At 37.1% G+C, this 108,242-nt stretch overlaps 6 protein-coding genes across 13 annotated transcripts; 3 read left to right on the top strand and 3 right to left on the bottom strand.

Moving 5' to 3' along the window:
- Positions 1-4,489: 4,489 nt before the first annotated feature.
- On the bottom strand, positions 4,490-14,166 carry elmod1 (ELMO/CED-12 domain containing 1). 4 transcript variants are annotated; one of them, XM_056262968.1, is made up of 12 exons: positions 14,088-14,166; positions 13,591-13,664; positions 12,180-12,325; positions 12,050-12,078; positions 11,411-11,508; positions 11,192-11,321; positions 10,903-11,036; positions 9,943-10,011; positions 9,525-9,548; positions 9,187-9,237; positions 8,449-8,582; positions 4,490-5,301 (listed from the first exon to the last, which is right to left on the bottom strand). In XM_056262968.1, exons 2-12 carry the CDS (start codon positions 13,605-13,607, stop codon positions 5,126-5,128), a joined length of 1,008 nt encoding a protein of 335 aa, XP_056118943.1. In that variant the 5' UTR covers positions 13,608-13,664; positions 14,088-14,166; the 3' UTR covers positions 4,490-5,125. The 4 variants fall into 4 exon arrangements, with proteins under 4 accessions (XP_056118943.1, XP_056118941.1, XP_056118942.1 ...); XM_056262966.1 differs by lacking the exon at positions 14,088-14,166 and adding an exon at positions 12,825-12,907 and having other exon boundaries at positions 13,591-13,606; XM_056262967.1 differs by lacking the exons at positions 9,525-9,548; positions 14,088-14,166 and adding an exon at positions 12,825-12,907 and having other exon boundaries at positions 13,591-13,605.
- Positions 14,167-15,489: 1,323 nt separating this feature from the next.
- On the bottom strand, positions 15,490-19,969 carry slc35f2 (solute carrier family 35 member F2). The gene is made up of 8 exons (XM_056262971.1): positions 19,821-19,969; positions 19,549-19,721; positions 17,892-18,019; positions 17,645-17,804; positions 17,359-17,515; positions 16,288-16,340; positions 16,028-16,182; positions 15,490-15,767 (listed from the first exon to the last, which is right to left on the bottom strand). The coding sequence occupies exons 1-8, from the start codon at positions 19,934-19,936 to the stop codon at positions 15,525-15,527; spliced, it is 1,185 nt and encodes a 394-aa protein (XP_056118946.1). The 5' UTR covers positions 19,937-19,969; the 3' UTR covers positions 15,490-15,524.
- Positions 19,970-22,044: 2,075 nt separating this feature from the next.
- On the top strand, positions 22,045-33,918 carry cul5b (cullin 5b). Of its 2 annotated transcripts, none has more exons than XM_056262972.1 (19): positions 22,045-22,152; positions 22,828-22,937; positions 23,160-23,259; positions 23,392-23,568; positions 23,693-23,834; positions 23,923-24,068; positions 26,170-26,250; positions 26,396-26,534; positions 26,854-26,984; positions 28,095-28,202; positions 28,964-29,028; positions 29,153-29,285; positions 29,421-29,552; positions 29,638-29,761; positions 30,722-30,897; positions 31,778-31,939; positions 32,116-32,234; positions 32,810-32,933; positions 33,515-33,918. In XM_056262972.1, exons 1-19 carry the CDS (start codon positions 22,129-22,131, stop codon positions 33,707-33,709), a joined length of 2,388 nt encoding a protein of 795 aa, XP_056118947.1. In that variant the 5' UTR covers positions 22,045-22,128; the 3' UTR covers positions 33,710-33,918. The 2 variants fall into 2 exon arrangements, with proteins under 2 accessions (XP_056118947.1, XP_056118948.1); XM_056262973.1 differs by having other exon boundaries at positions 26,396-26,489.
- Positions 33,919-34,504: 586 nt separating this feature from the next.
- On the top strand, positions 34,505-62,979 carry capn5b (calpain 5b). 3 transcript variants are annotated; one of them, XM_056262974.1, is made up of 14 exons: positions 34,505-34,664; positions 40,589-40,761; positions 48,696-48,827; positions 53,959-54,167; positions 54,271-54,463; positions 55,463-55,656; positions 56,928-57,005; positions 57,564-57,759; positions 57,868-57,990; positions 58,180-58,376; positions 59,568-59,689; positions 61,089-61,139; positions 62,403-62,539; positions 62,691-62,979. In XM_056262974.1, exons 2-14 carry the CDS (start codon positions 40,597-40,599, stop codon positions 62,871-62,873), a joined length of 1,980 nt encoding a protein of 659 aa, XP_056118949.1. In that variant the 5' UTR covers positions 34,505-34,664; positions 40,589-40,596; the 3' UTR covers positions 62,874-62,979. The 3 variants fall into 3 exon arrangements, with proteins under 3 accessions (XP_056118949.1, XP_056118951.1, XP_056118950.1); XM_056262976.1 differs by having other exon boundaries at positions 62,403-62,550; positions 62,691-62,803; XM_056262975.1 differs by lacking the exon at positions 61,089-61,139 and having other exon boundaries at positions 34,506-34,664.
- On the bottom strand, positions 52,400-52,973 carry ompb (olfactory marker protein b). Its single transcript, XM_056262977.1, has one exon. It carries the CDS (start codon positions 52,865-52,867, stop codon positions 52,400-52,402), a length of 468 nt encoding a protein of 155 aa, XP_056118952.1. The 5' UTR covers positions 52,868-52,973.
- A 6,595-nt stretch (positions 62,980-69,574) lies between the features above and the next one.
- myo7ab (myosin VIIAb) lies at positions 69,575-106,868 on the top strand. 2 transcript variants are annotated; one of them, XM_056262978.1, is made up of 49 exons: positions 69,575-69,859; positions 77,324-77,387; positions 77,943-78,056; positions 78,188-78,340; positions 80,607-80,791; positions 80,893-81,014; positions 81,645-81,787; positions 81,897-82,010; positions 83,268-83,421; positions 83,513-83,589; positions 85,021-85,140; positions 85,242-85,384; positions 85,476-85,686; positions 85,868-86,003; positions 86,385-86,491; positions 86,916-86,957; positions 87,661-87,798; positions 88,636-88,798; positions 88,993-89,081; positions 89,170-89,264; positions 89,349-89,433; positions 89,509-89,727; positions 91,163-91,480; positions 91,575-91,775; positions 92,788-92,964; positions 93,283-93,372; positions 94,053-94,180; positions 94,280-94,406; positions 94,554-94,673; positions 94,779-94,952; positions 95,211-95,438; positions 95,530-95,700; positions 98,006-98,123; positions 99,073-99,199; positions 99,285-99,454; positions 99,556-99,746; positions 100,539-100,663; positions 101,003-101,160; positions 101,249-101,402; positions 102,804-102,959; positions 103,039-103,144; positions 103,681-103,794; positions 104,005-104,092; positions 104,180-104,286; positions 104,379-104,564; positions 104,651-104,767; positions 104,914-104,997; positions 105,668-105,787; positions 106,161-106,868. In XM_056262978.1, exons 2-49 carry the CDS (start codon positions 77,370-77,372, stop codon positions 106,248-106,250), a joined length of 6,573 nt encoding a protein of 2,190 aa, XP_056118953.1. In that variant the 5' UTR covers positions 69,575-69,859; positions 77,324-77,369; the 3' UTR covers positions 106,251-106,868. The 2 variants fall into 2 exon arrangements, with proteins under 2 accessions (XP_056118953.1, XP_056118954.1); XM_056262979.1 differs by lacking the exon at positions 86,916-86,957.
- Positions 106,869-108,242: the final 1,374 nt, after the last annotated feature.

Genomic DNA, 108,242 nt, shown 5'->3' on the forward strand with positions numbered 1-108,242 from the left:
GCTGACTGACTTGTTGCACGCCGGTCTGTTGTTGTGGGGACATTTCCACGTGACGCTGAACGAAACGAACTGTAATTGGTTGTTTGACATGTCGGTCAAACGGCCTTATGGGCGGGCCTTGGCCAAAGAAAGCTGCTATGAGTTCCAGACCTTCAGCCGTCAGTCTGAAGGTCTGGCTACGCGAGACTACTGTACTTAAGTAGCTTTTTTGCGTATCTGTAGGCTACTTTACTCAAGTATTTAAATTTTGGGAGACTTTTACTTTAACTCCACTACATTTCAAAGTCAAATATCTTACTTTTTACTCCACTACATTTTCAAAATCAGTCGTTCCTTTTTATTTATGAGTGGATAAAAACGTAACTGGTCAAACGAGCCACCAATGAATCACAGTACAGCGGAATCTACTAAGCGCGAACCAGGGGTGCGTTTCCCAAAGCCAACTATGGTCGCAAGTTCCGTCGTTAACAATAGAGTTCAATGGAAATTGCGATCATAGTTGGATAACGATGCTTTCGGGAAACGCTCCCCAGAGCCGTTAAATATGAGAGTTGCGAACATAGATGGTTGTGACAGTGATCTCGCCGACGCGCGGTCACGTTATTCGTGTGGCTCTCAATAGTTCCAAACAAATCGCGTTGACAATGATTTTAAGCGGGACAGAGAGTAGCAGCTATTATTGCAGCAATTATCGGTAAGTATTGACGCATAATGTACTGCTTACGTTGCCACTAAAATGACTTGCATATAATAGCTTTTTTTTCTGGGGAGTAGCCTAGCAGAAACACTGCATTAATACGTTTTTGGGTTTAATTTTGGAGGGAATTGGCTGCTCCCATAACATATATATATAGAATATATATATAGGCTATATATAGCCTATACTGTATATGTGTGTGTGTGTGTGCGCGCGCGCGCGTGTGTGAATATATGTGTGTGTGTATGTGTCTGTGTGTGTGTGTGTATGTGTGTGTGTGTGTATATATATATATATATATATATATATATATATATATTTAATGGCGTTGTGCAGGTTTATGTGAATGTATCTTAACATTAAGATGTTAATAATTATGACCATAGGCGCTGGAGAAAAATATATGCAGTAAATACTGTAAATGTTTTATACCTTATGGGAACAGTCCCCTTCCCTCCAAAATTAAACACACAAAAAGTTAATTCAATTCAAATATATATACATACATACAGTATATATATATATATATATATATATAGGCCTATATATCATACTAATTCATGTCATTTCATTAATAGATTGGTGTGCCAAGAGTGACATTAGTCTTCACTTAGACTGAGTTAAGCGAGAGTCTTGTGACAAATTATAATAGGACATTATAGCCATAAAAAAAAATCAAAGTACTTGGATACTTAAGTACATTTGAAGCCAAATACTTTTGTACTTTTACTCAAGTGAATGTTTAAAGGCAGCACTTCTACTTTTACTTGAGTAATATTTTACCTTGAGTATCTTTACTTTTACTCAAGTATGGTATGTGTACTTCGTCCACCACTGGCTAAAGGGCTCTTAATGCCTCTCGACACCCCTGTCATGAACTATGCTAAACGCTGTCACTGGCCCGCTCCACTATCAGGCACGTGTTGGGGAAACAGGAACTTGCATGTGACAGAGTGTGTCTGAGTCTGATGTCAGATTGGCTGCCATGTCGCATTAGGCCTTGACTGTTATGAGTGGGCAAATAACAGTCCTGTCTAATGCATAACCTGTGTTTATGAGAAGACTGAACACCTTTTGTCTTCACACAGGTATAGTCTCAGGTAAGAGGCACTTTTGCTTCGCAAGTTTGCATAATCAATGCAACTAATTATATCAAAAAGGGGTTTAGATTTATTCAAAGGGATAGTTCACCCAAAAATGAACATTCTGTAATAATTTAGTCACCCTCAAGTTGTTCCAAACCTGTATGAATTTCTTTTCTTTTCTACTGAATTTAAATGGTGTTACAGTTTCGCGGGGATGCCTTATAAATAATAAATGTTACACATTCGGTATATGAGTAGGTCTACTATTTCGACTTCCTTGTTTGAAGCACAACATCATTCATGCTATCTCAACCATGGCTGTTTTAGCCACACAAACATAAAGCCTTTCTGAGGATGAACGAGAGGCTGACAGTGAATATGCTCGCAATATCTTGAACGTTATTGCCCCCTTGCGATTCAAATCAGAATAACACGTCTTTTTATCTTTGCCTGTGTTCTTTTTGTGTTATTAATATAATATCCTTATAATAAAATTCAAATAAAATAAATATATATTCTTGTCTATTTAGAATTAGCTTTTATTTTTCATATTTCAGTCTTCATTTTAGTTTTAGTAATTTTGTCATGTTTATTACTATTATTATTTTTTAGTAATTCTACAGGCCTATAACTTTTATTTATTTCAGTTTTAGTTTTTCATTTAATATTTATATTTTGTCATTTTGGATAAAAAGCATGGTTATTTCGCATTTTAATGCAAAATATGTCGTAGGCCATCCGGTTATTCTGTGAATACGGATAAAGCGCATAATGTGAACATTACTGTATAGATTTTAGTTTTCATTTTACAAATTTTTCTTTATGCGCTTTTGCCATTTTTATTTATTTATTTTATTGCATTTCTATATAGCTTTATTTTGATTTCAGTTTTAGTAATTTCAGTACTTCAAATTAAAATTATTTCAGTTAAAGTTTTTAAAGTGTAAGTTTTTCATTTAATATTAATAATTTATTTAAACTTTATTTCAATTACTGAAAATAATTTTTAATTGTTTTAGTTAACAATAATAACACTGATTATTTATATTGCTTTTTTATTATGTGAGGGAATGGAAACAGAAGATTGAACTCAAACATAGGTAAATAACTGTACAAATATGGGATTAAGTACCCGTTTTAAAGTGTTCCTAGAAGTCAAAGAGTCCATTTAAATTTTAAAATGATGTTAATTACTTTCCATTTTGTAGCATGTATAAACCAAATGTAAACTGTTATGCAGCCTTTCATTGAAAAGAATCCTTTACTGTTTTTGTTTTGTTTTTTGGGTGTTTATGCCTGTGAAAGAAAACACAAAAACTGAACAGATACATAAATATTCAGCCATGCATAATGAAGAGCTTTAATAATGTTTCAATGTTTTTCACCTCGAACGCTTTATGTACAGCAAGTGCTTTATCTGTAAAAGTGCTGCAATGGGAAATATATGACACTCTGTACACATTAAAAATCATGTGGAAACACAATTCAACCAATAGCTATTAAAAAGAAGCTGCTTAACACTGCCAGTAGCATAGACATTCATTGCAACGACTTTCAAATTAAGTGACATTCTGATAACAATTATTTTGCAGGCAAAAACTAAATCATCATGCAAACCCTGTGACCGTCCATCGTGGTAATGGACCAACTTAAAAGAGAAACATGCATTTGTGATGTGACACAACTGTAAAAAGTTAAAAAAATGCAGAAGAGGAAAAATAAAAGCCTGGAATACTCACACTTAGGGCTAAACTTTAGAACTGTACATTAATTATTCTAATGAGTGTCACAATGGTAACACAATAGAGGCACGACTTGTGCAAAAGAAAACAAGACTGTTCTACTAACTGTTCTAAACGTCACTTATTGCTTTGGTGCTAGAACAGAAAAATGGAACATTCCACATTTTTTACATCAACACTAATACATTTGTGAAACAATCATGTGCTCTGCATGATAACATTCACAAAACACACATTATCCTACCATATTTGGCAAGTAAATATTCGATTTTAAGCTCTGCTTCTTGGCAACAAATAGTAGGCTATGTAAGTATTTGATAGAAGAATTCAGAATATGACATGATGAAGGTTATGAACTTATGATTATCTGTTAATGCAGCAAGCAGAAATCATTTCCGTTTAATGGATTATTCCGGGTTCAGTGCAAGTTAGTTAATTGACAGCATCTGTTGATTACCACAAAAAAGAATGTTGACTCTTCCATTTGCTTTCTTTTTTTTTTTTAAAAATTGAAGCTAACAAGCACTTAAATCTATTATTTTGTTCAAATGTATTTTCTGAGTTGTCAAGGTATTTAAATCATTGTATTAACGGATGTTCTAAAATTTGGAACACAGAAAAGAATAGTAAGTGTTTTTTTTTACACTAAAATCATGTTAACATGTATATTGTTTACATCTTGTGGCTACACTATTGAAACTGAGTATTTTATTGTTTACAAATTGGCCCCATTCACTTCATTGTAAGGGGCCGTTCACACAGAACGCGTTTTTCCATTCCACTGCGCTACTTTTCCATTGTTTTTCAATTTAAACACGCTAGACGGACTTTTTTAACTGTTGCGCTCACGTCTCGCGTCTTTTGCAACGTCTCACACATGACACGGCATTCCACTGACCCGCGTCTCGTGTTTTTAACCGCAAAAACTGTGTGAACCGGCACTAAGTGCCTCACTGTAAACCAGATTTTGCTTTTTTAAAGAAAAGCAGAGACAAGTTAATATTATTTTGTGGTAATCAACATTATACCATAAGTGCTGTTGATTGAGCTGAATTTGTACTGAACCTTGAACATTCCTTTAACAGATTCACAATAAGTGAAGAAAGGTTATCCGTCATATACCAGCTGAAAAAGTATATGATACTGTATACAAACAAGGGCCACCTGTTTCTAAGTGTGCCTGGTATCAGTGCAGCCTTCTGCGGTGGATGTAGGTAGAAACTCTCGCATGCCTGAAGCTCACTGTCTTACCTAATATGTACCAACAGCTCGACCTACTGGTGGATAGGGAGCCCTGTCTAATCGGGAGAGATCTCCCTCCGATCCACATTCAGATGCTGATCAAGACTTCAGCATACAGTAGCTGTAAATATCACAATCATTGTGAAAGCTAAGGAGGTGCACTGTTGCCATGCGCACATACAATCAACATGGTCTTCAGCAGTGCTGGTGATCTTCAGTTGCTTCTGGTTAGATGGGCTGAAGGAGACATTGGTGAGAGAATGTGTGAGAAGAAGAGCAGCTGAGCAGTTGGGAGTAATGAGACATGGGCTTTAAGGATGAGAAGGTGAAGTGTCACAAGAGTTGAGATGAATGAGAAGCTACAGGTTGACCAGGTGAAGGTCCGAGGCCGTGAAGTGAGGACACAGTGCCATGTCAGGGTTCTTCAGCTGCTTCAGGACGCGCTTGTAGAACTTGGTGCGCACGCGGTTGAACTCCATGATGTCACACGGGTCCTCCTCGATCCAGAACCTGTGGAACTCCTGCATCAGATAACCTAAGAAAAACAAGAAATGATAAATATACAGGTTTTTTATATATATAAACCAAATGTAAATTCATGTCCCAGTTATACCTACACTTAATGTTTTCAATGTAAAAAAATTTTTTTATAATAATAAATAAATGAAACCAAATACAATTTTATATTGTATTTTTATAGTAATAAGTACGGAGCCCCTAAAGGGACCTTTGCAAAAATAAAAATATACAGACTTTCACGTGCTCACGAGAAACTATCGCTAAGTTTCTCGTGAGCATGTGAAAGTCTGTCAAAGTCCATTTATTAATGTTTATAAAAAAAAGTATAAAAGTTAAGAATTTTTACATTTATTCCAAAATAACAGCTAAAAGCAGTAACAATATTATTTCCGAACTGATGTTCAGCTGTTCTTTTTAATAGTCAACTTATTTTTGGATCATCAGTCATGCTCTGTAAACACTGGTCACAAACAAGATATACCTTTTATTTCACCAAGCTGATTGCTCAATAAAACTCCCAGAGTCATCATGTCTTCAGGCCATTTCAAGTTTGATTTAGATGTGACATAAAGAGGTGATATCTGACTGAGTTGATATCTGACTGACATTTTGTTCATTCAGACTGCACACGAAAACAAGAGGCGGGATTTATCGCACAAACCAATCATAGCTCAATGGAGACATTGCCTCCTCTCACATGACTTTCCCTCATTCATTCTCAATTACCCCCCTCTAAACCCACCGCACACTTTAGGTGGGTCTGTTAAAACTCAATGGGCTCAGGGGAGGCAAGAGAGACACGAACTCCAGCTGTAACTTTACCAGCTAGTGTCACTGTTGGACAGTGTCACTTTAGAAAAACTAGTGATTTATACACTTTTTAAAGTAAATTTTGCTTTTATATTTTGCTTTTAATATAATGTAATATAATTACATATATGGTCAGGAAAAGAGCAAGAATTGCACAAATACTGTAGAAACTTGCAGACAGCTTTTTACAGGGAGAAGAGTCAGTGTTGTTCCACTCAATTTTAATGGCTTCCAACAGTTCATGAGTAGTTGAAAAATGTGTGGTTGTCTTTGCAATTTGGGCAGGAGCATTGTCTTGTTGAAAAATAACATCTGAACAGTCCTCTTTAGATAGCAAGTTTTCAACTGTGGGAAGCAAGTCATTCTGCAATGTTCTCCTGTACTCCAAAGCTTTAAATGACTTTTAACAGTGAAGTAGTTCACCAATACCAGCAGCTAAATATTTTATATATATACAGGTCCTTCTCAAAAAATTAGCATATTGTGATAAAGTTCATTATTTTCCATAATGTAATGATAAAAATTAAACTTTCATATATTTTAGATTCATTGCACACCAACTGAAATATTTCAGGTCTTTTATTGTTTTAATACGGATGATTTTGGCATACAGCTCATGAAAACCCAAAATTCCTGTCTTAAAAAATTAGCATATCATGAAAAGGGTCTCTAAACGAGCTATTAACCTAATCATCTGAATCAACTAATTAACTCTAAACACCTGCAAAAGATTCCTGAGGCTTTTAAAAACTCCCAGCCTGTTTCATTACTCAAAACCGCAATCATGGGTAAGACTGCCGACCTGACTGCTGTCCAGAAGGCCATCATTGACACCCTCAAGCAAGAGGGTAAGACAGAAAGAAATTTCTGAACAAATAGGCTGGTCCCAGAGTGCTGTATCAAGGCACCTCAGTGGGAAGTCTGTGGGAAGGAAAAAGTGTGGCAAAAAACGCTGCACAACGAGAAGAGGTGACCGGACCCTGAGGAAGATTGTGGAGAAGGACCGATTCCAGACCTTGGGGGACCTGCGGAAGCAGTGGACTGAGTCTGGAGTAGAAACATCCAAAACCACCGTGCACAGGCGTGTGCAGGAAATGGGCTACAGGTGCCGCATTCCCCAGGTCAAGCCACTTTTGAACCAGAAACAGCGGCAGAAGCACCTGGCCTGGGCTACAGAGAAGCAGCACTGGACTGTTGCTCAGTTTTGCATGTCATTCGGAAATCAAGGTGCCAGAGTCTGGAGGAAGACTGGGGAGAAGGAAATGCCAAAATGCCTGAAGTCCAGTGTCAAGTACCCACAGTCAGTGATGGTCTGGGGTGCCATGTCAGCTGCTGGTGTTGGTGCACTGTGTTTTATCAAGGGCAGGGTCAATGCAGCTATCAGGAGATTTTGGAGCACTTCATGCTTCCATCTGCTGAAAAGCTTTATGGAGATGAAGATTTCATTTTTCAGCACGACCTGGCACCTGCTCACAGTGCCAAAACCACTGGTAAATGGTTTACTGACCATGGTATTACTGTGCTCAATTGGCCTGCCAGCTCTCCTGACCTGAACCCCATAGAGAATCTGTGGGATATTGTGAAGAGAAAGTTGAGAGACGCAAGACCCAACACTCTGGATGAGCTTAAGGCCGCTATCGAAGCATCCTGGGCCTCGATAACACCTCAGCAGTGCCACAGGCTGATTGCCTCCATGCCACGCCGCATTGAAGCAGTCATTTCTGCAAAAGGATTCCCGACCAAGTATTGACTATTGAGTGCATAACTGAACATAATTATTTGAAGGTTGACTTTTTTTTTTTTTTTATTAAAAACACTTATTTTATTGGTCGGATGAAATATGCTAATTTTTTTAGACAGGAATTTTGGGTTTTCATGAGCTGTATGCCAAAATCATCAGTATTAAAACAATAAAAGACCTGAAATATTTCAGTTGGTGTGCAATCAATCTAAAATATATGAAAGTTTAATTTTTATCATTACATTATGGAAAATAATGAACTTTATCACAATATGCTAATTTTTTTAGAAGGACCTGTATATATATATATATATATATATATATATATATATATATATATATATATATATATATATAATGTTTTAATTTACATAATGATTAGGGCATTTCATTTTATGTAATTTAATGAATCATAAATAATATATATGATATATAATTTATATCATGCTAAATGATTAAATGTAAACATTTTTATTTGGTTATTTTTACGAATGTAATAATTGTATAATTTAATGGCCATAAATGATGTATATAATTTAAAATGTATATTTAATTTTACTTCAAGAGTAGTTTTCACAACGAGAACAATGGCAACAGTATGATAACACTCACAGAAGGTCTGTTGGAAGTTCACTAGACTTGGCATCTCTGGTGCCACATTGTACAGATGAGTCTTCAGAGCCCCGCTCACCAGCAGGGAATATGCCAGGTCTGTGATGTTTATGCCAACTATGGCAAAGGAGTATCTGCACCACAAAAGATTTGGGTCAGCACAAAACACAATGTAAAAGAAATCCTTGTTTAGTGTAAATACACATTATATAATGTTAAGACACTGCCAGTGTTTGCCTGTGTGATTACATGTTTCTGTGTGCACATGTCAGCTGCACAGTGATTTAACAGGCTCCACGCTACACATCAGAGCTAATGCATCCTGAAACCCTCAAACAAAGCATCAGTGCTGCCACACAAACAGAGTTCAGGGACTCAACTACTAATAACTACTGCACACACAGCAGAATTATTTTTAACATTCACAGATGTAAGAACTGGTGTTCATGTTAGGCAGCACCACTCTACAAATGAATGTAGTGAAAATAAAATAAAAAACATTTTATTAATGGTTTAATGATTTTTTTTATTTATGTTTTTATTTTGCTAGTGTTGTGGATGCTTTCCTGGGTGTTGCTATGTGGTTGCAAAGGTGTGTTCAGAGAGCTTTTAGGATGTTACTGTGAGGTTGCAAATGTTATTTGGTTGCTTACTGACCCAAGTGAAAACACAGAGCACAAAGTTTATGTTCTAGTACCTTAAATTTGTGTGAAATAGTCTGCAATATTCTGAACTCACCCAATCGCTTTGTCAAATTTGTTCTTGTCCCACTCAGCTTTGCTCATCTTGCTGTGTGAAGAACCAAAATGTTAGTGTCCACTCAATCCTGTGCTAATAGTCTTTAAACGGCTAATATAATGGTCAACTACGTCAACAACGACAATTACACATCTGAGACTGGAGAAAAGAGAAAGCATTCACAGCTACTAACCAACGTTACAATGAAGCATAATGCCTTGTGTTTAGAGTGAGGTGAGGTAAGGCGTTTTGAGATTAAAACAACAACAAAATACAGCCATTAGTATGAGGCAAAATGATCAAATGAATTTCTTACTGAGATAGAAAAAATGGAGTACCTGGCTTCCTCTTTGGAAAGGTTCCTGCGTATGACAGTGATGGGAATAAAAAAAGAAGCAGGAACAGAAAAAAAGGAATGTGTGGGTGCATGATGTGCATGATGGTGAAGGAGCATGCTGAACGTTTGATTGATTACACATCATGAAAAAATCACCTGTTAACATAAACACGGTATGCACACACAGTAAAAAGCAATACACTGATAAGAGGCTTCTGGGGAACTACACCCTAACTGACATCATGTGGCAAGATCCTGATGTTGTGTGTTTGCTCATGTGCATTTAAAGCTTAAATGTGTCTTAAAGCCCATCAATCATATTTAGGGTGCTTTTTTGGATATAACAATGTATCATAACTAAGTATATACAGTAGAGTGAACATAGGAACCACTCAAGAGGATTATCTGAGGGATCTGACCTGTGTTTGGGCTGCAAGGAGTCATGGAGAACTTGGAGAGCAGTGGCTTTATCATTCTCTGCAAAATATCTGCAAATAAAAGGGGGAAAATCAGCCATTGAATTGTCCTGTTCGAAAACCTAGTGAGCTACCTATATAGTGTTCCAAAAGATACCCACTGAGATACCTCGTTTTGAGAAAATGCTTTTCAACAAGATCAGTGAAAAAAATCTAAGATAGCAAATGAAATATTGATCATAATGTAAAATTATTTAATTCTATAATACAAAGTAGTGAGAAAAACTAGTTGAGTGTAGTTCAAAAAATATATTTTGAATATATTTTTTAGCTTGGCAACCTGTTAGCATCAAAATCGATTGCTAGCTGATAAAAACTAGTTCAGTGTCATTCAAAAACTTATTTTACTCAATGTGTGTTATGCATTTAATGTTTATTAGAGTATATCGTGTTGTTAGCTTAGCAACATGTTAATGTCAAAATTTATTGCAAACTGATAGTTCAGTGTCATTCAAAAACTTATTTTACTCAATGTACGTTATATATGTAATGCTTATTTGAGTATTGTGTTGTTAGCTTAGCAACATGCTAACGTCAAAATTAGTCCAGTGCCATTCAAAAAACGTATTTTACTCAATGTATGTTATGTATTTAATGTTTATTAGAATATGGTGTTAGCTTAGCAATGCTAATGGCTAAATCTATTGCTATTTTAGTTGTGAATGCCTATGCAGAGCATTCCAAATTGGTCTTTTATGAGGTTACATGATGGTTGGGATGCTGCTTTAAAAGGTAGCAGTCTATTTAGTTAGTAGACAGTAAGGCTCACTATGTTTTGGAACAGGGTTAATATCTGGTATGATCTAAATAACTAGATTTCACTTAAGCACATATGTTTAAAGTAGTATAAAGATCTAATGTTTGTGCTGATTTCACCTCAGCAGATTCTACCAGGCTACTCACAGTAGGTTGTGCAAGCCCAAGAGACCCATGCCCCTGAAATCAGTCTTGGGGTCGTTTCCTTGGAAACCAATCTCACACCATTGCTTGGAGATGCGTCCAGAGAGAGGAGAATCAGGGCGGAGTTCCTTCCACAGCTGGTGAGAAAAATATGTTTGAGAAAGGTGTCACTTTTAAAGACTATTACATATAGATGTTAAATTTGTAGCTATTGAAGTTCTGTTAAATTCTGAATTATAATACCCTATAACATATTTCTCAATCATTAAAAAAGACTGGCAACCACTAATACCTTCATGAGCATCTCCTCATGTGCTGGGTTTTCACAGTCGTACGGCTCTCTACGCAGCTTCTCCACCTCCACTACTAGGTTTCGGTAACCCGCAATCTGGAGGAGGCAAGCCTGGAGAGAGATGCCAAGCCTGGAAGAAGTCAAGAAATACAGTATATGTGTTCAAAAAGTAAGAACTTAGTAGATGAACACACTATCAGCAAATGACGGGGTCCTTACTGTGGGTTAGTGTCGAGGTTGATCTTTTTCAGGGACATAATATCATCGATAGTTTTCTCAACAGAGTCTGGGTGAATGCTGATGGCAGACTGCAAAAGCTATGGAGGTAGAGTAATTGAAAGGAAGATTATTCAGATATTAGCTAATACACAAAAATGGAATAATATGTAAAAAATTGTGCAGCCTTGTAGTTTGAGACGGGCTTATAAACAGTGTTGATATTGTTAACTAAACTAAGTAATACAAATCATTTACGTTAATTGAAATAAAGCTGAAATAAATATAAATAATAGATGAAAACTTAAATGAAAATTAGAAATTTTGAAGTACTAAAATAAAAAAATAAAAAAACTTAAATAAAAAATAAATTTAAGCTAAACAGAAATATATTTTTAAAAAATGACAAAAGAACATTAAAATCCCTAAAACTTAATTTAAAATGAAAACGGAAAATATCAAAATAAATAAAAAATATTGATAAATACAATAATTCTATTTAAATAATACAAAAATAACATTGCTTATTATATTACATAAAATTACAAAATACCTTCCATTTTATATTATTAAATGTTACAATAAAATAGATACAATATATAAAATATTTGTACTTCATAAACCAACAACCTCATGACTCACCTCATGTTTAGAACATTTGAGTGAGGATTCTGTGAAATGAAAGGAAACATAAAATAATATACAAAATGTCCCCACATACATTTCACTGTAGATGTACCACTAAATAGAATTTAGTACTGAAAGTATTTACCGATCTTGAGCGTCCTTCGAGCACCAGGTTTGTTATTGTAACAGATGCGTTGAAGCTCACATCGTCCTGTCACCTTCCTGATGACAAACTTCAGGCCCCGCCACAAACACTTACAGTAAAGGAACACCAGCAACTGGGTCAGTACCCTAGAAGATTCAAAGAAATAAAGAGGCCTGAATAAAGCGACACAAGTCCAGAACTGATAGGCCTAATACACTTGCGTATTCTGTCCCAGAATAAAGCGTACTCACTGGGGTATTTTGAAAGCTCATTATATTTGAGTACAATAAATCTGAACTGCATAACCTTCAGATGTGCGTTTCCCATGAACACTCCTCGAGCTATTCAAAGAGAAATGCACATTATTTTTCTCTTGTCTACAAAAGCTAGGCCTAATTCCCTTTGTAAAAAGCATATCTGTGTTTTGAGAGAGAGATGTGGGCCATGATGATGAAATGGGTCACAGTTCTGCAAAGATGTGTGTGATGAAAGTGAAATATAATTGTGAAAGTAATATTCTGTGTCTAACTACTGTATGCATCTGTTTTTGAATCAATGCATGGTTGAATTCATCCATCCGTATTATATACTAATCTAATTGCGGTCTATTTCACTACAGAAAAACACACTGGGCTAGGAATAAACCTGTTTGAGTCCGGTTGCTGAGAGTTACTGCTCACAGGATAGACTCGCCTCCCCATCGGCATGCAATGAATTTGCTGTCAAACCTGCGTTTTGTAAAAAAGGTGTTATTGTGAAAACTGTTGAACAGGAGTGACGTGTCTTGAAGGTAATAAGCAGTAGTCTGGTCTCTACCTCTAAAGGTCTAGGCGAAATACAAAACTACATTCACTGGGAGCAACCTGGGTTTAATGCCTTCAACATAATTTATTGTAAACAATATAATTAAGAGAAGTGGCTGATAAGAAAGCACTTAAAACTGAAAGCTAGAGGACAACTCACCCAGGGATAATTAATTAAAATTATTAAAAGGAAATTAAAAGGTATTTATCAGTCATTTACATTTTAAGAGCTATTTGACAAAGAATGTTAGTATGAAAAGGCCTCTGACTGGTGTGTGTGTGTGTGTGGGGAGGCATATTTGATCTTTATGATATATTATATATAATATGTAGAAATATATAATATTTGTTTCCACATCTATGACATAATTGGGCAATAATGCATGCAATATAAATGTGTTATTATAATCTGATAAAATTCAATTATAATTTAATTTATATTTTTGTTTCCACATCCATGACATAATTGGGCCATTCAACTATGCATATATGAAACCTATCGGTGAATTTAATCATGTGTTTTTTTTTTAATGGAAAATGAAAGCAATGACATTTCAGCTTCAAAGCAATAATAAGCTTGTCACTATTAAGCAGTAAGACGTACTTACCTTAGAAAATGCTTCATCGTGATTGTCTGCTTTGCTACAACTGTATAACTCACATTCGCGGATGGTCTGACCACCTGCACAAAACACAATTCAAAATAAATACTACAATGTAATTCTTTAATTGTTGTATTGCATTAAACGTGGATACAAATCGCAATAATGTCTTAAGGTCGTCAGTGTGGCGTTAGCCGGATTAAGACGTTGCCGTGGGTAACTGCTCCCACAACCAACATACGATCTCTACATAATCCACTTTCACATAATGTCTAATGCGTTATTTCATCATACATGAGTCGTTTATAATAAAGTCAAATATCACAGGTTATATAACACCAAATGGACTCATTTGCCGTCGAGCCTAGCTCTTTAATTTTGCATTAGGTGTTATTCTGCTCTGTTCTCTATTCTACACCACACACATGGTCGTGTGTGAAAACTGAGTATCAAATAATTGATCTGAGTATCTGATAAAATATAAATAAATGGCAGGAACATACGTTTCAAGATGTCGCTGTGAATTGGAATATGCCTGTCCTCCTCTCTCTGCAAGGCAGGTACCTGTTATTCCTCCATGATGAGCATGTGAATGAGGGAGGGCGGGCGCTTCAGAGCATCGCAATGCAGCGCTGCTGTGCCGGAAAGAACCCAGCAGACCCTGCTGTCACTCGAACTCTTGAATTCTTGGAAGTATTATAGATTTAACTGTTTTTCCATCATTTAGAATTGAATAGTATCTTGCTCTTCTAGAACCAGAGTGTGGGACATTCCTCAGTAAACTTTAAATTAGCATTTTATTCTAACATCTTGAAACTTCAGGAATCACAAAATTCATTTAATATAGGCTTCCCAGTTTATGTTAATAAAAAGATAACAAACAAGCAGCTTTGTCATAATTCCAATATCTTACCAACAATATAACCTTCTGCTTTCATATAGGGGAGCCTTCAAATATTAAGACAACAGACAAAAAAAAAGAGAGAAAAAAAGAAAAAAAAAGAGTTGAGAACCACTGCTCCAGCAGGACCACCAATACAACTTGGTATACAAACCTATAGTTTTTTGGTAAAACTTTACAATACGGTTCCAGTTGTTTAACATGAAATAACAATGAAAATTAAATCTATAAAGCATTTCATTAATTTCGACATTTACTTACAAAAAATGTATCTGTTCATTATTGAATGGACCTGAACTAACAAGAACCAGAAATGAACTTTTATTTTATTATTTACTAACATTAGCAAATATAAATAGCCTACTCTAACAAAGTGCATTGACTAAAAATAACATGGGACCTTATTGTTTACTGTATATTCATACAATTTTATAACTATTACTAACTTTTATAGAGTCTGGTGAATCGTCCAGGAGTCTAAAAACAGGAGTTTTATAAGCCAAAACCTTTATAATGTAAAGCCAACTTAGCATATTTGACAAACACCACTATTACTGATTAACTATGAAACATAAAACCACTTTAATGGTCATAAATAATAACTCCAAATGTGCACATGATACATAAAATATAAACATACATAAAACATGTTCAATACCAATAATACATCTAACAAGTTGAATATGAAAAGTTATTTTTCGATCTACAGTTTCATAGCTTTTCATAATTTTGTAATGCAAGTAAAAAAAAGTATTAAATCAAGAATACAAAGTTAAAGAATGTTAATACAAGTAATAATACTGGAAGGTAGTACTGTTCAAATCATAGTGCATAACTTTATGAAATATATTTTTCTTGTTTGAATGTACCATCTGAACTTCAATTTGCAATTTATATGCAAATTGGTGTATATAAAAATACAGACTGAAGGCACACTGAAGTGGACTTAAAATCCATAAAAATAAACACTGTCTTTGGCAAAAAATACAAACTCTTCTAAAGACAATCTGTGAAATCCATTACTGTACATTGTAGAGCTTTATGTCAGGGAATAGTGCCCATTGCAATGTGCTTTGTGATTGGACCCTGTTCTATCCAGATCATGCCCTTCCTTCTGCAGCCGATCTACGGCTCCCTCTTGTTGGACATCAGCAGATGAAGCAAGATGATACACCTCGTCATCAGTGGCATACGACTGATCGCCAGTGTAGGTCGGTACGACGTTGAACATGATGAAACCAAGTGTGATCACCACAAAAGACACGATATAGAGGCCTGTGAACTGTGAAGAAAGAAGAAAAAATATATATACGTGATCAAGCAAACTCTAGAAGCTAAAACTACTTCATTAAAAGATTTAAAACATAAAATAGTATCCACAGAAATATCAAGAATCGGTGCAAACACTCAAAATGTCAACACCCATGGCCAATTATTTCAGCATGAGGACTGAGACGAAGATATTGGAAAATGCGTAAATCTTTTTTTTTTGTGGCACTTTTATTGAAAATTTTCTGAAAATGTGTTCTTTCTACTGCTCACCTTGTAGTGAAAAAGGAAAATGCCACAGAAGAGGCTGAAAAGGTCAGCAGTCAGCAGCGAGAGGTTTACAGCAGTGGCGCTGGTCATCTTCACTATGACAGGCATGAAACTGTACAGCCCATACATGCACAGAGTATACGCAACAAAGAGCAGGCCTACAGAATACAAATATTTAGTTATCTAATGATAATCTAACTAGATAATATTATCTTCAAGTCAATGTCAATAAAAAAAGTAACATTTTACACTTAGTTACGCACTTATTCTCCAGTTCCAGCTGATGACAGGTATAGCTTTGGATTCAAGTATAGCCCTTTAAAACAAAAAGCACAGTTCACCTAAAAGGAACTAGGGCTAATGATTTACAATCATGTTTAAACGTTTGGGGTCAGTAAGATTTGTAATGTTTTTGAGAAAAATAACACTTTAAAATAAGTTTTCTATTAGAATATTTTAAAATGAAATGTATTCTTGTGATAGCAAAGCTCAATTTTCAGCACCATTACTCCAGTCTTCAGTGTCACATGATCCTTCAAAAATCATTCTAATATGTTGATTTGGACCTCAAGAAACATTTCTTATTATTATCAATGTTTCTTTTCAATTATCATCAACAGTTGCTGCTGCTTAAAATTCTTGTGGAAACACTAATATACTCTAAAATGTAACACATTTGCAAAATGCCAGCCTATGGTCTTCATTGGCTGCATGCAAACAACATCTCCTTTGACTGGAAGAGTTTGGTTTGTGTTGTAGACATGCGAGAAAACGCCGTTTTCAGTGCTGCATATCCAATGATGAGGACTTGCGCTGGAATTGATACCGGAAACCGACGCCATCGTTCATATCACGGTGTATCAAGCACAGAGGAAAGCCTCCGGAGCTGAAATTCAAATATGGTAATAGGCGTTTTGTTTCAGACACATGCTGTAAGCAGTAGACCAATCACAACAGACTGGGCCATCTGACCAATCAGAGCAGAGTAGGCTCTCAGAAAGGAGTCTTTGGACAAACCGTTTTCAGTGAGGTGATGTGCAATGTACATTATGATTTATTTTTATTTTTTTACCTTGGTTGCATGTAAATTTTTGACCTTGGATGCAAAACTAAATTAGGCACCTTAAAAATAATGTAATAGGGTCACTTTAATAAGAACAGCATTTATTTGAGATATAAATCTTTGATAACATTATAAAAATGTCCTTCTGTCAATCTTACTGACCCCAAACTTTTGCACGGTAGTGTACATATCGCTTCTCTTTTTCAAAAGCGAGGACTTCTCATGATGTGGCCATTCCCTTTGAAAATGAGGTGGTGGACATAAAACTTACATCTGCACACCACTGATGAGGGTCCCAAAGAGCCCTATCATGCCCAAGAACTCCGCCCTGCTCAGGTTTTTCACAGTGTATTCCTGACAGACGTTAGACACTGCATACAGAGCAGCACTGATCAACACAAGTCCATCCCCCAACAACACATGACTACCTGCAGTGACAGAAAAAGCACAAGAAAGAGAGACACAGATCAACTATTCTGGTGCACGATTTCAAGCAACAGACAAACTACAGTCTATGATAACCCCCCCCCCCCCCCAGTATAAAGTACAGTACTTACTTGAGCCTTGGTCTCTCCCCGCCAGCAGATCTGCTCCCACCATCGCCCCGACCCCAAACAAGCACACGGCCACAGCTACAAAATGCAATGGTCTGTAGCGAGTCTTCAAGAAGATCCACGAGAGCACCATCAGAACCGGGATAACAAAACAGTCCAGCAGCTGCAACACATAACAGATATTATATTATATTTGACACAAACACTCCAAAGTAGTAAGTGTGTGTGTGTACGAAGAATGTATTCTTACCTGTATACTTGTAAGCGTAGTGAACTGGTATGCCTTTACAACAGTGTAGTTGGCTTGCACATCCGTAAAAGCCATCAGAAAATACTTCCACCACTTTGTTTTTAGAATTTGAACAATATTACTTTCACCTAAATTATGGGGGGGAAAAAGGATTAATCCAAGCTGTGAACTGAAAAATATATATATAGCATATCTTCTGTACTAACTTGCATTGCTGGATGAAAACTACATGAGGTTTTTATGAGTAGTACATTTTAACTTTGGATGTTGAGAACACTCAATAAATATTTTAAAGATTTTTATACTGCCTTCACTTGCTATCAGAAACTTCCTACTTCTGAAGTTGTGATTAAGAACTCGTCACATTCAAGAGCTTTGTTGTTGAAAAGAACAGGAGTCATGGAGGACACCAGGTGTATTCTTCCCCATTTATTGGAAAAATCGTAATAAGTCTTTCCCTGCCAGAGTTTTTTTTTTTTTTAAGTTGCCAGCCACCGCCAGCATTTTTGATAATTTTAACAATTTTCATGGCCCCCAAAATATTTTGTTACATGAATATCTGAACATGCAATACATCAAAAGAAAGAGCATACTCTCTGTTTTTAAACAGAAAACCCATTTTATTCTAGCTTCATGCATTTTTTTTTAATCAACACTTTAGTGTGGGTAAGTTTCATAAAAAAGCAACATTGAGCAAAAAGCTGAGAAAATCTTGTTTTTGTCAAAGACTACATCTGGATCGGATTCAGAATGATGATCAAAACATAGATGGAGTCGATCGAGTCCATCAACACACCTAATGCTTGCACAGTCCTATAGCTCGTCCTGGGTCGACATTTCATTCGGTAACATTAGGCAGTTTTGATTTATATGCCGCTTAATGATGATCGTGTTATTTTACATAAGTATATGCTATTGTTTGTTTATGTTTGTCTACTTCTTCGCCTGTGTTTTGATCCGGAGATTCTGTCCTCTTTCAGAAGATGTGTCATAGCGCCCCCTACCATATATCAGTGAAAACACAGAAATCTGGAAATTTCCATCAATGGTGGGGAAAGAGTTAAAGCCAAAATGATATTTAGCATCCCATTCATTGACAACCATTTAAATATTCACCATGCTATCTAGATAGTCAGCTTGCTGACAATTCTGGAATTTCGGTCAAATACAGCCTGTGTATAAAACATACAATACGCTTCAAATGATTATTCATAATATGTCAATATGGACCATTTTAACAAGACAAGGTGATGTAGCTGTTGTGGGGGGGGGGGGGGGGGGGAGACTAAAGAATCTCAGTCACAGCAGCGATTGTTTTCTCTCCACCATGTTTAAAGTTTATGGCCCGCCCCACTCGGGAACTTCTGTATCAAAATTATCCCCAAGCTTCCCAGTGGTAAATACAACTTGAGAGGGTGTTCATGTCCAATTTTTAACTAGGAAACTTGTATTTATGATAATTTCGATAGCACGTGAAGGCAGCATTAATCCACAAGATTGGCCATACAGGCATGAATCCTTAAATAAGTTTATTTAAAATCTGGAGCAATCCTATGATAAATATGGTCATGGCAACATTATTCTGCCCTTCTAAACATCTGATAAAAGCAGTGAGTGAGTGAGTGATTCCATGCAGGGAAGGTGTGCTGCAGCGTACCTCTCCTGAAGGCTAAGGCTAAAGTATAGGTGAGCAGCAGCAAGGTGTAATTGAGAAAGCTTTGCAGCATTGGCGTCTCTACCCCAGCATCTGCCAGATACTGACATGTAACTGCCGTCCCACATATCAGCATGGACAGGGCCTGACCCATTACAATAGTTTTGAAGAGCTGCCTGTAAACACAATTCTCAAGTTACTATGAAAGAATTACCATGAATATGCAGACAACTGCCACTTAAAAACATTTTCAAACCATAAAATAGAAATCACACCATGTAAATACATCTTTGAGCGTGAGATTCCGAGGACCACAGAGGAATTTCCTCCAGCGGCTGAGAGTTCCCAAGCTTCCATACGTAAACAAGTCCTCTCCTGCCTCACGATCCATATTTTACACAGAGACCTAGAAAATTCAGAGAAAGTGTATGAAGAATATCACGTTGGAAAGGTCACGCTGGACGTAGGCAGAAGTACCGCCCCATTGTTTTAAACATCCAGGATACACACACGAAAGGACCATTTTAAACAATAAACTGACACAAAGACAAATGTCATTCAACAAAATTTAAACGATCCTCCTCCACGCTTGTAAACAATGGGGCGGTACTTCAGCCTACGTCCAGCGTGACCTTTCCAACGTGATTATGTAATGCCTGGCGTGTCGCAGACCAGCACAAGACGAACAATTGTGGTTAAAAAGTAGATCAATTTTTTTTTTTTTTTGAAAATGACCGATCGTTTCACTAGATAAGACCCTATTCCTCAGCTGGGATCGTGCAGAGCCCTTTGGAGCTCTTCAAAGCCCTTTGAAACTGCATTGATTTGGACTTCAACAATTTGGTTACCGTTGAAGTCCATTGTGTGGAGAAAAATCCTGAAATGTCTTTTCCACTGAAGAAAGAAAGACATGAACATCTTGGATGGCATTGGGGCGAGTAAATTATCAGGAAATTTTAATTTTGAGGTGAACTAATCCTTTAATGCAAGTCACATGATGTTGGGTAACATCTAGTAATTAGTTGAGAAAATAATCTTAATCTCTTCAGGAATGCACATACCCAATAATGTTGACCTCAAGTAGGCCTCTTTAATAAAAATAAGCTTTCCATGTTTAACTTACAGGTCATAAAACAAAAATTAAAAAAGTTAATTAGCCTTTTTAATACTCGCCAACGTTAAGTATAGTCATTAAATAAAAGTGTACAATATACTAGAAAACCTACACTAGATCAAGATATATAACAGCCTCTTAACAAAATATATATAATTGAAAATACTAAAGATTAACATGTAGCAATCACAATTTACTTTTAATTAATTTTACATAAAGACCTAATCAAAACATCCGCATAAGCCGAAAAAATAATAATAAAATGGGCTAAAGTTTGACTGAATAGCTCTGTTGTTTACATATGCAGACTAGCGCTTCGGCCACAAATCCGGAACATCTGAAGCTGTTATGGTTGTAATGCGGCACTACTCAGAGCACGTGGCGACCTGTCAGGCACTTTAGACAATTTTTTAATAGACTAAACTATTTCTTGACCACTGAAATCAAAATTGAGTGAACTCATTCATAAAAAAATGAATTCGTTTGCGTTTTAGTCTTTCTAGAAGCTTTGTAGCTTGATAGCGCAAAGCAAACGGTCTCACTGCCTTCTTCAGTTAGCCATGCTATTTGCTACGCTACAAAAACACGACGGCAAGTGTTTACAAATAAAAGAATAAAACCAAGGGTCTGTTAAGTACCTGAATATAACTGATCCGTCATGTCCGTAGTTGACGAATAATCAGATAAAAACCCAACCACAGAATCATCTTTCCATGAAAGCGAGAAATCATAAATGCGCTCGGTCAACTTAAGGCCCCGCCCATTTTCCCAAACAGCCAATTGGAGCTGATTGTACTTCCTCTTTATTAAATTGTGACCAATGGCAGCACACACGGAAGTTGTGTGCAATGAACATGTATCAAATCGATCAGAAACATAGATATCGTCTATGATCAGAAATGTACTTAAGTTATTTGAAAGATTAATAGTTTGGAAACGCCATGTTTAACTGAGCCGTTACATTTATTTCTATCAATGATTAATGAGAATTGTGATGTCAAAACGAGTCTATATCTGCAACTACAGTTGCAGCTGGACCCCTGGTCGGCCTTCAGATTGTTATGGGAAAGAAAGTCATCTTGTCCTTCAATCAAGCATGCCGACTCCAGTCCAGATTATCACCAAGGACAGGACTATTCGTTTGACCCTGCTAACGTTAGATTACATGTCAATATTCCTTGTTTATGAAATATTTTTCTCACTGGCACTACTTTAATGGCATGATGATAAAAACAATCGTGTAATCCTATAACAAAATAAATTCTATCAGTCTATGGTGTAAATTAGTAGACAAAAGCTACTTTATGCAGATATAAGCATAAACTGCTCCATTAATAAAGTGTGTGTGTGTCTCACACACACACACACACACACACACACACACAGCTGATGCAGTCTGTCTCAATTCTCCCTAGCAACCAAACCTTCTCAAACATCGCGAGATTACACGAGGTTCAAGTTGAAGAAACATGGCGACGTCTAATTTATTGAAGGTAGGAGGTCCCACAATGTGAGAATATTTTGCATCGTTTGCGTCTCCCACAGTGTTATGACAGCGATCCTATGAGCCGTTGACTGTGCGCTTCTAATTAGTTCGCTAAACATGTCGCGTTCATTTGAAACTACATTGTTCGAGTTGTTCATTGCAGCTAGTGAGGTTTTGAGCTATTATAATGTTTAGGGTTTCAGAGCTCTATTCAACTATGTCTCTCCTCACTGCACAATTTACAGTCATAAAACTACCTGCTATCATTGGACTGCATTGTGTGGATCATGAGAATGTAATAATATATATATGTATATATATATATATATATATATATATATATTTCTTTTTTTTTTCTTGAATAAAATTGCAAACCAAAAGTTAATCATTTAAATGACTTATATAATTCAGCCTGTGCATATCTGGTTTATGTCAAGCTCGAAGCTCACCTGGTGCCTCTGGTCTCTAATGATAAAGCTGTAATAATCCATCTACATTTATTATATTGTATGATAAAGCTGTAATAATCTATCTACACTTATTACATTGCACTGTACCTTCTGTTAGTGTTTTAAAATTTTGCTATAATGCAAAATTAATGAAATGTAATGTTTTTTTAAATGCATAAAACCCATAACATATTTTTAAAGAACTGTTTATTGTCCTGGATCTCCTTTCTTAGAATAAAGGCTCCCTGCAGTTTGAAGACAAATGGGATTTGATGCGGCCCATTGTTTTGAAGTTACTCCGTCAGGAGTCAGTTACTAAGCAGCAGTGGTTCGATTTGTTCTCGTAAGTTGTCTTCGATGTGACATAGTCTGGGCTGACTGAAATATCAAGAAGTCAGTGTACTGTACATCCAGACTTTTATTTATTTAACTAATGGTGCTATTTGGGTCTGATGGTCACCTCAATAATATCAACTAGAACTAACAACATACAGTAGGTTAGATTGTTGCACAATGAGTAGAATCTGATTTTAGATCATCTCTTGATACTGTGTTTGGCTTGCAGAGACGTCCATGCAGTGTGTTTATGGGACGACAAAGGCCCGGCAAAAATTCACCAGGCACTGAAAGAAGACATCCTAGATTTCATCAAGCAAGCACAGGCAGTACGTACTGTACCACTTTTGCACTTACTCTAATAAAGTGAAGATCATATTTAAATATCTCTGAAGAAATAAATTGCTGGAATCCCAGTCCTGTAATCAATGCATGCTGAGTCTCTTTCTGATCTACTTCAGCGAGTACTCAGTCACCAGGATGACACGGCTTTGCTTAAAGCCTACATTGTGGAGTGGAGGAAGTTCTTCACACAGTGTGATATTCTACCTAAGCCCTTCTGCAAGTTAGAGATCACCCTGCTGGGCAACCAGGGGAGCAATAAGAAGTCCAGTGTTGAAGACAGTATTGTTAGAAAGGTGGTTTCTATATTATCAATCTATATTATCACTTAAATGCAGTTGTTATTATTGTAACAATACATGCACAACATTAAGATGCACATCTATCCTAATCAACTGTTTCCTTCTTTTTTTGCCAAAGCTTATGCTAGACACATGGAACGAGTCTATATTCTGTAATATAAAGAACCGGCTCCAGGACAGTGCCATGAAACTGGTCCATGCTGAGAGATTAGGAGAAGCGTTCGACTCTCAGCTTGTCATCGGAGTGCGCGAGTCATATGGTAAAACTATTATAATGCTAAGCCACTCGGGTTCTGTCTAGATGGACCTCTCCTGATGGACACTCTTGTATTTTGCTCTGTCTCACAGTGAATTTGTGTTCCAACACTGATGACAAGCTCCAGATCTATAGAGAGAATTTTGAGAAGGCATATCTGGATTCCACAGAGAGGTTCTACAAGACACAAGCACCCTCCTATCTGCAACAGAACGGCGTTCAGAACTATATGAAATATGTGAGTGTATTTTTAAACTGCTCTCCTGCCTAAACTTAGTCACTAGTGTTGTCAAAAATAACATATCGATTCTGAATATTTGAAAATTTGAAATGGTTTTATACATTTATATAGTCAGTTGCGCCATTTTCTCACTTGGCATGTTTGGTTCGAATAAAACGAACCTTGTTGCGATTGCTCTGTTAGTACGGTTCATTTGAATAAGTGTGAACGCTGCCATCCGAACCCTGGTGCGCACCAAACAAAAAGTGGTCTCGGTCCCCTTCCAAACGAACTCTGGTGCAGTTCGAACGATATATGAACGCAACATGGACCAAAGAAATGTAAACAAACTAAAAACAGGAAGATGAGACCCTATAAAGGACAGAATGCTCAAGCATACCTGATTTTTCTCATCATAAGGCAAATTCACACTGCACAGACAAACGCCAACAAACCAGTTTGTTGGGTTTTGTTGGATCAGTGTTGCCTCTGTCGGCATTGTTTTCATCTGACTGAACATGTTCAATCAGCGTTTGTCGGTGTCTGTTTGGGCAGTGTGAACACGACAGTTATTTTTCATAAAATTCTAAATCTAACGACCAACGTGTTTGTTGGCGTTTGTCTGTTCGGTGTGAATTGGCCTATAGTCGTGATGTTGCCCATCACAGTTCAGTACAGGCATCAGAACCGTGTCCCCCCGCAGCAGATCTTCATTTGTGTGAGTGACGGAGGGATTCCTGCTGCTGTTTTGACTTCTTTACACACTTTATAAGCTCTTCACAAGTTCTCAGCAGGTCAAAATACCATAATATGTAGGCTACGCGCATACGAGCGCATCTAGCCCAGCACACAGCATTGTTTTGGATGTTTGGTAAATTCCATCTAAAAATAGGCAATACATAATAAAAGCCGACCCATTTAGGTTGTGAACTTATCCCTATCCCTTTAGGTTTGGTATCTTTAGGTTCGGTGTTAAAAATGCCAATCTGAACGCTAAGCGAACCAGGACTAAATGTTTTTATTGGTCCAGACCAAATGAACCAAGTGAACTACAAGTGTGAACACACCCTTACACTCAAGCAGCTCATGGTTCTGTGTTTTCAAGGCCCGTTCACACCAAGGACGAGAACTATAAGTTCTAAAAAATCGTTCTAAATATAAAAGAATAGTAGATTCTAATTCCATACCATAACGATAACACCACTGAGAAATGATATTATTGGAATCGCTTCCAGAATTTTTTTTTTCCAGCTGATGAACACTAAAAACATTGACAGCAATCAGAATTCATCCTGCTCTAAATAGCTCGAGCATTTAAAGCAGCAGACGACTTCAGCGCGCTTAGAATAAACTGAACGATATCGTCCGCTGGTGTGAACGCTAATGTAGTCATCGTTGTAGTTATCGTTCTTTATGTGAACAGGCCTGAAGAACATTTCAGTTTGCTATAAATGTCGCAAACTCCATCTCTGTTGTGCTGTGAGTTTAATGCGCTTAGCGCTTTTTTTTCACGTTCAAGTAATTTCCAACATTTTTGTGAACATATAATTACAGCATTTCACTAGATTTGTAATGAGAAGGTGCATTTTTTGCCAAAATGAAAGCTTGAGGGTTTAACTCTTACAAGTAAGGAAATGCTTTGTGTAAAGTAAAATTATTAATATACGTATTATGAAATATATATTTTTATTTAACAATGCAGTTGTATTATAGTAATGTAATTCTGTTTTTGAAATAATATTATTATTATTATTATTATATAATCACCTTCAGAGCAACTGGATATCTTGATTTTGAGTTTCAGTTGATAATGTACTTTTGACCATAGTCAAAGTATTTTCTTAACTGTTCAGGTTTTATACCCATAATGTTGTTGCAGTTTTTTCCTGTAATATCAAAAATTGTATAGAATATCGATATTTTTCAAGGTATTATATTGAAGTTAGAAGTTCCAGTATCATGACAACTCTAGTTGACACTACAGCTTTCTACTCTGATGGTTTGTTTAACAAGCATTTATGTGTATGAACGGTAAATCACAGCACATTTCTGAATTTTCATAATGATGTGTCACAATATTTGAGAGTTGTTTATCCCAGGTGACGCTTTTGATTGACAGGCAGATGGCAAGTTAAGAGAAGAGGAGAAGCGTGCACTTCGATATCTGGAAACCAGACGTGAATGTAACTCCGTCCAGGCAGTGAGTGTTCCGTGCTCCAAAAATGCTCCTAAACAAGACCCCGTGGTGTGCCGCATTATTAAATAATGCTCAGCGTGTAGTGCGCACTTGTCTTTTTCGCATACTAACATCGGGTGCTCAGTTTGTGCCTTTTGCGTTCATTCAGCTAATGGAGTGTTGTGTGAATGCGCTGGTGACGTCGTTCAAAGAGACAATCCTGGCCGAATGTCCGGGAATGATCAAGCGGAACGAGACAGAGAGTGAGTACGGCAGGAGCTCTGGCACCAAAGGCTCAGCAAGTTCAGGTTGGCAATGGGACCCAGTTCCCATCTATATCTTGCCAACACCTCCCCATCCATCTCACCATCTGTGTGTTTGTGTGCTAATCACTAAGTCCACCAACCCATTTACATTGTAAACAAACACAACAGCATACAACTGTTATATTTAAAGGGAAGGAAATCCCACATTTGTGTAGATTGCATCAGGAATACTTGGTTTAATTCATGTGTATTTTGGCTTTAGAGCTCCATAGACAGGAACTTCATGTTTTTTTTTTTACTGTTTCAATATGTTTTAATGTAATTGAAGTGTGTTTGTTCTGCTGTTGGTGTGTTTCCACAGAGCTGCACCTCATGTTCTCGCTGATGGACAAAGTGCCCAGTGGGATTGAGCCTATGCTGAAAGACCTGGAGGATCATATCTTGAATGCAGGTCTGGCTGATATGGTGGCCACAGCGGAGACCATTACCTCAGTGAGTAGAGACAGTAGCTGCACTTGCATCATGGATCCTGAACACGAGTCCAGTTGCTGTTAGGCAATCACTGAATGATATAGGAAGTCATTCATTTTTATTAATCCTTGTTTGTAAATTTGTATGATTATTTTTACGCATATGCTTTGGGGATGTGTGGGACTAGTCTACTAAACGAAACCGCTGCTGCTAGTCGACATTGGAAATACTAGTTGTTTACTGTTTTTTTTTTTTTTTTTGCACATTTATGTTTTGCTTTATATTTTTTACAAAGGCTACATTCAAACACAGATGTGCAAGCGGTGGGTGCAATAGCTTGACATGGGCTGACTTTTTATTTGAGGAATTCTGTAATTATTATTAGGCTTGTACTTACTGGTCCTGAACTGCCTGTGATTCAGTTGATATTAATAAATATGTCTATATTATCTAAAGTTGATTAAAGGGATAGTTTACCTAAAAATCACCCCTTTAGGTCATCCAAGATGTAGGTGTCTTTTTCTTCTTCTTCAGTAGAACAGTAAAGAAGATTTTTAGCTGAAGCCATAGTCCTTGATGATTCATATAATGCAAGTCAACGGCGACCATCACTGTGAGAGTCAAAAAAACATATACAGGCAAAACAAAATTAATACCAGTGGCTCCAGACGGTCGGTCTGTGCAAGAAACTGAACATTATTTATAGCATTATTACCTGTAATCCAAAGCCTCGGCAAATAGTCATGTCGTTCTGGAGCGTGAGCTTCCTGTCGTATAACAGCAAATAAATTTTTTTGGGTGAACTACCCGAACGCTTAAGTATAATGTACAATTATCATAATGCAAGGCAAGCACAGCGCATGTATATGATCTATTTTTCAGTGAATTCAGTATGGGATTTGACTGTTTGATTTATAGATTAAGTAGGCTATTTTAAATGGATCGCTGATACAAACTGTTTTTGACTGTCATCTGGGGGTTTCTTCGACTAGTCGGTTGTAAAATTTCAGTTTAAAAATTATGGAAATGAATCGTGGCACATATCCCTAAAATCCATAATATGGTTCCAAACTGTTTCTCAAAATTCTTAATTATTGCTCTTTATGACTTATTGATGTTTTATTTTTGCAGGACTCTGAAAAATATGTCGAGCAACTCCTAACATTGTTTAACCGCTTTAGTAAATTAGTTAAGGATGCATTCCAAGATGACCCACGTTTCCTAACAGCCAGGGATAAAGTAAGTCTCAAGAAATCCAAACCATTCACTGTTAAAGACTTCACAGGAAAATAATATTTATTAATGTTATTTTTATTTTTATTGGACAAAATAATAATACAATATATTCATATAATCTATAGGTATAAAAAAGATACACTACTAAAGGCGGGGTCAGTGAGATTTAAAAAAAAAAAAATAGTACTTTATTATTCAGCAAGGATGCATTTAAATTTCTATTTTAAATAAATATTGTTCTTATGTTTTTTTTCTTTTCATTCATCAAAGAATCCTGAACAAAAAGTGTATCAAGGTTTACCCCAAAATATTTGGCAGCTCAACTCTTTTCATCATTGATAGTAAAAAGAAATATTTCTTGAGCACCAAATCGGCATATTATAATAATTTATGAAGGATCATATGACACTGAAGACTGAATTAATAATGCTGAAAATTCAGCTTTGCCAAATTAAAAAAATACAAATCTGCTTATTCTGCAAGACCATATTCTAGTACGTCCCTTAATCCTACCCAATACCTACTAACAACTACTTTACTATTAATAAGTAGTACCGGTAATTAGGAGTTTATTGAGGCAAAAGTCATAGTTAATAGTTAGTTAATAGTGAGAATTGGACCCTAAACTAAAGTGTGACCAAAAAATCTTACTGACCCCAAAATAGTGTATCTTTTTTTTACATGTTGAAAAGTGAAGTGGAGAGGAGGTGATTTCCATTTTTCATTATTATTTATTACCATATTATACATGCATGTTTACGCAGGCATACAAAGCAGTAGTGAATGACGCAACAATATTTAAACTGGAGCTCCCTCTAAAACAGAAAGGGTAAGACATCTCAATATATACATATACTGTACATCTTTTGAAAAATTGCTTTTTTTATCTGTAGATCTGGGATATATTTGAATTACTGTGGTTTTGGTTTGAATTATTTGTCCTTTATGTGCAGTGGGGGTCTAAAAACACAACCAGAGTCCAAATGTCCAGAACTGCTGGCCAACTACTGTGATATGCTCCTTAGAAAGACTCCACTGAGCAAGAAACTCACATCAGAGGAAATAGAGGCCAAGCTGAAGGAAGTGGTGAGGGAGTGAGTGGGTGGAGTGTCCACTAAATATTTGTATTTTATTGTGGCAGTGTTTTTTTGCACGTCTCTGTTCACAACTGCTAAATCAGATGCAATGCGTTAATTATTTATTTTTATCTACTGATTACAGCTCTTGGTTCTAAAGTATGTTCAGAACAAAGATGTCTTCATGAGGTACCACAAAGCGCACTTGACTCGCAGGCTTATTCTTGACATTTCTGCGGACAGTGAGATTGAAGAGAACATGGTGGAGTGGCTCAGGGTAAGTGGAACTGAGAACGTGATTGTAATTATTGATGAAAGACTTTTTAGTGAATCTCTATCGAGTGACTTTTGTGTCTGTACAGGAGGTTGGTATGCCAGCAGATTACGTGAACAAGCTCGCCAGAATGTTCCAGGACATCAAAGTATCAGAAGACTTAAATCAATCCTTCAAAGAAATGCATAAACACAACAAACTTGCATTACCAGGTCAGATATGACTGTCTTATGATGCTTCTGAATTAGAGGTCTCTGCTCCTGCAAAAATGTTACCTTCTCCCACTCCGACCCGCAACATTCATGTTTTGTCCCACTACCGCCCACAAAAGTCCTCAGGTAAAAGTAAACAGATTTTTTCAGTACATCCATGAAATAATTTCAAGTTTGGCCGCCTAGCAACAACCTACACATCTCAGCATAAACACTCCCGATATATTATTTGTTATTAAAGCATCTACATTCACAAAGCACTGTTAATTTTAACAGAAAAGCAAGTACAGTATAGGCTACTACATGTGTGATTAGCATTGCAGAAAGCGCACAAAGAGCGCTCCCTTTATAATCACTAAAAAGCTGTTCGTTTTACAACTCATTTTAGTTCATCACAATCTCACAAAGTTACGTTATAATCAATTAAGCTGACTGCACAAATTAACCTCTCATAATGTCTACACTTTGTTTGCGAGGATTCGCGAGTACAAATACACAAATACTCAGTCGTTTTGAGTGGTAAGTGGATTCTGACTAACTTAAACACCTCTGATTGGCCATTGCGTTCAAGAAATCAACAGATATGTTGGAGATTTACTCAACGCTGCAAAAATGTGTTGTAAATAGAAACCTTTGACGCTCTCCAGAGCACAAACACAGATATGCACTGGATCGCTTGCCAAATCTGTTTCACCAATATGCTATTACTACAGAGAAAACTACACCATGCAGTTATGGGCGGCTTTTCCCTCTAAAAGTGATCAGAAGTAGCAGCAAACAGGGGAAGACTAAGCCTTGCCCACACACATGAGTATCTAACCGCTCGCACCCACATTCGCCCATTAAATCTTGTCCCGCGCCGCACTCTGTTGCGTTGGTTCCAGTGGGAGTGCAGGCCTCTATTCTGAACTGTTTTGTTGTACATTCAAACTAATTTTTATTTATGTCTTGACACTATAGCTGACTCTGTCAATATAAAGATCTTGAATGCGGGAGCATGGTCTCGGAGTTCAGAGAAAGTGTTCGTATCGTTGCCCACCGAGCTAGAAGATCTCATTCCTGAAGTCGAGGAGTTTTACAAGAAAAATCACAGTGGCAGAAAATTACACTGGCACCATCTGATGTCCAATGGCATTGTGAGTGGCAGCTTAAGCCCTTTGTATAACGGGATGCTCTACTTCCTGTGAAAATAAGGGAGAGACAAAACCAGACGTTTTCCATGAAGACTATTAAGGCAAAAAAGAATAAGAAATATGAACAGCGAAAGAAGTTCTAGGTCCAATTGTAGTTGTGATGTTATCAAATTAAACTATTTGGAAATTATATTTTATTTTAAAAAATGCACACATTCACTCTTATTCGTATGTCTACGTCAAAATATTTCTTGTCTTGTCACATTCAGTTATGAATTACATAAATCATTCGAAACAGTGAAATTTCATGAAAAAGTTGAGTAGTTTGCATCATTGGACATTACTGTCAGTCCTTGAACATTTCTGTAACACATTTGTCAAATATTGAATGTTTAGCTACTTACCATGCTCACTTACACCGTTAAAACTAAAGCATTGTGTTGGAATTCACACTCGTCATCTGTGAACAGTAAGGCCCGCCTTCTTTGATTGGATTGGCCGTTCCAATCATTTTGACACTGATGAGTGATGAGGCTAAAAATGTAGGCTAACTTTTAAAACATTTCTTCATCCTAACAACAAACAGAGCAGTGCGTAAAGGAGTACAGCAGAACAGCTTCAAGAATGTCAAATATTGGGGATGAACAATTTGACCGTTTCTAATTATTGAGTCGGACTTGTGGTTACAGCCCTTGAAAAAACTGCTGAACTTTGATGCTCACAAGTTTGTACTACTGTGAATTGTGTTGCTGTAAACTTGAATTTAGTCTTTGAAATTCTTGCTGCACTGGATTTGGAGATTCTGTCTCAAATTTGACATTTTATAGGGCTCCTTCATGTCAAGGGAACAGGTCAAGATTGGTCTCATCTCTTCTATCCCTAGATCACATTCAAGAATGAAGTTGGGCAGTATGATTTAGAAGTTACGACATTCCAGTTAGCTGTGCTGTTTGCCTGGAACCAAAGGCCAAGAGAGAGGATCAGCTTTGAGAATCTGAAATTAGCCACGGAACTTCCAGACGCTGAGCTGCGCCGGACCCTCTGGGTAACGGAGTCTTTATTTTGATGACATTTCCCTTAAAACTATTCTCTGTTAGCAATGGGATGAACATGGTCTGATCCTGTGGAATGAAAATGAAGGGATCTGATATGACATTGACTTTTGGTTGCTTAATACTGCCTAACCTTTTTTTTGGTTGTTTGTTGTTTTTAAATGTGTAGTCTCTTGTAGCTTTCCCCAAACTAAAGCGTCAGGTCCTGTCATATGAACCTGTGGTGGGCTCTCCTAAAGACTTCGCAGACGGCTCTGTATTTTACATCAATCAAGAGTTTTCTTTAATGTAAGGACACTCATCACTGTTTGCATTTGATGAAGAATGTTGAATAATTCAAGTAATGCTATAAAATGTGTGTTAATGAATCATAATAGAAAGTATATTTTCATCACATTGCATCCACTACCGTTTAAACGATTGGGGTCGGAAAGTTTCTTATGCTTACCATGGCTGCATTTATTTGATCAAAAATACAGTGAATATGACATTACAATTTAAAATAACTATTTTCTACTATTTTCTATGTTCTACTACTATGTTTTTGTGGAATTTTTTTTTTCAGGATTCTTTGATGAACAAAGTTCAAAAGAACAACATTTATTTGAAATATAATGTAAAAAGTATTTATTGTCATTTTTGATCAATTTAAAACACCCTTGCTGGAAGAAAAAAAAAATGGGGCACGCGTGTGTTAAAAAACCTTTTAACACACGCGTGCCCCAAACCTTTGAATGGTATTTAATGGTGTATACATAAAATATGTATTTCTATTAATTACAAATATTGCTGGACTACTATATTTTTCCTTAATTGCATGTTTTAACAGACCTCAGTTCAATGAAATTATCTCTTCTGCACAGAAAAAACTCAAAGGTCCAGAAAAGAGGGAAGATCAATTTGATTGGTCGATTACAACTCACCACAGAGAGAATGCGTGAAGAAGAAAATGAGGGCATAGTGCAACTTCGGATACTACGCACACAGGTATTGGAGTTATTGAACCTATCACTGACACTCCTATCTATCTATCTGTCTGGATGGATGGATGGTTGGTTGGTCCTGGTAAACCCTATGTTGTGGGGACCTTGGTCCCCATGATGAAAGCATCTTATATATCATAGGGTAGGGGATAGTGTTCGAATATAATATTAACAGTGTGTGTGTGTGTGTGTGCTTGTGCGTGTGTGTGTGTGTGTGTGTGTGTGTGTGTGTGTGTGTGTGTGTGTGTGTGTGTTAGATTCTTTATTATTTCCACATTTTAGAATAATAGTGAAGTAAGCAAACAGTGATACAGGTATGGGAATTATATAGTGATTTCATGAGGTGCATCCTCAGATGTTTTTCAAATGGTTTTGAAGGATGTTTTCTGGGTACTTTACCATCTGGTCCAACTTACCCATTTAATTTTTTTACGTTTTGTAAAGATATTCATATGCAGGCACAGGCAGTTTCTACTTGTCTACTATAAAAGCATGAGAAACATTAAAGTCTAGACATTTCTCAGACATGCTAACACTGAAGGAAACCTCATTTGTCACCAAACTCCTCTTCTTCACTCTGTACAGGAAGCTATCATTCAGATTATGAAGATGAGGAAGAGGATCAGCAATGCCCAGCTTCAGACGGAGCTGGTGGAGATCCTAAAGAACATGTTTCTTCCCCAGAAAAAGATGATCAAAGAGCAGATCGAGTGGCTGATAGAACAGAAGTACATCAAACGGGACGAGACGGACATTAACACGTTTATCTACATGGCGTAGCCTACCACGCCCAGTGCACTCTGGGACGTTTTTTTTTTAGACACTAGCACTCCTTTGGAGGGTTCCATATCTGATTTCAGCTCATTGCCCAGCCTGGCCTGCTGGATGACTGACTAGATCTCAACACTCATCATGCTGAGAAATTGCTGAAATATCCCTGCCTTACTTCACAAATCTATGAAATTAATAAAAATGAACTTTGAAAGAAATAGAGGAGTAAAATGAGCAGAATTCTGTGTTGCTAATGTATATTAAATGCATCTTTTAAATGTGTTTCGACGCCAACACCCTAGGTGAAAATATGACTACATTCTGAAAAAGACATCCAGCTGTGTTCTTTCTGGGTTCATCACCACTAGCTTATCCTAGCTCTGAACATCCAATCGCAGACAACGTGCCTTTCATTGCATTAAGATAATGTAAAGTTAAGACCAATTCCTTTTTTTAGTGATTAAATTATCCTCATGATTCACAGCATTGTATGTTATTGCAGAGAATTGCAGGCTTCCGGCGTCTTTTCCTCAGTAGTTTTACCCATCAGTTCACAGTCTCTGTTTAGTTTGTCTCCCTAGTGGCAAGTTAGAAATGTACACTGCCGCTGTCCATGGTGCTGATGAGATGGACAGTAGCTTCTGATTATAATAATACTGCAAGAGTAGTATTATGTTGAGTTACACGCTAATGCTATTGAATAATGGCACTATTTCAACAAAAATGACAATGCATCACCGCGCGCGCGTGTGTGTATGTGTCTGCTGGGCATACATTGGTGTCTACCCCGCTGCACATGCTCAGACTAGGAGTCCCCCCTCCGCTCGTAGGCCCCTCCCAGACACGCGTGAGAGTGATCCGGAGCTCGGAGAAGAGCCACGGCTGCACGGGACCGCAAGAACGTCGCTGGATCCCGGGAGGACCGGAGAGAGAGACGCCAACGTGGGACTGGAGTTGTGCTCAGGTATTGGATTATTTCACAAGCAACGAGGCCGTGTTGATCTATTACACTAGCAGTGTGTGACATCCGATCGAATTTGACACGGTTTAGAATGCGAGACTGTAATTACCCGAACAAACGAGATGAGCGCGCTGATTTATGTAAATTCCGAGCGCGAGAGGTATATCTTGCCACCTGACGGGACGCGTGCAGCGGCGAAAAAAATAATAATATCGCGCTCTTATTTGGTGGAGATTCTTGGCTGTTCCAGGCACAATTTGTCATGTCTTTAAAGCCAGTGTGTGAACTGGAAGCCTACTGCATCTGATCGGTACGTTCGGGTAAAGCAGAGCCCAATTGTTCTTGAACAGGAAAGGAAATCACTTTCCGTGGCACGTTGTTAATTAGTTGTCCCCACGCCTTGCGTTTCTTATTAAGATAAGTTTGACCACCGGTCTGACAGGAGTGTAGTCCATCAGTCGTTAGCGGGAACATAACGTGTTTTAACCCAGAACTGTTAATGCAACAAAATGATCTGATGACATGTTTAGTGTTTGAATCGTAAAACCTTATTGTGCAGTTCCGTCAATATTTGGGTAGTAATGTAATCTGTTTGGCCTAATCAGATGAAGTATTTGTAATTATAATACATTACATTGTTTTAATATATTTTTGTATGAATTAGATAGGCTACATTTGATGACTATTATTGATTAATAATCACGCAAGTAATAAATTAGTTTGCTTATTCATTTATTTATATCTTTCAAGGAGAATTCCTATATTATTGTGCAAAGCAATTTTGTTTTCCATAAAGTATAAAGTCAAATTATATGGACATTATATGGTACCTGGTTTCTAGCTAAACTAAGATTATTAGTTAGTTGGTCAGTTGGTTGAGCAGCCACAGCTTGACCACTTTAAACTGGAATGACAAATTAAATGCCCCAAAACATTTACTAGTAAACTTGACTTTACTACTCTAACTAGTTAACTAGTTCTGTTCTAGCTGATTGTCATTAGCTGGTCACATTTGGTCATTAGCTGGTTGACCAGTCACCATGTTATAAAAACCTCCTGCCTGACCACCTCAAATTGGAATGACCAACTGATACCTGCATGTTTGTTGCTGGTCCAAGTTGGTTTACCAGCTAATGATAATCTTAGACTAAACCAACTACCATGTTCCAAAATACCGCTACCATGTTAAGATTGATTCTTTAGTTGGGCTAATAACTAATTTACTGCTCTAACTAGTTCTGTTCTATTGCTGGTCGAGTCTGTTCATTAGATGGTTAGCCAGCCACCATATTATATAAACCAGCTTAACCACCATACATGTAATAACTAACAAGCAGCTGGTTTATTTACAAGCTAATGATGATTATTTTAGACTAGCTAAAAAACAGCCTCCGTGTTCCAAATTACAACCACCATCTAATAACAACCACCAAATTGTATTTTCCAGCAGGGCTCAAACTAGTTCATTGTTTAGTGAAAAGAGTGTTAATGTATTAACTAACATGAACTAACCATGAGCAACACATTTGTTAAAGTATTTGTTCATCTTTGTTAACGTTAGTTAATACAAATACAGTTGTTCATTGTTTGTTCATGTTAGTTCACAGTGCATTAACTAATGTTAACAAATACAACTTTTGATTTTAATAATGTATTAGTAAATGCTGAAATTAACATTAACAAAGATGAATTAATGCTGTAGAAGTGCAGTTCATTATTAGTTCATGATAACTAATGTAGTTAACTAATTAACCTTATTGTAAAGTGTTACCAGAATGGGTTGAGGATGTTCCTCTGTGATTTTTATGTGTATTTCTGTCAAAACAGTACACAATTATTGTTGTTTGTGACACCAAATAAATAAGAAGTAATATCCAGAAGTGTTGAGACATCCAACACTGTCTGCAGTACATTTTGAATTGAGCATATTTTGCGATAGTGATGGACTTAGCAATGCATGTTTTAGGCATAAGGAGTCATGGAGTACTGGGGTGATTCTAGGTGTACTGTATGGCTGGTGAGATGACATACTAAATGTATTCATGAGGTGGCTGCAGTGACGCAGGTGGGATACCCTGAAATGATGATTTGTCGGAGAGGGGAGGGGGTTTTCATCAAGCTCTTTGGTGCACACTGTTTCTCTGCCAGCTATTCCAGTGCAGCTTCCTCTCTTGCGCTCTCACTCTTTTTACCACCTACACTTCTAATGCACAGTAGGAGTTTCAGTAGGTAGTGCACCATGTTGCCCCTGCTGTCTCGTGGGATTCATACAGTGCATTTTCTTCAGGAACTCAATATTCTGGGTCTCACTCTTGTTTTTTTTCTTTTTCAAATGAAGCGCAATGCTTAATCGAGCCCAGACCATAAACCACATCATTCCACTACCCCGCTTATAAACTTTTATGAGCTAGCGGTGCATAAGTTGGGTGTGAGAGAGAGTCAAAAGGCCTCTATCGGTCTCAATTGGCACATTACATCTGTCATTAAGCTTAGTTTTAACATTGCAAATTCATAAGGCCTATATGGTGCTTCTGAACAGATGCATAATCACATAATATTCTTGCTACTTTAATCCCTCAGTTGTACTGTTTGGTACCCCGAAGTTTGAATTCCACTTGCAAGCATCAGCACTGCCTACATGCTTCCTATCGTCAGGAGGACCGTGTAGAGGAGAGACCGTTTGCTTGTGTGGTGGACATCTCACTGATGTCACGAGTCAGTCACGAGACAAGGCAGGCACCATCTGCTGTGCTGGCAGTCCAACTGCTGTGTTTTCATTTCCCCCGGTTCTCCAGTCAAGTGTACTGTACAATCAAGTTAACAGCGTTTCCAGTACCTAACCAGTCCCTACCCATGCACTCACAAGTTCTCTGTTAAAAAAAAGAAAGAAGAGATGCTATAAAATTCAGGGTTCAGTGTAAGTTAAGCTCAGTCAACTGCATTTGTGGGCTAATGTTGATTTCCACAAAAAATAGATTACCACATTTCTTGAAAAAAAAGAAGAAGCAAAAATCTGGTGCATAATGAGGCACTTACAATGGAAATGAATTTGTAGCACTGCACAACATCAGGATGATCAGGCCTTTCCTAATTGAGCCTGCAACACAACTTCTCATTTCGAGGCTGGACCACTGTTCCTTGCTGGTGGAATGATCTTCCCAACCACATTCGGACAGCTGAATCCCTCACAATTTTCAAGAAACAGCTGAAATATCATCTCTTCTGTGACTTGACTGGAGGCTGAACATGTTTTTTTTTTATAGATACTATATTTCCTCTATGCTTTCATTATTACTTCCTCTATGCTCTCACTATTCCTTAATCCCTCCCGGTTCTAGCTTTTCCTAACTTGAACGATGACTGAAACTTTGCATTAATTGTGCTGCTTATGTTTATTGCCTCTTTAGATATATTGCTTGTTGTATTTCTCAACTGAAAGTCACTTTGGATAAAAGCTTCTGCTAAATGAATAAATGTAAACATTAAAAATAATAACTTAAGCAGTTTACGAGCACAAATAATACACTTGTTTCAACAGAAGATTTCATGTAATAAGCTTCGTGTTAAGTTGCTCACTGTAACATTGATTTAGCTTTTCTTTAATAAAATGGAGAAATTATTTGTGGTAATCATTTAAAAAAAATATAGTATGTATTAACATTTTGATCGACATTTATGTTTAGGCCCTATATTAAAAATTTCGTTTTTCGTTATTTTGTTAAGTGCTTTCGTCAATTTTATTTTTATACGTTTTTTTAAGTTTTTGTTTTTATATTTCTATTTTATTTTATTTGAGCTTTATTTAAAAAAGGAACTGATTTTTAATAGTTTTAGTTAGTAACAACACTGATGGTCAACATTACTCTCCAAATTCTGTCGAGCTTATGTAACTTGTATTGAATCCACAACATTCCTTTAATGAACATAATTTATCATTATGTTGTTTGTATAACATGCAAATATGATATCATTATTATCATCGCCAATTAACGAGATCATCGATATGGAAGAAGCTTCATTTGCTAACATTGATATTGCGTCTTTACGTTTTCTCTGCAGAAATGGTGTAAATGTGGCGGTAGAATGACATAAGCTAGGGTTTTCTGTCATTAGTGCTGAGAAAATGGGCAGAAAGCTGAAGACATAATTAATGTTCCTGAAGGTCTGGGAATGGAGATGAATAATTCACCGCAGCTCGGCTCTCAAAACTAGCCTCTGAGAGAGCTGTGATTGACAGACTGCCCATGCTTTTTAGACAAGTCGTCGGAAATGTGCAGAGAAATGGACGGAAGGATCCTTTTTTGTACATTTGAACATAAATGGCGTGGTGTTTCTGGATAAGATGTCATCTGAACTACTTTCAAACTCTTGAATAGATAGACTCATTCAGTCAAAAAAAGGTATTCCCCAGTCAGTGGAAGAGGTGTGTTAATCCAACACACTCATCCCAGTAGGCATCGCTTTTACTCTACCAGTCTCTGTGGTGAATACAACTCTGTAATGATACATTCCAGTTCAACCTGGATTTAAAGCAAAGTGTCACAGCAGTGCCGGGGCACAGTGACATGGTTGTTCTGCAGGTACAGTTCCTGCCGTCTGACTTCATCTCCTCATGCCAGACAGAGTAAGTGTGGCTTGTAGATTGTCAAGATTAGAGCGACGTGTTCCTTCCAATCAATCTCTAAAAAGCAGTTTCATTGTCATCGTAAATCTTTTGTGTGTCAAGTCTAATTGCGTTTTCATGGAGTCTGGCCAGGTGCACACGTATGACTTTGTTTGGTCCACAATGCCGCTTATTCTGACCCAGAACTGCCCACTTAGACATCTGACCAATGTGACCAATGTGTAACGATCAAATAGAGTTTGTTTTATTGTATTTGGCATTTAAGATATACAGTACTTCGATAGTTTGGGGTTGTTTTTGAAAGAAAATATTTTTGGTTATGCTCATCAATGATGCATTTATTTGATAAAAAAATACAGTAAAAACAGTAATATTTTAAGATATTACAATTTAAAAAAAGGTATTTTCTATTTCAGTATATTTAAAAATGTTATATTCCTCTGATGGTAAAGCTGTATTTTCTGCATCATTACTCCAGTCTTCAGTGTCACATGATCCTTCAGAAATCATTCCAATATGCAGATTTGCTGCTCAAGAAACATTTCTTTATTAACTTTATTAATTATTAACATCTCGAAAATCAATTTTGCTGCTTAATGATTTTGTGGAAACAGGGATAAACTTTTTTTTATGATACTGTGATGAATAGAAAGTTTAAAAAGCAGCATTTATTTGAAATATAATTCTTTGCTAACATTTCTTTACTGTCACTTTTGATTAATTTAATGCGTCGTTGCTGAATAAATGTAATATTTTCTTTAAAAGAAATCTCATACTGACCCCAAACTTTAGAACAGTAGTGTATATGAAACTTAATATTAGATCAATATGGAAAAATGAATTCAAATAATGACATGATGGTCAACTTCAAAAAAACTAAACGGAATATACATTTGTGCCTGTAAATATCTAGTTAGCTCAAGTGCCTCAAACAAAAGATTTGATGCTGCTAACCTGTCAGACGTTTCAACCTACTAAAACCAGTTCTTCCATACTTCCAGAAAGTGCATAAAGCCACCCAATAATTATAGAACTGGAGAATACAGTCTACTTGTTTTTGTGAGCAATATGAACAGACACCAAGCTAGAAAGTCATGCATGCAATTATAATATGCACATAATGTTCCTGAAAAAGAAGGTGATGAGATCTTTACAGCAGCAAGAGCACCTTGTACTGTTTCTGTACTGCATCTGTCTTACATTGGCATTTCTCTCTCTCTCTCTCTCTCTCTCTCTCTCTCTCTCTCTCTCTCTCTCTCTCTCTCTCTCTCTCTCTCTCTCTGTTTGTGTTGTCCCTCTGTAGGCTGAAAGATGTTCTCGTCTGTGAAGGCCTTTGAGGGGCAGCATTACTCCACCCTCAAGAGGCAGTGTCTACAGAGTGGAGCGCTGTTTGAGGACCCACTGTTTCCGTCCGTGGACGACTCGCTCTTCTACCTGGGTAACAGGATTGGCCGTGTGCACTGGAAAAGACCCGCGGTCAGTGCTTAGAACTCACCATTTACATTGGCAATTATTCATTTAGCAGATAGCAATGTGAATGAGACAAACAGGAGGCCTGCATTGCTTGTGATTCCCAGGTTCCCAAGAGGCTCTTAAGCAGATTCCAGGTTGGAAAGATATTGATTTAGCTTTATTAAACCTTTAAAACAGAACCTTAAAAATTAACACATTCAATTCCTTTTAAAGTAAATCCATTTACATTATTTATGCATAATTCTACCGTATACGTTTTGCTCAGCTTGTGCTAGTCTGCTGTTTCAGCTACAGGAATTATAAAACCTATAAAATGAGTCAAAATGACCTTACCGGTTGAGCTTGGGAGTTTACAACTATAAATATGTTTATATATATATGAATACTTTTATTGAGCAAGGATGCATTCAATTAATCAAAAGTGACATAAAAGACATTTATAATGTTAAAAACATTTTTCTATTTCAAATGCTGTTCTTTTAAACGTTCTAGTCATCAAAGAATATTGATGATATATCACATATCACGATTTCAACCAAAATATTAAGCAGCTCAGCTGTTTTGAACATTGATGATATGAAATGTTTCTTGAGCATATTAGAATGATTTCTGAAGGATCATGGGGCACTCAAGACTGGAGTAATGATGCTGAAAATGCAGCTTTGCCATCATAGCAATAAATTACTTTTTTAAATATATAAACATAGAAACCAGTTATATTTCAAAATATTACTGTTTTTACTATATTTTTGATCAAATAAATGCAGCCATGGTAAATTAAAGAGAATTCTTTCAAAAACATGAAACAATCTAATACTGACCCCCACCTTGAATAATAGTGTAAGACAAAACAAGTTTGTAACCACTTGCTAATACTGCTTAAATGACTTATACATGCTTAAATAATGAATGCATTTCATTAAATGTAGTTTATGTGCTTTAGTGTTCACAGTTGCAAAAATATATGCATGCTATCTTTCTTTTTTCTTATAATCTATACGCTCAGCAAGATGCAAAAATAGGATTCTGCTTGTTATCGAGCAATATATATGTTGATCAGTAACATATCGTTCGTGATTCATCATAAGTATAATTAATAATCTGTGTTAGTCAAGCCAAGGCAAAAGGAAAGGTCAGCCTGAGGCATTCATCCATAATGGAGGTCTGTCCATCCATCACCGGATGACACAGAAATTCCAAAACTAAATTACAGTTTTTGTTTTGTTTTGGGCTTTGTTTTTTCTGAGAATTGTTACACAGGGTTGTTTTTGACCATACAGTGTCAATGTTAGTCCACAAGGACACATTAGATCTGTAAAACCTCAATGGCTGTGGGGAAACAGCCATCAACAGGCTTCTTGAAGCATCATGATGGTTTTCCTGTGCTTCATTACTGAGTTAATGATACATTGCAGCTTCCTAAAAAACTATCTGTAACATTTCGAATCCCAGAGATGCTAGGAATGTGATACTCCCCCCGCCTGTCTTGCCCAGGGGCATACTAAGTGTCAAGCCTGTCCAAGTCAATTATCTCTTTCTCTCACTCACTCACTCACTCCTGGAACGATGCCCGACCCAGAATCTCATTCACACTTCCAGTGAAGGGGCGTCTGAATTGCACCACAGCAGCTCCTGTGGCCATTAATACAGGTTATTGAAGTCAACACTACGATCTGTTCTGTCTGTACCGCAATTCAACGTTTAACAGCTAAAATCTTCACCCTCTTAATGACCACAGGAGCAGCAGCAGGGAATATGGGAATACAGGAATCAAGTGCAGACAGTGCAAATATAACATTCATTGTGTTGTAGTGATACATAAGACCTTAGAGACTGACTAATCATAATCAGACTTTTTTTGCATCTGGATTCCTGCTTCATCTTTTTTTTTATGCTAACGGAACTGTGGGGAATATTTTGGAATTTTGAGATTTGATGTACTTTTTTTATGGTTTATTACGGTTCTGTCAAGTTACTGTATGTTTGTCTTGCTACACATGCACTCTCAAGCTATACTTTAACTACACTAACGTTCAAAAGTTTGGGGTTTGTAAAATGTTTTGATGTTTTGGAAGAATCCTTATAAGCTCACCAAAGCTGCATTTATTTGATCAAAAATAAAGTAAAATTACTAATATTGTAAAATAGTTTTACAATTTAAAAGAACTGTTTTCTATTTTTATATGTTTATATGTATATGTTAAAATTTATTCCTGTGATGGCAAAGCTGAATTTTCAGCATCATTACTCTAGTCTTCAGTGTCACATGATCCTTTAGAAATCATTCTAATATGCAGATTTGCTGCTCAAGAAACATTTCTTATTATTATCAATGTTGAAAACAGTTGTGCTGCTTAATAGTTTTGTGGAAACCGTGATGCATTCTTTGATTAATAGAAAGTTCAAAAGAACAGCATTATTACAGCATCAATAATCATACTGACCCTACAATTCTGAATGGTAGAAAGACTGCTCAGCTACTTGGCTAAACTAATAGCTATTATGCTTCACAGAGAAAGTTGTTAAATTTTTATAAAAGATTACAAAAAAAAACATTACTTTTCTTTAGAATAACATGTGGATAAACCATCCTCAATAAGGCAAAGAACATGTATTAATAAAGTAAATGGTGGCAATTTTAATTCCTTGTTGACTTTAAATCACTCAACATCAAGGAGGAGCCTAATGATTTCACACGTTGACATGTTGTTTGTTGTCCCTGAACTGTAAAAATGAAATGCTCCTTACTGCATGTTTGACGTGATTGAAGACATTGCCACAAATCACTCTGAATGAGTAAACGCCATTAGGAGCTTTAATGCAGTTCACCGCAGCTGCTTCATATTTCACTGTCTTTCCCCCCTTGGGTCCTTGAACACGCTTTTTTAACCACTTACCATTCCTCCCTCCCACCCGCTTCCTTTTCTGCCTCCTCTCCTGCCATTTCAGGCCACCTCCACTCTCCAAAGAGAAGAAAAACTGTGTTTTATGAGTTGAAGCCAGTGGAATGGGTGATAGACGGTCATTTATCCAAACTGTGGGCTCACTGGTGTCGGGAGTTTGTGTTCATTGATTCTGTGATTGTTCTGGCTGTCCGATTTGTCTTCTCTTTCAAAGCTGGCCAAGACAAGAGTCAGTATGACTCATATTAGTGTGTGAACTCTCAATACATGAAATAATGCGAAATAAGCGGACACACACATGAAATTCCAAGCCGCAGGAGAGGGTTGCCCCTTGGATGCCATTTTGATCTGTGATTTAAAAGTGTGTGTGTGTTCGCAGAGGCTGGAGTGCTGACCCTTACGAAAAATAGTTCATTTTATGAAGTATACTTAAGTAATGTTCAAGTATATTTTTAAGTATAATTATGTAGTAGTAAGTATACTAATGTCAATATGTACTAGTAAACTTGTAAGTGTACTATTTTAATACCGCTTGGGACTAAATTGGCCCACTTTTAGTATATAAAAGTATATGTTTACGTGTACTATAAGTGTAACATTAGTAAACTTTAAGTGCACAACTACTTCATAATTACGTTTCTTATTTATACATCAAGTGAACTTATGGGTATACTAGTAGTTTACTATTTTAATACTTGTAGCAAATTTTTAGTTTATGAAAGTACACTTTGAAGTATACTCTCAGTAAACTACTAGTTTAGTAGTTTTATACTACAAGTTTTCTTTAAGTGAACTTAACATCATACTTATAGTTTACTAATTATATATTCTTTTTGCTCTTTTAGTGTACTCTCAGTAAAATATTAGTTTAGTAGTTTTATACTGCAAGTATACTTAAGTGCAACTTGAAGTATATTTCTGAGAAGTACATAAAAAGTAGACTGAAAGTATACTTTCTTATTTTTAGTTTAAAAGAAGTATACTAATAGCACACTTGAATAAACTTCTTTTTCGTAAGGCGAGCTATAACTCAAATGACCTTGCACTCGAATCAGTCAGCTCACCCATCCTCTTAACACACACACACACACACACACACACACACACACACTCAATACTCCACCCACAACACTGAAAAACCTCCTCTGAAGAGAGCATTCACACACAAACAATATCTTTTCTTTCTCTCTGTCAGTGTCTTTGTCTCAGGGTCCTTTGTTCCATGAGTGAACAGGGGAGACAATGGACTTGTGAAGGATTTTTAGATACTATGTCCATTTTCAGGCTTTTTAGCTGTGAAGGTAATCGCAAAAAACTGAAAAGACTAAATGCTCGTCAAATAAAGATTGATGTATTGCACACTAGTGCAACAGGCAACAGGGGCCTATTAAGGTTTTCTATAGGTTAGCCTGACTGGAGGTAACCTATAGTGAGCTGCCTGTTGTAAAAAACAAAAAAACATTTTAAGGCATCATAAGGCCAAAAAAAAAAAAACAGCCAACAGACCAGCCTGATGAGGCTCAGACATAGACAGTATAAGAAATGGACAGAGCCATCTCATTGGAACTCAGTTGAGACAGTTGAAGCCCATTTTTAGCGATTTTTGAGCACTTCCGTTCCTGACGCGCAGACTCAAACCGACTCAAACTAAGCTTGATGACGTGAGCAACCTGTCTGACAGACGTGAATCTTCTAGTAGCTGTGCGTGAAAATTGCCAACGTTAATCTTGCAGAGACGGGGAACTTGAGCAAAGAGTTCTTTGGCGTGAGTGAGCAGGAGTAAGTATTCCGTTGCTTTTATGGACTCATTATCTATGGGCTTCTCCCTTGACGGGACGTCCCCCCGATTGCCTGCGAGCTTCTCCTCCTGTCTGTACGGTAATTTCTGTACAGCGCGACAGAGAGTCGAGTGGTTATGACGCAATCGTTAGCTTATTTTTACTAAATCTGTTTCTACGGGGCCATAATGTAACATAGAAGGTAATGGAGCCATTTATACATTGTCGTGTTTCTTTAGAAATAAATAATGGACAAATGGAGTCTTTAAACGCCTCAGATGTAAAGTTATTCGCTGTCAAAGTGACGCCAAAATGAATGGGATTCAATGGAAATGCTAACGCAAGTGAAGTTCTGCTACAACATGGCGGCACCCGGCGGGCTTCAACATCCGGTCGATGGATTACCCCCTTGGGCTCAGACCATCATAGGCTGTTTGAGGAAGTTTTTTCAGCAGGGATTTTTTTTTTATATATATATTTTTTTTATATTTATATTTAGCTTTAATGCATTTTCATTTCTGTTTTAGTATGTCAACTTTATTTTAGTTTGTTGCCAATGCAACAATGCAAGTTTTTAACTTTAGGTTTTTCATCAAAGATTTCTATTTTATTTTATTTCAGCTTTATTTGAATTGCTGAAAACGTTTTTAATAGTTTTAGTATTAGTTAACAATAACAACATTGTAGTCAGCATCATTATATTGCCTTCAAAGATTTTTGGACAAATGAACATTGTTAATGTATGGATGAGCTTGGTGAAAATGTCTGTCCCAACCAAAATGGATGTAAAATGTTGAGGGCAAAAAATCATTAAATACTGAAAAAATAGATGAAAGCAGTTAGCATGATTTAATTACCATTTATGTAGCCTATGATGGGATTAGCTTAGCAACATGCTAATGCCAGAGTGAACAGAGCTGTATTCACTGCCTATGTAAACAATGCTATTTGTAAACTATTTCAGTTTGGATTCAGCCTTAGATAGCTGTGTTTGTAGAGAGTAGACAGCAAGGCAGCTCATTTGATTTAGATCTGTAAAATACCTTTTCTTGATGGTTTTTGCTTAGCTATGTCTCTTTTTTCATGTGTTTTTTTTCTCCGCTCAAACGCACACTCAACTGACGTATATTAGACAAGTGTTTTATTGATTAATCTGAAGTCAGAGCCCTTTTGAAGGTTTGTAATAGATTTGTTAGATTCATTGCTTCATCCAAAGAACTGTCAGAAATGAGAAGGCAGCAATTAATCACGTTATGATGGATTGATATTTATTCAGATCAATGAAACTCAAAATGACCTAGCATTGCTTTTAGAGGGACGACAGCGGCTTGAACCAACTCGCCGCACCAAACCGAATTTGTATTCCTGTCTGTTTGAATCAAGCTTTGACTGAATAACATTCTGTAATGACTGACAGAGTGGTAATATCAGAGGGTCTGATGGAAAATCAGTCATGCACTGTGAGTGTATCAAGCTTTATATGCAGGCCACAAACAAAAACAGAGATTCTGTGTCGCGCGTCTGGGTTTCTTGGCTCTGAAATGGAGAAGTGTGTCTGGCGTGTGCAGTGTGTATGTGTTTTGCCTCATCAATTTGACATCATTGCACTTCGTTCTCACACACCATGGGGGCATGATGACATGTCTCATCTCTAGTAGTTTGCAGGAGTTGTTGAGGAGGTGAGAGAAGCCCAGTGCTGAAAGAATGAAATGTTGCTGGTGTGAGTGCTGGGCTGGATGTGTGCCGGCCGGATAGCGAGGAGAGTCCTCGCCTGCTGAGCTGTGGAAATGATTTCGGATAGCACAATATGAAAGACAAATGAGTGTTGTGAAAGTGAGAACTTGGACTGTGAGAACATGTATTTTATACCTCCAGAGGAAAAACGAACCAGGAGAGGTGTCTTGCTCATATGGATTTTTAGGGAATCCTGGCTTCTTAGGCGAGATAAGACATGACAACTGGGAAAAAAAACACTGGAACAGTGTTTTTTTTATTCATTCATTTATTCATTCTATTAGTTCAAACTGCTAAAAATGGCTTTCTATATGAATGAGCCATTGAATCTCTCTGTCTGTATTTATTTATTTCTATCTATCTATCTATCTATCTATCTATCTATCTATCTATCTATCTATCTATCTATCCGTCTGTCTGAAGAATCAGCTTTTAAAAGGTATTACAGGTTTGTTAGGTGCTTATTAAAGCATTTAGTCTTTTACCAGGGCTCATTTGTGGCGGCTCCTCTGAGAGATCTTTAACACGGAGGCAGAATGAGCTATAGCCTGTGAGTTGCTACATTCCCCTCTGCAGCTGTCACTGTGCCCAGTGTATGTCAGCTGTTTAAAGGGACCCAAAAGTAAAGACTTTTAGGTCACTACAAATCTCACTCCTTCTTCCCCGTTGTTTCTGGGCTATGTGTGGTTGTGACGAGGCCGGTGCAGAGGTGTGCTGGATGCTGTCAGAGCAAAAGTCATTTGATTTATAACAGCTTTCAGCGCTGCACTACTTCATCTACATTCATAACTATTATTAAATTAATTAAAGAGCCTGTGCCCTGCTTCTGTCTTTTTCAAGTACTTTTTGTGTTTTCACTTCTTTTCATTAATCAAAATGAAGCAAAATAAACTATATTTTTTAGACAAGGGGCCAGATTTAATAACAGCTTGCTCCAGCGCAAACCCTCTTTTGGTGATAAAAACAGGATTTACTAAAGACACAGTGAAAAATTTGCGCTAAAAAGGCGTGGACAAGGTTATTTTTGCGGCTGACCTTATTGCATATGCATTTGTAGGAGTTTCCCTTTCAGATGCAAAATTTATGGGAGGAGAGTATTTAAATGAATCATGCAAGGTGATTTGCTAAGGTTTGCACTTGTCAATTTACTGGTATTTGCGCCATTCTTTAACGACCAAAAAAATGCATGTCTTGAACCAAAAGCTAATTTGCGCTGCTCTTGGTAGATTGCGTTGGTCATTATGGAAATGATCCCGCTGTGTCTGTGTTCTTTCATTTGCCAGTAGATCATGCGCAGAACTTTCCTCTCCCATCCCATCCCAGCTTTTTTGGTTTTGCGCTCTTACGCAAATTTGCCCTGTTTAGTAAATCTGGCCCATGGTCTTTGCAGTCTTTCTTAAAATATATCTTTTTTACCCTGGGGGCATGTTTGCTATTCACGCAATGATTTTTTTCTTCTTCTTCTCACCAATTTCACACTCCTATTTCTCTCTCTCTCTCTTTGTGTCTGTTTCTCCATCAGGAGCTGTGCGATGATCCTCACTTGTTTGTGGATGGGATCAGTGCCCATGATCTGCACCAAGGGCAGCTGGGAAACTGCTGGTTTGTGGCGGCCTGCACCAGCTTGGCTTCCAGAGAGTCTCTGTGGCAGAAAGTAAGTTAGTGGAGTGTGTAAACGTGTGTATGACTATGAACATTACTGTATGCAATGTTCCCTCTAAGCTGCGACCTTGCTCCCGCGCAGACGGAAAAAGTCCAGAGATACCAAAATATTTGGGTAAAAGCTAGAGATTTCTTGAATCAGAGCTAAATGAAGTAACAGCATTTAAAATGGAGTCCGTCTTAATGTCCATTGGTTTTCAGTATGGAAGTGCAACTGTGAGAAGATTGTGTGGAAATACTCAACATTCATTTGCAAGATAAGGACAGCATCCTTGAATATGGAGGCCATTTAAATAATAATAATAAAATCAATATGTTAGATTATATGATAAGTAAATAATAGTTATATATATGTCAGTCAATCTAATAATAAAATAAATTACATAGACAAATATATTGTGAATAATTAATTTATGGATTTTGAATAAAATGCAATAATGATATTTAGACTTTTGATTCACTTTTCACTTGATATTATTAATAATATTTAATCTTATATTTTTATATATTTTATATAATATATGAATTCTTGTATACATTATTTATTGTTCGTTTTATTTTTGTATTTATGATTCAAAATCAAAATTCATATATTTATATAATATATATATATATTATAATTCTTGAAAAATTATAGAATTATATAATAATGTATAGAAGTAAAGAATTTATTATATTTATATCATAATATGTCATTGGTGGCTAAATGGGTTTCCCAATAGAAACAGGTTTTGCTCAGCAAGTACAAAATGATGCATGAATCACTTTTCCTTTTATACTGCATGCCTGCATAGGTCTCCCATTAGACCTGCATTGACGGATTAAAACCTGCTTGTTTTGTCAGCAGGGCTTGACATTCACTTTTTTTGCTCACCAGCCACTGTGGATAGTGGTTTTCCCCGTTTACATGTAAACCAGTAACCTGACAATGCATGTAAACTGCATATACATGACTTTATTTATAAATCAGGTCATGCCCCTGTGTGATACCAAAACATAATGATTTGCGTATCTGACGCTGAGTATTTCATTTGTTATGTTGGTTGTGATGTTAAATAAAGCTTGCAACATCAGCGGGAAACTTACAGCTCATATATTAACCTTTTCATGCAGTTACAGATGCAACGTTTTGACTGAACCACTTCTACTTCTGCTGCATGAGATGAGAGCACATTTTGACCATTTTCTGGGTCATGAAAGAGTCTGCGTTTGTGATATATTTCCTTCTTCCTTACCTGCAAAATGCTCGCTCTGTCTGGATGTGTTTAAATCTGCGTTAAGAACGCGTTTCTGTCACACATCACACATGCGCACTTCAATAAGCCGACAGAAAACAGGTTAATGCGTTTACATGTCGTGCGAAATCGAAGTAAGAGGCAAAAAACTACCTGTGTCAACCAATTTAAGCTTAAGCCGTTTATGACCTTACTCCGATAAAAGAATACCGAGTTTGCATGACCACGTGCGTTTTCGGTTTATTAAGCATAATCGGCTTAAGAACGCGCATGAAAATGCGCTCACTGATCCATTATACTGTCACACGTTTTCTTTCTCAACTGTTTACGTTCACTTAAACTGTGAACATTCAAAACATAACTGTGTTTATGTGAATACTCGCCAAGACCAGCATTTTGGTATTATTTTGTGTGTATATAACTGTTTAAGCACAACAAGCAGGGTAAATTAACTCAATTTAGTACTGAGAGGTGGCTTTATGTGCTCACACTTTGGGTTTGAGTAAAATTATGCGCAAAATGTGCAAACCCGCACCGAAATTCAAGCCCTGTAACACCAACAATATTCATCCGGAGCAAATGAAAGGAGTGAGTGAGGAGAGGCGGGTTTGTGTGTCAACTTGCAGTTGGAGAGATCATGAGAGACAGAGAAAGCGCTGCTGGTATCGTGTATCTATTCTGCGGAAAATGAGTATTGGAAGCGTTTCAGATATTTCAGTATCGATATGTTTAGAAAAACACTACATTGCACTTTTATTTATTTTACGTTTATTATTTCAGATGCCTTTTTAAAAGACTACAATTGAAAAATGGATATATTACATATAAAATTAAACTCGCTAATGTGGCTAGTAGGAATGAGTGTGTTACACGCCACTGCTGAAATACAGCCGCATTTGGCGGGAGTTGATGTCAAGCCTTGTCTGTCAAAATATCTATATGTTATCTTATATATTGAGTGTGTTAAGCTGTAAGTAAAACGGTCTCTTTGAGCTCTATTAGCAGCTGTAAGTTGTAGGCTGCCATAGGAGCTGTGTGCTCTATTAGAAACCATTACCTATGATGGTTAAACAGGGGAGAGATCTGCTCACCTGTGGCTTCATGAATGTACACACACACACACACACACACACACACTAACCTTGTAGTCCCAGCCGGTACTACTGTAACTGTTTCTCAGTTTCTGTTTGTAGCTTTGGTGGTGGTAGACAGGTAAAGAGTGCTATCGTTTTCTGAGCTGTTAATTAGTCATAAATGTTAAGTTTCAGTCTCCCTGCATCCTCCCCAGTGTGCGAGGTGTTTTCTCCTGCCTGGGGAAACATTTCCTCTCCCCTAGAAACACATCACCATGAAGGAGATGACTTATGGGGCTTTCCAATGGGACTCCTCTCCCCGGTCCTGCCATTTGTTTTCCTGACAGGATTGGGCATTGATAAATGAGAGTGTGTGTGTGATACTATCTATGCCCTGTGTCTTTGCAGTAACCTTTTATCCCACCCAATCACATGCACTCAGCACGGATACATCCTCAAGGGCAGTGGCTCGCAACCAGGGGGCCTCAGCAAACTTCCAAGGCGGCCACAAGATAACTTAAAATAATTTAAAACAAGACAAAACAAGCATTCGAAGTAAACCAAACAACTCAAATTAAATTCACACCCTCAACTTTTCTTTAAAGAAGCAGTATTACCACAGTCTAGAAAAACCTCAGGTAGTCTGTCTCATTATAAAAGTGTAATTTCTAAATCTGGAAAAGTCTTTTAAATGAATAAAATCTTGGGCATTTGTATATATTTTATAAATATACTTTATATATATATATATATATATAATTATTATTATTTGGTTTTTTTAAATTATCCTTAAGTTAATCCTTATCCAGAAAATCATGAACAACTGGAAGAATCATGTGGCTTTCGAATATTGTTGCGGACATTGGGGCACCATGGAGTCAAAAAGATTGAGAACCACTGCTCAAGGACACTGCCATCATAACCCAGTAAAGTCATTTGCATCAATTATTCAATGGATTAATGGCTACGACTACTAAAAGCACAAGTTTTACTTTTATTCATGAATAAATTAGATTTTCTTGAATTATTAGTGTGATTTATTGTGGGTTAACTTCATTACAGTCTCATCACAGTCACAAAAACAACTAAACATGAACAATCAATCACACAGATACAGCTCATCACATTGCATAAAATGTTCATGGCTTTGTCATAACTTTATAGGTCTTTAGGAACATAATTTTATGGTCTAACTACTTAAAGTACTAGGTCTAGGTTAAGCAGACCGATAAAGCTGTCGTACCCTTCAGGTTCTCTCACTTGGAGATCTGGAATTCAATGGAGCAGTCGATGCTCTCCGGAGTCAAGCCGTCTTCAAAAGCGAACAGGAAATACATCACCTTACGGACTTTGGCCAGCTCGGCTATCCTCTCGCCGAACTCCTGGGCATCAGCCTCATAGCATTGGATGAGATCGTCGTCTGCACTTTTCCAGAAGAGCCCTGTCGGTTCGAGGAGCTGGCGGGTCATGAGATAGGTGAGGTCGGGCGTCCAGAGCTGGGAGGTGGCAATGATGTTGAGGCGGCCAGGGGTGGACATGCGGATGTTCCAGCGGGTGAAATGCAGGGCCTGTTCGGAGAAGTCCAGGCGGTAGACGCGCTCACTGAGCCTCAGTAGACGCTCTCCGTCCTGGCGTTTCTGTCCCCGCTGTTGCAGAGACTGTACGCGCAGACTCATGATCTCTGTCAGCTGTATATCAGGGTTGAACATCAACTCAAGAGACATGTTCCTAGTGAAGATGTTTTGAAACCTGACTGCAAATTTCTTCTCCTTGTTTTTCTTTTTCTTTTCTTGCCTTGCCAAATTAGGCTTGTTATCCACCGTGTGACCTCCTCGGCTCTCTGCTGATGTCTTCTGCCGTAAGTGCCACAATGAGCCTTTGCGCTCTGAAACCAACTTATTTCACACTGGGAGTTTTTGTTTAGATGTTTGTTGCTCTCGGCAACAGCAATGCCGGGTTCAAGAGGGAATTTGAGACATCTGTGTTTGCTACATGTGTGTTTGTTTTACATTCACGTGTCCATAAAGTTTACCTGGAACAGGAGCTGATTCTGTTAGAGGTTAACAGGACTGTGCACTTCACCTGCAGTCAGTATCACAGTGTCCAGATAATGGACCTGCTTCTCTTGGAACAATTACCACAGAGGTGTACTTGAAATCTAATCTCTGTACTGTCCCAGAGGTGAAAGAGATGTAGTTCTGCTATACAGTTTCCAAATCACCCTGGTGTCCTACCCACAATAGACTTTAACATTGAGGAAAACCTGCATCTACCTGCATTTATGAACATTTAAAGTGATACTCAATGATCCATTGAATATTACACTGCAACAATATTGGAAATTCATCTGGTTTAGTGTTCATTTGTATACAGTTTTTTGGTGTTGTTGTCATATTTTTTCTTTTGATGAAGAGAAAATATAGTTTAAAATTAGTCAATATTTTTTCATGTCATATTTAATTAATTTTAGTCCATATCCCTCTGATTAAAATTAAAATGATTTAAGTCTGCGAACATATTTAGGTCAACAAAAAATAACATTCACAGTAGTTGACGTTTAAATAAAACATGAAAAAGCACACTAAAACTAAACTGAAAAAAAAAAAAAAAATTATAAAAATGACAAAAGCACATAACACATTTACTAAGACTTAAACTAAAATTAAAATGAAGACTGTAAATATAAAAATAAAAGCAAATTTAAAATATGAATAAATACTATAATAGTTTATAAATAATAATAACTACACTAAATAGGTTTGTGATTTGTCACCACTTCTAGTAAGCACTACATGTCACTTTCGTGTCTTTCAAGGTTATTCCAGACTGGAAGGAGCAGGAATGGGATCCAGAGAAGGAAGACTCTTATGCAGGAATATTCCACTTCCGTTTCTGGCGGTTTGGGGATTGGGTGGACGTGGTGATCGATGACCGTCTCCCCACAGTGGACAACCAGCTGGTGTACTGCCATTCAAATGATAGCAACGAGTTCTGGAGTGCCCTTGTGGAAAAAGCCTATGCCAAGTAAGTAGTTCAGGCAGCAGACAAATTAAGAAAAAATATATACAGAGATTAACATTAAAATGTGATGACAGTGATGTTAAATTCTTTCTCTATACCAATCAAGAGTTTATGGTTGCTATGAAGCCTTGGATGGTGGGAACACGGCCGATGCCCTGGTGGACTTTACTGGTGGCGTGTCAGAACCTATGGACCTTCTGGAGGGCCAGTTTGCTCAGGATGAAATCGGCAGAAACCAGCTCTTTGAAAGAGTGCTCAAGGTCCATAATCGAGATGGCCTTATCAGCTGCTCTATCAGGGTGAGAGATACAACTTGCAATATAATCTGCACAAGTCTGACTATATTTACATTTTATTTTATTTTATTTTTATATACATATTTTTTTATATATATATTTTTTTTGTGTGTAAATTTTAATGAAAACTTAGTATTATATTTATTCCCATGTTAATACATTGTGGAAGCCCAGAGCACATTTTGTGCATGTTATTGTGTCTCATGTGTCTCACGTTTGTCAAGATTTGTATTCAGACACTCATCCATCTATTAATCCAGCCATCCATAATTTTTCTGCTCTCATGTACTATCTTTCATAAAAGTATACTTTCTCAAAGTCAAATAAATCTCTGATTGTGTGTGACTTGCTTACCAATGGTCTGTGAAACTTCATCTTCATAGATGAAAGCTTTTTTATATATATATTTTTTTATTAATACTTGAGTCCACTAAGAGATCTCCATTGTGTGTTAGGCATCATTTAGGAATCAATTTAAACAGCATTATCTGATGTACCAGACAGGGTTGTAATTTTAAGCAGATTGTCTGGTGTTCATAACAGAAGCAACTTTATCAAGTTTCACTTTATATTCTGGGCTTTTGTTCAAATGTGCAGGAGAAAATGGCTGTTTGCATTTATGTAAAATGCTCCTTTTTATACGCAACATAGTCCTTCCATGTCACTCTCCGTCCGTCCTTCCAACCTAGTCTTGATAATGTCGACACAATTGATTCATGTCACATAGAGCTTACACAACTATACATATTGTCAGCTTCATTTGCACAGCAAGTCCTCTGTTCATTGGATTGTAATAAATGGGCGTGGCTTGTCTCCTACTGATTAACATCACTATATTTCACTGTACCATGAAATATAATGCCCACGTTTTTATAATCGATAATTCACACACAGTGATTGTGCTTGCATTCTAATCAAGGATAACGATGATTATGCTTTAAGATAGACTTCATAATGTCAGGTGTTCAGCAAACTAACTGAAATTTGACCTTCGGTGTTTAGGCAACCACAATAGAGGACATGGAGGCAAGACTGGAATGTGGGTTAGTGAAAGGACACGCATATGCGGTGACCGACGTTCGCAAGGTTCGACTGGGACATGGCCTTCTGGCGTATTTCAAGTCAGAAAAGCTACAAATGATCCGCATGAGGAACCCGTGGGGCGAGAAGGAGTGGAGTGGACCCTGGAGTGACAGGTGAGACTGCCCCCTCCTGGTTTGGAGGTCTTATAACATCTAGAACATATCGTATAGCAGGTTTCCCAAACTGTGCTTCATGAAACCCTTGGGGGTTTGTGAGTTTACGAAAAGCTAATAATTGATTTATTAATTAATTATTGAATTAATACATTTTTTTAAATACTTTTTTTATTTGTTTACCTGTGTTTCATGGGACGATTAACCAACATCAGAGAACCAAGAACATGCAAATGTATTGTAAAATTATTGAAATATTAACATAAAATCTCAGATGGTACTTCAAGTAAATATTGTTGGTCAAGGCTGACATAAAGTTTGGGACTTAATGGCGTATGGTGTCAACAATAATCAACAATGGCTTTTTTTTTCTATTGCCATTTTTATGACAAGAAATGTTGAGAGATAATGGAGATAAGTTGCAAGCCAGACTCAAACCCAAATTTCCCACATGAGTGCCAAAGCTCAATGTTTCAGAGCACTTGTTTTACGATGTGGCATTGTAATCAGACACTTCTTACACGTATTCCCAACAGTCAATTCTAAATAATCCCTAAAAAAAACAGTGCAAGCATATACACAAATGATTTGTCTTTTTTGCCTTTTCTACTCTTTTTGCAGTGTTGTGCTATACATCCTCAGAGACTAGAGAAAACCATTTCTCTCCCTCCTCCTGAGATGGTTTTGTTATAAATAACACATAGCTGAAGTCTCTATTCTTATCGCTGGCTGGTGTGAAATTGAGAAATCAAGCAAGGCAGGCTGGTATAAAATAGCAAGCGGCTGTGATTGAAACGCAGAGGTCTGAGGGTGTTTAGACATCCACCTCCTTTCATTTAAATAACTGTGTTGTCACTTGTTTGATGACACCTACCCTAAATATCCACCATTGCAGCGAAGAGCATATTATTAAAATGGGGCTGTGTAATTGGAGAGAGGAAAATCTTGACAATCCTTCTCATCACTCTTTGTTCAAGTGCTACTACAGGCAGGCTTATATTGGCCTCTGAATTATTTACTGGCTAGCCAGAAGAATCTTATTGAGGTGAAAGCAATATTTCTTAATATTTCTGCTTGATGAATTATTTATTCAGGGCTTGATTAGAAATACCATACTTGGTGAAGTGCTCTATTTTTTTCACAGCATCCTAGAAAATCTTAGTTGATGGTTATGGACACAGGCTGTCGTCAGTGTATATAGTGCTGTCGTGTGTGTATGTTTATTTCTCACAGTCTGGTATACGCCGAGTAATCACTGGTCTGTTTTGTAGCTCAGAGGAGTGGAAGAAAGTGAGCAAGAGTGAGAGAGAGAAACTGGGCGTCACTGTTCAGGATGATGGAGAGTTTTGGTGAGGCTTGCTCTGATCTTACCTTCTAGATCAGTCTAGATCACTGTCTCTGATCAGATGGGTTCCAAAAGTTGAGACCATTGTTTATTATAATAAAATATTTATTATATTATATTATTATATTATATTTAACACTTTACAATAAGGTTAAACTCATTAACATTCATTACTTCATTAGGTATCATGTACTAACAGTGAACAATTTTTTACAGCATTAATGTAGATCAATGTTAATTTATTTATAAATATACTATTGTTGAGTGTTTATTATTATATTATATTATATTATTTAATATTTTACAATAAGGTTAAATGCATTAACATTCATTACTCCATTAGGTATCATATACTAACAATAAGCACATTTTTTACAGAATTTATTCATCTAAATCTATTATATAAATATATTGCCCTTTTGCTTTAAAATCTGATTTTATTAGAGAAATCTCAAGAATCCCAGGTTTAGGACTGTTGTACAGCACTGCATCTGATAAACACCTAAATTATCCAGTTATCATAAACTTCACTTCCCTTGCTGGCTATAAACTGCATCACCAGGATGAACTTTGAGGATTTCTGTCACTACTTCACCGACCTGATCCTGTGTCGACTGATAAACACATCTTACTTGAGCATTCATAAGACCTGGGAGGAGGAGGTGATGAGGGGCTCCTGGATCCACCGAGACGACCCGCTCCGCAACCGCTCCGGAGGCTGCATTAACCATAAAGCCACTTTTCTGCAAAACCCACAGGTCAGTGTGCCTGTGGGAATGTGCCTTGTAAAATGTTGTTCTTGTCTTGGAGGCATTTAAAGCTTGTGGGTTTCATCAGAGTAAGATATCGCATGTTTCTGCCCACAGTATGTTTTTGATGTGAGAAAAGTGGAAGATGAGGTGCTGATCTGCCTGCAGCAAAAGGAACGCAGAGCTACTCCCAAGGAGGGCAAAGGCGAAAACCTGGCCATTGGATTTGACATCCATAGGGTACAGAATTACATGCACACATAAATATCTTTATTTCACATTGCAGCACATTACAAGCCTTCACATCTGCCTGTCATATTGTATAAGAGACTAAAGCCAATGCTATAAGAATGAAAAAATAAATAAAAATGGTATTTTATCTGTCCATGTAATATTTCTGTCTTCATTAAGCCTCTTTCCAACCACTAGGTGGAGTTGAACAGAAAATACAGAATGCACACAGCTCAGCAGAAGGTCGCAGGGTCGATCTACATCAACTCTCGCTGCGTCTTTCTGAGGAAAGAGCTGAAGGAGGGGCGTTACGTCATCATCCCCACAACCTTTGACCCTGGTCAACAAGGAGAGTTCCTGCTCAGAGTCTTCACTGATGTGCCTTCAGACTGCAAGTAAATTAGTTTTCTGAGAAAATCAACCTGCACTGCATTGTCCTGTTTAACCCTTGCCATATTCATGTACAGTTTCAGTTGAAATATGTAATAATAATTGTGGACATGTACCTGGCAGTGTTATTTTACTATTATTTATATTCTATTATATTTAGTGATAAAGCAAAATTTTAATTCTGGGCCGAAACGGAAAAATTCAGGATGCAAAGTTACTTTTTAAATTTTTACATTTTACTTTTTTTGTATAATTGTATTAATATTAGACTTTTTGATTAATTACAATTTTTGGAAAATGAAGTTAATTCAATATTCAGATTTTAGTTTAACAAAAAAAAATATTTGCACATAAGACAGATTTATATCAACATTTTGATAATAGAATTATGTTTCTACTCCAATTTATTGGTGAAATATAAACAATTAACGATGGCTGTAATAATTTGTTTTCAAGACAGATTTATTTAAACATACATTAAATAATGAAGTCATCACTAACTTAAGTAAAAATATAATGGATATGTAATTCAGTGCATATACAGTATTTAGCAAAATGCTCTTCTCTAGTGTTATTTTTTCTAGCTAACTAATGAGTTTATGGACATTGAATAGCTTTCTTGATGTAACTAAATCAACTGTAAATGTAAAGCTGTTTTGACGTCTTTCCCTAGTTGAAAAACTGATTGAGCGATTACATGAGACAGGATTAATTTCGGTAATTTGTAATGTACAGTATCTTTCAGCATAGCTTCTGGTGTTCACCCATGTTTATGCTTCTTGTGTTTATCGGATGGCAGGCGGCCAGCTAATATTGAGTGAAGTTTTGTTCATGCTTCAACAGAAAACAGCACAGAATCACATATTCAATTTAAGAAACCATTTCATTACCGATTAAAATAAAGAAATGAATATTGTCAATCCACAGCTAGTGTCCACACAGCTCACACGTTTAACTGTTGTAGCTTATCCACGTGGTGTGTGCGAAATAGACACTGAACACAGTCAAAATGTTCCATCGGAGAAGCGCTAATTAAACATGTTTCGCTCACTGATTTCTGCTCTCCAAAACCATTTCGGCCCGAAACTGAAAATCGGACGAAAGTTTTTGGTAGCCGAAATTTCGGTAGCATCCCTAATAACAACACTGGTACCTAGCCAGAAAGGCTCAAATCATTCCTGCTTGTGTTTCCTCAGAGAATTAACACTGGACGAGCCTCCTCAGACATGCTGGACTGGGATTTGCGGCTACCCTCAGCTGGTCACCCAGGTGCATGTGTTAAGTGCCGACGGCTTGCAGGGCCAAGATGCCAATGGAGGTATGCCTACTATTTCTATATAACAAATATATATATATATATATATATATATATATATATATATATATATATATATATATATATATATATATATATACGGGCTTTCGCACCGGGTAGTTATAGGAACTAAATTATTATAGCTAGCCACCAGGGCGGTCCCCCGAAAACAAAATTTTCCCCTAGGGCCATTTTCCTGGTTGCATTTGCACAGCCAGTAGGAACTCTGAAGTGATGTAAATGACTGGAGGATTTGAGGATGCCGTGATCGGAGCTGTGTTTTTGTTGTGTGTCGTGGGTTTCGTGATAACGGAGATGGAATGTAGATGTAGTTATGCGATTGACAGAGCAAAAAGGAGGGCTAAGAGATGAAATGTCCTACAACAAGTTGCCGTGCTACATATCATCGAGGCTGAGAAAAGAACACTATTACCTGTCATTGTTTTCCATGCGTGTAAACCTCATTCCCCTGGGTTCAAGAGGCTCACCAGCGAGTGACACTAGTGGCTGTGGTCTTTAGTGTCCTTGTTAGCGCGTGCGCCTCCCAAGCCGGAGGCCCCAGTTCGAATCCCGCTTGGAGCGGGTCGAGTAGGGCCGGTTACATTTGGTGCTGTGACCCAGGAAGGAGTGATGTTTAGGGGGCTGAGTGTAATGGATGTAGGCCAGTAAGAGCTGTGCGTGTAAACCTCACTCCCCTGGGTTCAAGAGGCGCGCTAGCGACTGACACTAGCGATTGTGGTCTTTAGCATCCTTGTTAGCACTATCTCTCACACCGGAGACACCAGTTCGAATCCCGCTCGGAGCAGGTCGAGTAGGGCCGGTTACATTTGGTGCTGTGACCGGGATGGGAGTGAGGTTTAGGGGGGTGAATGTAACAGACGTAGGCCAGTAAGAGCTGTGCGACTGATGCTAGCGGCTGCGGTCTTTAGTGTCCTTGGTGTCTTCGCCAAAAAGTGGATACCTCTGCCAATAGACATAGGAACTATGAAAACGTTTCTCCGGTGCAAAAGCCCCTCATTAGTGTGGGTTTTAGAGGCATTGTATATCAATAGCTGATGAACAACACTATTAATCTACCTTGATAAAAGTTGCATTTATTATTTCTCTTCTTAATAAAAGGTCTTGCTTCTGGATTCCATTGATGCCCCTTGCATTTGAATGTGATAATACTAATAACAATTTGCATAGTTGATTTCTCCCCATAGACCCTGAAACCAGTGCTCCATGAACTGCAGTCATGTACAATTTTAAAGGATAGTTCACCCAAAAATGTTTTCTGTCATCATTGAGTACAGACTGTAAATGATGAATTATTCCTGTAACCCATTACAGATTCAGATTTTTGTGCTGCTTAATAAGTCTGGAGCTTTTACACATAGAAATCTCTTTTGACCGCACACAGAGCTGCACCGCTTGATCTCCCACAAGACACGCTCTGACTTCTACACAGGAGGTACTGATATTAGCAGCCACTAGCATCTCCTTCCCCTTATAGAAATGTGAGCATGTTACAACATTAATTCCAATTCTGTGTCTAAATCTGCCACACTGTATCTCATTTACTTTAGTTCTAGCACAGAATAGTGAAAGTGACACATTTGTCATGCAAAATGAAGACTAATTTTTAACATGTTTTCAGTGTGACTTTGTGCTCTAGAATCTTAAATTCTCTAGTGTCAGTCTGTGCTTGTCTTTTGCTTAAGTGTTTCTTTCACCTCAGCACTCTGGGTCTGCATTTACATTTATGTTCTCGTGATTTTTTTTTTACCAAAGTGTATAATGATAAAGTGTACAAATCACGAAATATGCTAAGATATTCCTCAAAAAACAAGATGAATTCCACAACATTTGCAAAGTTATTACAGTGCGTCAATGAAGGCTTGGTGTTTTAGGAGTTAGTGACTGAAGATTTACAGGTTGTGGAGTTTTTTGTGAAATTTGTCGTAGATTAATGAATGAAGCTTTGGTTTGACATCAGAGTACAGTGTGTTTGGTTGTTAAGAGAAAACTGGGGTTTTCTCTTCCTGAGTTGTTTCCTAGCTACACTCGTAAACAGGTGGAATTCACAGTGATGATGTAAACATACCGTAATGTTAAAAAAAAGACCTGCTGGGAGAACTGGGTGGAACTGAACTCAGGTTCGGAGCAAGTGCTTTTTTAATTTATTTTTCAATCTCGACTTGTCTGTATTCAATGCATGGCATTGTATTTGTTTCTTTATGGTGCACTGCAAAAATAATTTTCTTAATCATTATTTTTGTCTCAAACATCCAAAGAACAAGATAAATGTATTCTAGACTTGCAATATATACACTAACGTTCAAAAGTTTGGGGTCACTAAGATTTTTTAATAATGTTACAAAAGATTTCTATTTCAAATAAATGCTGTTCTTTGGAACTTTCTATTCATCAAAGATTTAAAAACATTGATAATAATAAGAAATGTTTCTTGAGCAGCAAATCAGCATATTAGAATGATTTCTGAAGGATCATGTGTAATGATGCAGAAAATGTATCACAGGAACATATTATATTCTATAATATATTCAAATAGAAAACAGTTACTTTTAAATGTAAATATATTTTTTACTAGAAAAAATACTGATTAAGAAAATATTTTGCAGCGTGTCAGTGGTAGAGGCAGCAACTGTATGTACTGAATCCTGTCATATAAAGTGTGTTGCTTACACGTTTTTATTTTATTTTATTTTTTTAGCCTCTGACCCATATGTGATCATCACCTGTGAGGGGGAGAAAGTTCGCTCCCCCGTGCACAAAGACACACGCTGCCCTAGTTTTGATATTAAGGGAATATTCTACCGCAGAAAGCCAAAGGAAGGCATTCACATCGAGGTGAGTTGGAAGTATGTAATTACTTCTCTTCCTCCTTCAGTCCTTTTCACCAACTGCTACAGATCTCCTGATCTGTTCCTCTTACCTTATTTCTGCTTTTCTTCTCTGTTTCTCCTGCTTAACCCCTCTGACTGCTCCTTGACGAACTCAGATCTACAATAAGAATGTGATTGTTGACACCTTCCTGGGTCAGGTGACCCTCTTTACTGACCCTAATGACCGGCAAGAGCAGCACACAGTCTACCTTAAAGACAAGGGTAGTCGCCAAGACAACAACCTTCCAGGCACGCTGACTGTGCGCGTGATCACCTGCACCACTTTAACCAACATCTGATCACAAACTTAATGCAGCCTGAGCCTCATGCATCCCGCCACTTCACACTTTCAGCTTGGTTTCTTCATTCACCCTCAATGCCTTTAGCACTCATACATTTCTCCTCTTTTTTTACTGTAAAGGGTTAGTTCACCCACCCCTCCAAAAAAACCTGAACCATTATTCACTTTCATGTTGTCCCAAACCCCTTTAATGCTATGTTTTCTATAGATCAAAAGACAGTTTTGTATAATCCTCACAGTTGGTACTTGGTAGTGACCACAGTAATCCATACAGTAGATTCCGAGTCTTTTGAAGCCATATGGTAGCTTTATGTGAGGAACAGACTGAAATTGAAGTCATTATTCAGTGATGATCTTCTGCTCCAGTGATCTTTTAACTTGAGAACAACTGTGAAATTGAATCAGTGAGTTGAACTTGGGCTGTGCCTGAAATTGCCCCCTTCTGAAATCGGCAGCTTTAGTAGTAAGATGAAAAGATGTATCTTCATGGAATATGTATAAAGCTTTAATAATCAATAATGATATATTAAAAAGGAATTTATACCTGTGTGATATTACGCTGTATCCACAAAATGGCGTCATCTTCTGGCAAGACGCGGAAATTAATTTGACGCACGACTCTCACAGTACATTATGGGTATTCTCTAGCCGTTTAGCGTACATCAGTTGTACAGTCGTTATTGCGGTGCATTGTGGGATTGAATGAGTGCACTCGATAACGTCCACTATGTTTTCGGACACCACTACAAATGGATGTCCCCTCAAATAGTGCCATATTTAAGGGTATATAGGGGGTGATTTTTGACACAGCCTTGTACATTCTGATTCACAAATCACTCATCTTTTGAGCCTGTTCCTTTCAGTGAACCATTTGATCTGGTTCACAAATCAGTTCTTGAGTTCTCACATAATGACCACTGATCCATGATTCATTGATCCATATTCCATTGGTTCTTAATTCAACGGTTCACTGGAGGGGAAGATTATAGGTGAATAATGAATTCATTTTTTTAAAGTAAAGCTATCGATTCTCTTCAGTAGACTTTGAAAAAGTTGTATGGACCACTCTTGTGGTGTTTGGAGCTTGACAGAATGTTGTGTGGAAAATAGCTACATAAAGATTCAAAAATTATGTTTTTGTGTTCCACAAAAAACAGCATATGGGTTTATAACATGACAGTGAGTAAATTCTCTGTGAATGAATTTTTAATACCTTTAATACCACCTAGTCAAGATCTGATATTGTAATAAAGGGCTATGCATTGTGTTTGCAAGAGCAGCTGAGGTGGTCTAAGGTAGAATTAGATCCTTAAGGAGTCCAAGTCCCATGAGCGACCATGCCTCGTCTGCCAGATCACTGAATGCAGCCCAGCCCGGGGAAATGATTCAAATCCGCTTTTTTTCCCTTGTCTCTCTTTCCATCCCTTCTCTCCTCCACACATTCAGTCATCACATATCCAGTCAGTGTCAGCACGTGCCCGTTCACACAGCTTCCCCTCAAGATGCACAGTGACGTGGAGGTCCACCTGATTACAAAGACCTTGATCTTTAGCTAGACCTGATCAGCTGTCATTTAGCTGAAAGATTTCAGTGACCGTTGGGTCGCAGCGGGCAACTCTTCAGATTCTCCGGGTCAAGTCGCTTAGCAACAGGAGTCTGGATTGGAGCCTACCGGAGCTTGAAGGCGAGTTCTACTCTTACCACTGGACTCATGGTACCAAAAGCCCACCCGAACTATCTGCCATGCCATTTTCTGCCTGAAAACATGGATGGGCATTACAAAAATGCCGGGGGGTTTGATGAGCATTTCACCTTTGTTCTGAGTGTGTGTGTGTGTGTGTGTGTTTGGGTGACCAAATAGTCCTGATTTGACAAGTCTTGTCCCACATCACATCACAAGCTAAATTTAGGATGACATTTGTCCTAATAATTAGTCTTTAGTTTGACAGCTATAAACAATATTTTAAATTTGTCATCACTATGATTGTATGCTTTTTCTATCATGAGAAACCAGCAGCCTGATGTGTAGCTATTCATAACAAAAGAGGGGGTGGGTTAATGTGTGTAGTCCATTGACTTTATTTTAGTGTTATTTATATACTATTATAGTATGTACAAATATTTTTAATTGACTTATATTTTTATATAGTCAGTTTTCATTTTAATTTCATTTTATTTTTTATACATTTTAATTTTTACTTTTATCATTTTGATATTTTTATAGATTTATATTGATTTATTGATTTTGATATTTAGCTTTAATTTATTTTTATTTCAGCTCAAGTTTTTAGTATTTTTTTCAGTTACTGCCAAGGCAATCTTTTTTTATTTCAGCCTTATTTTTATTAAATAATTAAAGTAATTCAATTAAATAATTCTTGTGCTTGAATGGTATACAATCGCTTGAATGTTTAAATTAGCAAGACTTAAAAAACATGTTGAAATGACAAACTTTCATGACTACGCAGAATTGGCCCATCTGTCAGCGATCCCGAGCGTCTTTCACACTGGCCCTGGGCCATTGGGCAGTCCTTACTGTCGAGCCCTGCTGTGTATGCATGTATACTGATTTTGTTATCATGGATTTCTGGTCACCTGTGTGTGTGTGTGTGTGTGTGCGTGCGTGTGTGTGTGTGTGTGTGTGTGTGTGTGTGTGTGATCCACTAGCCCTCAAATATAACCTAAGGACCATTAAAAGGTTATGCACGTTTAAATCAAAGGGAAAACTCTATCAGTGCTAGCGGTGCTCAAAGGATGAAGAGCAGGCCTTTGGACCCACAAATATCTCTGGGTTTACCTCACTCTTGCTCTGAGGATCGCGAGACTGTAAAACAAGGATTTGTCTGTGTCTTAATGACTTTCTAGTCAGTCTCCTGCCAAACAGCATGTGCCATTGTTTGAGATTCGCAACAACTGCTGCACGATTGCATTAACGAACATTCTGTACTTAAGAGAAGATCCTTGTTTTTTTTTTTTCTCTCAACCTCTCTTGAAAATGAGGAACTACACCTTAACTACAGACATGTGGTGAATATCATCACCAGCTTTGTGTCCTTTCCAATGGCTAGTTGTGCTGTTCCACCAGAGACTGCTACAGAACTCTTTGTGCACTACAATGTCTTGTTTATGCTTCATCCCAAGATTTCAGTCACTATAACTGAGTTTTGGAAAAAGAAATAAGTCCACATCAGTCTTTTATCATGGTTGGGTATGTTTTAGCATCCTCTGATTTGAATGTCAGCAACACTGAAAAACTTTTTTTTAACCACAGACTTCTTTTAACCACAATGGCAAAGCATAAACTTCACTCAATTTTGTTAGAATTAAAATAAATAAATCCAGTTGCCAATGTGGTAAGAGAAAATAAACATAATTCAAGACATATTATCTGAGAAGAAGACTTATTATCTTGTGCAGGATGTTAAAATGATTCTACACAAGACAAAAACACTGATTAAGAATTTGATTTCTGCAGTGTTGAGTTGACAATTTGAGGATTTATCCCTTCGTAACTCATCTTCGCCAATTTCACTTCAAGTTAATTAATTTATTATTGCCTTTGAAGAGTTTTTGTTACATCTTGTAATTTTGTTTTAATAATCTTTAAATTCTTCCGCAATGAAACAAATGTGAAGGCCAAAAGGTGCAATAGTTACCATGAGCCTGTTTGCAGTTTTTACTATTTTGTGTCTAAAATGTAGCATAAGAATCTCAAACATTAGGTTAAAATGACTAATGTTTATAAAATTTGTAATGTTTTTAAAGTTGAGCCAGTATTGATACTCAAACCCAGATGAGCAAGAAAAGGAGAGAAGAGAAACACCAACAGTGTTAAATACCAGGTTTGAACAATGCAGTGCCAATCAGAGTAACAATGTTGGATGACAAGATCACGCTGAAGCCCACTGGATTAGCCAGTGTGGCACACTAGAGACGAAATGATCTTATTCAGGGATGAAAGAAGCTTTTTCTTTAGCTCCATTACATTTCAGTTTTTATACAACCAGACTGAATTGGAAATCCCCAACAATAGGCCAGTCATTCTTTTACAACATTTGTGCCTCCACAGGCCAGATTATGACGGTTAAACGGGATTTAGCAAGGAAAATTTCATGTCTGTGGAAGGATTTTACTTATCTCCATTTTGTCCTCTATGACCGACTGATTTAGATAATAGAAAGCAGTTTGTACTGAGCAGAGAGGTGTTTGATTGAAAGTACAAGTTCAAACAGCAAAATTTTGACATGTATGGTTTAAGTTAGCCACCTTGTTTTTGCCTTTTAGATGTGGAGACAGCAATTTTGCTCCGATATGAATTGTTTTTCATGTTTGTTTCCATGAAGTCTAACCCTGTAGTTCTGTGGCACTATCAAAATATTGCTCTGTTTGTTTGAGCAATCCAACCAGCAACATTGGCTTAACCAATGGGGTGAGTTTGGGGCAGGGCTATCTATTTATCTGACCAATGGCAAATGAGGGGCATGTTTTGGAATTTGTGCAGTTTAGTTAGATTATGTGTGCAGAAATTACACACTTTGTACCATTTAATCTGACTAAACAAACTAATAAATAGCCTTAAATCTAGTCAGTTTCTCTTTACCTGTTTACCTGTTCTCTTTAGACAACAAACCTTTCATTTTTCTTTTACTTTGTTTTATCCAAAGCTTGAATTGTAGATTTTGATTTTGATTTTAATGTGAAAGATGCCAATGTGCCAGTACAGTTGGAGCCATATGCATTTCCTGTTATATTTATTTTCCGTCTATGTTGCCAAATAACATATGTGGCCAATGGCATATAATAAGAACCGTTGAAGTTCAAATGCCTTGTGTAAAGATTTCTTTATATTTCGATCAGTTATTTGTATGTTTTCTTTAATTCATTCGAATTTTCTTTGGCCCTGGCCATATGGCAGAACGACACCGTTCAAATGGTCTTAGAAGGTCTTGGTTCACTCAGATAGTGGTGCATGCTTCAGATCAAATAGAGGAACCTTTGCCATGTTGTGTTGAGTGGATCTTGATGCTGCTTCCATGTGATAGTGTAATCTAACATTGCATGTGGGTTTGTGTTTGTTTACAAACAGGATTTATACACACTATGGATTGATACAGCAACCCAATGTTTGCGCAGCTAAATCAATGTACGTATGAAGGAAACAACATTTGCAGAGGATGCCTAGTTTCACTCTCTTGCATAATTGATTCACAACCTCAACATGTATTATGTCTGTGGAGACTTTTAACTGCTTGTAATCACGAGGCAAATTCAAATCCTCTAAAGCACTGGCATTGTTTCGACTCGTATGATCACGTGAATGACGTTCTTGAGTGTTTCTGCTGGCCGTTATTTGCTCTCTGTGATGTTACTGGCTCTCTGGCCTTGACTGCTGCATGTACTTTGGCTGAGTGAACCTCTTTTCTTTAACACACGCCGTCACAAATACTGTCATGCCATGTTGGACTTTCTCTAGGCATCTTGATAGAGTACAGCCTTAATAACCAGTGACTGCTTGCGGAAAGAGTGAATCCTATAGCTCTTTGTCATTTTTTTGACATGGGTCAGATGTCCAGAGAATGAGCTTGTGATACTCTTGTATTTTTTCTGCTGATGTTGAACTTGAAACCGACATATATATACATAAACAGAAATACACAAAATATCTTGCATGGTATCATTATATGAAACATAGCTGATATTATCTTTATAACAAGTATCTTTTATCAGCATTTTATACTCATTTGTTTACTGTTTTATATCTAGCCATTGAATCTTGTGTTCAAAAATCAAACAAACAAACAGACACAGACATATATACTATTATCTTTACTGATTGTAGGGTTTCTGTATCTTTTCTCTGTTTAAATGTGTTTTATTTTGCGTGTAAGTCTCTTCTGGGTTACACTGTGGTTATTGGATATACTTATTTGAAGTATTTTTTTTTTCTTTTGTATTTTGTCAACTTGTGGCATGACTTTGAAATAAAAGATAAAAAAATATATATTGCTGCAGTTGTTTTGTGTACAAGGATTTTTGATACTTTATTTTCTCATCTGACGCTCCACTATTCTAACTCGGTCAAATCCTATTGTAATTTATCATTTGTTTTGTCTTGTTTCGACACAGCAACATGAAGGTGAGTAAATTATGATAGAATTTGAATTAATGTTTTTATGTTGGGTCTGAGAGAGCCCAGTGATGTAAGTAAAAAAAAAGAAAAGAAAAGGTAATTAAATTCAAATTTCATTCAAAGTTAAAACTTTAATTTACTTTAATTTTAACATATTTCTGATGTTGTTTCTTTTTGATTAGAAAAATGTCAGGAAGAATCAATGATGCTTTCACATTAAATGTTTTTCCGCCCGATTAAAAGGGCTTTGGCCTTGAGAGATTTCACTGTATTTAATGTTATTTATGGGTGTTGTATATTCTGGATTCGTGCCATTTCCATTTAAACTTTACAGTCAGTGAATCAGACACACCCAGCATCTGTTTATAGATACAAAAGCTTGACCTTTTCATGTTTAGTTTGCAGAGGAGATGAATGTGTAACGGGAAACTAGTGGCCATGTACCTCAGTTGAAGTGACCAGCAGACCTTTGTGTCAAGCCTTCCCTCCCCCACAGTGACCGGCCGCTGTCTAACCCCGCCTCCTCTAAGCTGGATCAGGAGTGCCATTGAAGGAGACGCTGAATGCTGCCACTGCTCTCCTGCTGCATTACCCAGCATCACACATCAACAGGTAGTCCACAGTAGGACATACGTAAGAGGACGACGACACAATTGAGCGACTGTTGAAGAGTGTGCTTTATCCTCTGATATCATTGTCTGATACACCTGTCAATCACCTGACTCCAGATCAGCTCTTGAACCTGGACGTGTGGACCTAAATAACATCTGGTGACAGAAGGACGAACAGATAGAGGTGCAAAGATAGAAGAAGGGAGAAAAGAAAAGCAAAAGAAACTCTCGAGTCACTGTGAGGTGAGTAAGTGTTCAGATTCAGGGCTTAGCCGTCCAGCACCTCATGCTCTTTTAAGGCTTTACAGAAAGCTACTTACTGCTGACTGTTTTCTGCTCTGCCGCTCTCTGTACCAGGCCTCAGGAGGAACCATTTATACCTTCCTATAGAGAGAGAAGGGTTGTGAAATACTTTGGCATAAGAAAGCAAAAATCTTCCCGTTTCCCTATGGAAATATTGAAATATTTAATTTACTGGAAAAGTCAAATTGTGTGAGAAAACTATAAATTATACATAATTACATGAATTGACAATGAAAAATATTTCTAAACTCAGTTTGTTAATCTCAACATTTACTAAAGTATTATTTAATTCAAACACTGTATCTAACATGAACTAACAATAAACATTTATATTTTTATTAATTTATTTTTTAACAAAGATTAATAAGTACTGCCAGGAATGTATTGCTCATTGCTATTAATGCATTAACTAACCTCAACTAATGGAACCTTGTTATAAGTGTTACCATTTTCATTTATCATGACTTCTACTAATTGTGTTTTTTTTTTATTAACTTTTTTACAATATATATATATATACCTACTACATTTTCATTTCCTGCTTACATTTTTTATTTATTTTTTTAATTTTAAGTGTAAAACTGTCATCCACATGTGTTTGTGTGGATGGCGTGCAGCATCTTCTACAGAGAAGTGAATTGCGTTGACATGCTGAGCTGACGGACACAGAGGAAGTGACTGTGTTAATCTGCCTCTGGCACTCAGTGACGTGCTGGATAAAGCAGTTAAGAGTTTAGAGGGGCACAAGATTTAAGACCTTTAGTGAGTCTTGGCCCAGGGCAAACGACTGGTTATGAAACCAGCCAAATAAACGTCTGACCTATAAGTCTAGAAACACATGAGCAATAATAAGGGAACACGTTCATTATTTAATCAGTGCTTCACTGCTAAAGGGATAGTTCTCCCAAAAATGAATATTCTGCCATCATTTACTCACCCTCAACCTGTATGCTGAACACAAAAGAAGATATTTTGAAGAATGTCTGTAACCAAACAGTTAATGGACCCCATTGACTTTCATATTATTTTTTTCCCCCCATACTTTTTCCCATAGTGTTTATGCCATTATACCGATCCCGTAAACTGTGAGATTAGACGTGGTTAGGCGAGAAAAGCCTGTAATCTATAATCTCTTTAAATGTTATAGCGTGATGTCTTCATGTACTATTTTTTGCCAGATCCTTTTTTTTTTTTTTTTTTTACTTCCAGTGTTGGGGAACAACTAAGAAAAAATACTGTATAGAAAGGCTACTATTTATAGCTATGTTTTAAACTCAGCTTTTAAAATAAAATAAGTGTAATTTATTTACTTAAAGTTAGCATCTTGGCTGGCTACAGTTTCAGAGTAGCTTCTCCAATGTTCAAAATGTATAGTTTTGTGAATAGAGTGCTAGAGGCCAACCCAGAGTTAGTATCACCCTGGTTCCCTCGACAAAAACTCAATAGGCTTTTGAATTATTGCAGAAAATAAGACCAGTGGCCAACAAAAGTTTATGATTCTTACACATAAAAAAAAAAAAAATTTGAAGTAAACAGCTAAATGTAGGCTATAAATGAACTAGCTACACCACAGTTGCGTGACTACAACATCACCATCACGTAGCTTCCGACAACTCTTTTTGTCTTGCTTTAAAAAAAAACAAGTTAGAATAGTTTTTAAGAGTGTGGTTATAAACACAACGAGGCTGTAAAAGTATACTAGTGAGTACCGGTAGATGAGTTTACCAGTTCGGCTGATGATGTTTAATGTCCAGGGTTGCCAAGTGGAATTGGGCACTTTAAAATTGGTGCCACGGGTTGATTTTTTTTTTTTTTCCTGTGGGTTAAAGGTTTCGCATATTGCATAAACTGCATTTGGCTGAAATGCTTGTAATGCTTGTATAATGTTTGATATTCCTCCAGCCATTGATAAAACTGCTAGATGATTTTGAGGGAGTTGAACTGCCTTTGACCTCCAGTGGGCTCCTTTATGAATACAACATAATGTTTATGATTACTACTAGATTGTGATTTTAAAGTAGAAATTCATTTTAATTACAGTGACTAAAAAATCAATGTAAAATAAGGTCATCGGGCTATTTCTGATTGGCCTTTGGGCTACTTTTGTTTCACAGACCTGGCAATAAATAAAACTTAGACTTCAGCACAATGGAACCAAAACTGCTAAAATACTAACCCGTTTCCGTGTTTTGGCCTACACATATGTTATTAATACTATACAAACTGCATTTTGTCTCTCAGTATGCAAACTGAGTCTTTTCAAGATGTGGTTTTATTTGAATAACTTCGCAAATCTTTCCTCAAAGTCTCCTGTTTGGATCTTAATTTAGAGGACATTGTTGAGAGAAGTTCTGTGTTTGAAGATGTGACACACTAACATAATGTCACCCTGTGTTTCAATGTCCATACTATCCATCCTAAACAGTATGTGAGATTAAAATAAGTGTGTCCCAAAGCATAGTATGTTGAAAAGAGTATGCCAGAAGTCCCCGGATAGTCTACTATTTCCGGTGGTTTTTCGAAGTGTGGATCCGTGCACGCTATAACAGCTAATATTTCCCACAACCCATTGCACTTTGGAGGAGGATTCAGAAAAAAACTACAAACATGAGTAAAAAGTGTTCAGAAAACTACAAAATTGGCGGATGTGCACGATCGATGGTTTAGATAAAGGGGTTTGAGTGACTAATAATCAACATTTAAGCTGATTAAAAAATACTTATGTAATATTATCCATGTTATATTTCATCTGCAACAACAACGTGAACTTTTATAAAGTTCCGCTTGGCCATTAACTTCTAAATGCTTTGTTATGCATGAATATGAGGAGAGTCTCCGCATGAAAGACCTGTGACTGGCAGATCAACGTGCAACTGCATTTCTCTCCGATACAGTAGGAAATTTAATTAAATGTGGAGGATTTTATCTTTTACAAGATGATTGACAGGTCAGTTTACGTGACAGGATACGTGTTAAGCGACATAGAGAACAGATGTTATTTTATGACGTGATAGTATGTCCCAAAGCTTGTCTACTCTTGTCAAGTCAACTTTATTTATATACCGCTTTTTACAATACAGATTGTTTCAAAGCTCTGCAAAAAGAGTACATACTTTTAGGGCGTAGTGTAAGTAGGCGAATTGAAACGCAGCATCAGTCTCTGCTGAAGGCCTAAACCGACCCAGAGCAGGTGATGTGACGTCCCTTCCGTTTCACCTTCATCTCTCAGTGTTAACTGAGTTTGTAAAACTCATATGAACAAAAGCCTAGTTCATCTACAGATCTATACTGATTACTTCATTTATGCATTGTACTACTTTTCTGCATTCTCCATCACATTCTTAAAAACAAAATTGGTCTTTATATTGTGCTTAATCTGTGATTAACATCCGTACTAATCTTCTTATTGAGTGTGCCATGAGGACAGCACAGGAGGTAACACATACCTCAGTCTTACTCCCCAAACTACATTCTCACATTTAATTTGATAATAGTGACATGACTCTATAATAACTCAAAAATAGATCTGTGAGGCAGTTAAGCCAGGCATTCTTATGATGCCTGCTCATGACGGAATGGATGGAATTGGTTATGCAGTGTTGAAGAAGGAGAAAAAACGCACAAGGAAATGATTCAGCTGGAATTTACAAACGACAGTTTGCATAGTGACAAGCTTAAAAATAATAATAATTCATTACATTTATATAGCGCTTTTCTCAGCACTTAAAGCGCTTTACATAGAAGGCGGGAATCTCCTCAATCGCCACCAATGTGCAGCATCCACCTGAATGATGCGACGGCAGCCATATTCAGTGTTGGGGGTAACTCATTACAAGTAACTTGAGTTACGTAATCAGATTACTTTTTCAAGTAACTAGTAAAGTAACGCATTACTTTTAAAATTTACAACAAAATATCTGAGTTACTTTTTCTAATAAGTAACGCAAGTTACTTTGTTTTCCCCTTTATTGACTGACAGCTCTTCTGTCCTAATGTTGAGACAAATCGAAGTGCAGAGGTGTTGTGTGTAAACATGATGGTCATTATAGTTCTAGATTAAATGTAAGCGTGGATTTACTCATCTCACTTGCACAAAAAAGATTCAGTATTCCTCAAAATGAATAAAATCAGTGAAATGCAGAATCAGAACACTATGCAAACATCCAATACCTAAATATGTTAAATAAAACATACATTTTTATGCAATTAATCTTTATTGACCAAAGTACTTGCTTCTGACCTCCGATTTTTCAGTTAAACCATAAGCAAAAATGACTATAGATTTTTGATATGTTTTTATTGGTAAAGTAAGTGTTAAATTTGTTTCTCTTGCATCCTCTTCTTCTGTTACCCAGAACAGCAGCAGCTGAAAGGTTTGTTTGAGCGGCGCCCTCCACTGAACACTACTGTACTCTACTGTACAGGAGTAAATCTGCATTTCCTTCAGTCTGAGGCTTATTATTTCACTTTTGGTGTGAAAGGGTCTTTACATTTGCCCAAAAATATATCTTTTTTGGTATAAAAAAACAAGCCCAGCCCAGCCAAAAAAAAAGTAACGCAAAAGTAACGTAACACATTACTTTTCTAAAAAAGTAACTAAGTAACGCAATAAGTTACTTTTTAAGGGAGTAACGCAATATTGTAACGCATTACTTACTTTTCAAAGTAACTTTCCCCAACACTGGCCATATTGCGCCAGAACGCCCACCACACACCAGCTTACTGGTGGAGAGGAGACAGAGTGATGAAGCCAATCAGTATATATGGGGATGATTAGGAGGCCATGATGGACAGAGGCCACTGGGCAAATTTGGCCAGGATACCGGTGTTACACCCCTACTCTTTCGAAAGATATCCTGGGATTTTTTGTGACCACAGAGAGTCAGGTCCTCGGTTTAACGTCTCATCCGAAGGACGGTGCTCTTTGACAGTATAGTGTCCCCATCAACACTGGGGCGTTACGACCCACACAGACCACAGGGTGAGCGCCTCCTGCTGGCCTCACTAACACCTCTTCCACCAGAAACCTGGTTTTCCCAGGAGGTCTCCCATCCAGGTACTAACCAGGCTCAGCCCTGCTTAGCTTCAGTGGACAACCAGTCTTGGGCTACAGGGTGAAATGGCTGCTGGCGTTATCTAGAGAAATCTGTGTATGGCTCCTAAAGACTCCCTCTCTCTCCCTGCTGCTCTCCTGACCTGCCATGGACCACATGGGTGCTGCTTCTGCTTCGGTTAACCCTATGGAGTTAAATGACATTCTTTTTTCAGACGATATATAATTGAAAAAGTTAAATTAAAAAATGTCCTGGCTCTTCCAAGCTTTATAAATGGCAGTAAATGGCCGTTTCTGTTTCGAAGTCCATCAAAGTGCATCCATCCATCATAAAAGTGCATCCATCCATCATAAAAGTGCTCCACACGGCTCTGGGGGGTTAATAAATGCCTTCTGAAGCGAAGCGATGCGTTCATGTAAGAAAAATATGGACTAAAATAACTAGCTTCCGGCCGTACGTATCGATTTACGGTGAAAGAGTAAACTTTGACCTGACGCATGACGTATTGACGAACGCGGAAGCGCAGAGGATAGAGCAAAACAAAAAAACAGTCATGAAACGAGAATTTTTAAAGAGAAATGTAGGAGGAGCTTGAGTTTGTTGCCCAGCCCTATTTGTTTGAACCGCGAGAGGCGTCAAAGCTTACGCTACTCCTACATATAGCATAGTGCATATAACTCTGACTGTATTTGTCTGAAAGAAGAATGTCATATACACCTAGGATGGCTTGAGGGTGAGTAAATCAAAACAGCTTATAAATCAAAACTGCCTAATGTTACTGATTGAAATATCGACCCAGGACGAGCTATAGGACTGTAAAGCTTCTCCAATCTATGTTTTGATCATCGTTCTGAATCTGATCCAGCTTTTTCTCAGCTTTTTGCTCAAAATGTTGCTTTTTTACGAAACTTATCCACATTCAAGTGTTGATAAAGAAGAATGCGTAAGAATGCGTTTTTTTTTTTAGTAGAGCTCTGTTCTTTCTTTTGATATTTTGCATGTTCAGATATTCAGATATTCATACAACAAAATATTCAGGGTGGCATGAAACCTTTGTGAAAATGATTTTTAAAAAATGCTGGCGGTGGCTGGACAAAAAAAATCACTGGCGGGGAAAGAATTAATATATAATCTTTCATTTTGATGGGTCCGCTCTACACAATATAACTGTATAATTAGCAAATCAAAAAATTATCAAAAACCAAACAATTATGTTTAACAAACAATAAAAACAATTAAAAAGTGATATATAGAAAATAAAAAATATTACATTTATTGTTTTTATTATTTAAATTATTCATTTTCTAAAAGAAATTGAAAATAGAGTACATAATAATAAATAAAATAATGACAATATAATAAAACCAATCCATTAATTGTAAAGGAATGTTCTGGGTTCAGATTAAATCAACAGGACGCTTCTGAGAAGTTTTTGAGATCTGAATACTCCTAGAGGTCAGACCCTTGTCTGCATTTGAAAAGCGTTCAAAGGCGCACAAAACCCTTCCAATACAGAGAAGGACAAGGAATACAAAGGTATTGTTGAACATTGGCACTTAAAGTGGACAGGGCAGTTCTGCAGGCCAATCAGCAGACCACTCTTTTAGCCTTTAAATCATTGAGGGAAGCTCATCGCTTGTTTTATGCACTGCTCTTCATGCTGGCTGTAATGACATGTATTCTGTAAGGACTTGAGGATGCTCTGCCTGAGTAAAACTATTGTTGGATCTGCTTTCACAGCTGTGTAATTATCCTCAGTAGCACAGGGTGTAAATACATACATCAAGTATATGTGGCATCAGGCAGTTGCTTCAAGTAACTACTAGCAGTATTTTATTCAAAAGGCATTCTGTGTGATATTCTGTAGTACTGATAATGTCTTTCTAATGATCATGGTGTGGACAGTCTCAGTATTATCTTAAAATAAACTGTAACCTTGTTGTGGTTTTCATTGCAGGTTAAGATGCCTCAATCAGTGATCTAGTATACTTTTTGGGTTGACCCACACAGCTCTTCTGTGCTCTGCAAAGTTTGAGATGTTTTTAGTCTTTAATACTCTTGGGATCAGTAGATTCTTACTAGTAAAGCTACAGTATATTGTAAAAATGTTCCTCCATTATAAATCCATTTTAAAATGTATGATGCAATGTGAAACTGTGATCAGATTCTTGCTTTTATTTGAAATGCCGTAATATCTTTGTTTATTAATAATTATTTGCAAAGTCAGTGTGGACTATTTTATTTTTTTCATCATTTCATGCTGTACAGCAGTGCGTTTGCTTTGATCTTTTTTTATTTGATACATTACTTTTTAATGTTCTCTTATTCTCTTCATTTTGATCCTGTATAGGTCCCTCACATGGTGACCTCTAATGTCAAAACTCTAAACCAGAAACATGGTCATTCTGCAACAGGTAAGACTTGTTATTATGCTCTTACTCAATGTTAAACTTCTTTACTTGCTCAAAGGACATTGTAATTTGGCAGCTAGAACATCATGCATTATTAACACACTTTCCCTGGATAAATTGAACTATATCCAGTTTTCCACTCCAGTAATCAATTTGAATGAAGGCGCTTTAAATCATGTTCCTGTTGCAGTGTAATGGCCACCTTGCATTCACAATGAGTCTTATTGCTATGACAAAAAAATCTCTGTCAATTACATTAACAGTATAACAGCCGGCAGGTGACTGAGGTTAAGATTTAATAGGCATAATTCTTCTTATAGGGTGCCATGCTTTATATGAAATGAAAAAACTATTTTACAGAGAACCAAATACAACAAAAAAAACTGTATTTTATTTACTTAAAATGTAAATTTTGTTACATTTTATTCTATTTTTTTCAATAATGTTTTTAGTCAGTTTTTGCTAAATGTTTTTAGTCTGTTTTTGCAATCAGTTATGAATTTTTCCAATGACTATTGATTGTTGAAAGATTAGATTATTTGATTGGTTGTCCCATAGGGGGACTATGTCTGGTTGGACCTTAGAACAGGCCGTGAGTTTGATGTCCCTGTTGGTGCCGTGGTCAAACTCTGTGATTCGGGTCAAATTCAGGTCTTGGATGATGAAGGGAAGGTGGGTCTTTCAGTGTGTACCACTCATAATTACATCCAACATGCGAGAGAAGACCAGTTAGTAAACTATGAAAGCACTTTCTCTACCAATCAGAAAGGGAGGTTTAATAGTCTGTCTTTTCCCCCATAAAGGAGCATTGGATCTCTCTTCAGAATGCTACAAACATCAAGCCCATGCACCCAACCTCCATTCATGGAGTGGAGGACATGATCCGTCTCGGGGACCTGAATGAAGCTGGTATCCTCAGAAATCTCCTTATCCGTTACAACGACAGGGTCATATATGTAAGCCTGAACTTTTACATTTTTTTCTCTCTGGTCTTTGATGTTCATTTTATTGCATGGGAATCTAATAAGGCTGCATGGGAAATTTCACTATTGTGCTCAAAAAATCATATGACGATTATTTAGTCAAATATAGTGACCGCAATTACAATATAAAAACAGTAAACATTTCATCATTTAGACTATTGCATAATGTTTACCAGTAGCCAAATTCTTATTTTGTCCTTATTTGATCAAAGTCCATGTTTTTCTCACTTTTTCACTAAGAAATACATCAGATATAAGAAGTAAAATGGGTAGATAAATGCTGACTTTTAATTGCAGATGACTCTTTTTTAACAACACTGGTTTGTTGCTTAGCATGAAATATATTTTTAAAGATTTTATGCTTCAAAACTTGTTGACTTAGAAAAATAGACTGTTGTTATAACATTGGCATTGATTTATGACTGAACAATGTATTGAGACCAAAACATTTTACCATTGTAGCGTTTGCTGAATATAAAATCGGGGTGTGTTTTTTCATTCCATAAAACAACTGAGAAAAAAAAAAAGAATGATTTGTTTTGGTCTCTTATATGATATAGCTTTTTTGCTGCTTGTTTTAGGTTTCAGATCACATTGGCTTTGTGAAATGTAACCTTTTCATTTTGTTTCATCATTGAATCCCCTTCAGCCGTTCTCACCACTAGAATGCTTAATGGAAGGCAGTGTAGCTTTGTCATAGTTTAAATGGATGCTTGAATCATTTCAATCATTGGGCACAGACAGGCCTTGCGTAGGACTCAATTTGTATGGAAATGTGTTTAGTGCACTTAGCTGATCAGATGTATTTACTTTTTGCTTATCTAGAAGGTCAATCTCCAATTTTCTTGTCACTTGCTCTTTCTTGATGGTATAACAGTGCATTAGCATTAGCACAGACCTTTCAATTCAGTGAATTGGAGGGTCTGACTGATTCATAACGCTCACTGTGAAAGTTTCTGTTATGAAACAGCAGGAAGCAGGATCCAAGTGCAGCAGTGTTTTTATTAAATAAAGACTAGAACTTTGACAAACTCAGACTCTGGAACAGAACAATCGTCATGCAACATAACAACATCAAGAACTCACAAAGACTGAACTAGACACAGGGCTTAAATACATACTGGACTAACGGCGAGACAAGGGACACCTGTGACCATTTAAACAATCAACCAATGGCAACATGACACAACAGACAGGGGAACACAAGGCAAGATCACATGACTAGAACAGGGGATCACATGACAGACAAGAACCAGGAACAAGAAACAAAACCCAAACCGTGACAGTTATACAGTTCAGTGATGTTATTGATCTGAGCAAAGAGCTCAAATATGGAAATTCTGTCATGATATCAGTTTTACATTTTGAAAGAGGAACAGGAAAAACAATAATGTTGGCTTTGTGAATAACATAACATGTTATATGTCATAAATGTCCATTTCTAAGTGCAGGAAACACTGGCAAGCACCCTAAAAAAGTAATTGGCTCACCTCAGATGATTTTGATGAAATCACATATTTATTATTTTTATTATTATTATTTATTTATTGTCATTGCAAGTACAACGAAATTACATCAGAGCAAACAATCGACATTGGTTTTTCATAAAGTGCAAAAGAGCAACAAATCCATCATGAAAACAATCCACCAGTCGAGAGAGCTTAGAGCCGCTGCGTCTGTGCGCGCCGCCATTTTGAGGCACAAAGTGTTCTCAACTGTCACCAAAGACTTGATTTTAAATAATTGTTGCAAATACTTAGGATTTTCGTCACATTTGCAACAATTCGAAATCCTGTTCATAGTATATAGCCACTTTTCCACCATTGGGCTGAACTGTTCTAAGAATGGTAAAGAACTATTACGGTTATATTTCCACTTGTGGTTGGTTTGGCACGGCACAATTAAAAACTGTTCTCGGCCTGGAATTCTCAGCACGGTTGGCTTACCGTGCTTGTAAAACGCGTGTAGTGATGAGCAGAGTAACACAAGCGAAGTAACACAAGTTAATAATAGAAATAACGTGGTCACTATTTACATCTCATACCTCTGTAAACTCTTCCGTTACCAAGGCAACGACTGATGGAGTTATTTTGCATTCCAAAGCGCTCCGTTATCAGCCCCACAGTGGAACATGAAACCATATCCTTACCATCGCCACGGAATGGAACAGTTAAGCAACGATAACGGTTTGGCCCGATGGTGGAAAAGCGGCTTATGTGTTCACAATAATGTATTTCAGACGTACACGGGATCGATCCTGATAGCAGTGAATCCATACCAGCTCCTGCCCATCTACACACCTGATCACATTCGCCTCTATACAAACAAAAAGTTAAGAGAGATGCCACCACACATCTTTGGCATTGCAGACAACTGCTACTTCAGCATGCAAAGGAACAATAAGGACCAGTGCTGCATCATCAGGTAAATCAAAGCCTGTAATGGTTTAAGATAAGTTTGATTTTTACCACAGTATAATTCACTGGTTAATGCACATGACTCTGTTGACCATGTTGCGTGTTCAGTGGTGAGTCTGGAGCTGGGAAGACGGAGAGCACCAAGCTCATTTTGCAGTTCTTGGCAGCTATCAGTGGCCAACACTCCTGGATTGAGCAGCAGGTTCTGGAAGCCAACCCTATTTTAGAAGGTCAGGAAGATCATCTCTAAACCTAATGACATGAAACCTACCTGTCTGACACTGATCCAGTAACTGCCAGAACTTGTTAATAGTGCACCTATCAGAATAGAAATGAACATTCATCTAATGAAATTCCTGAACTTGATTAGAGTAGGAAAAAGACTTTTGTCATTTAAAATAAAATAAAAAAGAATAAAAAAAATCAAGTGCTGTCAAGTTTAGTTTTTAATAAAATAATATTCATTGATATATTTTTCTGTATTAATAAAAAACATGTTATCATTCATACAGTACACTGTATGTGATATGTCCAGAAGCATTACATTACATTAATAAGGGATGTTTGAAATTTAAAAATGAAAAAATTTATATGAAATGTATATATTTATATTTCTTCATTGTTTTTTATGTGAAAAGTTATATATATACATAAACATAATGTTAGTTTTATACTGATAAAGGCTTTATTAATTGTTTTGACTGTATTGAACTTAATTTAGAGAAATTAGTATTCTGTAAGTCAGGGAATAAAAGGGTATGATTATTCAAAGACGGCAGGGCTTTGTAACCACACCAAAGGCTTTTGCTGTTTGCCGTGGAATTGAGATTTGATATTTGAAGTTTCCCCTGTTCCCACAGCATTCGGTAATGCTAAGACCATACGCAATGACAACTCCAGCCGATTTGGGAAATACATTGACATTCACTTCAACAAGCGGGGAGCTATCGAGGGGGCAAAGATCGAGCAGTACCTGCTGGAGAAATCAAGAGTTTGTAGACAGGTGAGAGATTGAGGATGGGCAGAATGTGTCGACTCTCACGTGGATCTCTTTATCATGCTATTGATTATGCTGATGTCAGTGATGAGATTACATTTCATTGTTTTTGTAGGCAGCCGATGAGAGGAACTACCATATATTCTACTGTATGCTTGCAGGCATGAGCCCTGATCAGAAGACTAAATTAGGGCTGGGCCTGGCCAAAGACTACATTTATCTTACTATGGTGAGGGCCTGTGTTTTATCAGCACAGACTAATAAACTTTTACACAATTTCCTGTATATTATGAAAGCATTTGAATAGACCCTTTCCATTAAAGAAATGGTTTACTCAAAAATGACCATTCTCATGTAGTTCTGGACCTGTTTGACTTTGTTTCTTTTATGGAACACAATCTGAAGGTTTTTTTTTTCTTTGAAGAATATTCTGGCTGCTCTGTTGCAAATAATGAAAGTGAATGGGAACGAGGTCTTCCAAGAAGTCATATCGACTAATTTTATGATAGTTTTATTGTGCCTTTTTGTCATTTTGGAGCTTTAAACTAACCAGTCCCCATTCAGTTTCATTATATGGAAACAAGCAGCAAGGACGTTCTTTAGAATTTCTCCTTTTGTGTTCCACTGAAGAAAGAAACTCATACAGATTTGAGGAACGGTAAATGATGAATGATCAGTTTTGGTACTATTCCTTAATATATAATATACACACTGGTGAGCCAAAACATTATGAGTAGTCACAGGTCAGGGTACATTAGATGCGAGTGTCGGTCCTGGACCTTAGAGCAGTGGAAGAAGGTCGCCTGGTCCGATGAGTCCCGTTTTCTTTTACATCACGTGGATGGCCTTATACGTGTGCACCATTTACCTGGGGAAGTGATGGCACCAGGATGCGCTGACGACGACAAGCTGGTGGAGGATGGAGACTCTGGGCAATGTGTTGCTGGGCATCTCTGGGTCCGGCCATTCATGTGGATATAAATTTGACACTTGCCACTCTAAACATTGTTGCAGACTTGCTACACCCCAGACTTGCTACACATGACAATGGTGTTCCCTGGTGGAAGTGACCTCTTTCAGCAGGATGTCACACCCTGCCACACTGCACACATTTTTCAGGAATCTTTTGAGGAACATGATGAAGAGTTCAAGGTGTTGCCCTGGCCTCCAACTTTCTCAAATCTCAATCCAATTGAGCACCGGTGGGATGTGCTGGACCAACAAGTTTGATCCACGGTGGCTCCAACTCGCATCCTACAGGACTCGAAGGATCTGCTGCTAATGTCTTGCCGCCAAATACCACAGGACACCTTCAGCTGTTTGTAGAGTCCATGCCTAGGTGTGTCGGCACTGTTTTGGCAGCAGGGGGTCATGATGTTTTAGCTCTTCAGTGTGTGTATATTTATATATGTGTGTGTGTTTAAAGATATGGTGTGTAAAAGGCTGAGTGTTCCTATGCGCTGTGTCCTTCTCTCTTGGCATCCAGGGAAACTGTACGGTCTGTGAGGGGAGGAATGATATGAACGAGTACTCAAGTATTCTGTCAGCCATGAAGGTCCTGATGTTTACTGACACAGAAAACTGGGAGATCTCCAAACTGCTGGCTGCCATCCTGCATATGGGCAACCTGCGCTTTGAAGGTAGAAAGTGTTATTATTAATAATAATTGTCAGCCCCACAAGACGTGACAGACTAGCTAAATAGCACGTTTCTTTTGTGTTGCCCCAACAGCTCGAACTTTAAAGAACTTGGATACCTGTGTAGTGGTCCGCTCACCTGACCTGGCCAAAGCAGCCACTCTGTTAGAGGTGAGGTATACATGTGAATGCATTAGAGAGCTTTAAAGTCAACATGAAGTGACATTTTCAGCCCTTTATTTCTGTAATGTGATAGTTGTGAGAAACATATGGATGCTCATTTCCACCTTAAAGTGAAAAAGATAAAAAGATCATTGCAACCTTATTTATTGTAATTGTGACTATATTTCACAATGCAACCTGTAACAGTTTCACAGCATTATTGCGACTTTATATAAATTGGACTTTATATCTAATAACTGCAATGTTATTTCTCACAATGTGACTTTATTTCGCATTTGCAACTTTGACTTTAAGCCACACAATTATGACCTTGTATCTCACAGCGTGTCTATTTCTTTTTATAAACTCTTTTTTGGTTTTGATAAAAGGAAATTCAAAGCTGAGACTTTTTTGCTTTGAAATTAATTGAATAGTGAAAAGTGAGTCTCCAATTCCAGAATGGAGCCAGACCTGAATGCTTAAATAGCCTTTTGACTATTGTTTAACATTAACTAATAGACCACACTGCGTCAGAAGAAACAGACAGCCGTTTCAGGGGAATATTTTGCACTAAAGAATTGTGCAGAATAAAGAATGTGTATAAATATTTCCTTGCTCTGCACTAACTCTGTATATGTCTTTTAGCTTTGGTTTAATCCCATTTTTGCGTCAGTGTATTGCAGTCTTGAAGCTGCTGTTACTTGAAGGGGCTTGTTTCTGCTGTCTTGTTGAGATTCGTCTCTTTCATTAGCTCTTTGGTACCGTGTTATCCGTGCAGTTAAAGGGAGGGGAGTTTGAGATAAATGCAGTCATTAGTGAGCATCAGACTGAGCATCATTCTAATGTTATTATCGTAGACACTGGCACAGTGTGACAAGTCTTTTCTGACTTCCTGCCGGCAGCACTCTGCTGTCAGTCTTTCCAATGTCTGTCTCTACGTTTCCACTGTCCAAAGTCTTTGTTCTGTTTTCAGTTTGATTTAAATGGCTGTGGCAGTACTGAATTTCAAAACCATTTTCTTTGTTTGCATCTGCCCCCTGGTGGCAAGACATAAAAGTTCTCAAGAGCAGTCAGAAGGAAGGTTTGAGATCCAGTCCAATACTCTCTTCAGTGCATCATATTCAAATTACACTTGGTCTCTTCAACTAAAAATATCTAGTGGCTTGCAACATTTCTGGTGTATTATAAATTAATTAATGAATTGGACCTTCAGTATAAATATTCAATACTATATTATGTTGGCTCAAATAGAATTAATAGAGTTAGAATAATTAGCATCAACATATTTTATAGCAATACAATATGAATAATTATGTGCTGAATTTACAAGGTTTATGTTAGCACAGTAATTAATTTCAATGAACTGCAATCAATCAGGTATGATTTTTCGAACATTACCTATTTCTACAGTGTATCACAATAATAAATACTCCAATACAGGTGGACCCTCATGATGTCATGACATGTCTGACCACACGTACACTGATCACCAGGGGGGAGAGTGTGTCCACTCCTCTCAGTGTGGACCAGGGACTGGATGTCCGTAATGCTTTTGTCAAGGTGAGGTTGTTCACAATCCATAAATGGTCCAGTTTTGATTCTCAATTTGGCATAGAAGTCGTCAATATCCACTAAAGTGGACTATTTTTTGTCTCCATCAGGGAATCTATGGGAGATTGTTTGTGTGGATAGTGGATAAAATCAATGCTGCCATCTTTAGGGTTCCTTCCACAGAAAGCAAGACTATACGTAGGTCTATAGGCCTGCTCGACATTTTCGGCTTTGAGAATTTCACTATTAACAGGTGAGTATTTGAAAACAGAACATTCAAGACCATTTATATTTCAGCATTTTCTGGACAAACTAGTACTAATCCTTGTTCATTCCTGCTGTAGTTTTGAGCAACTGTGCATCAACTTTGCAAATGAGAACCTGCAGCAATTCTTCGTTCGCCACGTTTTCAAAATCGAACAGGAGGAGTACAACCTGGAGGATATCAACTGGCAGCACATCGAATTCACTGACAACCAGGATGCTTTGGACATGATTGCCATGAAACCTATGAATATCATTTCCCTTATTGATGAGGAGAGCAAGTTCCCAAAGGTAACGTTTGAGTTTTGTTGCTGTTCTGTATGTTTGGATTATAGTTGGATTGCAATGTCCGTAGAGCACCGCAGAACATTGGTGGTTCACTTTTGAGCATCTATCTTCATTTTTTATTCATCAGTTTAATGGATATCTATAGCCATGTTGCATGTCCATGACTGGCTGTTGTGTTTCTTAGGGAACAGATGCTACCATGCTGAACAAGCTAAACTCCCAGCACAAACTTAATTCCAACTACATCCCCCCTAAGCACAGACACGAGACCCAGTTTGGCATTCAGCACTTTGCTGGAGTGGTGCACTATGAAACCAAAGGTACACATTACTGAATTATGCAATTTCTAATCTCTTAAAGGGTTAGTTCACCCAAAATGTAATTTCTGTCATTAATTACTCACCTTCATGTTTACCAAACCTGTAAAACCTCCAAATGAAGATATTTTTGATGAAATACGAGAGCCCCCCCCCCCCCCCCCCCCCATTTATACATTTATAATTATTTAAAAAATGATGTATAATTATAAATATAGAAATATATTTTTAAATACATTCAATTATGCACTTTTTTTCTTTCAAAAACATTAAATAATCTTACCGACCCCAAACTTTTGAACAGTAGTATATCATTTTATATAATATACCGGTAATTTTTTGCTTATTTAAGTTAACATGATCCCCATTTGGTTCATTGTTCAGGTTTCCTGGAGAAAAACCGAGACAGCCTCCACAGTGACATCATCCAACTTGTGCACTCATCCAAAAACAAGTTCATCAAGCAGATCTTCCAAGCTGATGTTGCTATGGTGATGCCCTTTTCCAATACTGAATCCATATTTGCTCAGCATTAAAATGCTCACGACATGCCAGCGAGGCCGCACATCTCTGAGGGCCAAATGCTGGCCATTCAGGTTTATGTGAGGGTTGCATATTAAAAGCCAAGGCATGTGCTAGCATAATTGCCCTTGGAAAAAACACTGTGAATAAAAGAAGTGACTCCTACAAATGAGTGAACTTTAGACTAAGGCTTTAACGTGACTCTATGTGACAGTGTCAGCACAGTCTGACTAACTCTGCTGATGTAACTCACTCTCTCTGTGGTGATGTCAGCCCTAATCTCTCCTGGCTGATTCTCAGCAGACTTGGCTAACAGCAGTCAATTTTCTCTCTCTCTCTCTCTCTGCTTTCCTCCATCTGTCTCTCAATCTTTTACCTTATTTTTGGCCTCAGTTTCTATGTGGTTATTTGGAGCCCACTGCATCCCTTCAAAAGGTAATCAATGGCGTGGTTTGTGACCCTCTCAGACTCCTATTAAACTACATTTTCTCAATAGTCCCTTGCGAAACCCATTCCTGTGTTTTTTTTTTTCTCCTTTGAAAATGGTTTCTGTTGAAGTAGTCTGTAAGGGCGCGCTGACAGAATAATTTAATAGCTCTAACAGTGGCATTATTCTCCAGATGAATTGAGTAAAAAGCCAGTCATCACAGAGAGATTCTGTTTCTAGTTAGATGCAGCTTGTTCTCATTGGGGTTTTTCTGCATTATTTTGAGGGGTTTTTTTTTGGCAAGACAAATTCCATTTACTCATTTTCCTGGCGCTGGGCGAAGGTTGAAAAAGAGGGAAACTACTAGATTACTTTTTTTCTTCACAATGCCTTCTTAAAGCATTTGCTTGTAAAGCATTGGGAATAACAGCAAGAGAAGGGATAGATAGAGGATACAAGCAAACAATGAAGATCCAGAAGAAACGTGATGAGCGAGGGAGAAAGTATGAAAGAATGACATTTATTAGAGGCAGGAAAGAAAGGAGAAATGATTGGACCAAAAAAGAGCCACACAGAAAGGTGAATTAGTGTCGTTGTGATGTGCATAGTACATAGTTGTAGCTTTGTGTGAAGTGTGTATTCGTGTGTATGTGGCAGTAAAGGTCCTCTTAATTTTCTGTGAAGTTAATGGGAGAATTTCTGTGTTTTCAGGGAATGGAGACAAGGAAGCGCTCCCCGACTCTAAGCAGTCAGTTTAAGCGCTCGCTCGAGCTGCTCATGAGGACGCTGAGCGTGTGTCAGCCTTTCTTTGTACGCTGTATCAAACCCAATGAGCTCAAAAAGCCCATGGTGAGTCAATTCATATTTCTGTGAGAAATTAATAGATGTAGACTTTAAAAACAGGGCTTAAGAATAATGATGACGTGAAGGCCTATGGCCAGGTTCAAGTCTGTTAACAGATGTTTCAATTATTAGTAGTATTAGTAATAATTAGTAGCCCTATTAGTAGCCTATATCTCACATCCATTAATCATGTAAATGTGTTTTTATGCCTTACAAACTAAAACATTTGGCTTTCTATAATGTATGAAATAATGATGTTGCGAATTCTGCTGAACTATATAGTTTCTAGTGTTGTCATGCCATTATTATGCAGCTGTATAATTTCCAGCTTTTAGAACTCTAAACATTTATTTATTTGTATTTTTAAAAAAATTTTACAACCACCCTACATACGACAAGTGGTTTGGTTTAGATTTTATTTGTATTAATGGATTTATATATTCTTGTTTTAAGCATAAAGCTAGTTCGATTGTGTTAGGTTTATTACAAAAGAAAATGCCAATTTGGGTAAAAAATAAATGTTATATAGGTTACACTTTATTTTACAGTATGTGCACTTACAGTGTACTTACCCAAGAAGGTACTGGTAATATACGGTAACTACATGGGTTAAGGTTAGGTTTATGGGTAGGTTCAGGGTTAGTACTTTGTTATAACCCAGTTTTTGTAATTGCTATAATAAGTACATAGTATGTACATGTGGAACAGGACTGTAAAATAAAGTGCCATTATATATGTTAAGATAAAAAAGATATATTGTGTAAATAGAATTTCTAGTCCTGATTTTGCTTATCAGAAAAAAATGTGAGCCCTGAATACCAGCCCTCGTTCTCTCCTCTGCAGATGTTTGATAGTGGACTATGTGTCAGGCAGTTACGCTACTCCGGGATGATGGAGACTATCCGCATACGCAGAGCTGGATATCCCATACGCTACACATTTGCTGAGTTTGTGGACCGTTATCGGGTCCTTATGCCTGGGGTCAAACCAGCCTTCAAACAGGCGAGTCTAAAGCGTGACTGTGACTGCAGTCAACAGATGTGACTTGCAGGTCTGGAGTATGTTGTTTGCTTGACAGCTCTTTTAAAAGCTTCTTTTTTTTTGCAGTCTGTAAGAATTGCCTTCTGTTGGTATTATTTGAAAAGTGCTGACAATTTGCTATAAGGAGGTAGCTTTGAATCTCTGTCCTCTTACAGGAAGATCTGCGAGGGACCTCTCAACGCATTGTTGTGTCAGTTCTGCAGAAAGATGATGACTGGCAGATGGGAAAGACAAAAATCTTTCTGAAGGTTTGCCACAAATAAGCAAAAAACAAAAAAGATTTTGCTATGTTTTAGAATTGTGACAAATGCTATACTTGGTCTATATTTGCTGTAGGATCATCATGACATGCAGCTGGAAATTGAAAGAGATAAAACCATTACTGACAAAGTCATTTTCATCCAGAAGGCTGTGAGAGGTGTGAAAGCGAGGTACGAGAAAAAGAAAGAGTGAAGAAGAGCAGGCCCAAAAATACAAATACAGTCTGATATGTATCTGTCTGTTTTGTTTACCAGAACTAACTTCCTGAAGATTAGAAGGGCTGTGACATTAATCCAGCGAATATGGAGAGGCTACATCTCCAGAAAGAACTATGCTGTGGTGAGTTTGGGAAAACTAAGCAGTCAGAATCTGTTCTGAGGTTTTTGTTTGATTGTAATTATGCCTTCTTTCCAGATGCGTGTAGGTTTCCTGCGGCTTCAGGCCTTGTACAGATCCCGGAAGCTGTACCTGGCGTATCAAGCGGCCAGGACACGCATCACTCTGCTCCAGGCCTGGTGCCGTGGATTCCTGGTGCGCCGGACTTTCTCCGAGCGCTTCCATGCGGTCCTGATCATCCAGGCTTATGCACGAGGAATGATAGCTCGAAGACTCTGCAAGCATCTCAAACTGGAGGTAAATCTGTAGTAAATCTGTATCTATCATCTGTCTGTCTGTATATCTATCTATCTATCAATCACCTTTCTGTCTGTCTGTCTATCTATCATCTGTCTGTCTATCTATCTATCTATCTATCTATCTATCTATCTATCTATCAATCACCTTTCTGTCTGTCTGTCTGTCTATCTATCATCCATAGGCGTTGATTGGCGTCCCCACCAGATTTCGTCATGAGTCATTTTGTACCCACCACTTTTGAAAACATTGAGGCACGGATGTACCTAATACAAATAAAACATCTCCAGTTAACTTCCAGAGTATTCATTTAGTTCGCTCTTAAATAAGAGATCTAGCGCTAAAATGTTTTGTTTTTGAACTCAAGCTGAGTGCTCGTGTCCGCTGCTATCAGTGTCATGGATACAGTGTTCTCTTGTGGCTCGCGCAGTCTTCACTCGGACGCGCGCTTCAATATATCGCCGTTGCGGAGACTCTATTCATTCCGGTGAGATCACAAAATAAAATGCACACAAAAAACGTGTCCCTGCTTGATATAGACTGTAACCAATGATTTATTTATTTTATTTTAAGTTTATTTGAATAGGGACAAGTATGTTACATAAGCTCATGTTCCATACTACAACATTTTAGCCGAGGCTAATTCTCAATGTTAGTCCCTAGTGGGCCTTTACATAAAATTAAACAATACATAGTTAAAATAAACATAATAATACAGTATAACACAATATAAACGCAGCGGACAGTCAGTGGTCACATTTCTGATGAACATATTCAGTTTTGATGAGAGAAAAAAAAACTATACTAGTGCGGATTAGAACCCGTAACCTCTGACACGCTTGGCAAAAGATCTACCACTAGACCATTTAAGAACTCAAACAACATTAGCGGATCGATGGATTTATTTACGGGTTGAGCAGAGAGGCTGCACAGTTTGACAAGTTTGTACCCAGCACTTCTGAAAATGCACTTCCGAATGCGTCTCTGTCCCCAGCACATTTCAAACCAAACTGACGCCCGTGCTATCATCTGTCTATCTATCTATCTATCTATCTATCTATCTATCTATCTATCTATCTATCTATCTATCTATCTATCTATCTATCTATCTATCTATCTATCTATCAATTACCTTTCTGTCTGTCTGTCTTTTTTTCTGTTGCTCTATCTGTCTATCTATCTATCATCATCTGTCTGTTTTTTTTCTGTTGCTCCATCTATCTATCTATCTATTACTTGTCTGTCTATCTATCTATCTCTATATATATCATCTGTCTGTCTTTTTTCTGTTGCTCAATCTATCTATCTATCTATCACTTGTCTGTCTATCTATCTATCTAATCTATCTGTCTGTCTTTTTTCTGTTGCTCCATCTATCTATCTATCTATCTATCTATCTATCTATCTATCACTTGTTCACACTCTCTCCGTTTAGAGGGAGCGTCGGTTAGAAGCCGAGCAGCAGCGTCTGGCTGAAGAGGAGCGTCTGAAGAACCAGATGACGGCACGCAGGGCTCGGGCAGAGGCAGCGAGGAAGCACCAGGAGCGTCTGGCCCAGCTCGACCGAGAGCAGGAGGAGAGAGAGCAGGCGGAGCGGAATGAGACACGGAGGAAAAAGGAGCTTCTGGAGCAGATGGAGAGAGAAAAACTGGAACCGGTCAACGACTCCGAAATGGTGGACAAGATGTTTGGATTCCTGGGCAATGCCAACTCCCTTCCCAACCTGGAGGGTGAAGCACCAGAAGGGTTTGAGGTACGGAACTTTGTAACTGTTGATCTCTGTAATTAATAACTTAACTTGCCTGGATTGCATGTTATCTTAGTTTGCTTTTGTTTGGATGCAACAGGATCTAGAGAATGTTCCGAGACAGTTTGAGGAAGTCATTAATGAGCCTCTACCTCTTCCTGACGATGAAGAGGAAGACCTATCAGAGTATAAGTTTGCAAAGTTTGCTGCAACCTACTTCCAAGGAAATGCCACACACGTGTATACACGGCGACCACTGAAACAACCTCTGCTGTTTCATGAGGATGAAGGAGATCAGCTAGTAAGCTTTTTTAATTTATTTAAAGCCGCAGTCCGTAACTTTTTTGGGTTAAAAATTATCCAAAATAATTTTTTTAGCAAGTACATAACCAGCCAGTGTTCAAAACTATCGGCTTGCCTTAGCTCGATTCAAAACGGTAAGACTGTAATAATGTTTTTAATTCCAGTGGTACTGGTGGATTTCCGCGGGAAATTCGAGCAAGTCTTTGCGTCATTACGTCACATCTGTACACATAAAGAAGGAGTCTCGGCTAGTAGGCGATATTGCGTGTGAGGATGTTGGAGGTGGAGATTTATAGCCTTTTCTCACAGCACTTGATATAATTAAACTTATCAATTTGATGGCGGATCCAGAAAGGTTCAAACGACAATCACCAGTGACAACTGGAGATTCACCCGCTGTAAAATGCAAAAGACTTCCAACTTCGGAGTGGCTACAGAAAAAAGAGACTGCAACCGGGCCCATGCGAAAACAAGGATAAATATCGGAAGGGCTTTAAATTTAGTAATGCAATGCTGATGTTGTTAACATGAACAATTTGAGAACAAAGAATAATTTGCACGGTTTGACGTGATATGATAAACGATCGTTAAATGTAATCAGCGCGATTTACTGCAATGCTTTTTTCCCCTTAGTTATTCAGAACAAAAGTGGATGTTACTTACTTGTTAAGAGGACATTTTCCAGTGAAAATTCTTATGTTGGTCATACACCGTTTCCACACCGGCGCGGTGACTGACAGCCGCACATTCTCCTCAAAACATTGGATTCATCCGCGCTGTGCCGTGCTGTGGCACAACCCACGTAAAGTTGATAATTCCGCGAATGACTGCAATTGCAGATTTCGAACAGAGGTGGCGACAAAGAGGAAAAACTACGGACTGCAGCTTTAAAGTTATTATTTATAATAATAATAATGTAGATTATTATATTTCAGTGTCTTTGCTTACAGGTTTACTGTATAATATTTAAGCTGTGTGGACCATATATTATGGTTCTTTTGTGTCTTTAGGCTGCTCTAGCTGTGTGGATCACTGTGTTGAGGTTTATGGGAGATCTCCCTGAACCCAAATACCATATCAGCATTAGTGACGGCACTGAGAAGATTCCAGTTATGACTAAAATCTATGAGACGTTGGGGAAGAGGACCTACAAAAGGGAGCTGCAGGCCCTTCAGGTGGATGAGGAGGTGAGACAAGTCAGGTGGTGGGTGCAGTGAAAATAAAAATCAATAGACACATCATCAATATCACTTATTTTTACATATACAAATATTATTTTATATTAAGTTGTATAAAAGTCCAGGTATTATGAACATGAATTAATAATTATTTATAAATTAACATTAACCTAGACTAGTACAAACTAAAAAAACATTGTTCTTCGTTAGTTAATGACATCCAAGACATATTAATGTAATGTAATGACATGATAATGTTAACAAAATCAATCCTTGCTGTAAAGTGTTATCGATGTGATGTATGAAAGTTTTCTTCATTGTTCCCAGAGTTCCACTACTGACATCCAGAAGAGGAACAGTGTACGGCATAAGCTGGTGTCCCTCACATTAAAGAAGAAAACAAAGATCACAGAGGAGGTCTATAGCAAAGAAACCATTACATTTCCTTATAATTGAAGTAATTTCTGTGCCTCTAGTGACACCAAACGCTAATGCATTATAAAAACTGTCTTCAAACACTCCCCCTGTCTGCCAGTCGAATAAATAGTCCTGACCCTGTATGGTATTGGTTGAAACGCTGCTGTTTGCCTGGTTGGAATCAACCTAATAATGGTTTACTTAGAGTTGTCTCTGCATACATTATCATTTAAAACTCTAGGGTCGGTAAGATTTTTTTATATATATTTGAAAGTTTTTTTTTATGCTCTCCAAGGCTACATTTAAAAATAATACCACATATTGTAAAATATTATTACAATTTAAAATATACTTTTTCTATTCTTATATATTTTAAATAGTAATTTATTTCTGAGATGGTAAAGCTGAATTTTCAGCATCATTACTCTAGTCTTCAGTGTCACATGATCCTTCGAAAATCATTCTAATATGTTGATTTACTGCTCAAGAAAATTTCATATTATTGGAAACAGTTGTGCTTTTTAATATTTTTTGTGGAAACTGTGATTAAAAAAAAGTTATTTGAAATAGAAATCTTTTGTAACATTAAAGATGTCTTTACTGTTTTACTGGGTTACTGTTTATCCCTGCTAAATAAAAGTAAACGGTAGTGTATAAAAGTGTATTCCTGCCTCTGTTAGGTGACCAGACGGCTCACAGACAGTGATTACAGTCTACAGGGAAACAGCATGCTGGAAGACCGACCCACCTCCAATTTAGAGAAGCTCCACTTCATCATTGGCAATGGCATTTTACGCCCTGCTCTCAGGTCATTACGTGGCAAATGCATTATTGTTGATGTGCTTGTGACTGTTGAACATACATTGTATCTGAATTGTATTGCATCTGGGTTTGTTTCCTCTCTCAGAGATGAGATCTACTGTCAGATCTGTAAACAGCTGAGCCAGAACACATCCAAAAGCAGCCATGCACGCGGCTGGATCCTGCTGTCCCTCTGTGTGGGCTGCTTTGCTCCTTCAGAAAAATTTGTCAAAGTAAAAAGAAAACACGTCATTTTTATTTTTACATTCGTCAGCAGGAAATAAGATGTGCTACATTTTTAATTATCCTAATGATCCTGAACCAAAAAAATTCATAACACTTCATCCCATTTCATGTGTCTTTATCTGTATTGTCTTTAGTATCTGCGGACATTCATTACCAGTGGGCCGCCTGGTTATGCACCTTATTGTGAGGAGAGACTGAGAAGAACGTTTGTGAATAAAACAAGGACTCAGCCTCCTTCTTGGCTTGAGCTGCAGGTATTTTATTAGGACCCACAAAAGCCATTAGAGATCGCTTTGGGAAAATGAATCGGAAAAAAATATGAGTAATTTGACTGGATTTCTTTTTCTTTCCTCCTCCAGGCCACTAAATCTAAGAAACCCATCATGTTACCGGTGACCTTTATGGACAGCACCACTAAGACCCTGCTGACTGACTCCGCCACCACAGCCGAAGAGCTCTGCAATGCTCTGTCTGACAAAATCGGCCTGAAGGATCGCTTTGGCTTCTCCTTATACATTGCTCTTTTTGATAAGGTGCATTAATGCACACTCAGACTTTTCACAGCCATTACTCCAATCTTCAGTGTCACATGATCCTTCAGAAATCATTCTAATATACTGATATCTCTCAAGAAATATTTAGAAAGTAACATTTTAAATGTGTTTACTGTCACTTATTTAATGCATTCTTCCTGAGTAAGAAGGATGCATTCAAAAACCAACAAAAAATGTACTGACCCCAAACTTTTGAATGTGTCCTCATATTCATATTTATTTGGTCATCCTCCTCAGGTTTCATCCCTGGGCAGTGGGAAGGATCATGTGATGGATGCCGTGTCACAGTGTGAGCAGTACGCTAAAGAGCAGGGTGCTCAGGAGCGCAACGCCCCCTGGAGGCTATTCTTCAGGAAGGAAATCTTCACGCCCTGGCACAACCCTGCCGAGGACAGCGTGGCCACTAACCTCATATACCAGCAAATCGTGCGCGGGGTCAAATTCGGAGAGTACCGCTGTGATAGGGTCAGAGCTGTTGTGTGCATATTTCACATTGCCTTATGTAAGTTAAATGACTTGCGTTAACCAAGCGTATGCATGTGCACTGTCATCTTAGGAGGAGGACCTGGCCGAGCTAGCCTCTCAGCAGTACTATGTGGACTATGGGTCAGAAGTTCTACCAGACCGTCTTCTGAGTCTTATTCCATCCTACATCCCGGACCGCGAAATTACTCCCTCCAAGACAGTGGAGAAATGGTCTCAAATGATCATAGCAACTCTCATAAAGGTATACATATATAGTTTCAACACATCATTTTTTTGTTGGGTTAATTGTAATTGTTTTGTACACCATTATATTATGTTATATTATATTAAAATAATTATATTATATTTAGTGCTGTCAGTCGATTAAAAAATTAACTAATTAATCGCAAATTTTTCTGTAATTAATCGCAACTATAATTATATGTTTTTAATATATTTTTATATTGTAATAATTTCATATTTAAACTCCAAATTAATGTAGAAACAGCATAAAGACAGTAGCCTATATTTTAAATATTTGTTTAATGGCGTCTGATGATAATGATTTCATAGTCAATATTAACCGTTAATTATAGGCACTCAGCATTACAGTATAATTGAAAGCTATGAATTTGAACATTTATTATACATTTAACTTTAAAAAATACAGCAACTTTTAATTTAAGTGAACTTAAAACAATCTTCACATAAACCCATTAAAAATGTTGCATTTACCTGTGCCCTTCAATATATCAAGGCAAATCTTTTTCTATAGGCCCAGTCTTGCCCTGTCAAAATGCACTAAAAAAATATTGTTTTTGTTGTTTTTGACCCTTGTAAAGAGTGCTTTGAGATTTTTAGGTAGGTCTAAGTGATAGGATATATACAGAAATTGAATAAAGTTCTAAAACACTTTGCAGCCTTCACTGCATAAATTATGAATTAAATATAGATTAATCCTTATTAAAGCTACAAAAGAGCAGTGAGTGAGTGACTTTCTCTTTTTCTTTTGTTCTTTGATTATCCTTGACGACAGACAGCAGCAGGTTTGTTAGCCTGCTGTCACTTTAAGACCTGACGCACATCACACAGATCTGACATGCATCCCATTCTCTCACAACTCGTTATGTTCATTTAAAACTTAATTTAACTCATTTAAGACTGTGCCTGAGAGGATACTCGACAAAACGGGCATTTTGGCATAATTTTGTATGTTTTTGTCCTTTCAAGCGCTGTCTGGTGTGGCTTTCTGTGCGCATAAGTCACATGTGTGTCACAGACTCGCGCACCAGTAAAATACGCATTCTCTTTTGTGTCTCATTGCGCCTGAATGGTTTAAAAGCATTTGTTTGAATAAGAGCATGATCATATAATGTAATGCTATAAAGTATGATGGGAAAAAAACGGATGCTGCGTTAAATATTTTTAACGTGTTAAACTGGAAAAAAATTAACCGCATGCGTTAACTCATTAATTTTGATAGCGATAATTATATTATGCAGTTTCCACTACTAGCATTTAATCAGTTATCTATTCATATTATAAGTATAATCAAACATACTGTGGCATGATTGAAATAATTAATATAATTTTAAAAATATGATATTTTGAAGTTAGAGTTAATAACAATAAATACTTTTGGTAGTTTTCATGGTTGTAATAGCATACTTATTAGGAATAATATTTTAAAAATAAGCCAAAGAAAAAACGACTAATCTGGGTTGATAATCTGAATATTTGGTGGTTCTACGATGTCTATGTGGTTAAAGCCCTAGTATTTCGAAAATGCTAATAACATTTTTTTTAACACAAAATTAAAAAAATCCTAACATTATACAGAATTTGTCACCACTTCCTGAGAATGGAATCACAATTACATGATAGAAAACTATAGATAACTAAACACATCTATTATTAACCTTTTCATTATAAGTAAACTTACAGAACTCCACTGTCAGCACATATCTGCGCCTAAGTCTTCATTACTGTCAGGCTGTGTCTGACTCACCTCGCGGTACGTTCTCAAGGTCGGCAGTCTCATTATCTTACAGCAGTACCTTCATTTCCACCCAGCACTAATATAATCTCATTAACTCTCTGATCTGAAGTGTGTGCATGGACGACCTTCTGCTGTCTGCCGTAATCAGGACCCTGAATGTTTGAGACATTTCTTTCAACCTCACTTAGTGGTCACTGTCTTGTTATGGATTTGTAGGTTAGGTCAGCACTGTCGTCTGTGTGCTAGCTCGTAGCGGTTGATGGGACTGAGCAGGTTGAGATTTGATTGACCATTCTTGTGAGACCATTAATCACATGTTTCTTCTCTCAGGGGTGAAGGCCGTTTTAATTACCCTTCTGCCTCTCATAGGCTAAAGTGATGGACATGAATGTTTAAAAATGCTGGGGATCAATTTTATGGATCGTCCTAGCTGTGTAGTAATGCATGAGTTTGTTACATTATCTGCTTATAAGCAGGTGACGAGAGCAACGGTAATCGCCTCTGAGGTAATCGCCGATATTGTGTTGCGCTGACTGAGAGCAAGATATTGACGATTGCATCTCCACAGGGAATCTACACGCAGAAGAAGTTTGACTCGCAGAGAGTGAAGGAAGAGGTGGTGGATTTCGCTCGATTTAAGTGGCCTTTGCTTTTTTCACGCTTCTATGAGGCCTTCAAATTTTCAGGTAAGACTTACAGAGAATAGTTCACCCAAAAATAGAACTCAAGTCAGTGAGTTGAATAGATCTGTCAGGATTGCGAACAAATCATTCAGACCAGTTTTGTGAACTGAATCATTGGTTCGAATTAAAAGATCTGACTCAGTTCATTCACAAATTGAATGTATGTCACTATCAAGACTTTAAGGAGAACTAGGGCAGATATATTTATATATTATTGTCAATATATTGTTATTTATAGTTTATAGTTGTTTATATAGTTTAGTTTTGTATCATTTACTGGTTATCTATTAAAATTATAATAGTTATCTATTAAATTTATAAGTATACAAATACGTTTTTACAAACATGCTATTACATGATGGAAATAATGTGGCATTTTAGGGTCTGTATTAAAAATAAAAATATCTTTTGGTAGTTTGCAAGGCTCTAATAGCATATTTTGTATTGAGAATAATATTTTAACAATTAGCCATTGAAAAAAAAAACACTTCTGGTTTGGCAATCTGAATATTTAGCGTTTCTCCAATGTCTATGGTGGTAGTGGTCCTGGTCCTTTGGGCTTGAGGTGGAAAAATGATAAAAATTAATTTCCTGAGAATGGGTTCACAATTATTTGATAGAAGAGTTTGTATTAACCTGTTCATTTCAAGTCCAGATATTAAGATGACTTAAATTTAAGTCTGTTCATAAGTTTTGAATATCAATGTCAATATAACAGACATTTTATATGAGCTTTATAAAGCTCCAGTCTCCATTCTTTGTAATTGCATGGGAAAAAAGTGACTGGTATGTTACTCCAAATTTCTTCATTTGTGTTCCATGGAAGAAATTCTTGTTGGGGGAATTATTCTATTAAGTTATTCTTTAAATCATATTTTAAATAACCATTTGGACATATTGATCTGATAAAGTGTGGTGAAGCTAAACCATTCTTTCTGGGGGGTTTTCACAGGGCCTAGTCTCCCAAAGAATGATGTTATAGTGGCAGTGAACTGGACTGGAGTCTACTTTGTAGATGAGCAGGAGCAGGTCCTTCTGGACCTTTCTTTCCCAGAGATCACTGCAGTCTCCAGCAGCAGGTGCAGTAGCCTATCGAACCAAACTTACTTCATTTTATGTAAGTGTTCTCTATAGTGAAATTGTTGGTCAAACTTGTGGATGCAGAGGTGGAAAGCTTCAAGGACAGAGCTTCACTCTGGCTACCATTAAAGGAGATGAGTACACCTTCACATCCAACAATGCCGAAGACATCCGTGACCTGGTTGTCACCTTTTTAGAGGGTCTGCGTTCCCGATCAAAGTTTGTGGTGGCCCTGATGGACAGCCATTACCCCGGTGAGCACACATTGACCATATAGGCAGCAGTTGAGTTTATAAGCACTGAATTTGATTAGACGGTCCGGCAAAAAACATCTTGTTTCTGTTTGTTTTCCCAGCTGGGCAAGACTCTTCGTTCCTGAGATTCTCAAAGGGAGATCTGATTTTTCTGGATGAGCAGAATGGAGAGCAGGTCATGACTTCAGGTTGGGCTCATGGGGTCAATGACAGAACCAAGAAGAGAGGCGACTTCCCTGCAGACAGTGTCTATGTGCTGCCCACTATCACCAGGCCACAGTATGATATTGTGGTCAGTGTTTTATTATTCAATACATTATTTGGACATTCTCAGAAAAAAGTGTGTACCTTATTTACCCCTAAATGATTCATAGTAGTACCTTAAAGAACGAACTGGTTTGACAATATTTAGAACAAAATTTGGCCAAAATGAAGCTCGTTTGGAGTCTGAAACAGCTTGCCAAAGAGAACTTTTTATTTCTTGTTCAGTCCATCAAGGTCAAACGCAAGTAAAAACATACTGAAGAGCTGCTTTATAGTAGAAATTAAAGTTGTGCTGCTTGCTTTAAACAATCTATTGTATAAAGTGATAAGTAAATAAATGTGACGTGACATTACTAGAGTGCCAAACTGCAGAGCTGATGCAAACATATCCACATCACTATGATCAGATGCTTTTTTCAGCTGTTGTTTTCTCGCCGCTATCATTTTTGTTGTGTTTATTTTGTTATTGAGAGGAAAAAGTGCACAGCTCATATTTACATATTTATCTAAACACCACTCCCAGTAGCATGGGTGGCATCACTAACAGTCTACCATTGCTCAGATATTTTTAATTTCTTTTAACAGCTAAGCAAAGAATGAAAAAGACCTTTGCCATAAGTATATTGGGTACATATTACTACCCTAAGGTGCTGACATGCTCCTTTTTGGAGTAGATAAGGTACAAAGTTGTCCCTTTTAAAGTTTTTTTTCTGCAATGTATTATAATTACCTTGGAAAACCAATATGCCACATATTTAAACTAAAGGAGGACTTGCGATTTTGAATAACCACTGGACCATCTCATTTCTGTTTCTTACAGACATTGATTACCATGTCACCAGACCAGCGTAAGGACTCCATAAAGTTGTCTGATCAGAATCTGTTGGAAAGTGGAGAGAAGGTTCAGCCGCACACTCTAGAGGAATTCTCCTACGATCACTTCAGGTGCTTGAACGCTCTTCAGAACCTTTCCACCCTTTGTTGTGTCCGAATGGAAAAGTACTGTTTTTAAAGTTGGGAAAAGGAAGTATAGTGCAAACAAAAAGGCTTATTATATTACTAAAAGCCAGGGTACGAGGGTCAGATACCAAACTATCAGTATCAACATCTTGCCAATAACATTGAAGGATTAATTAAACTCACAGCATGCTTTAAATGATCAATATCTTTTAAATATTAGCTGTATTGACTCACCACACCTATGATTGTATTTCATCATTTTGCACACTAATTTTTTGTTTAATTCTGGATTTATTACCTTTCTGGGTCCTTTCCATCCTCTAGACCCCCTTCGAAGTGCACACTGAGTCGTGTGATCATCAATAAAGGCAGAGGGAAGGATAAAATGTGGTGTTGCACCAGAGAACCGCTCAAACAGCCTTTGCTGAAAAAAGTCCTCAACCATGAAGAGCTGTCCCAGGATGCCTGCCAGGCTTTCATTAATATCCTTTACAGTTAATAGTATTACCTTTATAACATTTTGAATGTCTAACTGCAGTTCCCTCATTTTGACCCTTGACTCTGTCGTACCTATCATGAAGTACATGGGCGACTACCCCTCGAAGAGAAGCCGTTCGGTCAATGAGCTCACTGATCAGATCTTTGAGGGCGCTTTGAAGGCTGAACCTCTGAAGGACGAGATCTTCTGTCAGATCATCAAGCAACTGACCGAGAATCACGTTAAGTAGGTTTTTTCCAGCTAAAGCTGGCGCAGTGTACATTCAATGGATCTCATTCACGCAATTGGGTTTTATTGCTTATGTGCACAGAAAAAGCCAAATTAGGATAATACACGGCTGGAACTCTCCATAAAAGGGATTTAGCATATTATTATTATTGTAACTATTATTATTATACACTTTCTGGCCCAAAAAAAAGCTGCTGTTTGGATATACTGTAAATTGGCAAATGCTCAAGAGTCATTTAAGAGGTGGATCATTATTGCAGTGATTATTATGTTTCTAGCTTGTTATATGTTTGACAGCAGTTCTTCTAACCCTAATCGATGGTGTGTAACTTTTCATTTCTTAAACAACCATGGAAGACACATCATGGCCATATTCCAGGATGACAAAGCCAAGATTCATCAGACTCAAATTGTGAAAGAATGGCTGGGAATGAATAATCATTTTCAAACTTGAATTGGCAGCTCCTTAACCAGCTCCAGACCTTAAATTCATTGAAAGTCTTTGGGATGTGTGGAGTGCTTGACTCTTGCATCGTCAATACAAGATCTTGACCAAAAATTGATGCACCTCTTAATAACATTACAACATTTATTTCCACCTAGAGGTGCATCAATTTGCAAGCAAGAAACACAATAATCACAGCTATAATGATCTTATACTCTTAAGCATTTGCCTATTTAAATCCAAACAGCGACTTTTTTTTTTGGCCCGGCAGTGTATATTAAATATTTTAGGATTTAAAAAGTTATTTGAAAATATTTTTTAAATAATAGTATTATATTACTAATATTTGTATGTAACTGATATATATTTAAATATATATATATTTTATATATATATAATATATACTTTCATATTATTATTAAAACATAACATTTAAATATACTGTATATACAACAGCTTATTGTTATTAGTATAAATATACACATTTTAGAATTTAACAAATAGTTGTAATATATATATATATATATATATATATATATATAATTACAAATGATTTACATATATACATAATTTTTATTATATATCATTTTTATTTTTTTATATAAATATTATTTTATAAAATTATTATTATTAAAATTATAACCTGTTGATAATATTTTTGATAAAATATATAATTTGAGTTTAACACATCGCATGTTTCTAAGGTGACTTTTGCATATGTGTGATTTTATTTGAAATATTATCTTAAATATACTTGCAAACGTACTGATAAATTGACTCTGCATGAAAATATTTGCTCACTCATAGGTTACACTCAGTTAGTGAATGAGACCCATTACTGTGAAAACAATTAATGTGGCTGATAAATCTGTAACAGTCTGTCCACTAGTGGTTAGCCTGTAAATGACCAAAGCTGCTTTATTTTGTCAGCATTACTTGTTCTGTGTGTTCAGATACAGTGAGGAGAAGGGCTGGGAGCTGCTCTGGCTCTGCACTGGGCTTTTCCCTCCCAGTAACATGCTGCTTCCTCATGTCCAAAAGTTCCTGCAGTCCAAGAAACATCATCCAGTCGCGCCAGACTGCATGCAGAGACTGCAGAAAGCCTTGCGGTAACTCTAACAGCACATACAAACACTCATCTCGAATGTTGCATAGATTCCCTTCCAACAGTTTTCTCTTCACGGACAGAAATGGATCCAGAAAGTATCCTCCTCACCTTGTTGAAGTGGAAGCCATTCAGCACAAAACTACCCAGATCTTTCACAAAGTGTACTTCCCTGATGACACTGATGAGGTGAGTTTTTATGTTAACTCTAGGTGTGTGTCTGTTACCTGTACCGTACGTTGTTTCCAATCTCCTGTGGTGGTAATATTCTCTTTCTCTCTCTCATGCCCGGCTGTTTATTTATGCATGAGGAAACGGAGAGAACGCCCCGTTGTGCTCTGACCTCATTTGAATCCTCCATGCTCAGTTATGTGGTGCTGCAGGAGAAAACGGCATAAGATAGTTGTAGAGTGAATAGACTTAGAACTCCAGAGACTCGCATCTTTTTTTGGATTAAATATAGTTGAAATATTATGGCCTGCACTGTTTTATATAAAAAAAATATAAGTAGACATGGAATGTAATTCACAATGCAATATAACAAACACCAAATACATAGTTTAGCTACGTATATATGGATCAACGAGGATGGATGGATGGATGGCTGGATGTGCAATAGAAGCATTTACACAAGTGGTCTCAGGCTTTTGGTCCCCAAAATGAATTTCCCCCATAACCCATTGCCTGAAACAGTGTCTTTTATTTTCTACTATCCTTTTTCAAAGGCTTTTGAGGTTGAATCAAGCACAAAAGCCAAAGATTTCTGTCTGAACATCGCTGGCAGAATGATGCTCCAATCCTCTGAGGGCTTCAGCTTGTTTGTCAAAATTTCTGACAAGGTGAGGTTATAAAGGTGTCAAATGTCTGTTCAGATGAAATGAAGATGTTTTGTGGGAGGTTATGACACTAAATAACTCTTCTTTTTTTTTTTAGTTTTACAAAAATTTTACGTCACAGCTTTTTCCTCTCAAAACACAGCAGTTATTCATCAGTACCGAGTGTATTATTAATGTAGGATGTCTTATCAGTACTGGCTTAAATCGTTTCAGGTGATCAGTGTGCCAGAAGGAGATTTCTTCTTCGACTTTGTTCGACATCTGACAGACTGGATTAAAAAAGCCAGAGCTGTGAAAGATGGTGATTTATGTTTATTGTTCATAAAAATGATCAATATTTTGAGTGTAAAAACCATGAGAGGTGTTAATGCTTCTGTTCGTTCTGTAGGCACAGTGCCTTCACTGACCTATCAAGTGTTTTACATGAAGAAACTGTGGACCAACACCATTCCAGGCAAAGATCCCATGGCCGACTCCATTTTCCATTACTTCCAGGTGGAAATCTCTCTCTCTCTGTACTCAATCTGTGCATACAGGCTCACTTTCAAACATATCACACTCTTGCTTCCTCATAAACTCTTCTTCAGGAGCTCCCAAAGTACCTGCGTGGCTACCACAAGTGCTGTCTTGAAGAGGCTTTCCAGCTGGCTGCGCTGATTTACAGGGTGAGGTTTGAGGAGGACAAATCACAGTTTCTCAACTTCACCAAGATGCTGAAGGAGCTCGTTCCTCAGGACCTGATCCGTCAGCTCTCACCCGACGACTGGAAACGGGTGAGTGAGCAACACTGGTCCTACTTCAAACGTTCATTTATGACAAGGAAATGCTGTGAATGTGCATGTCTTTGTTTCTTCTGCAGCCTGTCGTCACATACTTCAATACCCATGCAGGGAAATCTCGAGAGGAAGCAAAACTGATGTTTCTAGAAATCATTTATAAGTGGCCAACTTTTGGATCTGCCTTTTTTGAAGTCAAGGCAAGTTTGTCACAATATGATGCAATGTTGATTTACCTAAATGTCGGGCAAACAAAATTACATTTTTCTCAATTATAGTATTTGATTTGTTATTTTTTGTAAAATAAACTACATCTGGCTTGATGATGTTTGATATTCGTCCACAGCAATCCTCAGATACAAATTTCCCAGAAGTCCTTTTGATAGCGATCAACAAACTTGGTGTTACTCTCATCGACCCGAAAACAAAGGTAGGTTTACACACTGCCCAGAATACTGTAAGTTAAATAAGCGGTATCTTTAATATATTGTCATTTTAGCCTAAAGTGGAAACTTTACTGCATACACTACTGTTCAAGTTTGGGGTCAGTAAGATTTTTTTTATGTTTTTGAAATGTCTTATGGTTTATTTGATTAAAAAGACAGTAAACACAACAATATTGTGAAATATTACAAATTAAAAGAACTGTTTTAAATTTGTATACATTTAGTTATATGATGGTAAAGCTGATTTTTCATCATCATTACTCCAGTCGTCAGTGTCACATGATCCTTCAGGAATCATTCTAATATGCCGATTTGGTGCTCAAGAAACATTTCTTCTTATTATCAATGTTGAACACTTATTATCAATTTTTTGACTGTCACTTTAAAACAATTTAATGAGTCTTGATTGTGTATTAATGTGTATTAATTCCTTTTTTTACTGAGCCCAAACTTTGGAATGGTTATTGTATGGAATTTAGTGTATTTTATTTTATCATTTTGCTCATTTAAATATTTATGTTAAACTTACGTTGCTGTGACAGAAAGCCAACTGCCATTTTTTCCTCATTTGCGTCAACAACAAAACTTTTATTATATACATTAGTAAAAATCTTTTGGATATTGTTTGAATGGCATTTACTCATTTGTCTGCAGGACATTTTGGGCACACATCCCTTCACCAAAATCTCTAACTGGAGTAGTGGACATACCTATTTTCACATTACCATTGGTAACCTGGTTAGAGGCAGCAAACTGCTGTGTGAGACATCACTGGTGAGTCAGTCATCCCTTACTTCAGTGCTTCCCAACCCTGTTCCTGGACACACACCAACAGAACACATTTCAAACTCTTCCTATCAAACACACCTGATTCAACTCATCTGTTGATCAATCTACTAATACGCTGATAAGGGAGACATCCAAAATGTGTATTGTTGGTGTGCCTCCAGGAACAGGGTTGGGAAACACTGCCTTACATATAATACTGTGGTGGTACCATGATACAGTGATGGTATCAGATGGTAATACCATGGTACTCTTGTGACAAATGCTCCAGCTATTCCATTATATTAGATTTATAATCATACTTTGCTGTGTGGTTAAATAATACAGTATTTTATCGTCTGACTATCCTCACTATTCACAGGGATACAAGATGGATGACCTTCTCACCTCTTACATCAGTCAGATGTTGACTACCATGACCAAGCAGCGCAGTTCACGTGGAAACCAGTAACACGAAAGGCTTGGAATAGGCAGTTTACAGACTTCTCACTGTTTCTTAGATCCATAATTTTGATACATGAGAATAAACTGAATCTGCTTTTAGTGTTGTTACTTTTTCATACTGGAGCCTTAATTGTAAATTGCAAGTTTAATTTATTTTATAGCATTTCTCTGTATTTTAATGTCAATGAAGGACATGTTTCATTGACAGTCAACAAACTTGTTGCCTTTAAGTTGTAGGCCCTCATATGGTTTTTACTCTGACACCAAATTAAAAGTCAGTTAAGTCAGATCAAGTTCCTGATTTCAGTTATTCAATTTGTGGATGATTTGCACATCTCATTTTGCCAATTAAATGCATTATAAAGATTTAGAAATGTTGCAGTATTTGGGTTTGCTTCTTAGCTTAAGACTTCAACACTTGGTTTTCATCCTAGTCATTTTAAAGCACTTTTATTGGTACATAAATGTCATTTTACTAAATCAATGACAGCAACATTTAATTCAGTCTAAAAAGATCCTCTCGTTACTTTTTCTGAATAGTATTTCTCTTCCTTTGTAAATCTTTGACCAGGTATTGTAGAGATATGTATTAAAATGTATTTTATAAATTAAATGATCAGTATATATATATATATATGGCCAGGCCATAATCATTATTTTTTCTGCACAATATATTTAGGTTGAATCTTTAAACACAGTTTTATTTATTTATTCTTTTTTATATATATGCATTAATTGGTAACACTTTACAATACGTTTTCATTAGTTAACATTAGTTACATTAGTTAACATGAACTAAGAATGAACAATACTTTTACAGCATTTATTATTCTTAGTTCATGTTGATTTACATTTAGTTAATGTTGATGTCATTTACTAATACACTATTAAAATCAAATGTATGTGTTAACATTAGTATAAATGAACAGTGAACTGAACTTACAATAAACGAGTGTGTTTTTATTAACTAACGTTAGCAAAGATGAATAAACACTGTAATGTACTGCTCATTGTTAGTTAATATGAACTAATGTTAACAAACGAGACCATATTGTAAAGCGTTACCCAATCATTTGTAGTTTGTAATTGGTCATTCTAATTTTATTATGTTGGAAGCTGCTGTTTATAAATATATATGAGATGGCTTGGCTATTTTAATGAGGTTCATGTCATTTGTTATTCTCATTGATCAATGATTTATGATCATGTGATCAGTCATTTGACAATTAGATCCCTTGAATGCAACATGTAAAACCCTATATTTAGTTTTAAAGTAGGTCTGTTCACTAAACACTAAAAAATAATTATTAAATGTATTACTAAATAATAATAATAAATGTATTATTTATATACTGGTATTATAGTATTTATTAATATTTTGAATCCGCTTTTATTTTTATATTTTCCATTTTGATTTTAGTTTTAGTCATTTTTATGCACTTTTGTCATTGTTATTATTGTTTGTTTTTATTTTGCTTGAATTTATTTTTATTTAATTTTTTGTTTAAGTCATTTTAGTCCTTCAGGTTAAACATATTTTATTGCAGTTAGTTAGCCAAGGAACATTAAAAAAATTTTATTTCAGCTTTATTTCATTTAGCAAAAACTATTTTAAATATTTTTTTATCATTAACAACACTATTTGTAGTTTGTGTAAGATTTTGTAGATTCTTGCAAAACTCAATGTACAACAATATACTCTTGCCAGAATTTAATCAGACTTCAAATAATAAAAAATAACAAGATTGTAACAGTTTTCACATTTGAGTAAAAAGTATGTGATTTAATGAGAAAAAATCAAAGAGCAAATATCAGTTTAAAAACGGAGAAAAATAGATTACGGGCATCATGATTTCAGACAGACACGGATCATATTGCAATAACCAAAGAATCTTTACACTGAATGATATTTTGTGGCTTAATATTGATTTAGAATCCTACATTAAATTAGAACAAGACAAAAAGGACAAAACATTAGCACAACAATTATTTATGACTT

The sequence above is a fragment of the Rhinichthys klamathensis genome, unplaced genomic scaffold (genome assembly GCF_029890125.1).
Source record: "Rhinichthys klamathensis goyatoka isolate OS25496 unplaced genomic scaffold, OSU_Roscu_1.1 h1tg000197l_1, whole genome shotgun sequence".
NCBI classification, from domain to species: domain Eukaryota; kingdom Metazoa; phylum Chordata; class Actinopteri; order Cypriniformes; family Leuciscidae; genus Rhinichthys; species Rhinichthys klamathensis.

What these genes read in the sequence shown, in the direction of transcription:
- myo7ab (XM_056262978.1), top strand. An exon ending in TGCCTGCCAGGCTTTCATTA is followed by an intron (nt 101,161 to 101,248) that starts ATATCCTTTACA and finishes ACTCTGTCGTAC; the next exon opens with CTATCATGAAGTACATGGGC. An exon ending in CTGCCTTTTTTGAAGTCAAG is followed by an intron (nt 104,768 to 104,913) that starts GCAAGTTTGTCA and finishes ATTCGTCCACAG; the next exon opens with CAATCCTCAGATACAAATTT.
- slc35f2 (XM_056262971.1), bottom strand. Translation starts at nt 19,936, where the DNA reads ATGGATCGTGAGGCAGGAGAGGACTTGTTTACGTATGGAAGCTTGGGA. An exon ending in GGGGAGAGACCAAGGCTCAA is followed by an intron (nt 17,516 to 17,644) that starts GTAAGTACTGTA and finishes CTGTCACTGCAG; the next exon opens with GTAGTCATGTGTTGTTGGGG. An exon ending in CTCATCAGTGGTGTGCAGAT is followed by an intron (nt 16,341 to 17,358) that starts GTAAGTTTTATG and finishes TTTGTTTTAAAG; the next exon opens with GGCTATACTTGAATCCAAAG.
- ompb (XM_056262977.1), bottom strand. Translation starts at nt 52,867, where the DNA reads ATGTCTCTTGAGTTGATGTTCAACCCTGATATACAGCTGACAGAGATC.
- cul5b (XM_056262972.1), top strand. Translation starts at nt 22,129, where the DNA reads ATGGCGACGTCTAATTTATTGAAG. An exon ending in TTCAGAACTATATGAAATAT is followed by an intron (nt 24,069 to 26,169) that starts GTGAGTGTATTT and finishes TTTGATTGACAG; the next exon opens with GCAGATGGCAAGTTAAGAGA. An exon ending in ATCTGATGTCCAATGGCATT is followed by an intron (nt 30,898 to 31,777) that starts GTGAGTGGCAGC and finishes TTCTATCCCTAG; the next exon opens with ATCACATTCAAGAATGAAGT.
- elmod1 (XM_056262966.1), bottom strand. Translation starts at nt 12,886, where the DNA reads ATGCCGATGGGGAGGCGAGTCTATCCTGTGAGCAGTAACTCTCAGCAA. An exon ending in TCAAATGTTCTAAACATGAG is followed by an intron (nt 11,509 to 12,049) that starts GTGAGTCATGAG and finishes CTACCTCCATAG; the next exon opens with CTTTTGCAGTCTGCCATCAG. An exon ending in AACCTCGACACTAACCCACA is followed by an intron (nt 11,322 to 11,410) that starts GTAAGGACCCCG and finishes GACTTCTTCCAG; the next exon opens with GCTTGGCATCTCTCTCCAGG.
- capn5b (XM_056262974.1), top strand. Translation starts at nt 40,597, where the DNA reads ATGTTCTCGTCTGTGAAGGCCTTTGAGGGGCAGCATTACTCCACCCTC. An exon ending in TTATCAGCTGCTCTATCAGG is followed by an intron (nt 54,464 to 55,462) that starts GTGAGAGATACA and finishes TTCGGTGTTTAG; the next exon opens with GCAACCACAATAGAGGACAT. An exon ending in CTTTTCTGCAAAACCCACAG is followed by an intron (nt 57,760 to 57,867) that starts GTCAGTGTGCCT and finishes TTCTGCCCACAG; the next exon opens with TATGTTTTTGATGTGAGAAA.